General features: G+C 41.6%; 3 protein-coding genes across 7 annotated transcripts; all 3 read right to left on the minus strand.

Annotated features, from left to right (window-relative positions):
• Positions 1 to 1004: 1004 nt before the first annotated feature.
• On the minus strand, positions 1005 to 94859 carry myo16 (myosin XVI). Of its 5 annotated transcripts, XR_011244331.1 has the most exons (36): positions 77621 to 78066; positions 73123 to 73392; positions 64003 to 64073; positions 63469 to 63612; positions 57090 to 57198; positions 54853 to 54977; positions 54551 to 54676; positions 52068 to 52143; positions 49870 to 50020; positions 49552 to 49702; positions 49245 to 49355; positions 47159 to 47224; positions 45638 to 45765; positions 44252 to 44357; positions 42840 to 42957; positions 41365 to 41512; positions 40561 to 40678; positions 38503 to 38620; positions 37752 to 37823; positions 36279 to 36420; positions 35565 to 35637; positions 31664 to 31816; positions 30971 to 31171; positions 30111 to 30186; positions 29009 to 29205; positions 28563 to 28643; positions 26214 to 26419; positions 18926 to 19028; positions 18067 to 18163; positions 17695 to 17968; positions 15461 to 15843; positions 14089 to 15345; positions 11591 to 11743; positions 10870 to 10955; positions 8662 to 8766; positions 4022 to 4161 (listed from the first exon to the last, which is right to left on the minus strand). XR_011244331.1 is itself a non-coding variant. In XM_069533054.1 (35 exons), the coding sequence occupies exons 2-35, from the start codon at positions 73355 to 73357 to the stop codon at positions 3991 to 3993; spliced, it is 5826 nt and encodes a 1941-aa protein (XP_069389155.1). In that variant the 5' UTR covers positions 73358 to 73392; positions 94620 to 94859; the 3' UTR covers positions 1005 to 3990. The 5 variants fall into 5 exon arrangements, 4 of the variants coding, with proteins under 4 accessions (XP_069389155.1, XP_069389157.1, XP_069389156.1 ...); XM_069533054.1 differs by lacking the exons at positions 8662 to 8766; positions 77621 to 78066 and adding an exon at positions 94620 to 94859 and having other exon boundaries at positions 1005 to 4161; XM_069533056.1 differs by lacking the exons at positions 8662 to 8766; positions 77621 to 78066 and adding an exon at positions 86534 to 86627 and having other exon boundaries at positions 1005 to 4161.
• A 4673-nt stretch (positions 94860 to 99532) lies between these two features.
• Positions 99533 to 103338, minus strand: tnfsf13b (TNF superfamily member 13b). The gene is made up of 6 exons (XM_020089848.2): positions 102639 to 103338; positions 102437 to 102536; positions 101826 to 101882; positions 100798 to 100922; positions 100365 to 100515; positions 99533 to 100161 (listed from the first exon to the last, which is right to left on the minus strand). Exons 1-6 carry the CDS (start codon positions 102858 to 102860, stop codon positions 100049 to 100051), a joined length of 768 nt encoding a protein of 255 aa, XP_019945407.2. The 5' UTR covers positions 102861 to 103338; the 3' UTR covers positions 99533 to 100048.
• Positions 103339 to 103504: 166 nt separating this feature from the next.
• On the minus strand, positions 103505 to 108810 carry abhd13 (abhydrolase domain containing 13). Its single transcript, XM_020090175.2, has 2 exons — positions 108601 to 108810; positions 103505 to 107531 (listed from the first exon to the last, which is right to left on the minus strand). Exon 2 carries the CDS (start codon positions 107495 to 107497, stop codon positions 106442 to 106444), a length of 1056 nt encoding a protein of 351 aa, XP_019945734.1. The 5' UTR covers positions 107498 to 107531; positions 108601 to 108810; the 3' UTR covers positions 103505 to 106441.
• Between the last annotated feature and the right edge of the window lie 10789 nt (positions 108811 to 119599).

A 119599-nucleotide genomic window follows, 5' to 3' on the forward strand; every position in this document is an offset into this window, starting at 1 on the left:
TTTGATTTTTGCGAAATGTCCAAATGCTCAGATAAATTATGGAAAACATAATTTGAGATTAAGAAATGATCAATAAGTATATTATTTTATAACTAAAGTAAACTAACTAGGACAATAAATGAAAGAGGAGATGTGGAGCGTATAGGAGAGTAACTGCCAGCTGCAGTTTTATATAAACTTGAGCAAGACGGAGCAGATACAGATGAGTAGAGGGAGTTTTCTCTTCTGATCCTGGGACACTACACACACCAGCTAGAGAGTGAATCAGCACGCTCCCACACTCGGAGGATTCCTCGGTATTACCACAGTGGAGTATTTATGTGGGAAGACACAGATGAGTTGTTGAGTTGACAGAGCTGCTACTTGTCTTGACCTGATTGTGAACAGAAAACCACCGCAGGTTATTTACCTGAAAGGGCAGCCTTCACCCTGGGAAATGTCACCACTCATCAGTCACCTTATTGTCCCTGCAAACATGTTCAACCTCTTCAAGGCTTCTCATGAAACATCACCCACCTCCAGTATTTTGAGTTTTCTTGTATCTTGAAGGTAAATGCAATTTAATGCTCAAATTAAAAAGAATTCACCAGCAGCATCTCTTTCATCTTCGGAGAAGAAGTGAACTAGTTAACTTTTAATCATCTTCATATACTTGTTCAGCTCCACTGATCATGTCAGACACTGTTTGCTGCAGAAACAAACACTGGTGCCTTCTTTACCCACAATGCAACATGGTGTGAAAACTAGCAGCACGTAGCCAAAACATCTAGATCACCTCCTGGTGATGAAATACAATATGGGTTATAAATCCTGCCTCCTCCATGTTAACAGCTAGTTCTCATCACATTGATGTTTAATCCAGTTAGTTATTTGATGCAGTAACAAACTGTGTGAAACGTCATGAGTGACAGCTGAGACTGACTCGTGATTGGTGTTTTGCTGCCATAGGTCCACCTAAGAGCTGCAGCAAGCGTGTGCACACACACAGACACACACACACAGACTGGCATTGACACAGTTGTGCTTTATTGCTGTACAGGTACAGTTCTTATAAAACATTGGGAACATAATAATTATGAAATATCACATACAATCTTTTTCTTTCCACAAACACGTATGTATGCAGGTTTAAAACATATAAACCATATGTTATGTACAATAAAATAAAAAAACAAACACACTATGAAAGGCAGTGAGATACCGCTGTTCAGGTGCTAACACATCGTGTCTCTCTGGACAACTACACATGGACTGGGGAACAACAGAATGGCCGTCGTGCGCTGGCTGTAGCACCACAGAGCTGAGTCCTGACTGACAGAGATGACTGGCAGTAATCTGGCTGCCGGGGTTGGACAGAAGGTTGGTCACGAGAAGTCAGATGTGAGGGAGGAGATACGAGCCCGGAGCGGTCCGAGCGGTCGGAGGAGACGACGGTGACAGTGCAGTGACTCACAGTGCAGAGGGAAGCAGTTCTTCACATTAGACAGCCTGTTTTTAAATAAATGTCTGTAGCGTGAGCATGTTTTACTGGGTTGGGTCCAACACGTAGTCATGCTAGAAAGACGATAAAAACTCTCCTCACGTCAGTGTAAAATGTTCACACATGAAAACCAGAGCCCTGACGATAATGACAGATACAGAGGCTCCTTCACTGGCGCTGGTGACATCGACTGGCTTGATCCTAGTTCCTGTCTGTTGTGTCTGATGAGTGTGAATGAGCGGAATCGCACCACAAAGAAAATGTCCGACACAGTTCTGCCCCAACCTCAGCGAACGAGGTGTGAATCATGGAGCGAATCAGTACCTCATCATTCTTAACTTAACTTTTTAAAATCAAATGAAGTGCATACATAACTTTTTTAAAAAGACAATAATCACATCAAGCAGTCAGGTACACTTGTTAGATACAGGCGCATGTTCCAGTAATAAGTTACACGGGGTCTTATTGATGTGCACAGGCAGAGAAATTAAAATTTGCATTTACACATTCAGCCAGCCAGTCGAAAAACATGTGAATCTCCATCTCTGTCGTGAACGCCTGTGGTCTCGTATTCCTCACGAATATTTGTGCACCTTCGTGCATCAACAACAGCCCGAGATCGATCCTGTGATGGTGCTGTTAATTTGTGAGGCTGAATCAATCAGACACATTGCGGGTGATCAGTGGGAACGAGAAATCCATCAGAGCTATTGATACTCTGCGGCTCTGACAATCCAAACCGATCTGCAAATATCAAACACCTTGTCGAGACACACCCAGCCCATTACAGAGTCAACACGACACCACATAAACACTGTGCAATAAAACATCCATATACAATGAAAACATCTGCCTTGCATCAGAGGAACAGAACAACAGGTTCAGGAGGGGGAGGAACAAATAATATTAAATAGAGTATAAAGGATTTCATAGCCATAGACAATCATCATTCTGAAAAAAAGATATTCACATTTTAAAATAAACCTCTTCTCTTTACCTTAGTCATTGCATCGAACCCAAGACATTCTTACATCCCACTTTCACCATCGTACAAAGTATCGTCTCATCCTCGTCCTTCACTTCAATCTCTGTGCTTCTCTGCCATAGTAAAAGCTACAACATACGCCACTAGTCACAATTTACATAGCAGTTACCATGGAAACACCCGTAGAGCCGGTTTGATCCATTAGGGGGGGGGGGGGCAGGAGCTCAGAGGAGTGGGTCAATTTGTTGGGGTCAAGTGTGGAAAGGTTGAGAGAGGACACAGAGGGTGGTGGGTGTCTGTGACGACTCGCCCAAACCCGGGGGGGGGGGGGGGGGGGGGGCTGTACAATGATCCAGTTCGTTTGTGCGTGAGTTCCTGAGCTCCGCACGGTCTCCTGAACAACACCGAACACAGGCAGCTGTTCAGATGCTGATGAGACACAACAAGACTTGAGTTGCTACTTTTCAAGAGCTGACTTTTTTTATTGTCCCGTCTTTTCAACATTTTAAATGTTTCTACTTAAAACTGTCGTCACTGAATACCTGTGATTTGGTCATTATGTCAATCTGTACATGTGAGTATATGGGGACAACTGTACACACCAGGTTTTAAATTACTTGTTATTTTCGACATGTTTTTCATAGGTTGTGTCACTTTGGCACAAAGTTCCATGTTCACAACATGAGACCTCACTGCCTAACTTTTGTGATTTTGGCTTTACCTTTAGGTGTTTGGATCCCATTCTCATAGAAAGGTAAGTGCAGTCGTTTGCACTTTGTTCCTCAAAGGCTGGTGGCAACAGTGGGGAGGAGAAGTGCACCATGGGATATCACTGAGGTTACCCTGACCGCTGGTCACACATTGCCAGGGCTGTAGTATTGACTTTGAGCCCAGACGTGAGAGGCTGAATGAGAGCTGTGTACCTGAAAACGGTCCCTTGTCGAAGCCAGTAGTCTGATGCTAAAAACCAGAAGTGCCCGACGGTGTCGGTTGACTTGTAAACGTTAGAGGTCTGAGACTCGGGGCACACACACACACACGTCATGGGAATATCACACAACAGCAGTCAAGTAAAATCAGCACCATGTTTTGGGGTGAAGCTCCTTCATTTCATATCTGACCACAAAAACACTGCTGCTTTAATCCATCGATGGACATCATAGGTTTTTATCTCAGAAGACCTGAGATAAATAATATCATCATCTCTATAATTTTTGTTTGTTAGTAAAATATTTGATCATAAAATAACCCCAAGCTCCCAGTGACCTCCACTCATCTTTCACAGATAACACCAATGTCACTTAGTGCTGAGCTTCTATTAAACAGGTTGGGGCATTCTCCACAGTCAAGGTCAAAGGCGGAGAGGAACGACCTTCAGCCCAGAGACTCGGCTCATGCTTTGGGGCTCAGAGCTTCAGCCCAGCCCCTGGGTGTTCAGGTTACTTGGTCCACATAAAAAAAAAAAATAAAAAAAAAAGACGTAAAGAGCACTAGTGTTGTTGAAGAGAAAGAGACACAGCCTCTGTCATGGAGAGGCCTTCCTGTTGGTCCAGAGCAGCGTGGGGGGCAGGGGCGGGGACTGAGTTGGGCGACGCTTCCAGTCGCCCCGCCTCTCACACTGCGCTCGCCGCCATCGCAGAAGCTCTCCCAGGGCGGAGCTGTCATTGCCATTGGACAATCGTAGCCTCTGGAACACCTGGAGAAGACGGAGGAATAAATCAGGTTTACATCCAAATCACACACTGAGAAATTACTTTTTCCTGAATGGACAGACGAGCAGATGACAAGCTGAAATGACCGGGAGGAAGTGAAGGAAGGAGAGGATGCATGAGAAGCAGTGATTTAAAATAAAAAAACTTCTTTCTTATGTCCCTGTCACTGCAACAAATGTCAAGTTTCATCTTCTGAGAATGTCTCCATTAGAGATTAGAGACCACACGTGGAGCAAGAGGAGCAGGACAGTTTTGTTTGATTCATCATCTTGAAAGCGTCAGTGATCAGGGAGCTGAATTTCTCTTCTTAAAGTGGGACATTTTTTCTCATGAATCATCCTAATGAACAACACAGACAAATCTGGGGCGGGTGCCGAGCCATCTCATGAGACCGGAGATACAAGAGGAAGCAGTGGGGGGGAATCCCGTCTTTGACTGACAGCTTTAACGGCGCCTCATTTCCATATTCTATCTCGTAGTGTACATCAGCTGCAAGACCATCTTTTGAATTACAGCAGGGACCCTCTGAGTGGCTCTCCTACTTTCTCACACACACACACACACACACACACACACACACACACACACACACACACACACACAATGGTCTGTGCAGAGCGCATCATCCATCATCTGCCAGTCAATACCCAGGTAAATCAATCAGAAGGAAACTGCAATCTCCCTCAGTCAGTAATACCAGCAACAGGATGGGGCCCTGATGATCCAGATCAGATTAGGTGCTGGAGGTTATAATGGTGGCAGGCGATGGCCTGTTAAAGGGAAAAAACTGTTCCCTCATGGTCTGAGATGAGATTTAATGGATGAAGCAGACATTACTCTACTGTGTACCAGATTTTCTACTACTGTCAACAAATCCCATGAAAATAGCTCAAGTGAAAAATGCTTTCTGACTACCCTACCCTGTCTGTAACCCTCACTGAGCCCGCTGGTTCCTTCTGAAGATGTAAAACTTGAAATCTAGCTTACAAATACTGGATGCAGTTTATTTTTCAAGGCTCAGTAATCTCCTAAAGCAGCTGCACATTAATACACATTTAGTGCATAGTGAGAATTTATGGATTCATTCGGGATTGACTCACAATAAACTACAGAACGACCACAGTTCCATTTTGAAATGTCTGGAAAATTGGGTCAAGACATTTTCTGAGTTTTCCTTTCACATATCTAGATCACAGCAGGAGATAGTCCGGGTCAAACAGGTTAAAATGTCCGGAACAGTCAGGCGAGAGGTGCCGTCTGCAGGCATTAGAAAGAATACAGAACACCAGTGTCAGCCCTCATCGCCAAAAAACCTCTCAAATCTCTTTCTTTTTTGGAAATTGATGCTTTTGTCTGCATCTTCTACACATTTTTCATCCAGATATATTTTTAATTCTTTTTGTCTTTTTCTACTGATGCGTCTCTGACGTGTTAGAAACGTCACCCACACACACTCATTGGCTCTGAATTTTGACATTTTCCCGCTGTATACTCATATGGGCTCAGAGAAATCAAGTTTATTAGACTATATAGACAGTATCAGTTATTTGGATCATTTCTTTTTTTTAGCTGAGAAGAAAAATGTAGAAAATATTACCACATCAGCCATAACATTAAAACCACTGGCCAGTTTTAATGCTGGGCCACATCCTCCATTTTTTTATATTTATTAGAATTACAGTGGCCTCAATCACGTCAGCAGCACAGTATAATACAACAATTCCAAGCATACTGTACATTTACACACACACACACACACACACACACTCAGATTGACTGCCTGCACAAGCACAATACTCAGCGACCTAATCCATAATTTACACCTCCCTGCCAGGCTATTCTCTGCTCTGGCGCCAGCCTGGAACACCAGCTACTGGAACAGTATAGGAACACCATGTCCTTCTGCAACCCGTGACTTTACGTGCACACATGAACACACACACACTGTGCAGGGTTGTCTTTTGATTATATAGTGTTCCTTACAGTTATATAATATATGTTTCAAACAGACAATGGTGACAACTGTAGGAAACTATCACAATTATGTCCAGTTGTTAGAGACAAAATGCCTCATTCACTTGAATGGGACCACTGTATCGACAGTGGAGTTTGTCAATGAAAACACAGGGTTCTCTTATTAAAAGCTGATCCTGGCTCAATGTGATGTCATCGAGTGTTGTATGTGCTGGCCAGTAAAAATAAGTGTAAACTCCTGGAAGGTTATTTACAGTGATTTTTCTGTGACTAACTCAAATTGGAATTCCTGACACAATTATTTTTCTCTTGTATTTTATTAACACATGGCTGCTTTTAAGATCTCATCTATCAAAAACAAAAAACTAAGATTTTCTGAATGAGGACACTCAAGGACACTCCCTTCCTCTGTTGAAACGTCCTCTGACCTCTGGAATTGTGAGCAAGATGGTGGGAGCAAATATCTGAAGCCACATGTTCATGTTAATGAATTGGTAATGTTATGGTAATAATATGATAATGTGAGACGACTAGTGGTCATTTAAAACTGTCACTCACAGACAGAGTGTCCTGAGGCCAGAGTGTAACAGTATCCACTCAGATTCCCCACATAAAACACACACACACACTGTATATATACATCCAAACATGTACACTGCAGCCTGACAAATCTTATTTTAAATCTTTCTATTTAATCTCATCCAGTGACATGTAAACAACATTAACACAGCCAAGAATAAAAATGTATAACAATAAATTAATGCTTCTGATAAACTGTGTGCAACAGCTTTCATTATTTGCACCAACACAGGAAAAGAAGCAGTATTACTTCTTTTAAATCAGTTAAAACAAAGCATCACTGAACAGCTTGTTTTTCTAGAATAACTGTGCTCGTGTTATTGGATAAGAGAGATTGCAGAGAGGGAGAGATGTCAGCGCTCACTGATGACCTCTCTTTGTCAGATCCTTTCCTGGAAATTTCCCCCGGACAGGTGAGGTGACTCTGGGATTTCAGAGAAACTGGCAGTGTACATTTACTCACACATATGCTTTAACCCTGACAAACACAGGGGATTAGTGCACAGAAACTAAAGCTCTCACTCTGTCCCTCGCAAGTGTTTCTCTGAGCTCCATTTTCCGATTAGCAAACGTGTGGCACAGAGTTTCTGACATTTTAACTTCTGCTAAGACATCATCTGAAGAATATCAATATCTACCTCATCCAAGCATTTAGCAGCCAGTTTAGCCCTTATGTGATTAGTTTAGACTGCTGTTCCTGATTACTAACTACAGGAACTAAAACAAACCAGTCCATTCATTCCAAACTGAATTATCCTCCCCCTTCTACTTCCTTCATCCTTTCCTTTTTATTTATCCCATTAGATCTGATAATCCTGCATAAACACAGCCTGGAATGCATTTAATTGAAAGGGATTCTGGGTCAGAGCTGTTCTCATCTCTTGAATGAACATATAACAAAAAAAGAATTAATGAAGGATCCAAGATAAAAGTGTCTCCATGTTTCTGATTGTACACAGAAGGCAACAGTTCTCTGCTTACTTCAAGGAGATAATGTTAGACACAGCTGGATGAAGATCATGTGATCACCACAACACTGATGTATCCCCACCGGTGGTGCAAGAAAAAGGGTCTGAGAAAGCAATATAAAGGGGTTCATGTGATGGATTCAGCAACATAAAATGCCAGTGGATGAATAAATACCGATAAAAACTGCAGCTCTGCTTTGTTGAAGACAATCAGGTATTTGCAGTAAATCCACGTGTATCAATGTTGGTGTTAGCATATACTTATAAACAAGTATAAATATTGTCCACTACAAGATGCATTTACCTGACAAGGATCAACACCGATGGATTGAATTGATTATTATTTTCTTAAACATGTGCAAGCTTGAAACCATATATCAGCAGATTATGGAGCTAAACTGAAAATACATTTCCTGAATTCAGTGTCAAATAAATAATTACACTGTAGATGCTGAAAGCCTCAAATGAGAGGACAAGATTGCAGGTATTCTGATGCAGAGAGTCTTCCTGAACCTAAGAGCTGCAGTTTCCTTCCAAAAATAATGGATAAAAAAAGGAGTGGGAGGTTGGAAAGTGATTAAGTGTCGCTGATTCTAGGATCAGCCTTTCTGCCGTCTGACTCTGACAAAGGACAACATACACAATAAACAAGGGGAGCAGGTGAGAGGATGTCCTACAAAAGCAGTGGTTTTCAAGGTTCTTCCTCCTAAGAACATGTTTTCAGAAGATTTGAGCAGATTCCTTTTATACTTTTTTCCTGGCACAAATCTGTTCAATCCAATGTAATGAGTAAACAAGAAAATCTTTTAAGTCTGCAGGAAATCTTAACCAAAAATAGATTTTGGTTGGAGTTTTACTCTCAACACAGCCTTTGAGGCAGTGTTTAAGATCATTACTGTCATGATCCCACACCGGGTCTATGAAAATCACTGCCATTAAGGTGGAGGCGTGACACACACTCACCACATCTCTACACGTGAACGGGGACTCCAGTGAACCCCCATGCCCCCCCTCGCTGTTTTAGAGGGCAGCCCCGGCACCGAATGGAGAAAAGTTGAGATGTCCCCTCTGGAAGATAAAGGAGGGAGTGAGAGGAACAGCCAAGCTCATTAGAATCAGACGGAGAGAGAGAAAGAGAGTTACGGCCCAATAGTTCATATATTCTGAGAAAATACACTTGTCACTAGAATTACCACCCTGCAGTTGTATGCCTTCACTAACCAGTGCAGCTTCAGTCCTCACATATTGCATTCACAATAATATGAAGTCACTGTGACCTTTGACAAATGCAATCTAATCAGTTCGTCTTTGAGTCCACTTGACAACCGGGCAAACTTAGGATATTAAGATATCATGTTCAAGAGGACAAAAAGAGTTTGTGAGGCCACCATGACCTTGACCTCTCATCTTTGATCTCCAAATCAAATTCAGTTGATTCAGTTCATCCTTATGTCCAACTGAATATCTGTTCAACATTTAGAGTCATTTCCTTCCTTCCTTTCCAAGGTGCTGTTGAGTTGTTGCATTCTCAAGACCAAACACATGATCTGTAAAGTCGGAGTGACCTTGACCTTTGACCACCAAATTCTAATCATTTCATCCTTGAGTCTAAGTGAACATTATTACCAAACAGGAAGAGGTTCCCTGGTGGTGTTTGTGAGATATTGCATTCACAAGGCCAAAAAAAAATTGTTTTGTAAGACCAGAGTAACCTTGACCTTTGACCCCCCAGATCTCATTATTTCATCCTTTAGTTCAACTGAACATTTGTACCAAATTTTAAGAAACATCTTTAAGGCGCTCTTGAGATATTTCTTTCACAAAAATGGGACGGACAAACGGAACTACAGATGGACAACCCAAAAACATATTATGCCTTTGGCCACTGTCCGTCGGGAGACATATAGTTTATAATCTGTAACATTGAAGCAGACATCATTCTTTTTTAAAGACGACAGCCTGTGCTGGCACTTCATTATTACATCTCACACTCATAGACGAGCTTCGAATAGATGCATTAAGTGAGTTCACCCCAGCAGTGGAAGCAGCAGCACAACACTCAGTCGACCTGAGGATTGTGTACACAGTGTACCTTCACATCTCTAGTGGCCGCGTCTTACGAATGTTGTGTCCTGAGGTGCTCCCAAAGTGGGACACTACGTACTTTGCTCATTCTTGTGTTTCATGCACTACTGACAGTGAAACTCTATCACTGAGCCAAGCCGTCTGCAATGAATCTCAATCAGTTTCCATGAGGCAAAACTTTCTTTTGCGACCAGGATGAATTAATCTCACAGCAATCAGGTTTACTATTGAGGAGAGCGTTCACAAAGTGAATGAAGAGTCATCTAAGAATGCTGTGGCTCTTAAGTTATGTTTTCTTTCTATTAATCACAAGGGCAAGTGTTCATCTTTTTCAGTTTGATGATACAATTTTAAGATATTAGAAAGCAGATCAAAAGATAATTTAAGTCTGGTCTTTGTGGATGAAAGATCTCATTGAGTGTGCACTCTTGCCTGAGATGAAGGTGCAGCACATGACAATTGACGTAAGAGCTTCTTGTCTCACATTTGTGACTGGTTCTCCCTGTGGATCTCTGCTATAGTGCATCCAACTTGTAAGTGTGATAAGGCAGATAAGGCCCATGTGTCTCTTTTATTTTAATTATTTAAGCTTTTTAAGAAACATGTGTCTGCCAGGTTAGTAGTAAGTCTCAGTTTGCAAAAGGCTCTTTTGTTCAAGGTGGTTTCCACTGTTTTCAATCCCATATAATGAAGCTGTGCGTGTACGTGTTCCTGAGAGTGTGTGTGTGTGTAAATTCAGTAAATTCAACCCTGTAACAGTACACCTGTCTGCAAAGCCAGAGAAAGCTCACATGTCATGAGTGATACGTGTTATTCAATGGGGGCCACTTTCCGGTCCACTCAAAATGTCAAGAAACCCAAAACAATATACAGGCCTGATGTGGTTGTGCTGTAACTGTGTTTGTTTGGGTGTAAGTGTGTAGGCATGTGTATGTACACACCACTCACATTTGAAATTTTAAACAGAATGTCCCAGGGTTACATAAGGTCTTAGAATATAGGGTTACAATGAAAAAAAAAAAGCTCTTTGTTGCCATCAGCATAAATCATCTGAAACAAGCTCAGTCCCCATCATTGTGTGTTTACCTGGGTGTGATGACTGTCCATGTGTCTGTGCATGGAGGTGGAGCTGGAGGAGTTTGACTTGCTGTGACTCTCATCTTCCAGCGACCCTGAACACAATATCAAAAGCATGCTATGAAGCGAAGGCATCTGACTGGAATTCCTCCCACACACTGACAGGTACAGACTGAAGGAGACTTCATTTTTCAAACACACGTAGCAGGGGGGGTTGAAATCCTTTCTTCACGCAGAAGGAAATGTTAATTCTGACAATCTGTAGTATTTATATTGTATTTATATATTTTAAGTTAATTAAAAAAACTCACCGACTAATGCACAAATGTTCGCTGTAATAAAAAGGAACACAGACGAGCCTGGAATTTATTATTTTTCCTTGGAGTAAAATTACTGGGTTCCGTACCAAAGATTTTTTTTCTAGCCATGGCTTTTTCTACGTTTGTGAGTTTCTCAGGAAAAAGTAATAATATATATGAAAGGGTAAAATTTGTTGTTGTCTCACTACATGAGGCATATGTCTTTGTTTACTAAGGCTCAGCTGTACATTGTATGATTTTGGTGTAATTTAAGTATACATTCAATCTGATATTCTCTATGTCTATATAATGTCTACTATTTAAATGGCTCCACTTCATCCTCGATCTCAGTTTACCTTAACGATATAGTAAGTCATTGCTATGAAAAACGGTGATACTGTGTTGTAAATATACAAAACCTGTGCTGTTACCGTTGGAAATCTGGTTGCCGTTCTCTACGGGGGCGGAGCTTGAGGAGTGGGGAGTGTGGTTGTTGGCGTTCCTGTCCTGCAGCGGCAGGGATGGCGAGGTGGGGGCAGAGCCACATTCTTCCCTCCCTGGCAGATTGATATTAGAATTGAATCCTGGGAGGAAAATAACCAGAAGAAAACACACTACAAGTCAGTGCATGCTATTTACAGTCCACATCAGACATTAGATTCCATCATGCAGAGTCATTAGAGAAGTTCAGCAAATCCCAAAGAATTGGAGGAAGCTTCTTGCTGTAACTCATAATATTGATTCCAGCTTCGCTAAAATACTACGATTAATAATAAGTATTTTCTTCTTACTCCCACTCTTTCCTTGTAGATGTACAAGGAAGGATCTTAGTGTTTTAAAATGTGTTCTTTAAACTTTGTCTGGTGGGAAGGTGACTCCACATGACCTGCCTCTGCCCCTGCTTCTGCACGTCAGGGCTCACATGCTCCACACACTGAATGAGTAAGTGACTGTGGCTACAAACAGTATGTGTGTGGGAGTGTGAATGGGAATTCGTCAGCTGCTGTCCCACACTGAGAATGTGTGCCTCCTGGTGCCCCCACGGTCATAAGTTGTCCAAATATAAACCTAGCAAATTGTACTTTAGGTCCAGTGGGGTAGGTGTGTGTTTGAGTGGGACAAGAGTCCAGGTAGAGACACAGAGCCGATGCAAGGGTCACATGTTTGTGAGTTAAAGTGAGTATTTGTGAATTTATTATTACAACGAGACAGGACTTGTCTTTTATTAAATTTAAGTCATTTTGTATGTTGGTGCACGAGATGTCTCGTGACAGTGATTTCCTGAAGCCTGCCCTGTCAAGACCACCTGCCCTCTTCCCCTGGCATTCCTGTGGTTTTCTCATTCCCTGTGGGTGGGGTAGGAAGGAGAGGCAGCTGCTCTTCACAGAGATGTCTGGGATAGCAACTGTAACCCCTGGCCACTCCCACAGCGTCAGGTATCACACTCAGTCATTAAACAGCCGAGAGGGAACGGAAGTAGGCCATCCTGTTAAGCCCATCGGCATCCCTGTGTGTTCTGATCTAAGCGGACCGCCTTTGCTTTGCCCACTCAAAATACTCCAGCCCCAGGTTCCTGTGTCACACATACTGTTTCCGTGACGCCAGCGCTTTTCCTGCGCAGGTCCAGGTGCAGATGAAGAGTCAAGTGCAAGATATCATGTGAGGCATATGTGTCAGCATGTGCACTTGCTTTCATACCGTCTCTTATAAGGAGTTCAGCTACCTGCCCTTTGAACTTGTTACAATTATAGGAGTATGACACAACTGTCTCTCAGACAAATAACGCAGCTCCACAACAACAAGCCTCGGGAAAGATGACTAATTACTGACAACTGCCGCTAATACTTTCACTTGTTTGTAATTTTTCTAACTCGTCTCCTAGATAATTGTCCAGGATGTCCTGTTAGTTGTTACCGGGCAGTCACACTCCTTTCATCAGAACATGAGTGAGCTGTTAAATATTTGATGCTCATCCTCATCATGCTGCTGCTCATATATTATTTACCCAGCCACAACTAATACACTTGAAGGAAACAGAGACTCAGAAAGGGACAACACAGTTTCTACCTTCTCTGACGCCTATACTTTCTCAAAATGACTTTCCACTGGAAATTCACTGCTGTAATAACAACACAAAGCAATTTCTGGAAGGTTTAAAACCTCTGACCTGAGGAGCCACTAATCTCGTGTATCATATGAGACAAATACGTTTGCCCTCCTTTTGCAAAGGTTAACCTTTACATCAGTGTCACAGAGTCTGTATGTGCTGTGCATGTATTGCAACTAATCTACAACACAGCTACATTATTGTTACAGTGCAGTGTGATGCTAAGCTCATTGGCTAACATGCTAGAATTCAGTTGCAGCAGCCAAAGGGCACTGCACTGGAGATGGTAACAAATGAGCAGCCTCAAGTGGGCCAAAGAGGGTGGCTGGTTACAACACCAGAATTAATGTAAGGCGTTCCCAATGTGGAGAAAGGGGATTTATCAGGAAGGCTTTTGGATGCTGGTGCATCTCAGTTCATGTGAGGACATGTGTTAGGGACCCACACACAAATACAAGGGGTTATTACTTACCTACCAAACAGGCCTGCACCCCTCCTGTTGTACTGAAGGTAATCACTCAGTACACAATAAATCATCTAGCACAGACCAAACTGAGAATTTGATCATGAAATTATCAAAGTAGATGAAACACATAATGGACACATGGACTCCTGCACAAATAGGTTCACATATTTGTTTGTGGTTTGGCTTGATCTGACTCAGATTATCCTGTAGGTCAACCATTTACCAATGAATATGTCTGGAGAAAAATTGAAGAATAAAAGCTTATTTCAGATTCTAGAAATGTTAATGAGCTTTAATCTTCTCTCAGCTAGTGTTTTAGATGTGTGTAATTGTGTTTATGAGCATTATTGACAAACCTCCATCTCTCATTTTTCGGCCAGATGTGGACTTTCTCAGTAGGCTGCGTCCAGAGCTGAACAGGGTGTTGAGTTCATCCAGGGGGCTGGTCAGGGGTCTGCCATTAGCTGGGTTAAACAGCAGGGGGGAGGAGGAGCACGAGTGCGCTCTCCGAGGTTCGGGACGAGACATCTTCACTGGGGAGTAAGGAGGTGGCTTCCCCAGGGGTTCCCCCCCTGCCCTTTGTGAAGACGTTTTGGCAGAGTCCGAGCTCCCAGTGACAGATGCTGCTCGTGTCAGAGACAGGAAGTTGGCCTCAGGAGGGAAGGGGAAGTGTGAAGGGGGTCTGTAGGGAGGAGGGGGGGCACTGGGGGGAGGAGGTGGAGGTGGAGGGGTGAGTGGAGGTGTAGACTTCTTGTCTGGCATGAGGACAGTGAGGCTAGGGGAGGAGTCAGCCCTTTGACGGGCATACTGAGGAGACAGAGGGCTGTCTGGGCCGGTAGCGTAGTTCAGGTTTGTCTCAAACACTGGCAGCTTTTTTACCTCTAGTGGGGTGAGGGGCGACTCATCTGAAGCAGGCGAACAGGTGACAGGGGAAGGGGGAAACACCAGGAGAGGTGGACGGTGGGGGAGCAAGTTGGGAAAGGGAGCGGGGATGTCACAGCTGCCATCTTTGCCATGTTGACCTTTGTTAGCAATGCTACTGGATGTGCTGTGTGAGTAAGCTATGTCCATGGAAGCAGCCCCCCCTCCTGCCACACGTTTAGTCTCCCCACTCTGAGGAGGAGACGTCCCTAAGCCCACCAAGCCCAAGCCTAAAGCTTCCAGTTTCGCTGCCTTGGTAACCACAGTGCCAAGAGGTCCACCATCTTCAGGAGGGAAATACTTCATCTCCTCGTAGACAGCTTCTGAGTCAGAAGCCTGTTCTGGACTGTCAGGGGGCTCCTGGAGGCTCTGAGCCCGCTGCTGGGAGCCCAACATTTCTATGTACACATCCTCCTCATCATGACCCTGGTACAGGCTCAGTGCCACCCCTTGTGGCGCATCAATGGAGGCTGCTCTCTGCATCAATCCCCCAAACCCTCCAAATCCACCACCACGGGACAGCAAGGCCAGCTTTACATCAGCAGGTCGCAGCTGGCTGAGTCTGGGTGCTACAGCATTGATATCTTCGTACGAGCCCGTCAGCTTAGTGTTGGGACTGCGCTTTGGTTTGGGGGGTGGCACCTTCCTCATGGTTGTGTAGTCATCACTGTGGGGGCGGGGCTTGGACAAGGCTGAGGAAATTAGAAAAAAAATCAATTTAATACTGAGAGAAAGCAACAGCAGCAGCACTGAGGCAGAAAAAACACCATCTGGCATATTGTCTCAAGACCAGAGGAGGTGATATACCTGCAGGGTCTGTGGGGGACAGCTGGGATTTAGGGGGACTTCCAGCTGGTGAACAGTTGCCCTCTGGAGTGGGGCACTCTTTAGCTGCCATCATCAACCCAGCACTAACGGCTTCATAAGATGCACTCAGACGTGTGTTGGGGTCCCTCTTTGGTTTGGGAGGAGGTTGCTTCCGGGGAGATGAGAGACTCCCCCCGCCTGCCCCTTCCTCATTGGCATGAGTGACCTGCTGCAGAGGTGGTTTGATGGATGGACTGGCAGAGGAATGGACCATGATCTCCATGGCGAGGGGGATGGGTACTGAGCTGGACCGAAAGTGGCGAATGACTCGACTGCCCCCATTGACGAGGCCCTCCTGGACTTTCCCACCTTTCTCTAAAACCCTAAAAATGGGTATAAGGAATAACAGGATTCATGTTTAAATTACACATTTTGAATTCATAATGTTTAATTTATATTCATTTATATTGTCTCCATAATTTGTGCACGATTTCACTGAAGAAGCACAAAACCTTTAGCCACAGGCACAGCATCTTCCAAGGTAATTATAATTCTCTAATTCAGTTAATTAATCATTTCATTAGCAGCATACTCAATATACAAATAGGAGATAAGGAGGCCAATTTCAGAGTAAAGACCAAAGAGATTATGCTTCAAATCTAATCTCTTGGCAGTAATTTGATAACAGTTTGATATTTCCTTCACTAATCTGAGTGAGCCATCTGTTGGTTCCATGATTGTAGGCGGGGAGTGGCTGAGCATGTGTGCAGGTGATGGGGGAAGGCATTTTAAAAACCTACTGAGAAATTAGCTGAGTTTGGGTGAATGTGTGTGTCCATGTGAGTGCATTTGTATGTTAGTGTGCAGAAGTGTGTATGTGACTATTAATCCCCTCTATATATCAGCTACTATGAAACCCCTGCTCCGGTTAGCGGCCTGCATGCACACCTTTCTCCTGCTGTACAAGGACACACAGAGGATAAAGAAATCATGTGAGTGTATGTTTCCTTTTTATCTCTCAGATTGTATTGCTTTAACCTTATGTTAACCATTGGTTTAAGTTTTAATATATATCAAAATGTATTTTAATTTCTCTTGCTGTTGCAGTGGGACTTTACACATTTTCGTGTTTTGATTGTGGCCATTGCTTAATAAAATGAAATAATGTTTTTTCTTCTTTCCTCTGTATTCCTATATTTGACTATTTTGACATTTATAGCTTATTATTTTTGCTCTCAAGGGAAAAGTCTGTATTTTCAACAGACAAGCAAAACTAATTATAGTGCCTCCTCTGCCAAGATGGAAAGGTACGTTTATACAGAAAACCATAGAAAGCCTAAAAATACATCACATTTACAGGTTTATTTGAGCTGAAATGCATAAACCATATTTGAATTTTTTTCATTTAGCATTTCCTCTAAATAGTTCGATTTTCAAACCCTTCTAGCTCAGCCCTCCAGTGGTCTTCCCTTTTCTTCAGGCTTGATATGTTATATCGGAATGAGGTGAGGAGGAGATAAGTATAGCGTTCCATAGGTGCAACACAACACTAATACAATCTGATAACGCAGATCATTATCTGGCTATCCATCATGAAACCCGCAATTAAAAGCCTACAGTGTACAGGGACACAGTGACATCATTAATCACGAAAACACATGCCACGCAGGCACACACATAAATAACAACACACTTTTACAGACAATCATTTTCACCGTCATAAAGTCATAAATCCTGCTGACTGCAGATTGTTTGTTATTTCGCAGGCTAAATGATGCTATAGTCACAATGAGTTCATCCCATTTAGTATTATAAAATGACATTGTAGAGATTGATAAAAGCCCTATTTCAGAGTGACCACAGTCTTGATTGGCTGTATTAGTGTGAAGTAACCTGTAGCAAGTGTAATTTCCATACAACACACAATAACATTTATCATAAAAATGATAAACTGCTCATCTAGCCATCCCTTAGCTATACTGCTTATCTTTTAAGAGTCATGGGGGGATGGAGCCAATCTCAGCTGAGATGTTGAGCGATACGCAGGACTATACCCTGGAAAGGTTGCCATAGTATCACAGGGCTGACAGATAAGACAAACAAAACATTCAATTTTAAGTCTCTATTAAACCTAACCCCAATATGCATGTCAGTGGACTATGGGAGGAAGTAATCTCTGAACCTCTAATAACTGAATGAAGGAGTGTAAATTGTGAAGGTGTTTGCTATTTTACCTCCTAACAGGCTGATCCTCTTCTTTACCCACTGGCTCCGGCCTCTCACCAAGTGGTGGACTGTTGCCAATGGTGTTGCGAAGGCCGTTGCTGTGGCAGCGCAAACGGTCGCTCTCTCGTGCAATGTCGGATGCATTTTGAATGACCAACTGGTCATAAGTTCGCAGCCCCATATCCTCTGCCCCCTGCAGGAAACGCTGCACACTGCACTCCTCTTTCTGCTGTGAGGACAGCCTGCGATGAACCCGCTGCCTGGCCAGCCAGCCACGCATCACTGAGACATGACAAGGAGATCAAGTTAGAGACATCAGAGGTGTCAGAGACATAGAGAACAACGTCTTAGTTGTTGGTTTATTATTTTGGGATAATTACCTCGCTGACAGGTGATGATCTTTTTATGAATCTGGTAGCAGCGATCGTTAAGCTGGTCTGCCTGCCAGTATCTGAGAAATACTTTACTACTGCCCATCTACACACACACACAAAACCAAAATAAGTATTCAATAAAATATGTTCGCAAAAGTACTGTAACACACCACACTGCCATTTATAATAAGCCTCTGGGAGAAGCCAGCAGACCTGTGATGCATGTTTTCTGTTGGAAACCTCAGAAGAGTGTGACTTACGAACAGTGTGACTTGTGATGTAGCAATGGTAATAAGTGGGTGTGGAGTGTGGGCATGGTGTGGGGTTTGTTTGTTGATCCTGCAAACAAACCCCACAGGTCACTCTTCACCAGATGCACAGCTCTGTGTGGGGGTAACATACTTCCACAGACAGAGACTATTCAATTCAACACACTCTACTTGCATGTGTGGTGTGTGGCTGTGTGTGTGTTTAAAGCAGAGCTGTATGAAAAAGTGGCTATAGGGCATTGTTGGAAGAGTGTGTATTTGTTTGAGGCAGGAGCTGATGTGACCTGTAGGGTCACACTCTCAGACACAACAGCAGTCTGGCAGACAGGACAGAGAGGGGGTGGGGGGGATCCATGCTGCTCTGTGTGTGTGTGTGTGTGTGTGTGTGTGTGTGTGTGTGTGTGCGTGTGTGTGTGTGAGAAGAATTATGATGAGGTGGGACAGCTGGAACGAGCTCTCAAAGATTCCATGGGATCTTTCAAATAGAGGGTCAGGGATTAAGTAATTTGGCAAATCTTTTGTTATTGATAGAGGCTTGAAAAGACACAGGACACAGACATATACAGACACGGACACGCACACACACACGCCCCTACCTGCCATCCCTGGAGTTTGGACTGCTGCAGAACTGTGCGACATTTCTCCTCTGGTGACAATTTCTTCTTGTCTGCCAAAGCTGGGATCACGAGGTCTTTATATCTACAACAAATAAAAACAGAGAACATCAGAACTGCAAAATATCTCACAGGGCTAAATCTTAAAATTTTGATGAGACAAGGTGACACCGCCTCTTTGCAGAAACAATGGGTTCAAAGGTCAGTGGGGTCATACAGCAGATCCACCACACAGCATCTGTTCCTATTGGAGTTGCCCGGGGCAACCATTGCTATGAATGGTCAACTGCAGACAGGGGTTTGTTTGTGACTGGAATGGTGGGGGAGACAGAGAAAGCGAGCGAACATGTGGTTAGATTAAAAAAAAACATTCTCAGCTTCATAACCTGTTACTTACAAAGTGCAGTTATGAGCCCTGTTCTTTCTGGTCTTGGATGACTTGACCGCCACACAGTTTTTAAATTAAAACATAATTGTACAAAAGACCAACAACAAGGAAATAGTCAACCCTATAACCACCATCTACCTCTATATTTGCAATTTTGCACAAGACATTGCACATTACATCTCCTATGCAAATTGTTTGAATTGCCGTCCTACTTCACATTGATCGGTCATCTTTTATCTTATTCTTTATTTTAATTATGTTTATTTTTCATTCTACTTATATATTTTGCATTGCATATGCACTTTATATCTTATATTTCATATTTTATATATATTTCTTCTTTTTTTTCTTTTTATATTAGTAAGCATAGTTCTTTGGTCGGGCATTTGCAAAATAAGAATTTCATTACCCAATAATACACCGCTGTGTCTGTTATTGTGTATATGACAAATAAACATCTTGAATCTTGAATCTTTTGTAGATTGAATTTTAAGAACATTAAAACATATTTTTCTCAGATTTAAAGTCAGTAAAATGAGGTATTAAAACAAAACTGGCTGAGTGTAGTTATCCTGATGTGAGTGTGTTATAAATAATCCATGAACATATAACTGATAATATGAGTTATGATTTTAAGTTATTCATTTAAACTACCCCAACCCTAAGATGAAGGTGGAATCACAAGGTATATGGTAAATACAAGAGAATCTTTTCACATCAAACATTTTAGCTTTGCGATGTTCACAAGTCCCAGTACACCATGACAGTGTGACAGGGACCCAGCCTACACAATAGCAGGACCCTGAACTGGAAGCAGCAGAGCAGAATTGAGCCGTTGTTAAGTTCATTATATACACACACCTGTGCTTTTATTGCTGTAGCAAGCTAAATGTCTAATGTGAAAAATGCCTTTACGATATTAATTGGGCAGCTGTGGCTCAGGAGATGGTGAGAGTTGTCCACTAATCACAGGATTGGGGTTTCGATGCGCAGCGGCAGCACACAGAATCCTAACATAGCAGGGCTAGTGTTGAGAACTGTATGCTTGTCCTTGAGCATGAAAGTAGTCTATACAGCGTGGATGCTGAATCCTGACTACACACTGAGAACAGTGGTGCAGAAAGTGCAGCACACAGCCCTACAATGAGGGAATGGTGCAAAACATTTTGTTTGTTGTTGTCTTGCATGTTGTGTGATAAACATTTCCTATCACTATGAAACTCTGAAGGGACAATTGAGACTATGGCAGTCCACTACAGTCGAGGTAATTTAAGGGAAACACTAATGTGACATCATGAAGAAGTCACAAAGAAGTCAGGTGTCACATTGTATTCATGCATTAAGTTTTAATAAGCATTAATCTTAAAACTCATTGTTGTTTTCAGAAATAATAAAAAGTAATAAACCAACAAATCTCCAAAATGTCAGGTGCTCAGTGCATTTTATCAGTCAGGGCTGTGTCTCTTTTATTAGCAATGATGGGTAGAGCCAGCTGATAATGTCCCACATCTGATGATACTAACTTAACAAGCAGATGGCTGGGGGCATAAACCACCTGTATTGTCATTGGTGAGTAAGTAAGTGTGGTTGAATGTGGGATGTATTTGATTTGCAGGAGAGGGGTCTGTCTGAACTCTCCCTAACCCTCTCTCTGTATGGTAATACCAGCCCTGCAGACAACACACGCTGTCCCCCTGAGCCCATAAAACACAAAAGAACTCTGTAAACCCATGACCTTCCCTATGAGGATATGAAAACCATCGATGGTCCCTGCTTTTACAAGACCCAAGGGGGCTTCATGTAGAGTCAGAGAAGTAAAATAACCCCTTTGATAAGAGTTGAAATGGAGGCCTGCAGGGTGCTGATGGATTTCCCTGTGACCAAAGGGCCATCAGTGACCACTGTTATTGAGCACCATTAAGGTGAGAAAGGTAATGTGGAAAACAACTAGAAATTAAACCACTAATTTTATCTGTGACGCTGCTCTTCTCCATCGGACAAACTTTTAGTTGCCATATCTTCAAAGAATATTGGCTTTGGTCAGTCATGGAAAATCCCCTCAGGGGTCAGGTCTGCAACTTAATAGTCCGCAAATGTGTCTGTGTTTATACATGAGAGGAAGGAGATGATGAAGACTGCTTGAAAGTAGCCATTTAGGAAATATGACCTATATGCTTGGGAGCTGCATTGATGACATGTTCTATGAATACTGATGCTTCATGCAGCCACTTTCTAACAATAAACGTTGAATTGAGGGAAGCGACGCACATGGAGGGCTGGGATTAACAGAAACAAGGTTCAAGTGGTAGCGTTTGACCTTACACATTGCTAGAAAATAAACCTGGCCACAAAACACATAGTGTATCATAAAAGACAAATAAAAACAACAGTAAAATAGATTTCCTCATAAATCATTCTGGTTACCAGGACACTAATGTAATTCGCTGCAGGCGGCCTCTGTGACTTAGCGAAGTGGTCTGCATGGTACTAGAGTGCATGGCTGTATTTGTGTGTATACACTGGTGGGTTTGTGCTCATGAGAATATAGCAACCTGGAGATTAATGGCTGATTTATTGGCCTGTCATTTTGATTAGAGAAGTGCCAGGGCCTGTTTTAAAAAGAGTGACAAATAGAGAGATAAAGGGGATAAGAAACAGAACAAAATGGAGATAGTGTGTTTGTACATGAGAAGAGGGAAAAAAGGGAATGATATAGACCCAAATGAAGAGGGAGAGGAAGAAAGAATATGAAAACATTGGGATCTGGAGGAAAGAACAGAGATGACAGAATCAAAAGAAAATGGCGGGTTTATCAGAGACAGCATGTGAGAAATCGAGTGAGAGAGAGTTCTGTGAGGACAGCAGTGAAGTCCACCCCCACTCTGCAGCAGCTCGCTCCTCTGTGTTCATTCATTGGTCCTGTCTGTGCTGAGACCAGAGCAGGAAAAAGAGAAAGATATGAATGGCAGTTGGGCTGGGCTGACTGGGGCCTTTGTGAGTGGAAGCCATTTAAATTAAGCACGGCCTTAATGTATGAACAGTACAAAAGGGACTCACGTCAGACATACGCACACAAAAAAGCTCCATTTGTATGAACACTGGATGAGTCATTTTTCAGTAATAAACAGGATAATAATTTGAAATTCTGTTATTAAATTACAGTTGCCAGTCCCAACATCAAGTTACTTTAAGTTTTGAGGACTCAGTTTGTTTGCTGTTTTACGAGGGGGTAGAAGAGAGTGTTAATATCAGTTTCATCTCTATGGGTAAAGTCGACACACTGGTCTGGGTCATTTTAGCTCAGTGCAAGGGCTGGAAGAAATAACTCCTTCCATTAACTGAAAGGTGACACGTTGTGTCAAGCTCTGTTCAGAGTTAAAACCCTGTGGCTTTATTGGGAGAATGTGACCTCTTGAGCACTGTGTGCTGACAGCGGGGCTAAGCTAGCTGTTCATGGTTAGTACTTATGCTAAACACCATCTGACTGCTTGTTGAAAAAGAACATCTCTATTTCTACAGTTAAGTTGAACTGTTGAAACGAGAGACTGTATATCAAGATTGACGACATGACTGCACCCTAAAAGTGAAGCCAAGGTATCTTGATTGACACCTGGTGGCTGGCTGCAGTAAAGGTCATAAATCCTGTCTCCATGTCAGTGGAAGGGACATGGACCAAACTAAAAGGTAGTTCGTATCACAATGATGTTTGTCCAAAAGATAATTTTCCAGTAAGTTTGGTTTTTTACTTTTTCAGTATAATAAGAACTCCATAATGTCATTAGTGTGTGTCGAGTGCGTGTATCAACAGGATGTTGCTTCCGTGGATCCATCAACCTATCACTACTTTGCACACTGGGCCCAAATGAGCATAATGGCAGGATAATCTGGCTTCATTCATGGATCCTGGGAGGTGGAGATGTGTCTTATACAGTGTAAGGATGAGACATGAGGATGCAGCGGCTGTGCATTGCCATAAGGAATCCATGATGGAGGTAGGCTAAATGAGAGAATGTAATATCAGTAGTAATTGCTCACTCTGGTTAAAACACACACAGGATATCACATAAAGCAAGATTTTCTTTCTGAATGCTATCCAGTGTGCTGATCCCGGTGTTTGGTCATTTATACCAGATGGCAAGTCTCATGCTGGAGTGGTTTGATGGCCAGTAATTTGCCATGCCCAATTAGACACATAGCTATACTGTGTCATTGAGTTCCAAATCTTGTCCTGCCAGTCAACCAACAGCTCACCAATCCTGTCTGCAAATCAAGTGTCATCAAGTTTCTTCTAGTTTCATCCTGTAGAAAGTGCTTAGCAATACATGAGTAACCACCTTACCATCACACTGTCTGTCCACCTCTGAGTCATCTCTGCCCCCTCTCCACCCTAGACACAGCTGCCATGAAGGAATAAATCAAAGAGGCACTCGTGGTGGGGTTTAGACATGGACCCACTGCACCAGCTGGAGCAGGTTTCAGCTTTGTTTGTAAAAATGATGGCTCCCTCTGCCCATCACTAAACACTGACTTCTATCTATTATCACCTTCAGATTTAACCACCTCTGGACTGCTACCATTTGAATTCAACCTCTGATACAACAACAGGGACAATGGAAATATGTAACCGGAGTCCAGGAAGCCAGCCTGCAATTTCAGACAAGAGTGATGTTAAAACCAAAATAATTTGAACCTACTGTGTGTCTGAAAATAAACACAGACTATTGACCTCACATGCTCCGGTTTATGCCGTCCAGCAACGGTTAAGTTTCCCTTTTTTGGCAACCAGCTGGCTCTTGTGATGCTCAGTTATCAGCTGGTCACACCCGTTGCTCACACACAGATTATGGCACGACACATGGCCACCTAAAAAATATATGACAGCCACTCACAGACTCACACACACACATTTTCAGATATACAAATGTTTGTAAAAAAACAGCATTTACTAAAGCCTTAAAAGGAATCTCTCAATTACAGCTTTAACAATGAGTTTTGGTTCTACAATCTATTGGATCCACTTCATCATTTGACATGGGCCTATTTCTCCTGATTCAATTCTCTGCACAGGTTGTCTCGTTCACTTTGAGTTAGAGCAAAAAAATTAATAAATGTATGTGTGGATTGCAACAACAATAAACTGTACACACAACTACCATCTGCACAATACACTGTACAGTTCTTGGGTAGCAGCCTTTCCTTCTTTACTATGTATCCCTTTAAACGTACAATGTTTCACTCTGGCTAACAAAAGACTTAGTTTGATGACATCACGAAGAAGTGTGGGATCATAGGAGTTGTCGTCTTCACCACCATTGCCGATGAAAATCTACCTGACGTGACTTAGCTACAGATCATGTTCATGGATGTGATTACAAAAGTTTATTAAATAAGAGTTCGAGCCAAATTACCCTAGCATTAAAATACTTTATTGACTCTAATTTAATTTTGACAGTTAAGACAAACCTAGCTATTCAATGCTTAGTATTAGTGATAATACCATATGGGATTTTGATTCATCCTGTTTTCTCTTAATTAAAAACTAGAAGATGAGATGCCTGGATGTTGGGGTTTTGTGTGTGTGTGTGTGTGTGTGTGTGTGTGTGCGGTGTGTGTGATGTGAAGATGTTTACAGCAGAGTAGTGGAAACTTTTTGGGAGGGGGGGTCATGTGACCAGCTTTGTCCTCTCTTATTATCTGGCAGGAATGTTTGTGTTAATCCCTTTATCCTCAAAAACAGAGAGAGAGGGGCTGAGAGAGAGAGAAAGAGGGGGGGGGGCTGAGAGAGAGTGAGAGACTGAGAGCTAAATCCTCTCAGTATTCCACAATTTCTCGGAATCGGAAGACCAAGACACAAACTGTGAGGCAAACTAAAAGTGAGGGAGAGAAAGTGAAGCAGATAAGGGGAGATGGTGTGACAGATACACATCATTTTCTCTGTTTCTCAACCAAAAACAAAACGGCTTGTGAGGGGGGGCTAGGAGTGAATTAACTGGAGGACAAGGAAAGCCAGGAACATGGTGTAAGAGGTATGAAAGAAGTGATAGTGGTTAAGTGTGGGACATAGTGACCTTACACACAACCGACTGGGTAATGTGGGTCGGCCTGACACAGGAAATGTGATAGTGACATTCATCAGCTGCAGTGGAGTCCTATAATACTCTAAAAAATGCCATTCAAGGTTAAATTGTACTTTTAACAATTAGGTTGCTGTGACTTGTCAATGTTAATGTGTCAGCCTGCATTTGAGTGTGTTATCCTCCATAGTATATGTTCCTCTATCCATTTACAGATGTAGAGAAGGGACATGCTGACAGTTTCCTGCTCAATCTTTTATATAAACCATTGGCTATAGAAGACATTGATTTTTTTAGATGTTGTTTAAGATTTACGTAAATCGATTTTTGAAATCATATAACAAATAACCAATTGGAGAATTTAAAAACAAGGAGTTGCGAGATCCAATGAAACAAATATAATAAAAAAAAGGTTTGATTCAGCAACCGAAAAATTTCATCTTGCAATGGAAGTTCCCACAAATGTGTTAAACCTGTAGCTTCAATTGCTTTGACCATCTGTAAAGTTCATCCCAAATCAGCTCCATGGGGGTTTTTGGTACTTTTTTGGGGCTTTAACCTCTAACCTCTAACCTTTGCAGGTGTTTTTGATCAGGAGTTTATAAAATGGCAGAGATCAGAGTGTCTGTGAGTGTGACGTATTCAAACAACTGTTATGAATGAGATAGAAAGAGAAGAATGAACAGTAGAACAGCCCTCAACATTCCTTTAAAGAAGAAGAGGACATGAGGTGAATGGATCAACATATAAAGATAGAACTGCAGACTTTTGCAGCATTTTTAATGACACAACTTGCTCTGGCACTGACCTGCTGAGGAAGCCTGGGAAGGACAAGCGGGCAGGGTATCCATAACGGATCATGTGCACCATCTCAAGCACCCCAATGTACTGCAGCTGGGTAGACACATGGAAGCTGTCAAAACTGTCTGGCTGACTACAGGCATTGGGGCGCACACACTCCACAAAGTGAGGAGTGCAAGCCTGCAGTTTACTGATCATCTCTGACAGCGAGTTCTGAAAAAGGATAGAGGAAAGAGGATACAGTCAAAGGCACCAGTTAACTTTACAATCAAAAAACAGAATGAATAACTTGCCCTGGTCAACAATGTTTATTAGTGTTTGGGTTGGGAGAGCACTGTGACTGTTTTTGTGCAGTAAGTGAGTGAAAGGGAGGGCTCTCTGGCTCTTTCTTTTGATGTCGTAACTTGATTTGCGAGCCACAGTGATTGGAGTGAGATCACGCTGTGTTTGTGACAAAGTGGTCCGACTTTTGGGGGTGTGTTTCTCCACTGGAAGAAAACACAAAGAGCTCTTTGCTCTTTCTCTGAGTGTGTGAGAGTGAGGGAGGATTTCTTTAAGCCCTGAATTCAAAGAAGCCACATTCAAGGTCACACAGGCTCTGTTCAGACCGGTTCTGACCTGGCTTTTAGAGGCGGTTTAGGTGATCTGATCACAAGCAGACAGCTCTATGTACATCAGTTCACACATGATACTAGAAAACCTCTCCACAGTTACCACTTGTGGTTGGACATCACTTCACTTTTATGCAAAGGGTATCACTCCTGAGACTGTTTCAAGGACCAATTGTCTTGTTGTTTTTAGCCTGAATATGACAGATGGGTTAGTGTGTGTGTGTGTGAGTAAATTAGATAGAGGGGGGACTTCATTATTATTTCTGTTAATGTTAATTACATTTTTAAAAAAGAATAATAGAAAAATAGAAAATCAGTGAGTCGATCAATATAGTTGCAGGCAGGCACAAATATAACACATTTTTGGTTCATTATGAATTTGCGGTCCAGACCACCTCAAAATGTGATCTGAGTGATTGGACCTGCAACCTTGCATTGGTGTGTGTCTGTGTGTGTGTTTGTGTGTGTGTGTGTGTGTGTGTGTGTGTGTGTGTGTGTGCCTTTCCTGTTTTCTTACAGTCGTTGAGCTATACCTGATAGCTGAAAACTTATAATTTTCCTAAATGCCACCGTTTTACTTGGAGGCTACATAGCTGCTGTTGTTTTTTAAGTGTTCAAATGTATTCACATGACTTGTAGGTAGAGCTTACCACTTGTGATCGTTTAACCCCTAAACCATACACACATGCACATACGTCTGTGTTTTTGACACTCCTCAACCTGACGTCACTCTGCCTACCCTTAGGTACAATGCTTACACCTCATCTCTCATCTTTGAACGTCACCACCAGCATTCACATTCCCTCCAAACATGCGCACACAAATGCGTGTGCATGGCACACAGTGGCTGTTGTTCATTGTTCATTCATTCATGTGGCGGGCTTCATGTTCGGCTTGATACAACATCATTTTTCAGCCCACTCTCTCCTTCCCTGCCATTCCCTGAGGGACTCATCGACCACAAGCCCACAACTCTGATTGTGAAACACACTGGCTTCATTCAAACCAAAGGTACTGCCTCTCTGAGCACATTTTAGCCTCCTTGCGTCACTAGCAGACACTGAACTGCTCTCCTCTAACTAAATATTATTGTTGCTTCACATAGATATGAAATCATCGTACATTTAGCAGGTCTTGGGGTTGCACTGTTAAAACGGCTGTATTCTGTTGTTGAGTAAGAATAAAGTTCAGTGTTATGAGGAGCGAAGGGGTGGGTATGCCAGGATGCATCAACGACAATCATTGCTTAAAATGAGGACATAATCTTCAGTTTTAGGTGCACTGTGTAAGAAATATAAGATAAAAAACATTAAGAAAAGTGACCAGGGTGGTTTCATTGGATTTTCATCAGTAAAATGATCAATTGTTCTATTGACTAACTATGTTGTACATGTGGTACAGGTCCAGTTAGCAGATGCTTAAACAAAGACAATCTCTATTCCTCTGAGCAGGAATTATTTAAATAAGTAACTTTGTTCTCCAGACAATTGGTCAATTGAAAGCTGAATTAGTCGCAGCTATTTTTAACATGTTTTTTTATTTTGCAGTTTATATATCATATATCAGAAGGAGCTCAAGCCTGTCCCAGCATGCACTTGGCAAAAGTCAGAGTACAATGTCGTTAGGTCATAAATTAATTGCAGGGCTGACACACAGACAAACACCTTCACAACGACTGGTAAATTAGTGTCCCAACATCTGACCTGAACTGTGGGAGAACAAATGTATGAAAGAATGGTTCTTACCCTCAGCTGGACGGCCACTGTGATGGGCCCACATCGCTCCAGTTGCTGGAGGAATGAGCTTGAGCCTTTCTTCTTCAACATCTGACAATGGACATAGATAATTAGGAGAAAAATATTATGTGCATCTTATTACAAGTAGCGTCAAATAAGTCTGTGTGCTGTTATTTTGGGGGACTTTTTTCTTTTTCAAAAGTTAGGACAGATTGTATAATTATTATATTGGACTATATTAATAAAATGCACTTAATTTATACCATTTATACCAGGTTGCTGGGACAGATCAAAGAGGTTTTTTTTTTGAGAGGCGGTGTAGTGGTTGCATGTAAAAAAATAAACATGACAAATACAAGTCTTGATGCTCAAGTATGTATTGAATAGAGCCACAGGGACAGAGCAACAAATCAGTTAAGCACCAGGCTCATTAAACTGTGAACAGTAAACTGTACCTTGGTAAGGTCATGGTACCGCTGATGCTGTCTGGGGACAGAGTGGGCAGTGAAAAGGGAGGCTGATGGCATCCTGTGGAGCAACAGGGCAGCTTTAGGCCCCCTCAGCCCCATGCGGCCCTGAGAGGCTGGCACCAGAGACCCGGTCTGAGTCAGTTTGGACTGGAAGAGCTGCTGCAGTAACACACTCTCACTAGCTGCCGGGCACAATGCACATAGAGAGAGGAAAATAAGGGAGGAAAATACAAGCGAAAAGAGGCTACAACATTGGTGGAAATAAGTGGGTGGAGGAGAGAAAAAGGAGAGGTGGGATGAAGAGAGAAACGGAAAGACAGAAAGAAAGAATGAAAGAAAGAGGAGGATGGGAAAAGGCTGGCGAGGACATATAAAGTTAGGCTCAACGTAAACAATCAGTCAGCAACAAGAGGGGGTGGACTATGCCACTCTACAACACGTGGAGTGGTTCACAACAACAATGAGCTCATTCAGAAAGGCAAACAACATGTGTGTGAACGTGGGCGTGTGAAAGGCGTGCTGAGGAAGAGAGAGAACGAGAGGAGGAAAGGATGAGAAGTAGGCGTACTGAGCAAAGAAAAACAAACATAAGTTGGACACATTTAAGGACTTAATTACACAGTTTTAAAAGCAACTGTCTTTTCATTTAAAGCAATCATCTGCACCATCTTGATATTGGCTCAAACTCAAAGACGGTAGAAGGGGATAAAGGAGTGGATGGATAAGAACAAACCACATTATGTGTTTCAGCGTGCACGGACGAAAGGCAGCAAGGCATCTCCTCAGTCAGACGGAGGGATAACGGCCAAGTGTGAGTGAAGGGCTAGCTTTGAGAAGATTAGCCTCATCATGGAAATTATTGCAATTAGGCTGCTGGACGCAAGGCTCGCCTGGCAGTAACACAACGACTGCCTGTGTCGCACTAACCACAACACCCCACATCTGGCACCTTCTATAGACAATATATACACAGACAGACAAAGAGTGGTTTTGTGTGTTGTGAGTTTAGACAAGAGTGCATCTTTGTGATGGAGTGTGCTCTGACACCACAATGTGCTTACATGTGTGTTATTAATTGGGTACTTACACTTCATCGTAAACAAAAGATTCTGAGGAAGGAGGTCTTTGTTTCTTGTGAGTGATCCCATGAGATCATATGAAATCTGGTGGAAAAACACATGATAAATGGACATTCACTTTAATACTCATGCAGAGCATTTACTCTTATATGGAACATAAAATATACCATTCGATTTACCAATTTAGACTGATCAATATCTTTGTGAAAGCACCGATTTGGATTTCCTTCTACTGTAAGTAATTTTTGTGGAAAACATCTTCCAGTCGGAGGGTTATGACCTGACACAGCAGTGATGAGTGTGGCAATCGTAACACAGAGTATGTAGTAACAGTAAGACAACCAATCACTTAGGATAGAGAAAATGTCACTTTGGAGAAGTTGTCCATGGATTGTTGCCAAAGACCCTCCTAATAGATAATCAGACTGACATTTTGTGATATAGTCTGGATTTAAAGCCCCTTTTCCACTGGTCAAGAAACCTAATAACACCAACTAACATCTGGCTTTTGTCTGCTATGAAGATGGATACAATCATCATTCACTCCTGGGTCAAATGACTCTGCAGTAGTTTCGAGTTTTAATCGGCTCTGGCTTCAATCGGCACTTATGGAAATATGACACCTGGTGATGTGTGATAATTTCGTCTTCTTCTTTCATTTGGAGACTAGACACTGCACTTTTTCTGCACAACATATTGTACATTTGTTTTCCTTCATATCGTGCAAAATGCAACACAAAACAGTGAGGCGAAAGAGCTTCGGAAAATCTAACTCCTCTACTAGCAAGTTTAAAAAAACCTGCATATACTCGCTAATTTTGGTGTGAAAGACATATTACATACATGAATGATTGCAACACAGACAGACCTGTCCAGCATAGTGGCTGACAATAAAGGCTGGGCCCTGATCTTGAGGTGGGGGGTTTCCATTGCCATCCTTGGTGGTGAGAGAAAGGCCGTGAGTGGGATTAGAGTCCAGCTGGGTGGACAGCCTCTTATACAGCGTCTGCTCTACTGGCCGCAGGCTCTGGCTCTCCTCATCTAACACACACAGCAGACCCTGAGGCTTCTGGAAGAGAAACAAACAAATGCTTAAATGATAAATATGTCCGTCATGCTCAGAACATTTTCTTGAGACACTTCATTGATAAATCTAGCGCAGAGTGTCCCTCTGATATCAAATTGCATCAGTGATAATCGTATAAATGTTACAATTATGTTGAATGCATCTGAACCACGAACAGCCGGTCATAATCTAATTTGATTCAATTCTTACACAACATGTTACTTTTTTGTAACATCTGACTTCCAAATAGAATTTCATTCAGGGAAAAATTAAAAAGAGAAATTTGCTGAAAACATTCCCAAAATTGAAAGAAATGGATAAAAGGAAAGGGCCAAATTAAAACCATTTTTATTAAGAGATGAAATTTATTGTAAATTGAATTAACCCATGTGATTTTTAAACTTTTGTCAAACCTCTGGGTGGAATCAAAATGTCGAATTACACCGTGAGAGACCAAACTGGCTTGGACTGGTCCAAACAAGAGACATACAGTACCTGAAGAAAGAAGTCCAGAACGGCTGACTGGTTGCCGGGGGAGTGTGGGGTCTCCATGGCGATGCCCTCCTGCAGACACTCAGCCTGCTCCTGCTGGAATAGCACCTCAGAGACGTACTGCCTCAGCCGCTCATTGGTCATGTTCACACACAGCTGGAATGCACATAACACACACTTAAGTCCCATGCACACGTGTAAATACACACTTCAATGTACTTCAAGTTCCTCAGGGACACGTGGCTGAATGTTTGTTTTTAAAGCCAATAAACGCATGAATACCATCTCAAACATAACCTGCTGTGGCACCAACAGCGAAGTCAGTGGGGGATGAATGGTTTGCCTGACACCTCATACGACACACCTGGCCCAGAAATGATGGGAACTGTTTACCATCCTCCTTGGTGCCCACAGCAATGGGCGCCCCTCTGTATGGCATTTCTGCTAACCCACAATAATCTGGAGAGTCCTCCTGCTGAGACACATGAACTCTTCCTCACCCAGCAGTAAACCAACCACAGCAGAGGGAGTAGTCAATCAAATGGGTTTTTGTCTGATGTGTGCGCTTGTCACACTTGTGGTTTAGTGAGCTGACCCTTTTTTCAACCCAGGATCTCATGCATGTGTCCTTTGTACACGTTTCACATCAAACATGAAAACAAGAATAACCTCCTTGATGTTGAATGCCCTGCCAAACAGTCAAGTTGCAGTCCAGACAAATATAAAGTGAGGAGTCTGAGGGAGTTTCGTGAAAACAATTATATTCTGACTTATCTGACATTAGCGTATAAATTCTTGAGTTATGGCCAATATGTACGTTGTTTGGTGACAAAAATCGAATCAGTTCCTCCTTGATTCTAAGTGAACATTTGAGGCACATTTGATGTCATGAGTGTGATTAGGGGTGATACCTTGACCTTTGACCACCAAATTCTGATCAGTTCATCCTTGTAATCTTTTCCACCAAAATCGAATCAGTATTTCTAAAAGTCCAAGCGAACATTTATGCTGAATTTTAAGGGATTTCCTAAAGATGTTAATGAAAATACGTCCACGAGACCAAAATGTGTTCTGAGGTCACAGTGACCGTAACATGTGACCTTTGACCACTTAAAATCAGATTTCATCTTTGAGTCCAAGTGAAGCTTTGTTCCAAATATGAAGAAATTCCCTCAAATTGTTCCTGTGATACAAGGACACAGATATACAGACAGACTTTCAAGCCATGTGGCAAAAATAAAGTAACAATGAAACTACTGATGCTGTATTCGATTGCACTTGTCAGCTTTAAGGTAACGTTTCCATTTTTTGGCAGTCGATGCTTCAGAACAATACTACGACCTACATTTTGTCTCGTAGGCAGCTTGATTGAGAAGTGCTGATATAGAGGTGTGTTGTTTTGTGCTGCAGACGGCTATAGTCCTGTTTTCCTTTCATCAACGCTCGCCTATTCGTTGTCTTCAGGTTATTCTAGTCCATTAAAGGCTCAGTCCCAGCAGGTGGTTGATTGAGTTAGCTCATTAGCAAAGTGCTGAGCAGATACAACACACCCCTGACAAACACAGCTCTAATTAACAAGCACTAATGACCCTGATCATGCTGCGCATGTGGAGCGTGCCTGTCTATGTGTCTGCATGTGTGAGGATACATGTGTGTACAAACATGTCAGGACTTGTTTGTCACTGATGTGTCATATACTGTAAGAGATGATCATGTTTGTTTATCCAGAACTTATTCCGCCTGTTCTCTTCTCTTCTCGGTGGGCGGTGGCTAATGTGTGTGCTTTGAGCAGGCGGATATTAATAGGCAGCTCAGCAGCAACAACTGAGAAGATGTATGAGGAAGAAGAAATGGGAACTGCAGCCACCTGCCAGACATAGTTTTTCTGTTTTTGCTCATTTAGTTCGCCCTCTCCTCTTCTCTCTTCTCTTCTGATACTTCCTTTCGCTCTCTTCGTGACCTGACGAGAGGTTATGTAATCCATCATGTCCACTTGGATTAGAGAACAGCCAGAGGTAGAGTAAGGCAGCTGACATTTCAGTCACACAAACATAGAAGTCACACACACGAGGGAAAGCTAAAACAAATACACAGTGGCTTTAGACAAAGGCTGGGAAACAGCAAAGAGAGGGCATGGAAGCTTTGAGTAGCAGGAACAAGTACTAAACTAACATCAAACTAACGTCAAACTAACATCACACAAACGTCAGATATATCATTAGTCCTGAAGCTAAGCAAGACAATCTATCCAATGTGCATATAGACTCAGTGACACTGACGTTAGTCACATAGGTGTTGTCCTTACTGTTTGCTCATCACATGTAGATGAAGACGGCATAAAAGTGCCACAACATCTACTGAATATGCTTAGTAGTCAGTTAACCTTGTCAGAGTGGGCAACCTATTTCCAGCTTGTGAGCAACTAGCGGAGAAGCTGAGGTCTCACACGCTAAGAAGGAGATGGGGGAATCTTTCAAATAGCGCACTTCTAACTTTTAAGTGGGCAATAGTGTGTTGCTCTAACTGTGTATTAGTGTGATACATACATAAGTATTGTTTCTATATACTACATTTCCTGTTTATTTCACTTAAATTTCACTTAAGACTGTTATGACTGTACTTGATTGTAAATGATTTGGATATTTCTCTATATTTCTGTAATTGTATAGGCATTGTTCAAAATGTCTCAATGAAAATGATTGTTTGTTCTGAATAGTGTTTTATATCATTAATATAATTTTATTTTATGTTATTTAAGGGGGGGTTGTTGTTGGCTGGGTGCGTGTGCTTTACCACCACTACTACAACTCCATCCTAGTGGAAACACTGAAGCAATCTATCAAACTGAAAGGTGTTGTGTTGATGTGGCATTCGCTCCAGCTTGCCAAAGAACATGTATCCGCATATACAAATACTTTAGCTGTAGAAGGTTTGCAGTGAAGGTACTGTGCAAAAGATGTCTGAATCATTTGACTGCTGGTAAGCACGCAAGCAAGTTCACAGCGGTCGTACATTGGAATAGTCTATTAACAGTGTGTGCTTGATGAGCACATGACTGATTTACTGTGATAACAGGTGAGCAGCATAGAGCTGCACACGCTGTACTCAGTACACTATGCAATGTAATTACACTGATATGCTGACAACAAGCAGTGAAGACATACTGCTCTATTTGTACACGGTATGTGCAGAGGCTCACTTACTAAAATGCGAAACAGGTACACAAAATACTAGAGGTGAAAAGAGGACAAGTGATTAAATTCCTATTCCAAAAAATCGATTCCTGTACATTAGACAAGATCATTGCCTCTCCTTGCTTAATACAGTAACTCTGCATTGTGCAGTCACATGCAGCTGCTGCCGAATGCTCCGTGAAAGAAAACTACATAAACTTTGCTGAATATAGGATTTAATAATTTCTCCAAGAAGCAAGAGTCACTGGTGTGTTATTTTCAGGTTACGTGCTGAAAACTACACAATGGATTTTCTCGTGTTTTTAGACACACACACACTCGGCTGTGTGTAAGTCCAACATGTCACACACAGGCAGTCATTGTATCAGCCATCAGTTCAACCGAGGACATCTGAAAATCATGCCACAATCAGCCACAGACCTCTCCTCATTTATTACAATTATATACTTAAATGTTTGGGCTAAAATAGATTGCGGCCCCTAAAATTTTAACAATTAGATTACAATCTGTTTGAAAATTACAGTAGCACATACTATTCAGAGAGATATTTATAGGTCAGGATGGCCTTCCAAGCCAATGTTATTATTCAAGGAATGTCATAAATGCATTTGGTTTTATTAGGAGAAATCTGTCAGCTTGGGGAAAACAGAAACACATGGTGTTTTGGGGGAAGGGGTGAACGAAATCTATAAAAGTAAGCAATGTCCCACCTGCTCAAATCCATTCCTCTGAAATTCTTCAAACCCAAATATGTCCAAGATCCCAATTTCCAGGGCAGGATCACTGGAAGAGATAAATTGATATATAAAATATTTAGATTATACAACTTTTGTTAGAGCAGAACTTGATGATGATCATACCTGTGTACAGTGTAGTGTGTTTTTGTGCAGCTAAAGGAGATGTGTCATAACTAGTGTGCTTGGCAAATTTATCACTTTCTGTTGTTGGCATGTAAACAAGGCAAAACACATTCCAGAAGATGTGGCTTGGGATTTCTGACAGTGAGATAAGACCTCCCAACATCAACAAAACCAAGGATCATACGGCCTTCACCTGGGTGTGTGTGTGTTTAAGATCTCAACATAAACCTTGGGTGTGTCCTCCACCTCTGCGCTGTTATTCAGCATTTTCCATTTCAGCGTACACACTTATTTGTGCGTGTCATGTAATGGAAATTATTGCAAACCTCCATCTAAACCTTGTGTCAAGTTACAATATAAGTTTTGACGCTACAGAAGCTCTGACTGAGTTAGTGCTTGTGCGTGATGACAGATAAACTTCATTAGTGGTGTTTGTGATAACAGATATCAACGGTCTGAGTTTCCAAAGAAATAGTTCTTGTGGTTTACAGTGTAAACACCCCTAGCTAGACATAGGCATAAACAAACACACAAGCACCAAGTGCGCACACTCAAGAGTTATACCCAATGTGGTCATCCTGTCCCTGAAGGTCGTGGTTGATACTGTTGACCAGATAGCTGAAGAGGCGTCCATAGATGGCCTTGGCAAGTTGGTCTCTGTACCGTTCTGACATCTCTACAGTGTGGCGCCGAGTGATCACATCACCTGACACAAAGAGGACAAGAACACACAAGTGTTAGCATCTGACAATTTGTAAAGTTTATTTGAAAGGTTTTTGATAATTTCCATTGCAGGTAATTGTTGTTTTCCACTGCATGAAGACACCGATCACCGTTTTCATGCTTGAAAAGACATATTCTTGCTAAAGAATGAATGGCTGATTTTAGCACTTATTTTAACATTTATTTTGTTATCTGCATCTATGTTGGTGAAAGTTTCAGTACAAAGCATCAAAAATATTTCTGAGATCATTTACAAATAAATGAAATATTACTACTTCACTCGTCCACCATAGAGCTGTGTTGTTTCATGTTTATGTTATGTCATAAAACATATATTCACAAACATACACACATAGTTATTGCCAGTAGATGCTGCACTAGTACCACCATCTCAGACCAAAACAAATGTTTCATGGGCCACACTTTTACACCTCTCTACATCCACTCAGAAAGGTGGTGTCTATACAGTGTATGGTTGTTGAAAAACCCGGAACACAGCCTCTAAACACACAACCAGAAGTCCAACTGATTTAATTTACCTTGACATTGACATTGGCTGTGCTCAATGTTGCAGAACACTGAAAACACACCTATAACCTGCCTGCCACTGTGTTGTTGAACTCGAAACACTGTGGCTACACCTTATTTTTTATAATGTCTATAGATTTGAGAAAACACTGCCCCAGTAGTGGGAAAGTGTGTGTGTGTGTGTGTGTGTGTGTGTGTGTATAAAAGTGTTCCCTCCTCACCAAGGTTACGTTTTGGCAGAAAGGCAGCTTATAAAACAGGTGACTGTCTGGTATTTAGCTCATGCTGTTAAGCTGCCAAATACTGTAGTACTCCAAGGGATAGAGAGCAGGAGGAGCTATGATGATGAAGTAAACAAGAAGAGATAATGTGATGCAAGCTCTCCCCCTCCCCTTACCACCTACACACTGGAGATATGGCCCCAGCTGTGATCGGGGCACTGACCTCTTTCTAATAGCTCCAGAAAGGATCCCCGAGTGCAGCACACTCTCAGCGATCATGCATGGTGGCAAGCACGGAGATAGCATTGCTAGCACTGTTAGCGTGTTGTGCTGTTTGTAGCCCACAGACTTTATAAACACAAGATGTAGCTGTGGTGTTTGTGGTTTAACAGCACTGTGGTGGGCAGGTGAACCTGGTGTACTGGTTTAACCTTGAAGAGTCATCTTGACACTTGATGACATGTAAGTTGCTTCACTTTCTTAAAATCCCTCTCAATAGCTTGTTAAGTGTTCATTCTCATCATGTCTTTGCATTGAAAAACACAGGAAGCTGGTGAGGCCGTACCTTTAAAGTATTGAACATCAGATGTGAGGGCGGTGCTGAAGTCATTGGAGGACACCTGCAACAATCCAGCAACTGTGACAGACAAAGAGAGATAATGGCAGAGTAAATGACACTGACATGATGACAAGATGAAACTGAGCATCAGAGACGTGGTGCTGATGGTATCCCAGAACACAATCAGTTCTGTGCAACTCTGACGGTGAAATCAGCTGAGTGCTACGACGGCTCATGCCTGCTTAATCTATCGGCAGAGCTGGAAGCAGTTAGTCATCAATGGATTTCTGAGCAGAGCACATAAACAAGCAGCGGGAGGTGACAACTACCCAGAAACCCTTTGCTGATATCACTAGCCTCAACATCGCATCACCCTGACAACGGCTGGCTCTTTCCCGTTTGGGGCGCTGATGTCATTTGTTTACCGTCTCAAGAAAGGTCAGGGGTCAAAAGGGGCACATGTAGTGGCTGTAGAATTAAAGAGCCAGACAGAGAGAAATCACTGTCCCAATAGTGCGAAAGTGAATCAAAGTGTCCTCACCACCGTGACATTTGGCCAAAAAGGCAGCTTATAAACCAGGTGACTGTCTGGTGTTTAGCTCACGCTGGTTAGCTGCCAAGCAGAACTCCAACGGAGAGAGAGGAGGAGACGCTATGATGATGAGGTAAACAAGAAGAGATAATGTAATGCACCCCTCCTCCTCACCACCTACACTCAGACTGGAAATGTGGCCCCAGTTGTGACCTTGGCACTGACCTCTCTCCAACAGCTGCAGGTCAGAAGGGAAGGCTGTATCAGCTTCTGTCAATGCAGTGAATTGTACGTCCCCAATATGGAGCACAGCGGATAGCAGTGTAAACACTGAATCAACCTCCTAAAAGAGAGAGAAAGAGACACACACAGAGAAACATTTATTTACCATTTAATATTTAATACCAATTTGTACATTATTATCATAAGGGCCACATAAAGATAAAAAATATCTGACGTGTGATGTTAAATTATAAAATCTTTACATGGCCCTAATGCTCCTTCATAACTTTGCACCACATGAGACGGCATAATTCTAATTGTTATTAATGCCACAAATCTAATGAGACCAAACAAGAAAAACAATCTTACTCATTCAATGTCTAAAAAGCATGAACATTAAAATAATTTTACCTCCTCTCAAAAACATATTCAATAACTAGACCATTCCCTGCATTACCCTGAGCTTTTGAGCTTATTTTAAACCAATCCTACATGGAAAATACTCACTTAAGACTAAATGTGTGTTTATCCTCAACTCAAATTAGTCCCCAAATGCACTAGTTAACTATTGCTTTAATGATGTTTTCTAAAAACCTACACTGTTCAACTGTTATCAGACATTTCTTTAAATTAATTAAATCCTATGTTTTTTTAAACCTATTTACATTTTCAGAAGGAATAAATAATAAATGGGTGTGGGACTGAGAGTCATAGACAGGGATGGGATATCGGACCATAGTGATCGACTGACATAAACACATTTTATTATGAATTTTCTTGACAATAACAGAAATAAGGAATAACCAGCTTTATTGTTTCATGTAATACAAAATTCTAAATGTAATGAAATCTAACACTGGCACATCACCCTCTTCCCTCCATTCACGCACTTCCCACTCTCCCTTCCTCTCTGCCCTTGAGTAGAGGACGCTTAATGGAATACCCCATTACCCACTGCTCTGAGAGGGGGATGTTGAGTTTGAGGGTGTGTGCTTTTGTGTGCCTATGGTTGTGTGTGTGCATGTGAGTGTATGTGAATATGTCTGCGTGTGCACTCTCTCAAGGCAGGATATTGGAGCTGATATGTGGGAGATAAACACAAGCATTAGTCTCTGTCTGACACTCTATACAGAGATAGACCCCCCCTTCCTGTTAGGGAGGAGAAGAAGGGGAAAGAGGCAGAGAAAAGGGACGATAGGGAGCACTAATGACGATTGACCTTTGGGTCTGGACTGGGAGTCATCCCCTGATGAGAGCTTAGACAGAGACCAATGGGTGGTCCACCACTTGCACTCCTACTCCCCATCTTCTTCTGCCCCTTGGTCTCTGTCTCTCCCTCTCGCTCTTATCCAGTGGACACTAGTGCCCTCTGATAATAACACCATCTACCACTCTACTCCTCTGTCCCTTGCTTGCCTGCGTGTATTGACTGCTTCTGGATTAAAAGGTGAGATAGTGGTCACTCACTGCTGACAGATGCTGACTGGAAATCTAAGAATAGAACCTGATAATGAGCTGGGAACAACGATGGTATAGGACAGACTGTGCCATCATGGCCCACTACAAGCACGCTATATGCATAAATCAGTGTCCTGACCTCTGCATTTGGTCACACATTTTATATGTTCTTTATATAAATAATTATAACACATGATGAGTCACTTCAGAAACTGAATCCCAAGAAATCCCCCTATCTGTGCCAACTAAGTTTAAACAGATGAAGCCTTTCTTATTTTAAATGCTTCTTGTCTCTGACTTGAAAAGACACACTATAGTGTCCTTTTTGTAGCCCACCATATCCATATCGTTATGCAGGGTTCAATTTCTATGATGGTAAGATTTTGGTCATGGACCATTTTTTTGGGTCATTTGGAAATGGGAAATATTTGACTTTACAAATCGTCAAAAACTTTGGAAATTAAGCTACAAGCTACTAAACAAGTTAATTGTGCAGCAAAATCTATTTCAGAATATCTTATAATAACACTTAAATTATCCCTGCCCTCCATGTTGTTTCAATAAAGATGCTCAACACAAGGTGCATGAGGTGCAAATTGTTACCTGCTTGTTGAAGCCCAGAGCTCGCAGGGCTTGTATGACTGCTGCAAAGCGTTCCCTGCTCTGGGTAGAGGCTTTAGCTACTGGAGGGTTCTCACCTGGAAATCCTCCACTAAGATACCTGAAGTAAAGACAGAAAGCTCAGGCAACATGGACCCATGGAAGAATGTGAGGCCTAGTGAAAAAAATGACAGGTGCACCGGTTTGACAGAAGAGAACTACAACCGTAAGATTTATGATATATTTGTGCACAGTTATTTTTAGTCTCAGTCACACTGCGGAGAGACAAAGAGCATTATTAGTCTGCAGGACCAGATTACGCAAACAGAGCAAAGATATAAAGAGACACAATTGGTTGATATGATGCGATTCTTAAGCTCCAAATCAAACCGATTCAAGTCAGTGGTTATTGCACTGTTGGTGTATATTGGATTCTTGGTACAGTAACAATATAAGCAGAAAAGCACATTCAGAACACAAACAAAAACATGACACAAGGATGTACATTCATAGATGCGTAAATTAGAGGCATTGATTAAAAAGTACATTGCCTGTATGTGTGCGTGCAATGTACTTTTCACAGTCTCCTTGATGCTATCAAATGTGAGGGTATTAAATCAGACTGAACTGTACACTGTGACCTCTGCAGCCTCTACAGTTCATGTGAGAAGGTTTCTGATTCTTTCCAAACACATGATTAAACTAAAGTGCTCCTGATGACAAAATTACCAGTTATAACCACTACACTCATTTCATTGTTGATTTTAAGAACTAGTGATATACATGTGGCACCTGTCAGCAACATACCTATGAGCCAGGACATTGTTGAGGTTAAGTGTGCTCTTCTCCTCAGGCGACAGGCCTTCAGCCATCAGATAGAAGATGTTGAAGTTGTGCTGGTGTGGAGCCGGTTGAACTAGACGAGACTTCTCCAACATGTACGTGTACACACGGGCTTTAACACCAAATAAGACACAGACTTTAATAACGGAAGGTGCAAATACAAATTTTCAACATTGTAAATTACAATTGTCAGGCCTGAACATTACATTTGTGTCCTCTGTTCAACAGCAAGTGCTCTCAGATAAAATTCACAGAGGTAATTTAAGGTCAGCATGGTTTTTAAAAATGGAGCACTGATTAGAAACATAAGCTTTTACTTCCCCCTGCTGGTGACTATTTAGCATTGCATATGATTTGAAAAAAAACCCACAACCTGAACTCTATCTGAGCCTCGGTAACAATATGAATCCGATATGGATTATATTCACAGCCACTGCGCTATTATCATAAAGTAAACTGTGGATTTTCTGTTTGTACAAAACAAAACAAAAGTAATTTTGAGAATTAATTACAATGTTGTGACACCATCAACTTTTCGTTCTTCTTCTGTCTCTCATGTGGTATAAAATTCATTCTAAAATGGCTTCAGGGAAAATCTAGACCTCTTCACTGTTTTGATGGTTAAAATTGCCTTTTCTGATCATCTGCACCTGGACTCTAATATAATGGACTAAAATGACAAAGTGAAGACATGATTTTAGAAATGTACAAATGGAAATAATAATAAAAATAATAATTCAGACCCTTCATTCAGGTAGCAATTACAGCTTTAGGTCTTTTAAGTATTATTCTTCAAGCTTTGAACACCTGGTTTGTGCAGGTTATCCCACTTTCTCACGCACATCCTTACATGCTTCGTCACATTAGATAAGAAGTGTCTGATCCGCCATCTTCAGGTCTCTCCTCACATCTTGATCTAAGTAAATCTGGGATTTGGTTGGGCCACTCAAGGACAGTCAGACTTGTCCCAAAGCCACTCCAGCAGTCTTGGCTTGAGCTTCATGTTGTTGTCATGCTGAATGGGAAACTGTTTCCTCAGTCTCCAGTCGTGGGCACTCTTTGGCCTAATTCATTGCTTTTTTCCAACCAATCCTGTCGTTTGTGCTGCTCAGAATTACCATCGTTGCATGATGCTGCAACCACCATTCTTCACCACAGATGGTCTTATCTGGGTGATGAGCAGTTCAGCCCACAGGGTTACATTTTTGTCTCATCGCACCTGAGAATCTGTTTCCGCTGACTCTCAAAGTCATTTGAATATTATTTGTAAAAAATTCTAAAACATGTTTTCGATTTGTCATGAGGTATTATTGAGTGTAATTTAATTGGCAATTCCATCCATTCATCCATCTAGAACATCTAGCAATAAGTAAAGGAGTCAGAATACTTTCTGATAAGCCACTGTATATGCCTGTCACTAGTTCAGAAATGTAGTTTACCTCTGAGTGGTGTCCTCCTCTTGTCACAGTATTGAATGGTCAACAACTTGATAAAGCGGCTTGAGCTGATGTTCCTCTGGGTTTTTGCATGACCAAAAGCCTCCAGAATACAGCTCACCTGTGTATTTTATCAAACCAAAAGAAAATGTAACAGTGTTTTACAACATATTTTAGAATGACCATATCAATCAATTTATCTTTAGCATCTCTTACAAAGATTTCTAGAGCTGAAGCAAAATGAGTTGTACTCCCATTCCACTTTGTACCACTAGATGTCAATATGCATCCATTAAGTTGGTTCTGTCCCAGGATGATCAGAGAGCGAGCTGACCCAGATATCGAAGACATAACGATGACTTCATCAGAACACAGCACTTGTGTTTCCAGGCTATAAACTGCTTTGTTATCCAACTGACAGACTCAGTGCAGAGTAGGTGAATCATGTGTTAAGCACCACCAATGAATACAAGCCAGTGACAAAAGTGCTGCCCTTCATTACAGATTTTTCTTTTCTTTCGTTCTGTTTTTCAGATTCAGACGGAGGAAGGACACTCAACCCTAACCCCGCTCAAACAGTTTTTATGCTTGTATAAAAATATTTCAATATATTTTTCTCTCCAAACATTTCATGGTTATTATCTATTCTAACAAAATGAATGTAGTTGTACTTGTTGATCTTTGCACTTCACAATCAATTCTCCTTCTACTGGCTGAAAAGAAGTAGAAGGAGAATGACTTCCCATCTAAGAATATCACAGAACAATTTTCTCTGCTGCAAAAGATTCAGTCCCAAAGAGCCAGCATCACAGAGTGAGACATTTATAATGATGCAATCAAATATCAGAATTGGTCTGAGTGCTCAAATGATGTCTATGACAAATGAGCAGCTATTGAGCAGTGAGGAGGAGATCACAAACGATGGCTCATAATGTGCTGTGCTAATCCATAAGTCTATTGTTCCCCCACTACAGCAACAAGAAACAGCAGGGTGCTTTCACACAGCTACAGACACTACTCCACTGAGTGCAATCTGTTTTTTTATGGCAGAGGTAACATGAGGGAAGGAACAATAAGCACAAGGCAGGATATAAGATTCAGTCAGTGCCTCAGTTTGAGGAACATAAAAAAATATTCATGAGTTTCCCAAGGAGGATTCATTGTGTACCGCAGAGCATAGAAACAAAATGAATAAACAATACAATAACATTACTTTCTAGCACTTTGCCTCTTTTGCAGAGTCAAAGTAAAGAAACAAGGGCATGACAGCAATAAAGGATTCAAAAGTCGTCACTCAGGACGCTGTAGTTACATCACATGTTCTTCATCCATATAAGCCTCCAGGAAAACCCAACTCCAGACTGCTTGAAGTGTAAAATAGAAGAGTATCCTAAGCAAGACAGGTCTAGACTTACGTGTTTCATTCTGGGATCCAGTGCAAAGCCTTTGGGGCTGGAGCGAGCTGTCAGGTGTCTCACTATGTGTTTGCATGCCTCTGATTTTCCAGACCCACTTTCACCACTAAAGACACAAAGACATAAAAATGTGGATTCTTTGTCATTTATATTGTAGGCAAATACATTATTGTTTCATACGTTTATGTTTTTTTAATGGTAACATGTCTTAATACTGCAGTGTTTGTACTGCTGAGATGAACAGTTAAGTTGTAACATATTGTATAATATAATATGTAGTAAAAACTGTCTGATATATATATATATATATATAATATATAAAATATTATATATATATATATGGCAATTGTGTGTTCTACTGTGTGTGTCTCAGAAGAATAGGTGTGATGCTTTATTCATGCATCACACCAAGTCTGACATTATGTCTTTAGAGACCCTTTCCACTAAATTTCCAATATGTTTCTCTTTGCAACACAAAAACTAAAGTTTCTCTGTCGACCAGCAATTTTCACACGCTGTTACTGCCACAAATGATCTGACACTGGAGGCATGTTTTTAATTTGGCATAGAGTGGATATTAAACCTGACATAGGGCAACTCTACAGTACACGCTTACCGCCATGCAGAGAGCTGAGACCAGCATAGTAACACCAAGCAGATGGCTTCAGAAGGTCAGAAGCCCTTGCTAATGACCGCACTGTGCTGTGGTGCACTGTTTGTCTGTGTTGCTATAGCTCGTACTAATGGCCCTGCTGAGTGTGAAGTCTACAGGCCTTTTTGCTGTCTTTTCATTTAACAGTTTTTATTAGATTCCAAGGGCATTTTGTGCACTAGCCTCTGGGGATCATGGATGCTGATTGCCTCTTTACATGCAGAAGCGTGCACGTTTTGTGTGTTCTTCAATGTGTGTGTGTGAGGAGACACACAAGCAGAAAGCTTGAATGAAAGAGAAATAAGAAAAGAAGTGATAAGTGCAATTGGGAAAGAATCAAAGAAACAAGAGTGGGTGTACGTGCAAAAGCACTGTTCAATGTCCCTGAATGCCTGTTTGTGATTGTGTGTTTGAGTGAGATGGATAGCCTGTGGCCAGGACACCCAACTCTCTGCCAGATTGGTTACAACTCAGCAGGAATGTCACTGGAGAGCCGGAACGGGATTTAATTCCAATCAGGGAGTTACCTTGGTCCAGCTGAGGACAAAGAGCAAACGTTCATGTCTATGTGAACACTGAACACGGCTCGGTTCAGAGTGTGACCTATTCATCTCTCAGGGAGCGTTTAACAGGTGTGGACAAACCAGGCGGCAAACTGAACTAGTTAACATTTTTGTCTCAGCATCCCAAAGCACAAAGGTCAGTGTTTACATGTGCGGGGAAGGGGGGTGTACCTTAAGATGAAACACTGCGGGCGTCTCTCCTGCAGCATCATGTGATAAGCTCTCTCTGCTGAGGAGAAGATGTGAGGAGGCAAAGAGGAGCACAGACGACCTGTGGAGCTCAGGTACAACTGACTCACCTGAGAGAGAGAAAAAGTGGTAAGACACAGTCGATTAAGACATTGGATTCCAACCGTACAACCATAACACAAACTGAGGGCTGAGTAACAGACGATTAGATTTCAGCCAAACAGTGAAACTATGCTGCGTATAACTTTACAGCCCTGTGTCCAGCTCACTCACAAAGGAGTGGTTCACCACTAATGAATCATCACCATTCAGTGACAAAGATATCTGTTGGGTGTGAACTAGCATAATTTTGAACATGTGTAACAATAAAACAGACACATATGGACATGCAATATAGAGCTGAAGGTTGACCACAGTGTTTTCTTCTTTAGTTTAGTTTGATTTGCTTCTAAAACATTACATGTTAATATTTTATCAAAGTAGGAATAGTACTTGAGCATGTTGCACAATTTTTTGCCTTAAATAAGGTATGAATAAGAGTATGTCAGTGAACCATCAACTGTTAATCATACTGAACTGTGAGATATCTGTGCTGTTAACACCTCTGTCTCTAACCAGGCCAGCAGATGTGTACCACTGCTGTTTGTGGCTTTAGGAAAGTGAAGGAGGATGGGCTGTGGACCACCAGACCAGAGGGGGTGACAGACGGCCAGCGGATCACACATGTTATGACATATGTCCTTCTGGGTCTGGCTCCTCCCTGCTTCTCGTCACAACCTCCCTCTCAGTTGGGTTTAGCTGCCTGGAGTGAATCCAGACACAGGCAGGAATAGGACAGCTAGAGGGGGCTTGGCTTCCATGTGTCATGGCGATACAAGACGTTTCCTCTTCCATGCAACACCTTCTGGACCCAGATGGGCACGCTCCAGACTGGCATTAATGCTGCTATTTCAAACATGACTAATCTGCTATTTAAAATAAAGTGACACATGTGGCTGATAAATATGACCACACTGTACAAAATGATCAATTTGTTTAAAGAACCAGTGCCTCTTAGTCATTAACTGTCTACCCTTGCTGTTGGAAGTGTTGAGTATGATGCTTTTCATCTTCAGTGATCATGTTTTTAAAATGAATTCTTCATAGAGGAGAGGTAGCGTAATAAACTCTATGTGACTCTGAGCACGAGTGTGTGTGTCTAACTAAACTGGATCCTTCTATTTCCTGGCTGATGCAGAGTCAGCCTTATGCTGTGTATCACTGACAGGAAAGCTGCATTATTTATCAACCACAAGGTCCATTTCATCTGTTCACATCCTGCTTATTATACAGCAAACACTCCTTGACAGTATGATTTTGCATGTACAATTCATAACCTCTCCAGTGTAAAGCAGCATAATTTAGAAAGAGATACTTTAACCTGCAAATTCAACATTAGAACAGCTCAGCACTGCATATTATTTAAAGCTGTGTTAAGTAGAGGTAGTTAAAATACATGCTTACCAGTGTAGAATAGATGGGCAGCTCTTTATTTGGGTTGACCAGCAGAAGGATGTGTCCGATGTAAGTCTACAAAAGAGCCCAAAAACACATGAGTCGTCTTAACATCAGGATAAGAAGTTTATCCAACATCATAAAACATTTATCTTTTGGATGTGAGCTATTTGGAATGTATCAACTGTAATTTAAATGCAACTTGGAGGTTGGCCTTCGTCAACACTGACTTAAAACAGAAGTACTGTCCCACTCTTTCCTTAACATCGATATTGGTGGTGGTGACTATCTCTGTTGTCATCAGAATGGTACACAAAGGTGATAACTCAGTGATGACCTTTTACCTAGACAAACAACAGACCTGCCCTCCCACACAAACCCACAGGCATTTTAGATAAAAATAGCCTAACTCGCAATTTCTGACCCTTTCCATTAAACTGCTAACACTGTTTCTTACAAAGAGTCCTGGGGGCTATTTGAAAGCTAACAATGTCCCCTGGGAAAGTGCAGGCGTTGCTAACATTCTGTAACATGCTGCTCTGTCCTTAGGCCCTGGCTCAAGGTTAATGAACTCCCTCTGCTTGCAGACAGAGACAGAAATACTCAGACTATTTTGTTTTTAACCGGGTAAACTTGGGTAACATGCAGAGCCACTTTTTCCCTGACCAACTCTTTCATTTAATCTCATGACATGCTTGTCAGTAATCCAGCCTTCATCACTGTCTTTTCTCATATCCTTCCCCAGTTTCTTACTGCTCTCCTCAGGGGTTTCGTGGTGCACTGGTCCTTCTACCCTGGCAGAAGGCAGCAGATCACTCATCAAAGCCACATCCCTGACCACCCTGCTGGGAACATATGGAGCGTTCACTGCCTTTGTCAACTCACTGTTTCTATCCTTCACCATAAGTTTTCCTCTAGAACTGTACTGTACATGAGATATGGAAACAAGAAAGATAAGGAGGGATAATATGCAGAGACTTGAAGTCAGGCCACCATCAGTTAACCTGGCTGTGTTTACTTTTATCTTTGACATAAACAGAATGGAGTGTTATGCATTACTTTGTCCTGTCCACTTGCAGGACCAAGGGATTATACATAGTCAGATCAGGTGTCCACCTATAAACCCATTGCAGCTGCACCCATTACAACTCTTCTTTCTTTTCACCACTTCTTCTAAATGGATATAACTCAATATAAATAAATAAAACTGTGCTGAACTCTGGTTATTTCTCTTTTTTTCATGCACCACTCTTCCTTCTTTTAATGTCCTTCCTTTGTTTGTGTCCCCTGCTGTGGCTAACCCGTATGTCTGTCGCCCATCTGGGTTTCTGTAATAAGAGTCTATTACTGCCTGTTCACAAAGGAAAGAGCTCACCGGATAGCTCCATATTGATCTGGTTCCAGTCTCTATGGAGTCTCAGTCCCAGTGGAAAATTATGGGCCAGACTACAGTTTTAAAGGGAAGCAGAAAATGCCAGCAATATAAAAAGGGCCAATCGTTTTAGCTGAAGGTATGTTACTCCTGAATATCAGTATTGATTTATCTTTAAAATTTAAATGATTTTGCAATTGCCACCAGTCTAAGTATGAGCTTCTATTTGTAAGTGTGTATGAATGTGAGTGCATGCATCTGCTCATGAATACAACCTGATGTGCAGACTAGGGATGGGAATAAAATCTTGGTATCAGTAGAATCTGATTTATATGAAAATATTACTCAAAAGGCTCTATGGCTTTATCATTTGAACATTTATCACCTGAACTGTTTCTCAGACACTTGCTCCTTTCTTCACTGCTGCCACTGGCCGACTCTTGTCATGGCTATTGCCAACTTTCACATGAATTGCATTTGTGTCTACATTATCACGGAGACAGAAGAACTACAACTTACACTGAAATGTGACGAATCAAAGGTTTTTCATTCCATTTTTCCAGAGAAATGGACAATTAGACACAATGGAAAAAAATCTCATGCTGCCTGCTGGCTGCAAAATCTTTCATCGTTAATCTTGTGCATTCTTAAATTGCTCAGCTATTAAATGTGTAAGATGTTAAAAAAAAAAGAGTACAGGAGAGAAGGACTGTAGGGTCTTACATAAATTTGATCATTGCCAAAGCGCTTCTGCATCTCATAGAGTAGGCTGCTGTCAGTCAGCTCACTGAGGGACGCCAAGTCATCATTAGGTGCCGGAGGCATCAGCTTGACCTGAAGAAAATGGAATGTAAACATCAAAATGAACCAATGCCATGATAAATTGACAAAAACAACCATTTAACAACACAAATTTAACAAAATATGAAATTTCTTTTTGCTTGTATAACCAACCTGGATGCTTTGGCTTATTAGTGTTGTTGTTATCTAACTGTTTATTGGGATGCAGGAGCTGAACAAAAATAGGTACCTGTTCCAGTTTGCTGGCTCCAGAGCTAAAGGGGCCATCTAGGCAATTATCCTGGGACTGCTGTCCGCACAGTGTTCCACCTGCCTCTCTGAACATGGCACATTTCTCAAACAGACTGTCCCGCTTAGAGATAGAGAGACCCAAGGGGTTCCTATATATGAGGTGGAGAATCAAGGATTTGGAAAAAACAGCAGGTGGAAGGACAGGAAGCAGGTTTTGGGGCAAAGTTGTGAATGAGAGAAAAAGGGAAAAAACATTATTTACAATCTGTGTCGTAACCGTAAAACATCACTTATGCCTATGAAACTGTTAACCCACAAGTTCTTAACAGGCGTGGTGAGGTCATGTGATCCGCCATCATAGCGTTGGTCTGTGGGGGGTAGAGGAGCAGAGGGGTCCTTCAGTCTCTGCAGCCAGCTCTCCTCTGCCTTTAGAAGCATGTCAGCTATAAGCTCTGATGCAGCAATGTCTGGAGATGGGAAAACACAGCTCATCATTCCATTATTTTAATTTGAAATAAACACAAGACCTGTATAATATAGAATGTGATTATATTGTTAAAACAAGAGCATTAAACTCTGCTGTGAAACAACCAGGAACATGTTTCTTTTCTGTTGTCATCGGTCAACATTCTTTCACAATCCGTGTGGATGAGCCAGTGCTGGTGCAATAAGTGAATTCCACTGTTGATCAATCCATCTGTGCTTAAGAGGAAGGGGGGTAAAGAGCCTCCCTGTCTGTAATGAGGTCTAACAGGACACCAGGGAGGGGGATGGCTTCATCCTGTCTTTTTATTTCCTGGTGACTGACAACCCCCCAGACCCCCATCTCTTGCCTTGTCTTTCTCTCGCCATGCGGCTGCTGAGAGAGGGGTGTGTGGCTCCATGTGGAAAGGGGGGTGTTGTGAGTCTCTGGGGGCTTGTCTTGCATCTTTTCTAAGCCTTCATGCTGGATGGGACTATTGATTAAGCTGGAGTGAGGCAGTCGGAGAAGTGTGATGAAGACATTGGAGGAGCTGGTGGGAGGCAGCTATGATAGTATAGACAGATTGCTCTCTATGACACATCTCATCACTAACACACATTTACAATGACAACCTACAGCGGCCTGGTTTTGTTAGGGCTTGATACAAGGGGGATCTCTACCCTGCTAGGTCCATGTATTAAAAGGAGGGCAATCAGGAAAAAAATGATCAAGATCATTAGACCATGGCACAACAGTTTTTACTCCTACAATATTGTAATTACATTAAATAAAAGTATGTTACCCTATCACACCGCCAGAGAGAATGAGGACTGCACCGAGAAGCTGAGGGCAGATTGTTCTTTTTAGAAAACTTACATATAGAGATTCCAACTCACACTTAAAGGTCCCCTGTGTACTGCAGTGTTTATCTTTAAAATGCATCCTTGGGGCTGCAGCAGAATCATTCTTTTTCAAGTCCACTCACAGTCTCCAATTCGAAATTTTAGTTAAAACTAAACACTAAACTCTTACAGCGGAAAAGCCGACATGTTGACTCTCTGATTTTATCTGTAGAGCCATTTTCAGACACGAACTCTGGAACATGTCTAGAAAATTGGGTCTGGAAATTTTCTAGAGTTCCCCTTTCACATATAAGGACCAACAGGAAATTATCCGAGTCAGACGTGTTCACAACAACAGGAAAGCGTCTGGAACAATGTTGGGAGCAACTAACTCGTCCATTTATGTTCGAAAATTCCAGAAAAATATTTGGACTTCAGCTCATGTTTTAAAGCTTAGGACTCACATTTTAATCACACCAGATTCCTTCAGAGTGATTAAAATATGTGTGGAAATCTTGCCATTTTCCCTTTTTCTTTACAGTTTACAGAGGGAGAAAAAACACCCTGAGCTATAAAGACATTATCACTGCAGAAGTGGACATCGTTTTCCAGATGACAGATATACTTTGCTATTTGGATATCATTATTTATTCATGTCTTTCCTGATATCTGTTGTCTACCAGTCAAAACAGGAACCTCTTAATCAGACACGCATCTCCCACCAAAACGAATTGGTGCAAACTATCTTAATTTAGACCTCCCCTGATTTTATGCTTTCATTATTAAAGGAAATACACTACACAATACGATGTGCTACCTTTAGCCCACTAGCAAATAAATCACACCAGCCCCACATTTAGTAACTGCACGTGTGTACAGACAAGAGTAAGGGGTTAATGTTTCCTTTCATTAAGAAATGAGTTTTCTCTTGGAGTTAAAACCAGATGTGCACAGATAGGCTCATCAGAGACTGATCATGAGGGAGTTTATTCATTGTGTGCACTGTGCATATGTGTGTGTGTGGGTATGAGCTTATGTTTTATATCATCAAAGTGATAATTAATTTATTTGGAAATGCATTTGCAAAGGCTCAGCTCAAGTCAAAATCCATTTTTCTGCATCTTTGCTTCATTACCTCTCTCATTTCGGCTGCAATATTTGTATGTATATGTGCATGTGCATATTTGTGTGAATGTGTAAATGTATTACCTGAGGGCTTGTCTTGGTTGCAGTTCAACAGAGTCGGGTTCACCCCATGTCTCAGGAGCTGGCTAACGATGCTTGTCTGTAAGAGTTGGAAGAACACCCACATCCATTTTTTTCAGATCCGAGAAAACAAACATTTCCAGGGCACTATTAACCAAAAACTGAAAACAGTTAACTGCAGAATTTTTTTTTTTTTTTGAATATCTTTTTAAGGTCAGAGGAGTTTAGATGGTTAAACCTGTATTTGTTGCTACAGTGCAGATGTAGATATATTGGTGTAAGACAGACTGTCAACCTGACATAGAATCCCACACTAAGCAGAGGACATATACAGTGTATGACAGACATGACAGGTCTATACAAGTGTTGCCCCAGACTAAGGAGATCCTTTAATAATGGGCCCATCTTCCATCGAACATCACAGTGGAAGACCCCTGTAGTCATCCAGCCTCATTTCTGCACACAGTGACATGTGATGGCTGTCACCCCTGTCTTCTATTGTTCACACAGGCTACATTCTGACTTCTGCTCTAATCTGCTTCTAACCCCTAACCCTACCTATATTGACTTTAGTTATATTGCCATTGATAAAAATTATATTGCGATAATAATTGATACTGTTTTATTCCCCAGAACTATGTCCCAGTTCAAACAGTTCAAGAAGTAGCAGAGCTTCCTTGTACCACAGCAGAGCTTGACGCACATTCAGCAGACTGGCTGACCCATGCCGACAGCTGTTTACTCTTGAGTCTACAGCATCTCTACTGCCCACAAACCCTGTCAGCTGCACTCACACCCTATAAATACTGACAACACGTCAGTAGCACCACAAGATCTGAACTCTTCAATGAGTCAAAGTTTACCAGGGTACCAAGAAAAGGTCATCACAACACAGGGATCACTGGGGTCAAAGTGACCTTACCTGACCAAAGTAACCGAAGCTTATTAGGTCTGTTTTGGTAAGGAACTGAATTTTCTTCTACAATATTTGTCAGATGTGAAAATTAATCCTGGGATTAACATTAAAATGCTTTAGAATATGTTATAATAATCTTGTGGTTGCTTTATTGCCACAGCTTCCATGTGTACCTTCACTCTTTAAAAGACTGAATTAATCTGATCCCTGAAGTGCTTTATTTGAACACCCGGTCATTTCTGTTTGAAAATCCAACACAGGACTATTTAAAAACTCTCTCCTCAGGAGACCACATCTTGAAAACCGCTAACTCAAACAAGGGAAGCCAAGAGCCGGGGTCTAACTTATCTCGAGACCAAGCAGGGAAGCTTAATTAGCTGCAGTAATAGGGTCATACATCTTCTTAAAGGGTCAGTGTACATGTGCCATGCTGCAGAAGGGGGTTTAACATAGCCGCTAGTGTGCCAGTAGCCAGACAACAGTTTGCTTCTGCCTCATAGCAGCAAAAACATTTTAATTGGTGGTGCCAGTGATTTACTTGGCTAAATACATGTACATATCTCGAACCCCTAATATCCTGTGTAAGTGACGTGTCATTGTCAGAATGTTTATATGGGAAGGGTGGCAAGAGGTGAGTGTTACGAGGACTCATGGAGTAGTTGATATGCAGGAGGCAAAGCACTGGCACCAGTAAAGAGTCGATGGCTGTGGTGATTTAGCACTGCAAGGGAAACTTAATCGATTCTACAATCCTCTAAACTGCCACTCTTAAGTCAGATGCACTTACATATTATAGACACTCACACACAACAACAGACGCACACACAGTCAGTCACACACATATATAGAGAGATTGCATAGGTACAACATCTGAAAAGCAAGCAAGGAGCCATGAGGAAGTTATTAAGCGGAGTGCTGTCTATAGGATTTGTTATACTGATCAACTTCTAACTGGATGAAGTGATTGTGTGTAAAAAAAAAAAGGAAAGAAAACAAATTTGTATGAATGAAACAGAGAAAGGCTGTGACAGGTAACAGAAGGGAAGAAATCATTTTTAAAATGTGAACCAAAGGAGTCGAGTGTCTCTAAATACCAAATAAATAAATTCCTTCTCTCTGCAGCCAAGCACACAGCCCAGAAATGTAATTAAATATCCAGTTGGGTCAGCAAGATCTGAACGTGATCACTTCCCTTCCCTCATAGTTGGACCTCTTCCAAACCACCAGCTCCCATCGCTCCAACAACTCACCTCCCCCCCATCTGGAAATCAATCTCCTTCCCTCTAAGAGAGACCATTAAATTGCTCATCTAAAATGTTGTAACAAATGAATATGCAGTGCTGGTGTGTGCCAACAGTTTGACTATTTCAGATCAATAGGTCCAAAAAGAGCAGTTTATCAGAGTGTGTGCAGGATATCTGGAGGCAAGTTGCTCTGAGGAGCAATCCATCAATAATTTTCTCATTATTTAATTAATGACTGCAATCACATTGGATCAATACAGCTAGATTAGTTGAAATGAGGGGACTATGCTTCATTAATGCCAAACACATTCTGAGCTGTGATGTACCTGTCCATATTTAGCAGCCAGGTGAAGAGGGGTCCAAAAGTTGTCGTCAGCAGGATGAGGGTCTGCTCTACTCCCCAGCAGCACAGACACCACCTCTCTGTAACCACTGGCACATGCTATGTGGAGCTGCAGAGAGAGAGAGATCAAATTTGGAAGGAAATGTAAGCAGACACCCATCCTTAATTGGTGATATATGCATATGTTGCATCTGGCCATAAAGAGTTAAAAAATAGAACAAACAGAAGACAGAAGGCGACAGAGACAAACAAGGTCAACTGAGGAATACATGAGACCTTACTCACCAGAGTGACCCCGTCATCGTTAGGCTGGCTGAGGCTAACGCCTGTGGCTACAAGCTGTCTAACATCAGACAGCATGGTGCTGGGTCTCTGTGTCTTCATGGCATGCATAGAGGACATATCCACACCTATGAAAGACAAACAGTTTGCATGCTAATGCTTCAATATGCTATTAGATGTTACACATAAAACAAAAGTTGGACAGTTTGCAAATAGACACAAATTTAGACAATACCGTGAAAGCTCACTAATTAACTATTCATTTAATCTGTCCTAAATATAACAAGTGGCTCTTTAATGGGCCAAAGTGTCTCTTGGCTTGGGGCAAAGAAACAGCAAAAAGAAAGCAAAAACATTCCCAAATTGTTCACCCCCCTTTAAACAATTCTGAGGACTGACTAGTGAAATGACTTTTACAAGAATAAGTTACATTGAAGAACAAGGATTCCTCCGATTCAACAGAAGTAGTGCAGTGTCAGTACAGCAGAAACTGATGTTGAACAGGAAACCCTGTCATGCAAATACCAAGGCCAGGCCCATGAGGTGCGAGGCCATGGATCTGATGACACTTGAATAAAAATCAGAAGGTCATCCTAAACTCAAACAGAGCCCCAACCTGTAAAGGCCACTGTAGCTTGTCTTGGGGGCCGACATATTTTAAACAGGGCATCTCAATCCAGAGCTATGCACTGCCCCATAGTCACATTAATACTGTGGAATTGATTATCAATCAATCCATATTTAAAGCTCTTGGCCATTAACTAATGAGACTTTTCCAAATATAGTGGTTGTATCAACTAATCAATAAGTTTATCTTTGTAAACACAAGTGCCTCAAGGTTTGCACGTATTCGATACATGAGAATAGTTATTCTCTTAAGTACCAATACATGTAAGAATCCAGTATTACATGAAACACAAGCAAAGTAGCAAGAGCACTGAGAGGGAAAAACAATTTCTCTTTCACCTCCTCTATCCCTGATGTAGAGACACATGGACAGCATGTCTTTCCCACAACCACACAAATTTGATGGGGATAGAGAGCATGCAACCAAGTTGCTATAGCAACAGAGCCTGTGTGAGTAAGAGTGTGCTTCATGGTGACAGAGCCCAGCGCACTGGAGGTGTGGTATCAAGAAAGCTGAAGGTAGGTAGGAGGATAGATATCACGACAAGGACTGGCTCACTGAAGCAGAGAAAAGTCTTAAAAAAAAATATTAGGTTAGCATTAGAGAGTGTGTTTAGAGGTATGTGTGTGTGTGTGTGTGTGTGTGTGTGTGTGTGTGTGTGTGTTGGGTGGTCTAATCTTTGATGAGTGAGCCGTCTGTAGTCCAATGCTCGTATTTGTCATGTGATCCTGTGAAGCCGCATGTGTGGCCAATGACAGATGGATGAGGGAAGACCCTCCATCATTGTCTATATCTGTTTCTGTCTTGCTTTGTCAGCATGATTCCAGTTTCCTCCTTTCTGCTTGTCTCTCTATATTTCTCCGACACATTTCCCAGCTCTCCCTCTGTCATTCTATGTCTGTGCCTCTAACACTTTTGTCTCTGTGTGTCTCTAACTCTCCTCTGCCTTTAACTCTGTTATTTGCAGCTCCCACACTGACCTTCTCCCTTCTCTGTGGGAGGCAAGTGCCCTGTTTGCAATCCACCATCATTAGGTTTGTGGGTGTACTTCACTTTTACATGTACACACGAAACACCTTCATTATAACTGCAGAAATCACATTTTCAGTACTTGTTAAGCGTAGGCAATAAAAAAGATTTACTTTTTCTCATTACATTGATTTCTCTCTCTTTGATAGGGGCAAAATAACATTCAAAAGAGCACAAGAATGTCAATGTACCACAAATGAGTACTTAATAGTACTCCATTTTCCACTGCACTCCAACGGCATAGTAACATTGAGTTCATAAAGTCATTATTTTGTATCTTTTTCCAAACAAATATGAAATAAAAACCACTGATTTCCAAGAATTTGCATGTATGTTTATGTCTAAGCTAGTAGTGGCTAATGTAGCTGTTTGCCTTAAGCAAAGATGATGAGTTCCAGCAAACTCAAACCTCCTTTTCTTTTCATTTTCAAACATTTAGTCTTCAAAATAAACCAACGCTAACTAAAGTGATGCCGATAGGAGATTTTGACCTGTAACCTGACTTGTAAACTTGGCCGAGATCCACCGTTGAAGAGCGCTCGATAAATCTTTCACATTTAATAAGATGTGTAGTGAACTTTACCATTTTCCTCCAGGTGTTTTCTGAGGATATAGCTGCTCTCTGTTCCCTCGGATGCGTAGTCCAGAGGAATGTTTCCGTTGACGTCCTGCAGCATAACGTTCACTCCAGCCTTCCAGACGCAGGGCAGAAAAACAAAAGCAGAGAAGACACACGCAAACTGAGTTTTAGCTTGGTCCATTCATCAGACTTGAATCAATGATAAAGTGGAAACAATTATCTTGGCTTTCCAGAGACGCATCTCTGAGCAGAACCATGGAGACATTAACAGACAATACATTGAATTAAAGAACTCATTAAATAACTGCCTGGAGGGGGGCAGTGAAGAGCAAGGGCGCTGGTTACCATTACCTGGGATCATCGGAGGGGACCGCATGTGTGCATGGGACAAGATTAATGTGTGTTTCCTCAACAAGGACTCTGCCAAAGCAGTCTTCAATTATAGTATGAGATAACAGGGGACCTTCCCTTGAGGTCCTTTAATGACTGTAACTCTGTCTACAGCGCAGTCATTGGTCACAATATGGTTATGATTGATTGCTTCGCTGTGGGGGAACTCTACTGCAGTTATTATTTCTTGCACAGCTTTAACCGTAGAGCAGAATTGTGTACAAGCCATGCAAAATCTACCTCAGTTACTGATGTGGACTTTATCGTGTGCTACTCATTTTTATCATCAGGCACTAAAAGTAATCTACATCCTTTAAAGTGGCAATTGTCAGTATCCAGCTGTAAATCGCATCTTGTTGTTTGACTAAACCATAAAAAACAAGCCAGGGTAACGATCGTAGATGGACCAAGTCTGATAAAAGGGACAGAAGACTCTAAGTGAGGATCCTTATTGAATATTTACAGCTAATAGAATTCCAATGACCCAGTTGCAGTGCGGCAAAGAGATTTATGGCCGAGTCCTTAGGCAGCCAGAGAGCGAAGTGGTAGGGAAAGTGAAAAATGGAAGGAAAATGGGTTAAAATGCCAGGAGGGAGCCAGCTGAGGGATCAACACGAAAGTGGTTAACCTCAGTGCTCGAAAAACCAATCAGCAAAACCACAAGGACACTGAGCTGCAAAACCACAAAGCAACCCTACGCTGTCTGATACAGGCAACTGGATTTTGTTTTCCACTTCCGCAATATGTTTTGCACATATTCAGAGGAAGTGTTTTATAGCCAAGAAATGCCAAGCAATTACAGCGTGATAAAGGCAGCAGACAATGCTGTCATTTTGAGTTATCAGAGACTCTTTTCTGTTGAGGTTTGCAGTTTCATTGTGCACCCATCTGCGTCGTCTAGAGCCATTTTCCCCTCACTTATGAGGGTTTATTAGGGGTTAACAAAGAGAATTAATTAACATTAAGAACTATCTGCAGCTGCTTTGTGAATATTCATGAAGAAACTGAAGACCTTATCGCAATGTGGAGCACGGCTTGAGGAGCAATAGGAGAGGTGATGAGTGAGTCGGAGAAAGGCAGCATAACATTATACCCCCTCTGTCTATCACCACATCCACACACACACATAAAAAAACACACACTCCAACCTTGAAACCTCCCTATACAACTCGTGCCAAATTTGAAGCCACCATTTATGCACTTTTGATTTGTGCTTTACCCCCTAATCAACCTCCTCATAATCCTGAAGGCTCCTCTCAGGGTGCATCTGCTGAACGGTGTGTGCATGTGTGTGCATGTGTGTCAACCCAGATGATTCACTTCCAGGTCCAGTCAAAGTCAATAGAAGTCTGGCTGGATAAAGTTATCAGCTGACTGAAACATACATCCTGCTCTGTCACTCTCACCACTGACCACTTTCACTCCCAGCTGCACAAGAACCAGCTGGACGAACTCAAAACGTATTTACTGCAGTGAGAATTGTTTTGTAAAAACTGTGAATACAGTCTAATTTTGCATTCCACCCTGGGATGTAATTTTGCCTGATAGAAATAGATGTCATTATCCTCAAGTGACACTGTTGAACATAACAATCCACTGTGAAAATGTGCTAAATAAATGTAGAAATGTTATGCTTGCTCTCCTGAGCCTTGTTAAATACAATCTGACAATAACAGAAAACTGTGACTATGGAAATAATTCATTCAAGAGTTCCTCGTGTGCCAAACAAAGCTCCACCACTAACAGACACGCATTTATTACGGTGAGGTAAGCATGATATGATGTGTAGGCAATTGATCAGGAGACATAAATCATGAATGTGCGCTCACGTGATAAGTGACGACAAATATAAACGAGTTAGTGCTGGCTGCCAGCCATCCAGGATACAAGGGGATTAACAAGTTGACTTCTGACCCAGACGCACTCCTAGCCACAATATGATGGATCCACTGTGGACGTCCCAGAGATGGAAATCTGTTAACACCGTGCTGCCCGTGGTTCATAATGGCAATTGTTATACGCAGTGACTGCCACAGAATCAATAAAAACAACAAGCTGTGTGCGGAAAGCAGTCCCAGAGGCAGTTACTGCTGAGGTGGACACCGTCATGGCGCAGTGGACATGTACCCAACACAGAGTCCCCACACACTTTTTTCAAAGATACTCCTGTGTATCTGTTATATCTCAGTTAATTTATCTTTCTGCAATCATGTGTGACGTGTGTGTGTGTGTGTGTGTGTGTGTGTGTGTGTGTGTGTACCCCATATCATTCTCTAACAAACTATCATCATCACACTTCTTTAAAATTTAAATTAACCTGAATTTTTTGTTGTACATTGCCTATTTTACAGACACTGATACGGGGCAATGTATTCATATTGTTTCAACAGATTAAGTACAATTCTTTTAACATTTTCATCAACTTAAATATCAGAAGTCTGTCTACAATACTTGCATTTCCCTTTTTTTTTTCTTTCTGGTGAGTGTGTATTTGGTGGTTGTTGATTTTGTCTTTTTTCTGAATTGGTTTCATATTCCCTGTTTGTGTTTATACAAGTCAATGTTGTTTGTATTGAATACGATACTTATATATAGGATTCATTTTTTTTTTTTTTCTTTAGAGGATATTAATGGTGTCTGGTCATGTTGTTAATCCCAGACTATTTTCTTTTTGTTTTGTAATTCTTGCTGTTCTGCTTGGTAAAAAAACACACAGTATGTAATAGTTTGTACAGAAAGAAATAGCACAGTGGTTGTATATGTCTGTCCAAATTAAAAAAAAAAGTTTCCTTAAAATATTTTGAGCCATAAATTATTTTAATTAAATGCTACGTGTGTGTAACAGTCGCTTGATTAACCATTATCATGTTTTAAGGAGCCAGGGTTACATTATCAGCAGATAAAAAAAAAATCCACTGGGATGAAGTGGAGTTCAGTGCTGCCAGGGGCTTGCTGTTAATCGTTTGACTTCAAACGACTCAGAGTTCAGAACTTTTAAACTCATAATTTACAAGCACGGAAAGTAGGTCAATTCTGCAACTACAAACCCCGACGGGTTGTGAACTTTACAATGAGAAATAATACTTTCCTGTGCATCACATGACTACATAGGTATATATTCTGCTGCACAAGTTAGAAGTCAGTATCTCCTGTGGAGCTACGACATGTCAGAGAAAAAGAGGGAAGACAACCATCAGTTATTAAATAGTTGAAGTGCAGTAGTGGTTAAAAATTTAAAGGATGTTCCCAGAGAGTCCACATATTCAACACTGTGTCAAAAACTCACTCTGGCAAATACTGATGCAAAATGAGGGCAAGTCCGTAATTCATCCTAATCACTCACCACATTCTTTTTTGGATTTTACAAGAAATCAAATTGGGAAGAAATAATTGAGCCACTACAAACAATATGATTTGATAAGTCTGGGCCGTGGTTTAAATAGAGGGCCATTTCAGATATAACAGATGGAGATCATGAACCTCTATGAAGGCATTCTGATGCATGTATTAAATACTGGAAATGGAGTGGTTTTTTTTAACAATCACTCACTGTTGTAATGGAAAACTCGCATATGAACTTTGCTTGAACTCTTTCCTGTGTCTGATCAATGCTCGTGTGCTGTGTTCAACAATAACTCATATAGAAACACAATTCTGCTCACATAAGAGGAACTGTAGACGGACGACTCGAAACTAGACAGACACCTTTTACTTTTTTACCCTTAACTATCAAATGCCCTGACTGTTGCTATGCACTTGGCAGATGTAACCTCAGAGTTCATGTCATTTCTTGATGATGATGATCAACTTTTTGACCCTGATCTGTGCAGTAGCAAACTTCTTCTTCCATGCAGAAGTAAGAGTAGACAGCTTCCTGTGTTAACCAGACTACAGGTGGCTTCAGTTTTTATGCTATTACTCAGAAACAGTTGTCTCTTATGTTTCCTGTTTACCTGACTGTATAAAACCTTCTTCTTTCCCTATTCAGGGTTATTCCACTTTGAGCAGTCATGCTGACTGTGAAACCCTCTGCAGAGCTTTCTATTAAATGACCTTAAGACAACTCCGGTCTGAGAAACTCTTTATTTCACATCTCGAGATAAATTTCCACCACACTGTTTTCATGCCCAAATATTAAACACCAGGAGTGTAAGCTTTTTGTGTAATTGTTTACTAAGACTACACATCCTGTCATGTAGCTATTTGCTATAAGTGACAAGCCACTGTGTATCTGCTCCCCCAGTTAATCCTGCCAGAGTCGCAATGATGAATATTAACCACAGCTTGAGCTAGGAACAGGTTTAGGAATGGGTTTGGAAACGGACTGGGAATGAGAGTGTTTAGAAATGGCTTACTCACTCTCCTGCTGTTTGGAGGCAGGAGATAAGAGAATTAACAGTACTGCCAATCCGGACACAGCACAACAATGCACCCAGACTTCTCACCATCCCCTCTACTTTCCCCACAAGATGAGCCTGGTAACATCTCTGTCAGCAGAAAACCACTCTGCTTCTCTGAGTAAAAACTGGAGACAGGAAATCAAGGACAGTGACGCAGAGAGCGAGGGAGGGGGAAATGGAGAAAGAGATGGTGGAGTAGGACATAATAGATTAGTATATATTTGCAGGGCTATTCCTTCCTGTGCCAATCAAAGATAAGGCTGCCACTCAAGCTTCTCTTGTGAGACCACTGTTCCACTTCTCATTAAAGCGTAAACCTGTTACTGTGTATTTAGAGGGAAGATCTCACACTTACATCTCTGATAAGGGAGCAGCTTGAGAACAGAACAGAATTACTGGGCATTGGTGGGGTCTGTGGTGGAGATGGCTGTCAAAATGAATGAATAGAAGAAAAGAACCATTGCATCTCTATCCAAAATGAGTCTTGACTGAAGCTATTTTTACCCTGGCAGACAAATAGAGCCTTGGGCTCTCCTTTCAGAAACCATCGTCCCAGCTGATTGTACCAGAAAAAAGAAAATATCTTACTTGAAGGAAAAAAACAAGGCATCATTCTAGAAATTAAAGACACTTGAAGTTTTCTATCTTAATGGTCTGCTCTCAATCAAAAACAACGATGATGTAGATTATAAAATAATCGCAATCAAGGTAAAAGTTTGAAATAATCGTGATATTAATTTGAGGTCATATCGCCCAGCCCTAGTTCACTGCATAAATTGCATTTGGAATATCTGTATCACACCCTGCTCTACAAGCTGCAGCCTGCATGAATGTTTGCTTGGAGGAAATTTTGCAAACTCTAGATGCACACAGTACATGAATCCAACAGTCACGTATCCAGCACAAGCTGACAGATTCACTCTGCACATCCTTTGCCTGGCAGCTCTTCAAACATCCATTCCTCACAGGAACATCTCTTTCCTGCCCTGCAGTCGCCCAGGACCCAATCAACAGAACCAGACTGTGAAGGCCTCAACCAAGCTCCAGACTGCAGTCAGCCCTCCCTAGGTCTAATCAACACCAGCAGAGTGGACCCAGCCCACAGAGCGATTGGGCTAGATGTGCATACCCTCCCCTGCAGCTGGCCAAGCTCTCGTTATGGACCTAATCAGTAAAACCGCAGCTCTTGTCAAAACATTCTCCACAGAATGGGCTCCCTCTTTGATATCATGCTAATACCGAATTTCTAAGTACTGTCATTTTCAGTGATTCAACTGGGTTTGTAAGAGAAACGCAAAGTCGCATTTTAGACCTTTGGTAATCCAAAACCCCTCATCAATGGAATATGCTCCACTTGGACAGAAAATTATGGATGACTAATGTGAATAGAGCCCCTGGTTCAAAGCTAATTCAAAATATAAAGTTTGCATGCCAAGCCATTCCAAAACACTAATCTGAACACGCTTGGGATTGCAAGGATCAACAGGAAAATTATACTAACCACATCCAAAAAGTACATTCACGCCTTGAGTGTGTGGTATAAATTAGCCACCCCAAAATACTGGATGCCCATGTGTGCATGTGTTTCTCACCAGCAGTAGCAGTAGCACGACGTCCGCATGGTCACACACACACGCTACATGCAGGGCTGTCCACAGGTCCTCGTCCTGCAGGTTGACATTCAGACCTCGCTCAATCAGAAGCTCTGCCGCGAAGACATTGTCATGGCGAGCACACTGCAAAGTGCAAGGACAGTAGATTTCCTATTAGTTTGCAGAAATGTCAATTTTCTGATGCATTGCGAACAATAAACATTACACATGAGTGGTCCAATGCATAATAACAAATGTGGAATATATAATGTGCAGAAATTGAATTATTACATTCTTGTATTGGTACAGGGGTGCCTTGAGTGCACACATTTACAAAATAAAGGCAGAAAGAATGATTATTGGTATACCGCTGTGTGAGAAAGAATGACAACCTTTCTCTTCCTGATCTTTCTCAGTTATTTGCAGCATAATGTCAACACACTCTCAGCGCAAAGTAATGTGCATCTTCTTTTTTGGCATATGTACAAGACTTTCTAACATTCAGTGATCATTATCTGATCAGTAGTATCTTACCAAGTGCAGCAAGGATCCCCCAGAGGAAATGGGAATGCTGGGGTCTGCTCCTTCCTTTAGGAGACGCAACACTGCAAAACATTAAACATACAGATGTATGTTAACACCTGCTGTACGTGAGCACAGACATGACACTTAGGCCATGAAAAACAGACACATACAGACAAGCATATACAGCACACATACTGATCTGTGACACTCCCTGTCAAAACCAATATATGTTGAGTGTCCTTTAAATGTCCTTGATGCATCAGTGCAGCTCAGTGTTAAGGAGGCTGTGTGTGTGTGTGTGTGTGTGTGTGTGTGTGTGTGTGTGTGTGTGTGTGTGTGTGTGTGTGTGTGTGTGTGTGTGTGTGTGGTTGTGTGTTAGCTCCTTGTTTCAGCAGCAGGTCACAAACCCTCTGGGTTACACAGATTCACATCACACCCTGTGAGCCACTCACACACTGACACAGATCTACTGAAGAAAACACAGAGTAGTAGACAAAACAAGATCACAGTGATTATACCAAACCACAGACAGATTTTCTAATTCAACATGTATGAAAAATAAAACAGGGCCCAGCTGGAGAAGGAGGAAGTGAGTGCACTGGAGTGTTCGACAGATAAATAGAGTGGGATGGACAAAGGGAGGGAGGTGTAGTGCTATGGTGTAGATATATGCGATTTCAATAACAGCGCCACATTCATACAGACTAAACCTTGTTTGACCATGTACAGTAAAAAATTTAAATGTCACGCTATCCAACTAGAGACACACTCGAGTTCTTACCCAATGGATCTGAAGATAGTAACCATGTTAATGACCACAGTGATATTTTCTGATTAACAAACACTGTTGATGACCCACATGAGGTAATTTCACTGAAAGGGTTATTATCTAGACAGATATGCTTAAATAACCACACACACAGACACACACACAGGCATAACACATCACAATACTAACTAATTAAATATAACAAAATCACATTATTGCTTCAGGCACTAGTATATATTCAAATCTCCCCTCTTTGCGTCTCTATTTATGACTCTAACCTTCATTAACAGGCTTCAGATGATAAACTGACCTCTCCCCACAGGTCAACATCCAAACTCTCTGCTTCATGAGCGCATACTCATGAGCATGATTTAATTTACTAGGAACACCAGGGTCAAACTTATCAGTTATACAGCAGCTAAGCAAAAGACCTGACCTTTTAATATTATTTTTTTGTTGAAACAGCACAACAGCACTATAGAAATGCATATGGATACGATTTATATTTCAGAAGCTCAGAACGTGGCTAATGTACAAATGGTCACACATGCATTGACACTCCTACTCCTCACATGTCTATACACAACAGTAAATAATAAATTAAGCATGTAATTGATGTTTGTCTCATCATTTAGTCATTTAACAGCACACTAAAATATCGAGAAAGACATTTTTTTTAAAAGGGTTTAAGTTTTTCAAATGTAAGGATATATTTTTCAAGAGATATAACAATTCATGGATTTTCACATTAAAGAAGACATAAAGAAGACAATTTCAGAAATTACTAAAAACATTCTAGACATTGATCTGTTCATTTTCTCTCAGTCGAATAATCCTTTAACCATTTTAGAAGTTCTGTGCATGTTCCTAAATCAGACAGGCCCAACATACACTGTACACAGACGTCTTTCCAGTCCTCTAATGGCCTTCAGTGCTTAATAGTCTTTAAATGGTTGTTGAGAAACTGACCAACATTAGGATTCAATCAGCACAATTATCTCCAGACTCCTCAGCACACTGTAGGGGCTCAGGACTGTAAACCAACAATTAATGCACATATAATGCTTAAGTAGTTGCTAGGGAATAGAGGATGCTCTTGCCCTCTTGTCTACCAGACGGTATCTCACAGGGCTGCTCATTACCTCCACTCAGGATATTTTCATTGCCAATTGCTTGTCTTCCTATTAGCAGGGATTACACATAAATTACTGAACTGATCTCCATAACATTTCGTGGAGGGGTGGAACATGAGCCACAGAAACAAATACGATTTGAAGTTTGGTAATTGCCAGCGGTGAGGACTTTGACTGTAAAACTGCCAAACTATTAGAGACAGCCTTAGTCTTTGATCGAAGAACTAACCTGAGTTTTATGGCATGTTAATGACTGTATCTAAATAGGGGCAAAAGGTCAAGAGCTATATATTGACCCTCAGACTGCAAAAAAAAAGCAGCATGGCAGTATGGACAACAGGAATCAATACTACTGTTGTACCATGGGCAGATTAATCAGGACCAACCACTGTAAGCCTATTCATCCATTTAGTATTTGCTTTGGATGTAAGTGTAGCAGAAATATCAGGTAAACTACTTTTATTTAGGTGATCTCTTCTTAGCGTGAATCTGCTTTCAGTAAATCCAATTGATGTATTGGTTAGAGGGATTATACCAAAGCCATAAATCAAGTCAGCATCAGAATGGATAAAAACGGTTATCTTGACTTTAAGCATTTAGTAATCCAGGTTTATTTCCAGCCGTGCACATTCATTTCATTCAGTGGTGAATTAGAGACAGTCATATTATGTGAATAGCACACAGGAAAAACATTGACATTTGTTGATGAGAGTGTTCAGATCATTGAGGTGAGGAGAAGAATGACCACATCTATCTGTGCTGTAATTTAGCTGAAAGGGAAACGCAACCCTGGTCATCATAAAGATTTATGTCCAGAATGATTTACACAGGCACAGACGAACAAATGTGTTTGTCCCACAGCAACTGCAGTCGTTTTTTCTTTATGGGAAATCTTTATGTCAGTTTGTGTTTGATTATATGCTGATCTCAAGCTTCGGTCGCGTGTGTGTTCGTTTGCATACGTGAGCTTGTTCCGCCATCGTAAGGTCGATGGTAGGGACATGGAGAGTGGGCATGAGGTAAAGTCGGCTGTCATTTTGTGGAAAATTACAAAACAGCTGTTTGACACATATGTGGAGTTACCATGACAACCAGCTAAGAACTGGTATAAAGAGTAGAAGAGGCAGAACCAGAGAGGATGTGGGGAAATCCTAAATAAGGTGCAAAGATTTAGCGAAACAGCAAGTCGTGCAAATGACAACAAGATAATTCATATTTGAACTTGAACTGCTTGCAGTAGATATGGCGCACACGCTAAACGAGCATGTTCTTTAGATATGGGACAAGAATGCACTTTTCGTCACTGTCTTTTCGATTCTGCTCTTCTTTATCTTACTGGCCCTTGATATTCCATGCATTTGATAATATCCCTGTAATGCAGCTTCTATAATATGCCACTTACAGACGAATTGCCAATTCTCTTCATCTAGCAACTACACATACTCTCCCCAGTGTAAAGCATCATTCCTTGGCAGCCCCATATGAGATTCTGTTCAAATCCCTCAGCGTTATAAATGCCTCTGTCTCGTCTGTCCTTATCACGCAGTCATGGACACAAGAGGGACGGTCTCACCTCACTGCCCCATGTTTCTGAAATAAGCTCTGACATTTTTCCTGTTTCAATCTTGATGAAAAGAAAATTGTACGGTTTTCCAATAATGTTTAACTCTAAATGCAGATTATCTTATGATGATTTCTATGGGATGGATCGGGAATCTCCAGTCTACTTATTCAGTGACAAGATGATTTAATGTATTTCAGGTGTTAAAAGTCGATACGACAATGCCATACATTTACAGGAAATACCTCAGGGTGTAAATGCATTTCACATTTCAAGCCAAGCATTTCAAATGAATAATATGCAACCTCTATGATATTGGTTTTCTGTTTTAATCTCATCATTGTGTAAATAGCCTCATGATAAAGACAATAAATATACTAATACGATAATTAAGTCCTGTCTTTGCTTCCCATTATTTGCAAATTAGTACTTGTGAAATCTCAGTAAATCAAGCACAGATTGACTACGAAAGTGCAATTGCTTGTTTGTGAGCAGTGGAGAGAAACACAACAGGGATTCAAAACAAGTGAATGTGTTTTAATCAGTTTATGGGCTGGTGATATTTACGAAATAAGTGTCTATCTCAACACTTGTCTTTCCTCTTAGTTTTTATGTTAATTTAAATGAATGAACAAAGAAAAAATACAGTGGAAACCCTCTGTAAGGTAATGAGTGCACAGAATATATTGATCCAGGGGCTGTATGTGAGAACAAAATGTCTGATACAGACCGGTTTCTCAAACAGGGTGGATTCAAAACTCGAACAAAAAAGCTAATGAAAGGAAGTTGTTCCTGTTTTTATGAACGCGTCTGACCTGCACACTCTCCTGCTGCATTCTTCATATGCAAAAGGGAAACTCATGACTGAAAATGGCTTTATAATAACCTGTAAGCCTGAACCCCCAGCAACATGATGATTCATTGAGTGAACCAAAGGTTTAATATCAGGCGCCTAGTTTAACGCCACTGCCAGTGAAAACTTTCAATATGCTGCCTGATGATGCAGTTGACATAAAAAGAGATCCCTGCTGAAGGTTGTACGTTTTTTAAAATTGGATTCCAGTGAAATCCCAACGTCCTTCTTTTAACCACCTCTGAGGGCCTAGACCCCGTTCTGTCAAAAATATGACAGGTGTTTGACATGAGCTTTAAGTCCCAGCATAGTCTACTGCAAAAAAAAAAATAGCAATGTATTCCACTAACATCCACATTCATCTATTCCTCCTTCTGTCCTTGTCTCTGTCTGCTTCACCATCTGAGGAGAATTACTCATATGTGTGTGTGTATATATATATATATATATATATTTATATATTTATATATTTATATATTCTCAGTGGCTAGTTTTAACAGTGAGACATGTGAACTGAACGAGACACCTGAATGTTGGGTCGATGAGATGTGGTGATGCCAGGCTGACTGATTATTATGAGACATGCAACTTAATGTCTGCAGTTTGCTACTACAGCACTACTTCTCTGGGTGGTACATTGATTTTCAACTTCAGCTGCAGTCCAGCACATCCATCACAATTAAAAATGTGATTCTCTACTAAAGAAAAAAGAGAAAGATACAGTTAAATGTATTTATTATTAAACTGCACGGACATGTCTTTGTTTTTGAGATAAATGAAATTGATCTAAATCATCATAAAACATCAATCTCTGTTCAATACTGAGGACTGAGAAGGACGAGAGCAGCAGTGCCACCACGTTGTACAATTCATATAATTCAAGAGGTATTTAGGGGCTAGATTCCACTGGAAAAGACCTGTTTAAAATTGCAGAGAATCGACTGGTCTGTTTATTAAGCTTTGCTGCACTGATCTGGATTCTGCATCAACACAAGTGATGCGGCGTGGCGCAGACAGCATTCTTATTTTTTTCAGCTACTGTATGATTCAATTTAATGAACTGTGTCTAAAACCATGCTCCAAAACACCACTCGGGACTTAAAGCTATTACTGTTACCTCTGCTCAATTCACTCTCTCTGATTGGAGTCTGTGAGTCACTGACTGTGTAGTGCCTGCGGGAAGGATCTATGCACACTGATCAATAATGGAAGGTAGGTATTCAGGCAACTCTTTGTGCATGCATATACATATGTACAGTAATTGTACAACATTTACAGTGATTACACTTTTCAGAATATTTCAAACATTATAAAATTATGCATGAACAAACTAGTTTTGGTTTGCTGGCACACACATACACCGAACGCTCACATGGTATAAGCACAGGGGGAAAGAATTCGCCCATTAATGCAGAAACCTGTGCTATCAACACTAGAAATGTTTCTGGCTTGGTTTTGACATCCCCATTGAGGAGAATTGAAAGTGGTTATGGGTAATATGAATGATATAGAACACACAGACTGTGGTAAATAAAAAATTAGGGGAACAAATTGTGTTCTTGTTTATATAATTATAAGACTTCATCTATATGTAGAGAACTATATTTTTTTAATTTGTAATCCTTTGGTTTAAGTAACAAAAACATTAATTGGATGATGGATGTGTATTACTGCATCTTCTGGGTTTTTTTTCAGATATTTTGGAATCTAAATAAACTTTAACTTAATCTCAGAGAGTAGGAGTCTTTCTCTGGTTACCCAAAATGTTTTTCACAGCCTCCATCCAAAGCTCCAAAGATGTTGACTCTCCGGAGCCAGTTGTGTATCTTAAAATGATCTTGAGAAAAACATCTCCATTGTAAATTCTAATCTTAAATGTACCTACTTGCTGCTCACCTGTTTGCTCACCTCACCCAAGACTTAATCGTTTACAACTCATGTTTCTAACATTTTGTTTTTTACCAGGAATGATCATCTTAGTACAAACAGCTGACACCAAGATGTCAGATGTAAATCAATATTCTGTTGTAAATTGGTTGTAGGTTTCGCAGCTACAAGGACAACAGCTGCTGCCTTTCCATGGTGTTTGGCTTTGATGAAGTTATGATATTGGTTTGGGAAAAGCAATTTCACCAAATGTCAAAACCCAAGTGAGCCAGATGTTTGCATATGACAGATAGTGATAAAGATGCAAGATGAGGTATGGTGTGCTATTATCTACCTAAAGGTAGTGTATTATTACTATTCTTTCACCTTCACCTAATATATTCCTTTCTCTTTTTCAATTTCGTGTTATGTCCAGTTTTTTTTATTCCCTGTGTTCACCCAACTCCTCTTTTCTTCACCCTGATTCACGCAATCTCATTGTTTCATCATTTCCTGTAGAGGACAACTGATAAGAAAATAAATCCTTTGTGATTCTGTGTGTGTGTGTGTGTGTGTGTGTGTGTGTGTGTGTATGTGGTCCCTGCAGTGTCAGCAGAATGAGTTTCTGCACTATCTATGACACTAATCCTTAAGCCAGCTTCCTAAAAACTGTCTTTAATTAGAACATGATAATCGTTTAACCCAGTCTTGTTGTCTCTCTGTTTTAATTTTTTGTGCTTCGATTCCAACCTATATTTTCTTTTGAGTCTTGTTTGGCTCTTTTTTTTATTTCTATTTATCTTTTATACACTTAGTAGTTAAAAAGCAATAATCACATTTTTCATTAATCATCACTATCTGGGGGTCCACAGAAAACTAATCAAGTTAAGTCTGGAGCCCAACTAATATGGGCCCAGCCTGATGTAAATATGAGGGAGTAAGTATTGGCCAATTGATTCATAATATTTCTGTTGCAGTCTGCTCTCTAGGCAAAACGACTCGATTACTCTGGCAATGTCAATGCAACTTCTTTTTTCTCTCATTCAACATATTAACCCATATGCTCTGGATGTAACATGTGCTTCTGTAGTGAGGGGATACCAGAAATGTTCACACATTACTCTGGGGAGGGTCCTACCCTGAGGCGAATCTTATCACTCAGTACAAAAGAAGAAAAGAGCGAACTCAAGCAGCAATGCTGAGAAAAACTGTTACCACTCCACACCAACACCACTGAGGAATGCTCAAGAGCCATCATCAAAAGGGATCAGAGTGGTTTGGACAGACCCCTAGGCCCCCACAAAGAGACATGCAGAAAGTAAGTCAGCAGAATAGGACAGGGCAACATGACATGAATAGACCATAAAGCTTTCAAACAGTCCCTTGACTCAAGGAGTCTGTTAGAAGTGAATCCGCCCCTCACACTTCTGTCTATTGTTTTTGTTTAATCTAGAGACAGTTTTTGCCTTGAACACCACCAGAGGGTCAGAATGCTTCACAAAGCAAAGCAGTGGACTGGTATGAGTTTAGGGGCTATGGTGGAGCTTGGGTGATAGGTAGACATTTGGCAGAGGAGTAGCACATCTGATTCATTCCAAGCCACGGAACCCTGGTTTTGGTCTGGCTGTTGCATTGCTGCACCAGCTGCTCTCACAGACCCTAGCTGAACCTCCTTGGCAGCCAGGGAGCAGAGATTAACACAGTGACCTGCAAAGACTGCTTGTATGACTGACACAGATGCACCCAGACAGCTGGGTAAATGACTAACAAATGACTGGCAGAGACAAAAAGAAAGATAGTGGGGCTGGAACGAATATCAGAGCCCTTTAGAGCAAAGTGTAAAGACCTCTATTGGAATCATATGAGTTCATTGACTATCTGATCCCATAAAACCAGTCTGAAAATGTGTTTGTGTTTTTACTGGCAACAAGGCTGCAGTCCTACTTAAACTACAGGCCTGAGGGCAGATATAATTTACTGTTTGTCTAACACAAGCTCTCATTGTCTATTTGCCTGATAAATGTGCAAATGGGCACTGCACACAAATAGAAACAAATCAACATTTTCAGACACAAATACAAACACAGAAGGGCACACAATGATATTTTCGATTTTCATGAAAGGCAGTTCAATAACACAACTGCTCTGAAATCAAAAGGAAAGTTCATCAAATCATCTTTTTTACTGTAGCATGTATTTTGACTGGAATTATCTTCAGTCATTTGTATTTATAGAAAATAACAACCATTCATGTGCAGCCAGTGTTGGCAGGCCATTTGACTGAAACAAATGTTTGAATGGTTGAAAAAATGCCCAGTATTCATTGTTCGTGAGCTAATATTTCAACATGCTAATGATTGTTTTGTTGCATTTCTTCTTATGAATGTGAAAATGCCCTTGACTCCATAAACAATGCAACATTAGTCAATTCAAAACTAGCTGTTCCCTATTCACAGCTACTTAACCAAACACACAGCTATGTCATGTCATGTTGTCTTGTTACTCTTACAAGTTTATCTTTGGAGAATACTTCATATACCCTTATCACTGCTGCTGAACTATGTCGAAAATAAAAGCGAACAGGCTATGACTGCCAAAGTGACGGCCATTCTGTGGAATATGCTCTCAACAGCAAACATTATCATTGCTGCTGGGGTATTTTTGTCTTTCAGATCTGTTTGTATCAGGATAAAAGCTCCTCTGTTTTCTCCTCAGTCAAGTAGACAGCTTCCAGCAGAACACACTGTGTTACCTGCAGTCAGCAGCACTGTTTAGGTCCAGCAAGTGCTCTCAGTGTGCGCATGTGTGTTTGTGTGTATGTGACTAGCAAGCAAAGCAAATCTAGAAGCAAGTTCTCTTCATCAAATGTTTACTGTGTACACATCAACACACACAACTGCTTTTCACTCCACCACAGACACACTTGTACATGCTTTTGCATACACACCTTCTTTGTCGTCATGGCGAATGATGGCATCCTGCAGGACATCGGTGGGGCTGAAGCTGACATGGCACTTCTTGCGGTTTGTGGACCATGATCGAACCTTGATTGCACCTTGCTGTCGCTGAATGCTCTTTTCCCGCTCATAGTACGCCCTTATTTGGTCACAGCGCATCCTCCTGACCAGCCGCTGGCGCTGGCCAATGGGGAGAGACTCCAGTAGACACTGGTCTATCTCCATGTTCTGACGAAAGACATTACATAGCTGGAAACAACCTAGTGAGACAGAGAGGCAGATCAAGATACAATTATGCAGCTGCATAAAATGAAATGCAAATGTAATATACAGTATTCATGAATTGTTTGTTAGCATACAAGACGTGGTGGCAGGTGTGGTGGAGGTGGAGAGTGCGGCTCAGGCTGCAATTTTCGAACCCACCATAATCAGAGAGAAAACTAAGCAAGTCAAACCCAAACACAATAATTATTCTGTTTTTGTGTCCGAGCCCAATGCTCTGCCTGATTATAGGCATGTACGGTGTGAAAATCACATAAATAGTGCAGCCAACATGACCCAAACCCAACCTGAACCTGATTATCATTTCAAAACTTTTGTCTGAAACCAGCTCAGGTCTGGTATCCACACTCTGTTTTGGTGGAATGAGTGTGGAAGACAGACTAGTGAACCTGTGAAAACATTGCAGAACATCATGTTTACTCTAATACAGTTTGATACTTGGCTAATAAACACAGACGCTGTCTCCTTCACCTCCTGACAGATCTGTGTTTAAACATCTCTGTTGTTGTTCTGTGTGCAAACATGTATGTTTTGCCCAGTTGTGTTTGAGCACTCGCTTAGCATACTCGCTGTAAAGGAAACATTTTGTGTCTGTTTAGCCCTGAGGTGATCTGAAAGAAGCATCAGTGTTTTGTGTGTTATTTGTCTGATCCCAACAGAGTGTGGTAATTCTCCTGACTCTGCATAAAGTCAGTAGAACTTTGCCAAACAAATCACATCACAAGACAGCTGCTAAAACGTATTGTTTACACAGAGAAGCTGTATGAGGGAACACAGATGTCCTTATCAGTTGCTGCAGACATTTAATTTTGCTGAACTTTTCCTCCCAGCCCCTTTGTAAAATGTGCAGAAAGTGTTCAAGTGAGTCCATGTGGGAGTATAGCAGGAAAATGGCTTTAAAAGTCCATGAAAATGGTTTTAGATCGCAGGCGGCAAGCACTACAAAAAAAGGTGACACCAGGTAGTTTTAAAGCAGACATACATGCACCAGCCGGCGAATTCAGTGTGCATGTTATGAGTTTACGATCTGGCATTGTTGGCATCACGAATTTGACAAATCCAGGTCACCCAGCATAGCCCAGAAGATAAGCTACAGGATGTCTTTACAGAAATTACATGGTTCTCCTTCTGACTCACCAACTCATCCTTCTTTGGCTCTGCTGTCTTCATACGTCATACATTCTTTTATCAAACTCAAGATTGCCGTTCTTGTTCTTTTTGGCCCACTTTGTTTCAATTCTCTTAGTTTCTCTCCCAGTTTATCTCTCCATTGATCTGTTTGAATGTGGCTTCTCTTTGTCTCTGTCTACGTATTTCATCTGTCTTTCTCCTGTTCGGCTGATCGCTCACACATCGGTCTGTTCGTCAGATGCAAAGAATTTTTAGTTGAACACCTTTGAAGTACTTTATGTTATAACCATGGTTTCCCATCCCCCTCTTCGTATTTCGCTTCACTTTATTATCTCTCTTCATCTTTTTGTCTTTCCACAGTTGACGTAAGTGTTTGAACACTGTTAACATCCAGAAGGGAAAAAGTAACTCAACAATAAAGGTTGTCCTTACAGTCGTCACACAGATATGAATGGACTGTTGTACTTTGTGTCTACTTTACACAATATAGGGGGTGAGGTGTGTTTGGACTAGATCTTTATCTACCAGAAATAAAGTCATCCAGGCAGGCTGCTGTGTTCCTTCTTTTTCATATACTGTATATCTACAAATTCATTCAAACACCTGTCCACTCCACCCTTCTTTTGTCACAAAGACACACAAAAAACACACACCTCGGGCACAATACACCAATGCCATCTGCTCTATTTTGATATGTAAAGAAGGGTCTTTTGTGTTCAGGTTCCAGATAAGGGGGGTATTATACAGTTCATGCCAGGTGTCTGCTGTATTCATTCTTGGAACTTGGCTGCAGGTTGAGCAGATACACACATACACATACAGAAAAAAACCTACTCTGCCCACTGCCTTTTCCAATATCATGCCACTCCATCTCTCCACCGTCCAGTTTACCCACTTGCAGACCTGTTATTGCTTCCTTTCTTATTTCTACTTTGACATATTTCTACCCTTCAACATCTCCTCTTCTCAGTCTTTTATGGTATGTGAGTTGTAGAAGTTGTTGTGGTGTGTGGTCAGTTTGTGTCTATAGTAAGTTGTGTGTGACTGAAACCATATTCACATTACACCAGAACAACAAGGGTCTTTCACTGTGTGTTCTATGTTATTTGGGGGGATCCTGCACTAAACTGCATTAAACTTCCCTTAGTAAGTAAATCAAGTAAATGTCTGTGCTTCAGGAGACTAAAATAGTGTTTCTGGAACAGTAGCGACAATGATTCATCAAAACAGTGGCCAATCATTTTCATGTATCAAGTAATTGATTAATCAACTTATAATTTCAGTTTCCCACACAAAACATATTACAGAGAAGGCAGATTTGGTTCTTGTCGCCTCCATATATTTGGTACCAAACAACTATAAGCAACAACATAGGGAACGACAGTTGTCAGTTCAGCCAAACAAAACCTAAGTGACTGTCATATCTTCCTTGGTTTGGCCACTTGTATCCTTCACCCTCACACAACATCTATTAAGCATACATCCAAGGCTGCAGGCCCATAAAGTCCCAGCACATGGCAAGTGTCACATAAAATGGCATACTGGTGCAGACATCACTCATATACACAGCATGTCGTCAGTGGATATACGGTGCATGAGATAACAAAAAAGATTTGATCAAAAACAGCTGAGTATATTAAAGTAAAATAACATCAGTGTGGGTCAGTGTGCTAAAAGGTTTACTTTAGTTGCACAGCGTGTTTCAGCTATAAAGAATTTGTGAATGATACCTTACAGCCTTCTGTCTTCTGTAGCTGAAGACAGCACACATCATTCCTACATAATTTGACAAATATTCAAATGTTTGCACAAAATGTAGTTAGTGTGATTGATAGGGTTAGACACATACAGCAATTACAGTATGACGTTCGGTCTGATCTGAACAGACATACAGACATGACACTGACATGCTGCTGTGCAATGGACGGCTCTGAACAGACAGATGGAATGTGAATGAGGATGGGAAAGGACAGTATAGGACAGAGTCTGATGGGATATGGGGATGAATGAATCTGAGGAGAGATGGAGGTAGTGGAGAGAGGGATAGAGAGACAGAATGATAGAGGGATAGAAAGAAGCAGCTTTCTTCTACTGCCATCCCATCTCCATAATATCAGTTATTGATTGTATGTGAAACATCCCATGCAGGCTCCAGCTAATAACTCTGAAAGCAGAGTAGGAGCCGCTAAATTAGAAAACAGCACACATACAATTTTTCAATGGAAAAACCGGAGTCATTATTTTTATGTGTACGCATACATGGCCAATAAAGCTGATTCTGATACAAGCACACACACACACACACACACGGACTGCAATCTGCAGATGGCATGAATACGCAGGATGTATGTGACAGGTGGAGATTTAGTGAATAAAGGCAGTGTTTTATGACATCCTCCATCACCTCAAACATACAGTTCACTGATTTATCCTGTTTTATTAATCCCTCTTTACTTTCATCCTTGACACTACCCCCACATCACAGTCCCTTATTCCTCCTCAACTCTGCTCATCACTCTTCACACCACTTGGCCATGTTCTTCACATGTCACTCATCCCATACTCCCCTCCTTTCCATTTTCCAAACCTGCCATTCCCTTCCCTCTAGTGTTCCTCTGAATCACCCTCAGTTTCCTCCATCTGTCCTTCTCTCAGTCAAATGACTTTCTCTCTTTGTCAGTCTGTCAGTGTGTTACAAATTTGCCAGACGCTCATGGGAACTGCATCTGATGGGGCTCAATTTCATCTTTCTCTCCCTCTGCTGCTACCTGCCGCATTCACTGGTCAACTTCATACATCTGCAGCAGCTCTCTGCAGCAAGCTCGCACACCCACTTACTGCACGCACACACACATACACACACGCAAAAACATCCATTTGAAGTTGAAATTGTGCTGCTGTGTCGACAGCTGCAGACCACTTATTCTCATGCATGTAAACTCATACAGTTCATGACACCCTACATATATAGGAAGTGCTAATACCACAGGCACACACCCATAGCTGAAGCACACACAAGTACACTTGCAGACTCACTTGCATGCACATATGAAGAGATGCTGACTGGCTACTTACAACATTTGATGAAATGGTAGTGAGACATTCCGCCAGTTAGATAGAAAGGCTGGCAGGCAGGCGGAAATGTAGGTGGCGAGTCAGTTAAGTCAAGAAGGCAGCTACAGGTTCCAGCTAAACTAACTATTGCAGAGCCTGTAACCCGGCAGGATGCATTATTAATCTGGCTCCCTGCATGCTATCAAAACTCCGTCCCCCTGTCTGCATTATTCACCAGCATCAGCAGCAGCAGCTCCAATTGCAGCCCAAGTAGCATCTACATAAACCCTGACTTACAAACACAGCCCCCCCCATCCACACACACACACACACACAGACATGCACTCCTTCAATCCACCCGTTAGTAAGGGGAGCTGTGGCTGGCTCTAGCACTCCTCGCCTACAGCCAGATAACCGCCGCACAACGTCTTCCCAGCCATGACCGACGCACGTGCTCCACTTGCGTCACTGACTGACAGCCGGCTCAACCCACCTACAGCTCAACACACCCCCAATGACGCAATGCTCTTCACCTCCTTACACACACCCCTCCCCATCTCCTCCTGCCAAACACACACACACACACACACACACACACACACACACACACACACACACACAAGCAGTGACTCACGCAGATGCACACTTTTTCTGGACTATCCTCTACCTTCTCAGCTAAAAGAATAAGAAAGGGGGTGGTGGGAGTAATTGTTCCTCCCTATACTGTAGATAAATCATTGAGACAGAGAGAAGAGAGCAAGGGAGGTCACTGGAGAAAAAGGATGGGGATAGGAATGAAAAATTGAGGAAATGCAGATACAGCAGGGGGAGCAAGAGAAAGAGAAATAAGCAAGAGATGGTAAGAGACGGGGGGGGGGGGGGGGCGCAAATTGGACAGAGGGGCAGCTAAGGAGAGAGAGATGCTGCTGCAGTGCGGCTTTTGGTGCGGTGACAGGTTAAGTGCTCATCATTGAGCTTGAACTTGCCACAAATTAACGACACATAAGTGTAGTTTACTAAAATGGTAGGGCTCTAGACCAGTACATTAACACACATTCATCATTCGTTTATCATGCTCTGTCACACACACACACCGTGTTAAGTGACAGAATCTGCACTATGTGCTTGCATTGTGAGTGTGTCTGTAAGGCAATCTCTATGACATTGTGCTTTAAGGCTGATTTGCATATATGAATACCTACGTTTTGCATTAAAAACAGGATTTGCAGAAGAAAGCTGAGCGTGAGGATGAACAAAGGAGGAGAGAGGGAGAAAGAGATGTGAGAAACAAGGACGACGGCAGGCACACACACAAGATATGTTCGAGCCTAAAACAACTAAGCAGTGTGTGAAGTAAATTAATAATAAGAGTTGTGACACATATTTAGGATATCTGTGCCACAGCACTAGAACATCTGCAGGTTATAAAGCACGCTACATTTTTTCCGTGGGAGATTTTGTGCTGTTACTTCTCATTACTGTCATACATTGGGCATGTGTAGATCCGATAAAAGAGCGTGAGAAGCAGGTAAGGTTCATTTTGTGACGGCAGCGAGCGGAGAGGAGCAGCAGAGGGAGCTTGAAAGAGAAGGAGAGGAAGGCAGAGACTGGGAGATGGATGTGTGTGCGTGTGTCAGACTCGAAGCTCGAGTAATTTCTGTCATAGGAAATCAGGTCAGGGGCGCAACTCACTGCATCTTCTGCAAAACGCTGCCAGGGCAACAACTCTAATGTCTACCTGAGTAAGATAATATGGCAGATTTGTGTGTGTGCATTTGCATTCTTAAACACCCCTGTCAGCAAAGATTCCACTACAGTGAATACCAAACAAGTCACATTGCTGAACACCAGTCACTGCACACATTCACACCTCGGCTGACCTCTCGAATCAGGCAGTCGTATTTTTGGTCAAGGATAACACAGTGACTGCCCCTTTAACACTTTACTCGTGGAATATACAGATCTCAGAGTGGATCTGATAGAAAATGTTTTTCCATCCAAATGTCATGAGGCATTATCAGGTAATGCGAAATCTTTCAAACTGTGCCTGCAATAATGGACATGTCTGAGCAGTATCAGGGAGCAGTGACGTGCTGTAACATCAGGAAAAAAGGTAACACAAGGTCTCACTGTGAGACGTCCTGCTAGAAGGCAAATCAACTAATCTGCGGCACAACAGCAGCAGGATAATGGGTTGCTTTCATGTCCTAATTTCTACCACTTTATTGCCACAATTAGGTCAGAGCACAGGTACACAGATAAAGTGAAGAAAACAGTCAGGGAGATAAATTATCTCTCTGTTAAACATGCAGCAATGTCAATTTAACAATCCTTTTTAATTAAAAGTATTGAGCTGTGAATGTGCAAAGAAATAACAGTTAAAACACAAATTCCTCACTATTTTCACGCTGTGTACATCTGAACAGAATTAGAATCAATATTATGAATGCTAGCTCATGCTGTAGCACATGTTATATTTAGCTGTGGACACTGTGTCTCTCTGCCTTCGTGGAGCAGTGACTCAATCTCCCTGCAGCAGCTTTTATCCCACAGGAGATGACAAATTTCGCTCTCATTGACACAGCTATCACACCGTCCTCAACACTTTCAGGTGTCGATCAATACTGTGACTGTGTTAGTACCCTGATTGATGCTTGCGGTTCAATCAGAAATTGTCACCACCACCCTGAGACAAGACGTAGTACCGTGGTCTGAAGTCCTGCCTGTCGTCAGTTGACCGTACACCCAGAGAGGATGCTGTCGATGAACTGAATGAGAAGAAGAGGCTGCTGTGTGCAGGGAGGGCATCTGAGCAAAACAACGAGGCTGCAGGACAATAGTCTGCCAGGTGGTGGTTGGGGCATGTTTAGGTACTGCATAATGCAGGAGCCAACGCCTATGGATCAGGAGGTAAGAACTCAACTAGGACCCAAAATGTTGGGGACATAAACCAAGGTTTGATCAGCCTGTGATGGGTTTGCGTTGGCAGACGGTGTCTTGTGATTGAAAGGCTGAAATACCAATGATAAGGTGCAAAACTGATGCTCGCTAATATCTGCTGGTGATCCCTGACATCTACTGGTGGTTGGAAACTCATCATCAAGCCACTGCAGAAGACCTTTAAGCATACAATGGATATTCATCATCTTGTCGTGTATCTTTTAAAATCGATGTCTATCCCCTCACTGTGTCTACATGTCCATGCTTGCATGCACTATGTTTGAATGACACTAATAATGCATGTGTCTGATGCAGGAGATGTTGCCGGTGATACGGGAAAGCCAAAGGCTGTAAGTGTGGGGTGATGCATTATACATGAAAAGAGATCTCTTTGGATTTTTCATCATGTATGATTTACACAAATAAATATTTATTTATTTGACAAGTCAAAATTTAAATTTTGAATACACACACACACAAACAGCTGGTTAATCTAGTGCCTTACTATGCAATAAATCGCTTCTTTCAGTCTTTATCAGCTCTTACAATAATCTCTTGCTTCCCTCTTCCATACCTGCATTGTCACAATAATTCCATTGTCCTTGAGCACCAAACAATACTTTGTACTATTGTGTATTGCTGTTACACACGAGGTTCATCATTAAATATGTAGTGAATTTCATAATTTACTGTGTGTTTTGTTTGAAATCTTCTGCAATACACATGTTGTGGTTGTTAAGCTGAGGGTACAGCTTGTGTTTGCGTCACTACATTACGTTTTATTGTTCAATTGCTGCTGCTGTTACTGCTGATTATACTACACTGACAAAACACTCTAAAATGGTCCACCATTTATTTTTCAAGTGTTTCTTTATGTGACACTTTCTGTCATTATTAGGTTTTGACTGACTGAAAATAGAACCGTGAAGCACACTCTTAGGCAATACACAGAATCATTACACCTCCATAACATACGGTATCAAACTACAAATTGTGAGTCATTTCAGACTCAGTTAATCTGACAATTGACTGAGGTATTTTCAGACCTAAATACTATGATTATTATTATGACCGTGAGCACACATTGCACACAAAAGTGTTGTCTGCTGTTGTTTTAAAACATATTGTTAGCCAAATTGTTTTAGGGGATTAGTTTAAACGCAAGTAACAAATTGTAATATCTAGATTTTACAACAACAAAGGTGCTGACAGACGGTCTACACAAACCTGGTTTATTTGTTAAATACTCAGGGCTAGAGACATAAAAATGTGAAAACACAAAATGTAAGAATGAAATATTCATGACCAACTACAACTGAAGTTGAAGTCTACAAAACTGAACAAATATCCTTTGGCACTACAAAAACGCAAGGATATGATTCTGCAGCAGCTGCTGTCACACCTGGTTTCCACATATCCTTTGATACTTTGGCGCTGCCTCCCTTGCTGTTCTTAGACATAGTTTACAAGTCCAAGTGTGTATTTTAAGTGTTCTTATGAGTTCTTCATGAGTTGCAAAAGAAATTACACTCTTCTTTAAAAAAATTTGTAAACAGACCGAGAACAGAATGGATGAAATTTCAATGCTCTAACCTTTTTGAGGATATCAATCAATAATTGATGATAAAAAATCATTACAGATAAAGTTTCCAGACCTCTCTTTGGATGTGAAATCTGTGTTTCACCCTGTGGGCTGGATTATGCTGTAATCCAACCATTTTCCCTCCAGATGAGCCGCTCATTCCAGGTTTAAACTCAACAGCAGGCATTACTCTCTAATATTCATAATACTAGGTAATAGCCAACAGCTGTAACGGTCAATTCCGGGGTGGATCTTTGCCTGCAAGAGGACTTAAATGCTTCTCAGCATGATGCTGCAGAGCACTGACACACTCCAATGAATCAAATGGAGCTTTATGTGCCTTGCTCAAGTCCACAGAAGGCAATTAATGTTGCACTATGCAATTTACGACCATTCAGAGAATGGCAACGCACAAGCAACTAATAGCAACATGCCCTGATACATTAATACTTTATGAAGTGCTCATGGCACAGATACAACTGACCACTTATAAATCCAAAGAGATATAAAGCAACATTCATCCCACTGGAGTCTTCTTTCTTTTTTGGTATATGTTTGATTAATCAAACTACCAAAGCTGGAAAAGAAATGCAGTAAATGCAGCTTGTACTGTAAAGCTCTTTGAGTGGTCAATAAGACTGGAAAAGAGCTATATGAATACAGTGAATTTACCATTTGCATGATGGACAAAATTGAACAGATTAAGGTAAGGATGGCATTGATGTAAAAACAGCCACTGTGACAGACATCACAGGCAGTTAACAGAAAGCAGAGTGTTGCTTTGAACAGCTCACAAGCACCAATCAAACAGATGAAACCTTTCTGCCCCATTCGTATCAAACCAAACAAGTACAAACCACAAATGCCAAGTGAAGCAATATTATGTACAGAAATACCATGCTGCACAGCCTATCAAATGGAAGACTGGTGGGCTGATCAGGCTAATTATCACCACTGACCGGAGGGAAAAATAAATGAACAATATGGAATCATGAGAGAGGGGGAGTAAAATAAAAAAGCCAAAGTAAATTAGTAGATGAGCAAGGCAGTCAGAGGCAGAGGAGAGGTTTAACAATTAATGACTAATCAGCCTGTTTCTCTCCTCTTTCACATTCTCTGGCTGAATGCCTCACTTTATGCCTATAATTACGTTTCCTTTTCTCTCACCCCTCCCATCGTCTACTCCAAAATCTCTTAAACTGGAAGCGTCCATCTCTCTGTGCCTTTGTCTATCCTTTGTCACCCCTAGCTCCCAGCTCAAAGCAGCTGGCATACAATGGACATTATGGGAACATTAAGTATGCCTGCAACACTGAACAAGAGACACTCAATAACCAGACAAACAAAAGAACAGCACAACCCTGCTTGTGAGCAGCTCCAGACTAAAGAAGCAGCGTCCTCCTCTTACCTTATTATGGTCCCAAATGACAGAGTGAAAACCATGACCACTGCCTGACACACACTGTACTCTGACTCATGAACAGTTGGACTAACCCACGTAAACATGGCTCATGTTGTCATGATAAACTAGTGAAACCTGAGCATTTCTGTAATGATTTAAAGAAATCAATCAGGACTGTAAGAGCCGGCCACGACAAGGACGATATGTTAATCTGACAGATTTTTATGAAATTCGACAAGAAGTGAATTACTGAAATAAATGCACACATACAGAAGTGGAATGTTACATGACAGATTGTCTAAACGGTTACAAGAAAGCAGCTGTGCAGAGGTGAGAAGGGGACAGAAAAATGTTCTAGTACTGCAAATCCAAGTTCAAAGTTCTTTTGTGAATACTACTAACAACCAGGCCCTGCTTTTAACATTACCTTGAAGCAGCAGACTGTGAAGTTAACTGATACACTCATGGCACAGGGCAGTGTGTTTAAGCCCAGTGTTTGTATTTTTCTTGTTGCCAAGGGATGATGTTGCACTAATTATCTGAAAACTATTACTGCTGCTTGCGCATGAGTTCAAATATAATTTCTCAAGCTTCAATGATCACAGCATCCTTTAAGTTTTACATTTCCCCTGGGAGGAGTGGTAATCGATCCTCAGTCTCTGCTTTGCCAAGTTTGGCGTAGTCCTGCAAAGAGTGACAAGGTCAAAGCCAGCACCAACTATCCACTGTACATACTCAGCTTTTAGGGGCTAAAGGTTTTGAAATTATAATTTATTGAGAATACATTTTAAATACGTAATTTAATGCCATAAAAGACGTTTGATTAAAACAGAATGCAGATAATACTAGTCAATTCTCAAAGGATAATATTACTATAATAACATTTACCCAATATGGCCCTCAGGCTCACACACACACACACACACACACACACACACACACACACACACACACACACACACACACAGAGCACTTGGATTCCACTGATAGGTTACCATGATCTTAATATCTGGAATTCAAGTCAAAGAGAGAGAAATAGAGAAAGAGTGAGGCAGGTACTGCATTATTAGCTTGTAAGAGAGTCATCCATATCACTGAGTTAATAGGTCAGTCTGGCCACACACACCCATGCTACAGTAATCATGGTGAAACTTGTTGCCTTCCCATCGACACTTGTTTTCAGTGAGTGTATACAAAACAAGGTAGAACTATATAATTACACCCTCCACACAGTCTGTGGGCATGTTTAAACGTGACAGTGTTTGTGTGAAGGTCCAGTTACTATCTGACCACAGCCTGGCCAACAGCTGACATCACAGCGACTGACTGCACACAGACACTGACAGATTCACAAAACCAGACCCCCTAACCCTAACCCAAAGATTAGAAAAATCAAACAAACACTAAACCAAATCACATAAGAAAGGATGCACGTATGAGAATTTGATTATTTGCTTACAACACTGAAAAAACACTGTTTATTGCTACAGGGCAGTTCTGTTCTCAGAATGAAGAGAGACAAACAGAGAGCCATCTCACTACTGACCCACTTGTGCCCCCAACCATGGGATCCAAAAATCTGGCAGTCATAGTCATTCACTCAGCTGAGCTTTTAAAGTGCCTTAAAACACATGTCAGAACTGCTTTATGTTTTAGTACTGGAGTTCTTAAACAACCCCCCGATTTTGTCACACAATACATACCCTGTACAAAGAATACGCACATGCAAAAAAACAAAGGACACATTTCTTCAGTTTCAAATTTAACTTAATGTGTGTAAATCATCTCCTCTCTATACATAATGATGCCCAGAGTCTAACAGCACTACTCAGAATGGACAGATAGATTTTTGGCACCTCCCACTTTCTCACTGCCAAACTTTAACTTGCAACCTACAACCAGGTATTAACTTAACAATGTTAGACGTGGTGCATTCAACACCAAATACACAGACTAACTGATCGTCCAAGTAATGGATTATGCTTTCCACATCTAGACTTAATGTTGATCTTCTGATCCCCGAAGTAATCTATTTCCCCATTCAGGATGCCAGCCAAAGAGAAGAGACACTGAGCTAAGGATTCTGATTGGCTTTGCTGTGATCTCCAGCCCCTACCCTTCATCTCTGGCTGTTTGTCCCTCAGGGGTCAATGCGGGTCAACATTATCATTAATCACACATCCAGATGAATGACAAAGTCTTTGCCAATGAACTCAAAGAAGGGTGGAACACTGCAAAAGAGGAAGACCACCCTTAAATAATAGGAGCCAGGGTCACACTCCCACTGCTGGACAAGCAGCTGTTCTGCACAAGTGTTTTTAGCAAGAATATCCCAGCTCCAAAGGTGCCCTCCAGAAGCTGCCCCTGTGCTTTGAGCAACATGTGGAGAGGGACAAGTGTTCAGAGCCCAATCACACGATAACTGGGAGTATCAGCACACCATGCTGCTTGACAACAACAGCGCAACAAGACAGCATGACTCTCTCAAACACATAAACGCTCAATTACAGCTCTAGTGTGACAACCTATATGTGCACACTGTATTTCTCACTGCGCACTGAAATCTGTCCCACACAATCAGCTGTTCATTCCCAATCAGAAACGCACACATTCTTCCACATTAGGCGTCTGATGATATATTTAGACCAATGACAACTGCACAGCACATCTGCCTTTTCCTTCATTCCCTGTGGAACGCCGGGAGCAGCACATGACATCTAATGCAGATTATGTTCTCTATGGTCAGGGTTCGTCTCACATGTAGTCAAGACCATGCAGATAGTTATCAGAGCCACACTCACACCTGCAGCCGCCGTCGTACCCAAAACCAGCATTTACTCTAATGACGAGGGAGGAAGGGAGTGGAGTGAAAAGCAAGAGCCTTACCGGTGAGAGCCCAACCACGGGAGACACCAGGGTACAGACGCGAAAGAAATGTGTCTGCCCGACGAAACCCCAACAAGAGCCGCCTCCCCTGCTCCGCCACCAAATCAATTTCACACTCTCTCACCTCCCCGCCACTGTGATGTCACTCATTCATTCGTTTCTCCGTAGCCATGGCAACTCCACCGCTTGGAGCTGTTCATTCTTCTACATCTACCTCTCTCTCTCTCCCTCTCTCTCTTTCTACATCCCTCCCCCTCTCCAGACCCCAGTGAAGCCAGCCCACTTACTCCATCTGAGGGGAACAGTTACACCCCCAGCCTCACTTGCATCATTAACCACCCCCCACGCCCACCCCCTCACCATCACACCGTGGAGCTGGTGTGAAAAAAAACACAATGAGTAGGAGGGTAAAAAACACAAAAAGGGGAGTGGCCCAGATTCACCTCATGTAGCGTGCACGCCCTGAAGAGTTTGTGGTCATACAGACATACTTTTATTCAAGGCAGACAAAGACAACTGCCAGACAAGGGAGACACAACGGAGCCAGTTTGCCTGGAAATCTCTTGTTTAGACATGAGCCAGCTGTCACGATTGCACACAGACATTCAGCAAGAACACAACATGCAATGGAGCCGGAGAGCTGATGCACAGATGTGTTTTGAAACTCCCTAATGCACACTCGCCCACACAAACCCAAACACTGCAGTGGAATACAGTGTGAGGCGATGAATAGTTAATGAACACTGCTGTCATTATTACAGTACATCCACTTATAATCCTTGCGTTGACCTTGACAAAAGCAGGAGGAAACCCAGCTCGTTGAGAGACAAGTCCAACAAAGACACACTTCCACACCATCACCTTGTCTGGTGCCCACCAACATTCAATTACCAGCTGCCTTGTCCCTCTGAACAGATTTCTTCTCGAGGCAAGCCCCTGTCTTCATAACCTCCACAGGCTCAAGATGCTCATGACTGCCTTACTTCAACTCTTTCACCCTGCTCACTTATCACACACTAGCCTTTCTTATATTTCAACATTTCTGCTCTGCTTTTAAACCACACTCACATGAAGAGGAACAGAAAATTCCACATCTACTTGTCACAGATTCTCTGAGGGCACTATGGTCTGCAGTGTAACACAGAGGAGGAGGTTCAAAAAGTAAAAGAAAAAGAGGTTTCTCCTTTTTGTCTGATCTCTCCACACTTCATCTGGTTTTTGATTAATTTCCTCCTGGAAAAATTATTCCATCTGAACTAATCCCTTAATTTTTTTTAATCTCTTGGTTCACTTTCGCATAATTAATAGTGGATTTACTCTACCACCAATAAAGTACACGATTTAACTTCTCAGCCTATTTCTGCAGGCACTGATAATATCATGTACTCCAGGGAGAAGTTGACTTAAAACATCTTTCTTAGTAGCATCATTATTAGAGCTCAAAACCACATTCTGGACGGTCACACATCTTTGTCACTTACTGTTCATACAGTGTACATTATAGATTATTAACATGGAGACAAAGCTGAGTCACTGTTAGCTGAGAGAGGTTCAATTAATATGGAGAGTATTATCTTTTGACCTATGAAGAAAATAAGCCTCACCCAAAAACATTCACATCAGCCCTGATTTAGTCAAATATTGCAGCTACAAACTAAACTATAACACAATCCAATGCCATAACTTTGAACACAAGAAAACATAGTTGTTTGAACAGGCATCTACCTCACTAGCTTATTTAGCTTAACTAGCATCTAACTAGTACCTACTACCTGACTAGTATCCACTCATTATTATTAGCTTCTGACTAGCATTTAACTAGCATCAGCTTCACCATAGCCCCTACTAGCTTCCAAAATTGCATCTACTAGCTTCTAACTAACATACACTTCTAATTAGTCTTTACTAGCTTCAACATAGCCTCCTCTAGCTTCTGACTAGCATCCAACTAGCTTGTAATTGGTATTGTGATGTCGCAGTAGCGTTAGCATAGTGGAGCTAGGTCAACAGTTGTTTTACCTCTGGACAGTTGAAACTTGGGTTACGTTTTACTCAGCAGAATGACGCCATCCACCCATCCATCTAACTATCTATCTATCTATCTATCTATCTATCTATCCATCCATCCATGCATGCACCCGTGAACGTGTAAAGTCTGGCAGTTGACATGTGAACAGGTTGCTGGAGCAGGTGTTGTGTAGAAATCTGTTTACCTGAACAACTTATTCACCTTCTGGGTTTTATTCTGTTTCCCCTGCAGGGATTTGACTCCACCTTTTTTTTCTTCTTGCACAGTGCAGTGGTAGAAACACATCAGAAGTGACTAATTGAATTAATTGATGATGTGCTTAATTATTAGTTCTAATGGATTATTAAACAGCTGAACAATAAGTAGGATAATGATCCTCTCATCTTAACCGACTGTGACAGCGTGGAACTGCTCATTCTCAGCATCTGTCATAATGTTCCTTAATCTATTAGCACTGCACTGGTACAGCATGAACTCTTCAAGTTCTCACACTTTCGTCTGACAAGTCCTTATTGCTCTCATCTACTTATTACCCCCCCAGTCCCAGAGGTGAGCGTGTGATCAGAGCTCCAGTTGAGCTGAACTCCCTCAGCTCTGGTATAAGGTCAATTGGAAAATGTAAGAAGGTGAATAGAGGTGGGAGATGGAGACAAAGTAAGTACTGGCGGGGGAAAGAGGTTTTGGGGGTGAGTGAGTATTAAATCTTGGAATTGAGGTCCATCAGGGGCATGAAATTACCAGCATGTAGTGGTTCGAATCACACAGGCTCACACATGCACTGACTACACAGACACACACACACCTGAGGAGGGAGCCTACGATCCAAAGCCGGAGCAATTTCCAACACAGTATGGTCTGAGCTGTCGCTTTGACCAGACATTATCCCGCTGCTCAGAATTGCACTTTGAGAAAGGGACAGAGAATACAAGACTATGAAACTGTCCTTTATTTCTCCTTCCTCCTCCTTCTTTTTACCCTTCGCCTTGAATCCTCTCTTTCTCCCTTCAGAATGTTCCACCAGCGAGCCGACCATGCTTTGCGTAATTTTCTCAACTTTTTGCCTCACACATGCTGCGTATTGCCTCACTTTTTCATATGCACGTCCTCTGTTTCTCTAACTACTGCAGTGCTCCCTTTAAACCTGCCTGTTTGGAATGGGCTGTTTGTTTGGCCTGTGGTGATGCTGGTTTCTGCTTTCTTGCTGAAACTGTGGTAATTGAGCTGCTGCGAGTAAAGACCGACTGCGGGAAACCTGAAGCTGTGCCACCACTGAGGCAGCTGTTCACCTGTTTATTCAAAGTTTGGCAAAGCTCGATTAAGTATGCAGAGTCATGAATTTGAAAAAGAAGTTGTTGTCGACCTTGATGCACTGTATGGCCTGATTGACAACGTCCCTTATGATGAGTCCCATATGCCTTTGCTGATCGTGTATTAATCTAAGTTTATTAATGTCAAATCGATTGCATGTCCACATTGCACCAGATTTGACCCCACATGTCCTTGGGCCCTTTATACATGCCACAGATAAATATACAGACACTGTTTTCTGGAATTAATAGAAGATGCCCCCTTTTTAAAATACAACAGAACATGAGCCTGATGGTATGTGGGATTGTATTATGTCAGAGACGAGCATCATGCCCCATTAAGTGTTGACCTAATTTGATCAGGGTTGAATGTGAGAGATGACAAGTTTGAAATCAGGCTCAAAACATCACAGTCTGATGTTGTCTTTCATCTGAGGATCAATTCCCCCCACGGCTTCTCGGATGGATCAAAGCAGTGTTTTCTTTTAAAGGGAATACTTAACCGCTCCTGTTCTACTCACTAACATGGCTCTGCAGCTGGGCTCATGCTCAGAACCCATGTGTTGCATTGTCCAGCTGCGAGCAAGAGAAACTGGTTGACGGACTAGTGCTTGTGTGCAAGGGTGAGAGGGTCTGTGTGTGTGTGTGTGTGTGTGTGTGTGTGTGTGTTGTGTGTGTGTGTGTGTGTGTGTGTGTGTGTGTGTGTGTGTGTGTGTGTGTGTGTGTGTGTGTGTGTGTGTGTGTGTGTTGGCTTGTGACTCGATCGTGATGGGAGCAGTGAAGCGGCTACATTGCATCCACCTGCCCTCATACATCCTAGAGTGGAGAGAACCAGCTGCTTCATTATTTTCTACCTTTTCTTCCTTCCCACCTCTTTCTTCTAGAGACATTTAGAGAGGTTTTTTTTTTCACTTCAAGTACTAATTCCAACACAGCCTTCTCTACCTCGCAGGGTGAGGAGCCGCGGAAGCGAGGTCCCATACATACATGCTCGACCAATCGGGTGTCAGTCTCAGCTGTCAATCATGGCGTTTCGCCTCGTTTTCAAATCATCAAATAATGAATTGAAATGTGCAGTGAAACATAAATCAGTGTGACAAGAGTAATCTAAAATGCTAGAATGACAGAAAACATCTTTGAGAACAATTTATTTGACATTTACACCTGATGGCAATCAAGGTGCTTTGGCTTCCTTTTTTTAGGGGGGGGGGGTCAATCGTGCCATCCATCTTTATAGTGCACGTGAGAGGCAATACATGTACATGTTCACACATATAGCAGAAGCAAGTCATGACAAGCCCAAACACTGATCCTTATATTGATGTGACACGGTGTCCAATGATAGCCCTGGAAACAAAACAAAGTCCGCAAGGCCGCCAGTCACATGCCAGAGGCAGCAAGCCTGCATGAGTACGAGGAAGTCTTCTATAGAAAGCTGAGGTCATGTGGGGAACAGCCTCTCCAATAGAGATTATCATATGGGGCTTGTTCAATCTTTACATGTACCTGTTTGGTGCTGAATCCATGAAGGCAGCTCTGCTTTGATGATACTGTTTCATCAGATGGGAGAAAAACCAAAGGTTTGGATTTAATCTAGGCCTGCTGGAAGGGTTCCACTCCCTAATAACATGTTGTTGCTGCTGCTGCCAGCAGTGCTTCTTACCACCTGTCATTAGCGTTAGCTGCTGTTTGACTTCACCAACTGTCCTGTTCCCCAGGCCTCACCCAAAAGAGTAGTCCGGGATTTAATCCTCATCTCCAGATAATTCTTCAACTAATGCACCTGAGATATAAAGGAAAATGAAAAAAGGCTGTTCATGTTTTAAATGTTTTACTTCTATGTATTACTGTATATTTTCAACAATTTGAGCCCATCAAAATAAGCTCTAGCTTCCAGAGTTGGACATGTGCATTTTACTATAAAAGTCATTGCATGTAATATGTAAATGAAAATAAATCTGTGTGGAGTTTGACAGAAGTCAGACTACTACACCTCTGTAGCATAACACAACTAAATCACTGACCACACTTGAGGCAGTTAGGTGGCATTTTGGGTAACGTAGGCACCAGTTAAAAGGGATAAAAATGTATGAAATAAAAGGACAATGTCTTTGTTTCAGCAATATTGATTTAATGTATCTATTTTTAATGTGCAATGTGAGTCAGACAAACTTCTTTATGCAGAATATGGAGAAATATTTTTTTATCATAAATGAACTAGCTTTGTTGCTGGTGGGAAATGTAAGCCTTCGGCCCGAGAATCTTTCCACATTTGATTCTTACACAGGAGACATGGGCAATGTATTATGATAAAAATAACCCATTGAGTTAATCACAATTCAAATTAAATGATAATCACAAATTATTAATGAATTGAACAGTTGCAGTCTCAAACATTTCTGTTCAAATCCCTTTTTCATACAAAAATTATGGTCTCAAGTCTCAAGTCTCAAGTCTCAAGTCCCAAGTCTGCCATTTATAAATAGCACACATTGGGGTGGATTACAATTTGCACTAATCAGATTTAAGAGTGCGATAAATCTACGGCTTCCCCAGATGAACGGTAACCCCCCTTAATCCCCTCCCACCCCCACTTCTGTCTGCTCACTCAGCTGTCTGCTCTTTGACGTCAGGCACATGAAATCCATCTATCCACTCACCGTCTGTCTATACGTGTGTGTGGGGGGGTCAGAGGGTCTGCAAAGGAAATCCAGCAAGTGTGGTGACCAGTCAGTTCCATCTAAGAATAGATCAGCTGGTTGACAGTTGGACATAAAACAATGAAGACAAAAGCTGTTGAGGAGACAGATATGCTCAAGTGAACAGGTGGTGGCAGGGTTTTTTCAGTCTTAACTTTCTGAGTTTTATGCAGCCAGGACTTTCATAGTCAGAGCATGTCCTCACCCACCTCTACGAACAAGTATCCCTCTTCAATCATGTATTAACTGTTTCATTTAAATTCTGCCAAAGCCACGAAGCCTCTGCATTGTAACACAGTCGGTGTTCTGCATTACACGAGTGAAGCAGTGGGAGGGGGGGTGTATATTCCTTGAACCCCTCTAGAGTTGTGACAGCAGCAGATCCATCACAAACATTTCTTGGAGGAAAAGAAGTTCCCCCCACCTCTCCCTGCGTGCTGCCCTTCGTCATCATTGCCACTTGCTCATAAATCAAGCCATAATTATAAGGGAGGGTGGTGACTAACTCCTGAGACCATGTGGCTCAACAGCTGACCACAGTGCAGGGGACTGGGCTACGTCCTGACACAGACCGATGCAGACCTCAGACATTAGTTTCTTGCCAGCTTCATCTCAAAGCTACCAGCAGCAGGAAGAGTCATATTAAGAGAGAAAAAGAGTATTCAAAACGAAAGAAAAGAGATTGAAATGCAACTGCATTGTGGATGATCTTTTCAGTTTGGAGAGAATGTGATACTTCCATACACACTGCTAGACACAAAGGCCCACAATCCAAGAGGACAGATGGGTGTAGCACACACACACACCCTCACACATGTTTGTACTTCTAGTGAGGACACTCATTGGCATAATACATTCCATAATAACATTCCCTAGCCCCTTACCTTAACCTTAACCATCACAACTAAATGTCTAACCCTACTCCTTACCTTAACCCTAAACTAATTCTATCCCTAAAACCAAGTCTTGTCCCTCAAAGAGTCCAATAAAAGTCGGTCAGAAAGTGAGGATTGGCCAAAATGTCCTTTCTTTCCCAACATTAACCTAAACCTAACCTAAACGTAACTTAACCTGGCCTAACCCAACCTGGCCAAACCTAAAACTAAGCTAAGCTAACCTAACCTAACTTAAAAAAAACAAAAAACCTAAATAGTTTTTTTGTCCCCATAAGAAAGATCAGTCTGAGATTCAGTGTGTAACAGATTCAGTGTGTAAACAGATTTGATTAAGTGGTGGGGGGGTTACTGGTCCATCATGTGCATCAGTTTACCATGATTGATTGTTTTACACAATGTTCATCAGTCACCTCTCTGCATCCAGTCAACCCAAGGGTTTAACACCAACAACACACACACACACACACACACACACACACACACACACACACACACACACACACACACACACACACACACACACACACACACACACACACACACACACACAGCCTCTCAGCCGTCTGAATGAGCCCATCTGTGAGCTCCTAAGAAACAAAAGCAGAGTTTTATGTTCTTGTGTGTTACTCAGCTACATTCTGTCACATCAGCCAGTGAAGTCTGTGCTCCTCTCTGCTCTTTTCTCTCTCCTCCCACCACTATGCTCTGTTTTGTGTCTGCAATTCCCTCCTTTACGGTTCTCCTCTCTTTACCTCTCCTCTAACTCTCTTCCTCCATCTAAAAACAGAGACACATGCAGGCACTGTGCATATCACAAAAAAAAACAGACAAGAAACGTTTGGCTGAAAGCTGCCCAAGGTCTTCTGAATCTGGGACGATTCCCAACTGACATCCAGTATATCCCAAAGGCTTTTTGGAGGGCTGCATGTTTGTGTGCGTGTGCAGTGTGAACAAGCCAACAAACCTGTTTCCCTGCGCTGCCAGCCAGCACACATGCAACATCTCAGGGCAAACAACAACATTTGAGTAGGGAAAATAAGGCAAAAAAACAATGGGCCGCCTGCAGCCAGTGAACAAAGATAATGCCATAAAAGAAATATATACATTGGAATAAACAGGGACAAAGACAGACAGTTGATGCTTTTGTTCAGTTATGGAGACAAATTAATGCAAAGGATGAAGAGTTCAAAATCAAAGCAAGAGTAAATTGCCAGTGGTGTGTCACCAGGCCTTCTGTGACCAAAACCCAGAGACAAACAAGAGACAAGTGGCACCTCACCTCACTGCAACGTTTCCCCCTGGCTCTCGATTCTGCCTCTCCAGCTGAGAGGAAAAATCCAGAGACGATCTGGTCTCAGCTGCAAAGATTTGAAAGATTTTCAGAGTGCACGAGGGAGGAATCAACTCCCAGCTCACACTACATCTACACCCATAGGCTAAAATCCACCACTGACATCCCATCAGAGAGAGAAAGGGGGGGGGTTGTGCCAATTTGGCTGAATGAAGAGGGAGTAGTTGAAAGGGAGAGAGAGCAGGAGTCACTGAGAGAGAAAGGAGAGAGAGATTTAAGAGTATGTGTGTTTGTGTGTGTGTGAGAGAGAGAGAGAGAGAGAGAAAGAGAGACAGGAGTTTAAATCTCTAATTACTGCTGGTTATCAGGAGCCTGTAAGCAGCTGGTGGGAATGATTGACGCAGAACTCTACACACACTCTACTCCACTCTGTTGCAATGGTGTGTGTGTGTGTGTGTGTGTGTGTGTGTGTGTGTGTGTGTGTGTGTGCATGCTGTGAGTTTGTGTTAGGGGGAGGAGAATCAAACACACACAATGGACTAAAAAGTGAGACCAGAGTGAAACCAGGAGGACAAACAAAGCAGCATGCGGCAGATGTGCGGAGCACGAAGAAAGCTCCTCCCTCCGACATGCTTCCTCTCCGCTCCCCTCTCATCCACTTTTACTCCTTCCATCACCCCACTTTGTCACAACCAGCAGGACACGGGTGATATTAGACGTTAACCTTCAAACTGTATATATGTAACTATGTCTTTTTTTTGCTTGTTTGGAGGTATCATGCTTGTCGTGTCCGTCCTTCCCACTCTCACGAATGCAATATCCCAAGTTTCCTTCGGATTTGTTGTAATGGTTCACTTTGACTTTGGCACGAATGCTTATTTGGACTCAAAGAAGATTGATTAGAATTTTGTGCTGGAATATCACAAGGTCACTGCGACCTCACATTTTCTGAATTTATGAGATTATCAAGAATACCTCAAGGGAATTTCACTAAACCGAGAACTAACATTCACTTGGACTCAAGGATTACCTGCTTAGAGTTTGGTGGTCAATGATTAAAGGCATATTTCACATATGGTTAAGCACTGAATTGGTGAAGCACAACTGTTCATTTGGGCTCAGTGGTGAAATAATTTAGATGTTGAATGTCAAGGTCACTGAGCTCACAAAAGGCCATAGTACAGGAGTTGATATGCTGATATTCAATAGGATAAAGTAGTGAAGTGATGGATTTCATATGTAAAAGCATCATGATGTTCTGTAAAGGACTGATGCTTATTTAACTCCATAATCCAGGAACAGGTGGAGACGGTGACTATAGACAGAGACTATATTTTTTGTAGCTTGACTACATCTAATTAACCGAGAAGCATTTTTGTACAGGAGCTGATGGTTCCCGGAGGATGTGTCCTGATGATGATCACCTTACTTTTTCTGTAGCATCACTATGAAGGTTATATTTTGTATAAAAACTCCATAAATTTCTCTTACAGAAATGTTACAGACCACTAAGCTCAAAACACAGCTGTGGTAAAGTAAAGCCGGTGCTGCAGTAGACTCTTGATTCCCCTCAAGAGAAAAACATCAATTGCTTCAAATGTACATAATAACAAGTAAATAATGTAGAACAAGAACAAGCCAAGATGAATATTGCCATAAAGCAGAGTACAAAATGGGAGTTTGGCGATGGAGAGAGAAGGTGTGTGTGTTTGTGTGTTTGATGTTTCCCTCTACTCTATATAATAGGCGGATGTCCTTGAGAAAAAAGACCAGCAAAAAGCGATATTTATCAGACTCAGCCTTTTAGTGTGCTCTTACTTTTCATGTGCACATGTAGATTGCACGACCGCCATTTCAATCTTGGTTTGATTCCATGCCGACGCAGAAGAACCATATGAATTATGGATGAGCTTATATTCCAACAGATCCTATGTAAGTCAGGGAAAAAGAAAAAAAAAGAAGCTAAAACCTGTTCCAGTGTTAACATGGTTAAAAACAAATAAACCACCCGCTCTGCCGGGTTGGTCACGTTTTTCGGATCAAAACCAATTTGTGTCTCCTCAAGCTCAATCGATTAAAAATCTACAGCATGGCAAGCGCAGAAAACATGGTGTTTAGAGTTTAGAGTAACGGATGGTACAATCCAGTTTGTTGATAAACCAAATCCTCACTTAAATGAGAAATCCAGGCAGTACTGCTGCCAGTTCAGCTGGAGGGCTCTGGATCAGCCTGATTACTTTGGGCTGACTGCAGCAGATCAAAGTAATCCCTACATTTTAGAGTATGTACACGGAGCACACTGCAGCCCAGTGAGATGATGTGTAGTGTATATGTATGTGCATGCTTGTGTATGAATGTTGCATGTGCAAATGTATGTCTGTTCTGCAAATGCTGCGCTGCAGGTCGGAGTGTGTTTGCTGTAGACAGAGCATGCGGGGTTTTATAATCAGGATTCAGGGTTCACCTTTAGCCCCTGTCATCAGTCAGACCTGTCCTCAAGCTCACAAACAGGGAACGAGGGAGGAGGGAGGAAATGAAAGGGCAGATGGGGACAAGTGATGCAGCCTGAAAGATGAGAGAGTGAAGGAGTGAGCGCGGCGTTTCCTCAACCAGGGGGATTTTGGCCACTGCTGTTGGTTGTGTGGAAAGATTGTGGAGTTGCTCAACTAATTTAAAATCGTGATAGTATGTATTCAGACTAATTATAAAGAGGGATGGACAAAAGATTGACACATATGTATCTGTGTACAACAAATATAAACCTGGCTGAACCATAAATATTGAATTGTATAAAGAGCATAGACTGTCTTTAGAAGATAAAGCATCTTGATTTCCACCTGGTGGTTAAGCTACAGTATATTCCACCCCTCCACCCCCTATGTTAAAGGGATAGTTCACCCCAAAATTTTTATTAAATCATTATCTACTCTACTATGCCGATGGAGGGGTGGGTGAAAGTGTTAATATGGATAATATAATAATAATTTGAGGATGTGGGGCAACTGACCTGGGAAAAAAAGGCTGAAACCACAGATCTGATGGATGGGAACTGATCATTCCATGAAATTTACCCCTCACCTCACATGGTGTAATCCAATGGGATGAGCAATGAGCAGGACTTTAAATTATATCCTGCAGACACATGCACTGAAGCCTAAAAAAGCTATCAAAAACAGCAAAAACAATAAAAATGAAATTCCATTTGCTATAAAAAAAAAAGCTGTAACAAAAGTTTGTGACATCAACTATTTCAACTTTAGATTTCTTGTCACAAGCTGAAAAAAAAACAATTTGCGTGATAAGCAAAAGATAATCTGTGTAAATATTACGACTGAGCACAGTGTATGTGCAATAAATACGCTACTCCATTCGTCTTGTTTTATAAGTGCTTAATAATGTGACTCTGTGCACTGGCAACATGTGTGTGAGTGTGTGAACTACACACAGTGTCAGCATGTGTACACAGCAGGTCTCATTTCCCGATTCTCCGGTCAGACGCTGGTTTCTCTTTTGAGAGGCGAGCCCACAAATGACATCAGCTTCCGCCAACACACCAGCCATCACTATGGCACCACACAAAGACATTTCTGACCCAGAGGGAGGGGGAGCATCATGCCTGACACATTTATAGGAGAGGTCTGGGCTCTGCTCCCCTCTTCTCTTATGCCCTCCTCCTCTTATTTTCTGTTTGTACAGCCGCCTGCTCTGTTTACCAGATCATCAAAGAGCTTCTCTGACTTCCATGGCTGAAACACCCCGACTCTGGCCTTCTCCCCTCATGCGTTTTAGCAGCGTACAGCCTCTCTCTTCTCTTCTCTCTTCCACTAAGAGCTACTGATATCCATTAAAGTCCATTTGAATTTTTTTTTTCTCCCAGAGTTCTATTTCAGACTTTATTCCTCCCTCCCTCCTTTTTCCTCGTCTCCCTTCTTGTCAAATGGAGCCATGACTCCGAGGGCAAAATGCCTGGTGCAGAAATGACCACCCACTGGGCTTTGTCTAACTCTTTGCCCCAGCAGACAGAAGGCCTGTGTGTGTGTGTGTGTGTGTGTGTGTGTGTGTTAGGGACAAACAGACAGAGTGTGGCAGGTGGTGAGAAATCCCAGAAATCCCCCAAAATAAAATACTAAGTGAAATATGGTATTTTTTGAGAGTTTAAGACGACAGGGTCCTGAAACAAAACAAATAGCTGGATGCTATTATATTTTTAAATTTTAAACAGGCACCCAAAACTGAATTATTGTTTATTATTCACTTATAATTTTACTCTTTGACGTTGGCCTTTGGGTTAAGTTTAATTTATTGTCCCTTAGAATAAGATTTTCCTGGAGAGTTGTACCCCAAACCTTTAGGAGGCATCTTTCACCCCAATGTGAATCCCTTACTCTTTTATAGTCTGACATTTTTACTTTATATATTTATGTTAATCCAATCGGTTCGTAATTTTTTCACATAATTCCCTTATTTGCTTTGCCAAAATGCTTGTTGTCTTTGTCACACGGACATCGAAGAATTAATTCAAGTTTTTTTTTAAATTTGAAAAGAGGAGCGACCACCACACAAAACCTCTGTAGCGGATTATGCTACAGAGGTTGTCATGTCATGTTATGCAAAACCATGTATAATAATCACTAAACAAATAAAAATAATCACAAATTGCTTTGATTCATGGATTTATGCAGCAGATGTTCATAAAACACGATATGACGTTATATTCATATCATATGATCATCACAAAAAATGATTCTTCTAAAGATCATCAAAACATTAAACTATTGCTTTTTGTTTCTTCTTCTTTACTCTGTCTGTTCCTGCTCAGCCTCAGTTTGATTTGTCTCTTTGCTGCCTTTTTTTCCACTAGTGGCCACTATTAGAACAACAACTTCAAACCACACTCCAGATGATGTCATCGCTTAAGGCTCACTTTAATGTCATATAATTTAGACATGTGCAAGTAGACAAAAACAAAACTGTGGCATTGAGATGACAACCAGACTTAGAACTGCTGAAAGAATGAGGCATGTGAGGTTAAAACTATTTCAGTGGTACAGTGATGCAGCTGGTACTGATGGAAAGATTATTAATGAATTTAACAGTATAAGAATGAGTTCACACTAGTGACACATAATCTTCAAGTCATATCACGTATTTGTAAATATCTGAGGAAATATTACCTGATTCTGGCTTTTTTTCTTAGAATATTTTGTCCTGATGTGCAGTTAAAATGAATACAATCGAGCTATAGTATAAGGTACATGTAAGTAAATTGTATGAAACATGCAACAGTCTTCAATCATTCAGTATTCATGTTTTCTTCCTGTTTTCTTCCCTCGAACATCCAAAGTCAAGCTTCCCAGTATGAAACCTCTTTTCCAATGACAGCAGCGTCCCACGGGTCCAAGGCGAGGGGACATAATTCAGGCCAGTTTGACAGCACCCAGGAAGGTGGCGTCTCCGTCCAGGGACACGCTGGCTGTCGAGCGTGGGATCAGAAGCTCCAAGTGGTCACCGACCTCCAGCTTCACAATACCTGTGGGATGCACATGGACCCATCAGACCTAGAAATGGCATTTTCCCTTTTTTCCCCCTTCCACAGACATCTATCACCCACTTTCTGATGCACATTCAGTATGCAGCCAGACACACACACAAACACACACACACACTTGAGGTTGACTCAAGGAAAAACATGCTGTCTTCCAGCAGCTGTAAAACAAGTGACCACTGGCTCACCCCCTGTGTAGCAGGTGTTGTAAGGGTGGACAGGGTTCATGCTCTGGATGCAGCGGAACAAGATCACATACTGAGGCTCGTCCCCCACCACGTTCCTCTTCCTCCGGATCACCACGTGACCCATTGCAAATGTGCTGTCCATGTAGAAGACCTGTGTGATCCAGATTTACTGGGTTAACTCTATGGGATGTGGTGCCCGTGTGAGTTGTATCAAGTGTTAACAGTCTGGTGAATGGTGGAGTAATTGTTTTGTGGTTTATTATGCATGCATCTCTTCCAGGTCTGTTAACCAACTGTATGCTTAGATGAAAAAAAAATGTTTTTCATCACAATATGGAGATGTACCCCTACTATGTAAAATCTTATGAATGTCAGACAGAGCAGTGATGCCTCCATGTGGAGAAACTATGCAATGACAACAAAGAGTCTGTACCTGACTGTACACAAAGAAGAAGCCCTCCTCTCTGACTAAGATGCTGTCACCGTCTGTCTCCAGGGCCGAGCCCCTCCTCAGTCCAGCCTGCCACGGGATGCCTGTGTGAGGCTCCAACTCAAATTCTGATCAAAACAAATTCAAATATACATGAGAAAACATGGCAACGCATATAAAGCTTAAAATCTGATCCAGGATTCAGCAAGCTCGTTGTAGCTCAGGGTTGATTCATACATGAATATATCATTTTCTGTGTTGAAATGTTATTTTGAATTATAGGTATTTAATGTTAATTGCAAGAATCTAGATGTGACACTACTGGACTATTATTATTTACAAAACTACTACTACGACTACTACTATTGATGAAGATGATGATGATGATACTATATCATCTGAAATCTGTTTAGCGTTGTATAGCAGCTCAATTTAAAACATCGCATGCAACAAGAATGTAGACATGACGAAGCAAAAATACAAACATTTGACATTACATTAAAATCACAAAAGGTTAACATGACAACACTGTTAACATTGAACATTATAAAACAAAGAAGATGACGCTCAAGGCTCTTTAACATGTGATCATATTTAATCTTAGGTCTGACTGGGGCCCAAAGGAGTTTTTCTGTCTCACCTTATTAAATCATAGAACCTTGTATCTCTGGTTGGATAGTAACAATCTATGTTCACTATTACTACTACTAATAGTAATAATGATAATAATAATAACTACAATATTTACATCTAGTATCATTCTCTCTTTTGTTAAAACAGCCAGTCTGACAGAGCTCAAAGGGTTAGGGTGTCTCTCTCTTCTCTCCCCCATTGACCCCCACTCACCCCAGCCGGTCGAGGCAGATGGCCGCGCACACTGAGTTCAGTTCTGGTTTTTTTTCCTCTCCACAGTCGCCAAGTGTTTGCTTGTTGTGGGAACTGTCGGGTTACTCTATGATACTGTAAGGTCTCGACCTCACTATGTAAAGAGCCTTGAGATAATGTCTGTTGTGAGGACAGGCATACTGTACCTTTCCTGAAGGTTTTCCTGCTGTTGTTCGCCAGCAGCTGAAGACAAGGCTGAGAAACTGGGACAAAAGACATGTAAGGGACGTTAAAACCAGTCCTGCAGCCTGCACGCTGCTCATTCCATGGATGCCTCTCATTTTCCTTCTGCTCTTTTCACTTTTTCTTTTTGGGTGAAAGAAAAATTCTGTTTCCCCCCTGGGAATCGTTATATTGCACAACCAGATGGTGAGAACAGTCACAGTATCAGTTAACCACAAGGACTTGCAACTTCTTACTGATAACATGGCTATCACCAGAGCTGATGACTCATTCACACTTGGCATTTAGTCTGCTGTTGTTCTGGGGAACGTTTCCTTGTTTTTCATGGGTCCAAATATAGAGAGTGTAAAAACTGTAAAAGTCATCTGAAACAAATGTATGATTTGGAGCCACATAAATAACATCATGCACATGAAGTGGGAAATATCCTAAAATGAAGGACTGGATTGAAGATATAAAACACAGGTATTGAAATTGATCATATACTGTGTGGATTTCACGAGTTAACAAAAACATTGAAATCACTACTTTAACAGTAAACTGTCAGACTGAGGTGCAAACTCCTTAGTTTTACCTAACGTCTCTGCTCCAGCCACCATCCTCCTCGTCCTGATGAGGGTGAACGCAGGTCGCTGGTGTATCGTCTCTTGGCTGCTTCTCCTGATGTTCTCACTCTGTGCAGACACAACAGTCCTTACAAACACAGTAGTTGCAGGTAAAACACAACGTCCTGCACGTCTCCACAACCCTGTGTGTGTTGTTATGTTGCCTCTCACCTGGCCTCCACGATTAACCTCTTGACCCTCCTCTCTCCTTCGACTGACCTCCGCCCTGAGTCCCTCCACCTCGGCTCTGAGAGCGATCAGCTTGTACAGGGACAAAGCTGAAAGAGAGGACGAGGTGACAGCGGCAAGTGTCAGGAGGAAAACGAGCCAGGAAAGCCTCCTTTCACCTCCCTCGTGTCCTGTCCCAGGCTTCACACCTGTCAGAACTGCCATCACAGCAGCCCGTACGGTCCCTTGAGAGGTCACACTGGCAGCATGACTGGTCTCACGCCTGAACCGCGGGGCCTCTCCTCAGTCAGACTTTGCGGTGGAATGGTGGATTTTGGTGTCTGTCTCGATTCCTCTCAACTGACTCTCTTAACTCTCCTCCTGTAGCCGGTTCTACTTAAGTCTGAGGGACTACGCAGAGCACATTCAGTTTATATTTGGAAAAAAAAAAAAAACAGCTTCCCCTCTATTGTTCCGCTAAGCTAACCACACTCAGCTTCCGGCCTGATCAACAGCCCACAAACATTGCTCCTGTCTCTTTCTGTCCATCTGGCTGCTTCAAAATGATAAAACACATCTCAGCTTATCCACATTACAACGAGTGAGGTGTGTGATGGAGTGGGCACAGGAAAGACGATGAGATGAGCCACAGTCTCGCAGAAAAAGAGGGCGACTGATTTGAGACTGCAAAAGAAGAAAGAGGCATTTCATAAGAAAGAGAAATTTAGAGAGTGAAAGAAGGAAGTACAAAAAATAACTTTAACTCTGAATGGCAACATAACAGAAAAGCAAACAATAAAAAAGTCAAGTGACAAGTTATATGGATCAATTTGGAGCTGTTGCATGAAACAATTACAGAAAACACAAACTTTTAATGTATCAATTTATTGCATGTTACAGTACAGAAAATAGAAAGTGAAAATGTGTGCTTACAAAACAAGTTGTTACCATTGGTTTGGAAACTCAAAATGGAGATAAAGGAATCATTCAGATGTCATTGTTTTCTTCAGTGTGGAGTTACTGCAAGTCATCGCAAATGTACACAAAGTATGTCGGCACGGTTCAGGTTCATGACTCTACATTATCACATGCCAATTTTCAAAATGAAACCCACACTTTCGCCAGCGTTCACTTCCTTCAGTTCAAAACTATGTGAACATACAAAAAATATGTCCCACAGTGCATTCCTGCAGTAGCTTGCAAATTATATTTCTAAAAGAAAAAAATGACATTCAGTTTTATTTTCATCGACAGGATGTTGGACATTTGGCTGAAACTCTTATACTCCATTTGCTTTAGAGCAGCCACTGAAAAAACAGATCAAATAGATGATGAAAAGTCCCATCTTATTTTCTTGAATGAAGAAATGACACAGATGCAAACCAACAGCAGAAGTGTGTAAAGCAAAAGTGTAAAACGAAAGGAGTGTACATTCACACGGTTGCACAATGTGCTTTCCCCATGTGATGGGATCAAATTCTGATAAATGGATGCATTCAAGTCAGCATATGGATTTGTAATATAATACAAAAATGTCTGGTCGAATGTCACATGAGAGGGAGGAAACAGATCAATAAATAATTCCTTATAAAGCACACTTTGTTAATTTAAGACCAGAATTTACATTCATAGTAGCCTTCAGTCCATTTCAGTTGGTATCACTCTGACACAAACATAATCTGGCCTTTAGGTGATGTGGGATTTTGTTCAGCGTACTGTATCAAATATGGCTAGAGATCAGTGTTTTCAAATGGCTTTGATACCACCGCAGTGCAGCGAGCAGATAACAGTGTTTTAATCATCCAGCTCTGCTCCGTCCCCTGGAAGACATGTGAGAAAAGTTTATCAACTTATAAGAAGCCCTACGAGTGAGTAAAGCCATTACGCCACACTGAGAAAAGGGAAAGATGACAATTGCTAACAAATGATTACGACACCTGATTGAAAAAATTGTAAGTTCTCTTCCTTCCCGTGTTCAATAGCTGTTTGGAAATCACTTGCTAGTGTGAACAATGTACAGGGGGCAATATCAACAGCCCTTGTTCTGAATAAAAATTCATTCAAGGTTCAAAGTTCAAAGTTCATATGAGGCTTCATAAGTCTGTTAGACAAATAAAAGTATCTATTTTCAAATGTTTCTCTAATGGAATATGAATTTGTCTGTGTTGGTAAAGATTGTCATATCTTCACGAGTTGTGCATGTGTACATCGGCAACTGGTTCACGATCAAGTCCAGTTACTTCAGTGTTTACACACGTGCTACCCCCTAACATGTGTTGATCTGCACTGGAGGAAATCAGTTGTTAAGGTGTGACGTGTTATATCTGTTTCCGGGGCCAAGCTCAGGTATTTTCTGCGTTCCTCGCTTTAATTGTTGATCTCAGATGGTGGAACAGAGTAAATTGAAGTGTATGCTAACGTTAGCTAGCTAGACTTGCTAGCAGCATAGAAGCAATTAATGTGTGAAATGAAGTTGATTTAATGAGATAAAAAACTTTCACTGAATTTGGTTGATTTTGACTCTTATTGAGGTTCTACCACTGTTGTTTGCCACCTGAAGGTTCGGACCTGGATAAGGATATAACATCGTTCTTAACAAGATGATGGAATTTTCTACTCAGACTTCACCCTAAAAAATACCAACTCTGTGTTAGTCGGCCAAAGACTCATCTTAGCTTCTGCTCAACCTTAGAATATCTTTTGTGCATTAAATGAGGCATTAGGAGTCAGTATCAATCCCAATCATCAACTCTCTCAGTACATAAAGACGATTAGATTGTGTTAGACTTGAAGAAATCTGAACCAATTCTTTAATAACAAACCACACATGGAGTAAATGCTCCACACCAAACTACAAGATCCAACGTTTCTCAAAAGCAACTGGAGGCCATTTGATGGTAAACTCATTGTGTGCTAGTTGTGTTTTAACAGTACACAGTAACAAAGAGATCTGTCATAGCTTCTTTCAATCACACTGAAACAGAAGCAGTCCGTCAGAAAAGAAGATCTGAAGAACTTATTTTTCAAGGCAGAAGTATGAAGCATGTCACCTTATTTTTCTGACAACTTCATCTCACTTAATTTTTTTTTTCCTGACTGAATAGTTACTCAATAGCACAAGCTCTTGTTAAGCTACTGTACCAGACAAAATTTCCAGTCAAATATATAAATATTAATCACCACACTGTCATGACATGCCAAGCTTCTGCAAGTACTCCTAGCCCAAAGGGTGGAGAAAAAAAAACAAAGATCCTGCTTATGTTCGCAAACACAAAAATCTGAACAAAAGGGTCAAAAAAGTGCAAAATAAGAAAACAGATCTAATATATATATGAGTGTACTGTATATATGCAGTATAGGCCTACATATTATCATTGTCTGATTTTGTATACTAAAAGAAGTGTTCATTTGTAGTAGTAATCAACTTTCTCTGAAACATGGTCCTTGTATGGTCATTAAATTGTCATTAAATCTGAATTCATTTCTGCTGACCCACTGCAGCTGATTCTTCGGTGGTTGTGACATTGCAGTGTGGGTATGTATGTTCTGGAGTCATTCATGAAATGTCATAAAAACATGCATTCATAGCTGCAACACAAAAGATCACTTGAGGGTTTGTTACCTGCTCAAACCTCCTTGAAATAGTCAAAATAGACATGTTGACAAATGTTAGATTCACAGAGAGTAAGATTAAATAAAAACCCAGAAAAAGCATAGAAAATGTACATTCTTTCCAAAAACCAATTAAGTCCCTCCAATCAAGTTTTCCCCTAAATAGTAGTCGACAGTCCTTCTAAGATTTGCTTTCAGATGATGGTGACGCTCGCTGAGGTCTGACTACTCTCCTCGTGGGCGTGGCTCTTCAGCAGGTCTTTCATGAATTGCTCCAGAGCAGCGAAGTAGCCCTGACACTGCCACGTGTCGTTGTGTGTTCCCTCTGGAAAGATGGCCAGGCGTTTAGTCCGTGCAGGAGACAGCTCATACAGTTGTTTCATCATAACTGGTGGGATGAGCTGGTCTGACAGGCCAGACACAAACAGCGAGGGCATGCGGCACAGCGCCACCTGTCGATAGGACAGGAACTGATTCCTGTAGCACCACAGGGGCAGCAAGCGCATAGGTAAGAAGGAGAAGAGCGTCGCTGCCATGTGGGGAATGCTGAGGAAGGTGTTTTCAACAATAATGGCTGCTACGCGGTGAGGGTTGGCTGATGCCAGGCGCACGGCCACAGCGCCTCCTAGTGAGCGGCCAAAGAGTACCACCTTTGTCTTGTCCAGATCAGGACGGGTCATGACATAGTCCAGTGTGGCCTCTGCATCCAGGTACAGCCCATCCTCACTGGCCTCACCCTCACTCTTTCCATAGCCCCTATAGTCCACCAGCACTACATTGGCCTTTAGATTGACCAGCATCAGCAGGGCATTTGGCACCCTGTGACCAATATTGCCGGCATTGCCATGGAAATAAAGGATGGTAGGCGGAGCAGAGGATGTTGGGCTGCTTTGATTGCCAGGGGTGACTCCAGGGGGCGTGTCCCCTCCAGTGTAACGAAGCAGGATGAGGTTGAGCTTCACACCGTCCTTGGTGCGGATGTAGACATTCTCATGTGGGATTCCTGTGGGCATGGGAACATAGAGACGAGAGGATGACGGCTGGTCCGGGAAGTAGAGGAGCACATCCTGAAATTTGTAGAGGATGCCTGCGACTGAGGCCAGGATGAGAGCGAGGAGAAAAAATCCTCCATACAGGTGGAAGGTGAGGATGAGGGCCAACAGGGAGACTCGACAGGCACCCCAGGACCAGGAGACCAGGGCGAAGGTACAACGCTCCATCGCCCCCCACAGCCTCCAGGGCTTCTCCATGGCTAGACACGAGCTGAGTCACACAACAAACACACTGCAAATACACATACAGAGAAGTGAGAGAAAGAAACAGGGAAATGATTTATAGGAATCTGAAAGGAAATGTTAATTTGACCATGAAAAATATGACTAATAAACATTACATGAATCTCAGCATTACTGCATAATAATAATGAAAATAAAGTTGTTATGGATTAGAGCGTTTATTCTTTGTTTAATTAATGGAAAATGTTGCCTAATAAATTGCTTATATAATCTGCATAAAATTACATGGGATTCCGTACACATTAAAAATATGACATTATAATATTCCAGGTTTGTTTAGTGTGTTCAACACTGCAGACATGATGGATACAACAATAAAACAGAAAGAAGACAATCAAATAATGACACGTAGATGAAGCATGAACACAAAAGCCTTAAAAACTAAATGGAACACTGAACCAACGTGGACTGATTCTGTCGTTCAGTCAATTCGGCTCCTGAACAGCACTTTGCATTAAATATCCTGTGTTCATGCACCGATAAAAACGCGTTGTGTCTACGTGACTGGCACAGATTCAGTGACCATCACACACACAGACCGAACACACTGCTGTGCCTTCACCTGATTACCTGGATCAGACTGGTGCATCCAGGTAAAACCAAAGAGAGCCAGTGTTGATGAAACGTGAACCCCACCTTTGGTTAACCTGGCGTGGGCACATGTAGAAACAGATGGAGCTAGCATACAGCAGCAGCACAGGCGAGACACGGTTGAGGTCGCTGGTCACTGAATCAATATCAGTTGATCGAGATCACAAAATCTGAAAACTGTCACGACCCCACCCAGCTGGCGACGATCCCCACCTGAGACTGGAGGAGCTGTGGACGCTAGCCGGCTAACATTAGCTCACCGCTAATGTCAGAGATCGCTCAGAGACATCTATTCGACGGGACTCTGAAAAACAGCGCGAGTGACACGACCACGAAACCGAAGAGAAGCTTCTTAAACACGATCCAGTTGTTTAGCTCGGTAGCAGCCATGCTAACGAGTGAGCTAGCATCTGCCTCTTGGCGGCTGCTGCTGCTAACAGAACTAGCCACCAGAGCCACATACTCACCCTTCTCTCATTCTCAGGGCCTCGGATGCATCGTGCAAAGTTTTCAACCGACGACACAGACACGCGTGGATACTGTCGCTGTCATCCAGCGGTGAAGCGGTGAGATAAACAACGGTTGACTGGTGAAGACGTGAGCTGCTACAGAGGTGAGCAGCATTACTGGTGCAACCTTAATCACGTCCGTGTTGAGCTCAGCACCAGGAAAAGGTTCCTAGTGCTGCAGCGGTTTTTTTTTTTTTGTAAATGCTGAATTAGAGTGAAGCAAACGTCCCCGTATTAACATTATATTATTTATAATACATATATGATGTATATTTGTTATCTATATTATTATTTATAATATAATCTGGTTCATGTACCCTGTGTGCTGTTTGATTTTAGTCCACCAGATGCCACTATTCGACAGAAGCAGAAGATAATCCAGAAAACTCACTGACTGATCATTGGAAATAAAATTATGAAAATAAAAGCTGTTGGTTTACGGATGCTGCGTAAATAATGAAGAGCACCATTGCTCTAAATAAGCAGGGGAGCATTAATATACTCTATAACCGTGCATAAAATAAAGATAATACACAAACATATATATTTTAATTTTTTTGGATTATCAAGTCAAAGTCAACTTTATTGCGAGTTCTGTCATGAGAACATAGATGGGATAAAATGCCTTTTCTCTCTGATCCCCGTGGAACACATATAAGTAAACACAACATGTAAGTATGCAGTATAATAAGTACTCAAAACATAGTACACAGTACAACATAGTATACACAGAGTATGCCGTCATAAGGCACATGGTGGACACGGTGATAGTAGTGGAAACTGGAATAGTGCAAAAAAGGATTGAGAGAGTCATTATTAATATTAGAAATAGTATTATTGTATTCTTGAAGTCACAGCCGACACATCTCAAATCAATCAATCCAATTTTATTTGTATGGCCCATATTCACAAATCATAATTTGTCTCATAGGGTTTCACAAGGTGTGAAATCCAACAGAGGAAATTACTTAGAAACCTCAGAGAGAACCACATGTGAGGGATCCATCTCCCAGGACGGACAGACGTGCAATAGGTGTAACTGAACACATCAACAAAATAACAGTATTTTAACAACAAGAAAGAAACAGTTTGTAACATAATGGAGTTATTACGTTTTTCTACGGCAGCGATGTCAAATGAATCGAGGGGTTATTGTCTTTAATGGTGGAGTATGTGTGTAGGCGTGTTGTATATCAAGCAGTCTTGTTGTAATCAAATTCCAGGCTCAGCTGCCACCACGATCACGATCCATCTGACATTCTACAGAAGTGGGTCAGATTGGAGATGTTACAGCTGTAACAACCTCTGCTGCTGACAGGTAGGGTGCTGAGAGAAATGTCCCTCGATGAAAGAACAGTAAGAGCAGAAAGCGTGTCAACCCGCGCACAGCGTTCATCTCCCTTCACGCTCAGATGTAAAAATAACTCAATCTGCAGCCCCTGACATCTGCTTGTACAGTTGTGAGCTCAACAAAAATAAACAAAGGTGAGATTTAATCAATGTGAGTTGGCTGATAAGAGGTGGCACTGATTTTTACCTCCAATCATCTATGAAAACTATCAGAAAATAAACATGTGACATGGAACAAAATGAAGCAAATCTCTTGTCCAATGCACATTGAATATGTTAACCTCTCTGTCATGTGTGGTCATTGGTATCTCTGCATTTAACATCTTGCTCTCAGCATGACCTTGGAGAAGACAGACAGATTATGTGCAGAGTAGCACAGCTGTTGGCCATTCAGCTCTGTCCTTGAGGTTTGTTGATTTGATTCCGCGGCATCTAAGTCAGCATCAAAACCCTTGGATGGAGAGGGCCAATCTAATCTGTTGGATAAAACCGACAGGCTACGAAAAATCAAGTCAGTATATGTCTGGAATATATGAAAGCAATGTGTATCTATGTATTAGTCATTGCTGAGGCAGAAATCGTGACACTGCAATAATGAACCGTGAGCATGCAGGATAGATTTTGTTGAGGATGGGGTTATGACCCATAATGACATTAACACTGTACACTGTATTATAACTGCACATATACCGCAGGTGGGCAAACAAAGATGTGGATAATCTATAGGCTCTAGTGTGGTTGGCCTGCCAACAATCCACCAGGAAACCTTGCAGCACCTGATATTTATCTGTTTGTGTATATTTGACGTTGATCAAACCTTTCTGAGCCCCATCGTTTTCAGAATCCCAGCTGACAACCTGCATCAGCCGAGAGGCGATGTAGCACTGCTGCTTTGTATCAGAACAAGAAGCAACAGAAAAACGCTTTGACATTTCTGCAGACGTTACATTTTTTAAATATTCTTTGGTAAAACGTCGACTACGCGCAATTCTTTTTAAGAAAGGGAAAATGGTTTCTTTCAACTCAATCATCAAGACGGAAAGAGGTGGGTTTATTCAGCTTGAATATAGATTTTAAGACAATGTCCATGTCTATAAACTGTATTATGCAGACTGTGAAACAAAGGAAAAGAGGTGAAGTATCTGTGGAGCAGTATATGTGGCGGAGACACACACACACACACATACATACATACGCTTGTCTCTGTGGGTTAATGGAAGTGTTGTGTTCTCACGGCCTCATCTTGTAAGACTGACAACCTACTACTCACCTACCTTTGACATTTGAGTCAAAATCTATGACACACACATATCATGACAAACACACACACACACACAACCTCTAATACAGGCACACTCACAGTTGCTCCCCTCCCGTATCCCACGACTCGATTATTTGAAATATGGCACTCTAAACAGCTGGAGGGCCCAGGCTCAATAATACAAAGCCAGAGCTGCAATAGGACGAGGAGTGACTCCAATGACCCGGCTGGGAATATCATATCATCAAGCCAAGGGACATGCTTATCATTCACCTCATGCCATGCACCCAGTGGCCTCCTTTGGACACCAGAGCAGCTGTGTGCAAATCTGCAAGGAGGAAGTGCACTTTGCACTTTTGTGCAGAAGTCAAGCAATTGATATACATTGATTATTCTGTCAGTCCACCTCTGTAATGACATTATCTGTGCATGCGAGAGAGTTGCTGTATTTGCATTTCTGCCAGGTTTGTGAAAGACGTAGTCGAGCTTGCCTTGACATCAGAATGAGTGACTCCTCTTTGATTTGCAAGTCACTGAACGGCATGCGCGAAGTGATAGATGTGGTGTCCATGGCTACAATGTAAATGTGTTGTCACCTTGGAGACGGAGCGTTGCTTTGAGTCAGAGTGCAGCAACTGTACATAACAGCAACAGTGGGAGCTGTTGGAGCTGTGATCAAGTGTCAGTCCACAAGGTTTAATGAGGCAGTACATTGTACTGGGATTGTCTCATCAGGGGAGTGCAACAGGCAGAAAGACTCAGTATTGTAGACATTCTCTGTTTTAGATGGAACAGAGTCATCTCAGGACACTCTTCATGTTGAGCAGTGAGACTGTACTCTCTGTGGTGGGAAGTACATTTACTTTGTCACTGTACTTAAGTACAACATTGATGTATCTCTACATAACTTTATTATTAGTTATTTTCAGCTACTCTTCACATTTACTCCACCACATATATCAGCAAATATCTATACTTTCTACTCTACCACATTTTTGCAAAGCATACATGTACACATAGTTTTCTATATTTTTGTAAAGTAATCAATAACAAGAAGGGAATTGATGCACTGATCCAATCAGGTAACATTAGACCCGCAGGTAACATTGGGCAGGTAACATTAGACCCGCCTCCTGCAACAGCAGTGTCACTGGTTACTTAATCAGAAAGGTTATTGTTGTACTCATACTTTTTGAGGACATTTTTGAGTATTTGTTTGTACTTTTACTGAGATGAAATGATTAAGTACTTCCTTCACTACCGTATAGTCTTTATAACATTATTTAGAGACTCCACATTTCCCCAATGAGTAAGTGCTTGGCGACAAAAATCTAAATTTAAACAAAACAAAAAAACAGGAAGAAACAGAACAGAAGTTGGTTATAGATGGACAGCTGTCATTTTACTATTCTATTCTGTGTATTCTTTTCTAATAATTCATGAATTGTGTTTAATATTTTAAGGCTAATACCAATAAAGCAAACTGAATTGGAATTAACTGAATTAGAGAGGAAGAGAGGAGAGAGAGAATGATAGAGAGAGAGAGTGTATGATGAGAGAGAACTCAGCAAAAGTTAGTTCCATATGAAGCGTGGTAAATATATATGATAATAATCATCATTATTTCACTGCTAATATGAAAACTACCACTAATAATCATTATAATTATTATCATTATCATTGTGGCAGTGCAGTGTAGCAGCACCATGGGGACAGTGGCTCACAATCACAGATACAGACTCTAGAGCTCCTGAGGCACCTGCACACAACAATAAGTGTGGCCTATACAATGTGTGTGCCAGGAATAAATAGGTTGGAAATTGCTGCATGTCTCAGACAATTAGTGGACCCCCTGTGATGAACAGGCAAATGTTTAATACAAGCTCCTTATTCTCTCATTTCCCTTGCAAATAAACCTTCTGTCAAAGCTATGCTGATATCAATCACTCTAATTAACCTGCATATATAAGTTTGTGCACACAAACGAGTCTATGTGTTTGTCATCCTGTGTGAAAGTGGAAGGAAGGGCTGAGGGTTTGGAGACTCAGGTTATTAAAAGCGCCATTTAGTAAAGTAATATAGTTGATAAGATAGTTTCCTCATTGTAATTAGACTTGAATGAATGCAGTTTTTTTTTTACAATGATGGACTCTCCTTCACAGGACTAATGCTCTGTTTACGCTCCTCACCATGTTTGATATATATTCACAATGATATGTTGGACACTGAGAGAGCTGAGCCACTTCCGAAAATGCCTCCATCATATTCTTAGCATCTTTCGAGAGTGAACGATGTTATCTAAGCCATCATTAATCTCCTGGTCTTTGCTCAACCTCCTCTGATGGTGAAGATAGATAATTAGCACATTTGGCCATTGTGCCAAAAATAAAGATGAAATGATGACTTTCAGAGAAGGCTGTCTTTGGCTCTCCAGACTCTCGAGCAGCCTCCAGAGTGGTAACATCACTTGCCAGAGCTGCTAAATCAAGCAGCCTTCAAGTGGCGTATTAATGCAATTCATCTATCCTGCACACAAACACACACACAAATGTATCGTTTTGGATTTTGCCATTTCAAAGTTAAAGAAGTAGCTCAACACGCATTGATTAGCATTAATACTCAAAGGACGGGGGAAATTAATACAACATTATATACTGAAAATGAGATACTAAAATATGGAAATGAGCCATCAGATAAAGCTTTTTTCCCTCGGAATGTTACATAGCTGACTGAAAAGGAAGCTTCCTGAGAGTGTCTTCAGATTTGATCTTGAGATCTTTGCAGATGGCCCAGGTATGTCCCAGCTGACAAGAGCTAAGGTACCTCTTTCACCCTACTTCGAGTCTGTATGCTAAGCTTATCACCTGCTGTTTCTACAGACAACAGAATGGTATTGATATCTAATCTAACTCAAAAAAATTGAATAAAATAGTACCACCCTCTTCCTCCTCTTCATCATCATGGTTACAATTATTATAAACTCAAGATACAGTAATATTTTAACAGCTACCTTGTGCGAGCTCATTACATCAGGAAAAACCAAAACATGTCTTATCTCTGTCAAGGACATTTTCAATTTGAAGGAGACACAACCATGAAACAGTGTCAGCAGTGAGCCCTGTTTGAGAGAGTGCAATATCAAGGACATGCTGTAATTATAATGTGTTCAATTTGGCCTGTGGAGACTTCCGTCTATGCAGACGGATAGAAGCCGCTGTCCTTGAAAAATGCAGCCATGTTGTCTGAGTGAAGTCCAAGGGTTTCCAAAGGTGAGGGTAACTGCAGGAATTTTGAGTTCATACACGGTCATGTTGGTTAAGTCATCCACTTAAAGAGCAAATTCACTCAATTTAGAGCAATCTCAGTCACTTTGTGAAGGTCAGTCAAACCAGTAATAAGTGATTGTTTGAGTTGTTTTGGGAGATCACTCCTGACTGAGCTGATACACCAGGACATGTAGACTCCGGTCGCCAATAGAAACAGACAGGGTTGTGGTCCAGATGAAAGGTTACTGTTTTATCCTGTGGGGATGGAAAGGCCATCTTTCATTTCTCATTTAATAAGTGTGTGTGTGTGTGTGTTAGTGCATGCAAGTGTGGGTTTATTTTGCTTATGCGAATGTGCAAAAACAGACAGTTTAAAAAAGAGATTGCTGCGTTAGAAAGGAGGGAACAGAAAGAGGAAAGTGTGCGAGGAAAGACAGTATGGGACACAGGAAGGAGAATGATTGAGAGGATGGGCCAACATACAAATCCATGTGGTGATTTACGTATCTGACATCCTGTATCACTCCATTTCCAATCATATGACCCTGTAGCAAGTCAGTGTAATAGCCATTGCTCAGGGAGCCATGTGATTTAAAGACAAGAGGTTCAACCTGTGAATCTGGTCAATATATCACCGCCTCCCTTCCTCTTCTTCCCCTCTTTATCTCCACACTTGCTTCTTAGTTGTTGTCTGTTTCAAGCTATTTCTCTTTCACACAGACAGACACACACACACACAGGCACCTCCCCACCTCACCCCTGAGGCCCACACAATAAGAGCTTAATGAAAAGGTACTTTACACTGGCGGCTGTGCACTGGGGAGATATCTTTAAATGTCACTGTTAATGGGAGGAATTAGCAGAGAGCAGGCTGTTCTGTATCTGTGAGCGTGTGCATCCCGATGACAGTGCATGATACCTGGTTAAACGAGTTACCGTTTGTTTGTGCTATGTGCGTCTGGGACTGTGAACTTTTATGTTAGCCCAACATCCAGCAGAATATAGCTGCGGTTCACTGCGCTTGATTTATGTTGCCCGGGCGCTCGGCTCTCCGGACCCCAGCTTGATTACAGTGTATCACCGCGGATACAGCCGTGACCCTACTGTGACCCCATAAATTAGCCCCACTGCATGATGGGAGCTCGCAAAATCAGATGATACCGATCTTCTCGAGCTGATTGATTTAACTATATAGTTTGGGTGTATCATTTATCCTCCCATAGTCTCCCTCCTTGAAATCGAGTATCTCAGTGGTGCAATGCATCACGGCTCCAGAGCCTCGAGGACTACAGTGAGAGGGATTGATGTTCTTCCATGGATCATTGCTGAGGGGGTCTGTTTAATAGCTACAGCAACAGTTTACATGCTTGATAGAAAGGTGTTAGAATGAATGCAGGTTGAAAATGAAGGCAAGTCAATGTCGTTGCTGTCTCATAGTCTCAGCCGATGAAATCATGATACACTGGGGTGGAAAAATGAAGGTACTTTCTCAGCAGACAAAGCCTGTGCAGAATTCATCCCTTTTGACCTTTTCCTTAACTTTGCTCTGTCTGAGGCAGATATTTACAGAGCCTTGCAGAGAAGATCAAGACTGCTAGAGAGAAAGGAATAAGTCTCCAAGAGAGAAAAGTGGATGTACGTTTAGGAAGGAAGGAGGTCATGGGTGTGGATGTCTGCAACTTGCTGCCTCCCTCACATCAAAGGAGCTTTTAGGGAGCGGTTAGCAGAGCTGCAAATGGGCGAGTAACACAATTATTAGCGACACAATCTTCACACTTCAATACGGACCCAGGTTAACCAAATTTCAAACGGCGCTTCCAAAAAAGCAACTTGTGAACACCTGCTAATGAATGGCACTCCCCTGATTGTCTCACTCAGGCATAGATTTTAGATTTCCTGGAGATGCACCAGATGTGTGCCGTGATCTTAAGTAGAGCAACCACCACAGGGAGAAAGGGAGAGAATTGCACGTGACTGGTCGACTGCAGAGTGTGTCTGCAAAGTCATCTGAGGTCAGCCGGTCTATGTGATGAGAAAGATGACGCAGGAGCAGCAAAGGGTTTAGGTCGAGAACGTCACGGTGCCACACAGAACCAGGCTCACAGACGGAGCAACCTCGCATACGAGATTGGACAGTGATCAAACATACAAGGAGTGTTGAGGGGAGAGCAAAAGCTACATGCTAACAGCCATACAGCATCTCTGTGAGGGTGTACATGTGATCAGCAGGGCTTTGATCCAACCTCAAACATCACCATGCTAACAGGCTAACTGTGCTAAAGTTAATGATAATGCTTCCCACCAATTCAATTAGTTTGTTAGCGTGCTAACATTTGCTACATGATTTTGTCTGTGAATTATTTCAAGGCAATTGACTGAGTGGATGTAGAGATATTTCTGTCAAGTATTAAACCTATCAATCAACTGACAGTGTACAGTGTACAGACAGATGTCCGTGGGCCCTGAGAGCTCAATGCCTGGAAATTTAAGAAAACACATGAGACACAACACATGCAAACGGAAGGAACATCCTCATCAATTTAAAAACACATGCATGGCAGATAAGAAAAATATGCAACAAATACTCACAACCAAACCAGTGTGTTTCATCTAAATTGTGCAGATTGTTTTTTTCTATACCCTAGAATGGGCCCTTTACATTTAAATACTTTATATTTACATCCGGAGCTAGTCTACTCTACGGAGTCCGTCATGTTTTTTACAGTCGTCCAAACTGGACAAACTAAACACCTTCTACGTTTTTATGACAACCGATGGCTACCACAGTTTATCTGTCATGTTTGGAAGGGGAGGCTGAGGTGAGGGGTATTCAGCTGCAATATACAACTTCACCACTTTATGTCATTAATTCCGACAAACTGAACCTTTAATTGGGTTCTCAAGGCCACCATACAGACGGTCATGTCTTAAAACATGCACAAAGCTGATACCAAATGAGAAGCAATAAAAGTTACCAATAAAGCAGTTACAACTATTTTTTGCATTTTAAGTAACTTTTGCTGATAAATTTTGTTGCTGATTTGAACAATTTCCATATCAGATTGTTTTGGCAGTTACACTGTATGACAGAAATGACACAAGTAAGCCGGAAATTGAACAGAGGGAACTCGATTAGCCCTGTGAGCTGTGTTTTAACACAGTAACAGCGGCTGCTTGGTGATTTTCTATGGCTCAGCATACTAATGCTCCAAGAGAGGAGGAGGAGGAGAGGGAAGGAGAGACGGGGGATTGGAGCAGAGGTACCACTGGCCTTCCTTTAGCCTTATCCCAGGTGCAATCGTTTTCCTGTGAACACACCACTCTTACAGGATGAGAAGTGACTGGGTCTCTGCACTGGATGTAGCTCAGATGGCATGTTTGCCAGGATTTGACTTCACTCCCAGTTCTTCAAAGGCTGCACGGCGCTATTCTTCTCCCCCCTCTTTCCTGTTGGATATTGGGGCAGACACATCCCTTTCATCAGGGGGTATTTTTCTCTGACAGCACAGATTAGCGAGAGGCAAATGCAGTTAGACACGCCAGGCTCATCTTCCTTGCTTACACACTCAGCCTTTACCACGCATTTCACTAATAGGTAGTTCATCCAAGGTCGTCCATGTGTTGTCTCTGAAATTCAGCATATGGAATGATTGTATAATTCAAATCACATGAGGGAGTTCAAGGGAAACCACCACTTCAAATTTGTTTAATCTTTATTTTTATGTCAACTGAATTCAATCAGAACAAGGTATTCAATGTCCACCTCAGATTGGTGATTGGTGAGATGCTTGGTGTCTCATTGGGCGTCAGCTCTCTGCTGGATTGAGGAGCTTCAGTCTCCATCCTAAAATGTCTGTAAATCTTGCCTTCTGCTGTTTACACTGGGGCTGAAGCTGGTGTCACAGGGGCCCACTCCTTCCATCTGGAGGAAGCAGGCCCATGGATTTGGTGCAGATCAAGACAGTCCCTGAAAATAAGACTCTCGTTTGTCAACAGCACATTAAATCCTCAATGTGTATATTTTTGATATATATCTGACAATCACTTCGTTACGATCATTAAACCTTTTTATTCTTGGTCAAATGTTTTAGAGATTTTTTGCAAAAACATCTTATTTGCTGCTTAAGGAAACAAAGTTTTTTAAAGCTGTTTTCCTCTTTGAACTAGAGTAAGAATACTTAAACCCACTGTGTGATTGGTCTGTTCCCAGAGCTATTGTTCCCCATGCAAGAGATGTGCTGAGAATGTGAGAGCATTGGGCCATCAATGATGTAACATCAGGGTAAGACAGCATGAAGACAAACAAGATATCAAATAAACTGTATTTAATCATATTACACATTCAATATGTTTTCATGAATCAAACTGTTGTGAAATATTGTGACTGTGATTTCACTGGAAGATGTTTTCTAATCCAGTTTGTGCCGTAAGTTTGTGCCATTAATAGAATTAAATCTAACACAAACACGTATCCTTGATCACCTATTTGAATTCTGTATGTTGCCTTACCAGTGTAAAAGCTGGATCTCCTCAATGGCACCCTTGCTTTGAAGCTGCAGACTTCAGTGAACAAAGAGATCTAGATTGTACTATGGGAACACGGGCCAGGAATCCAGGATCATGGATATGGGAATAGGCAGTGTCCTTGGGAAAGTGAGCTGTGTTGATAAGCCGCTGAGGGATTCCTGGAATGGAAATGGGGTGAGCCAATCGATCAGGAGAGTAAAACCCTGAGGCGGAGCAGAGGTGGTGATGGGCGGGGTGGGAGGTTGAACAGTATGATGGTACCTCCATCATTGCTCTAATCCCCTTGATTCCAATGACCAATTGAACACTCTGGGAAATTAACATTTGTTTCAGCAATCACTGTTCACACTCAGATGCAAGGACCAGTTATTCTGAATACTAAATCCCGTTTGTGGAAAAGCATTGATACTTGAATAATCATGAAATAATTGCTATTTTGCAAACCAGCGTTTTCGATTTTTCGAATTTTCTTTTTGCCTTCAGGGCTTCCATTCTATTCATTTCTCTTGGGTTGAAAATCAATCAGCTGACTCTAGGGACTTTTACTTTGTTG

Source organism: Paralichthys olivaceus, chromosome 10 (genome assembly GCF_024713975.1).
Source record: "Paralichthys olivaceus isolate ysfri-2021 chromosome 10, ASM2471397v2, whole genome shotgun sequence".
In the NCBI taxonomy this organism is placed as follows: domain Eukaryota; kingdom Metazoa; phylum Chordata; class Actinopteri; order Pleuronectiformes; family Paralichthyidae; genus Paralichthys; species Paralichthys olivaceus.

Excerpts from the sequence above, each read along its gene's own strand:
- myo16 (XM_069533053.1), bottom strand. The coding sequence starts at position 77,648 with ATGTCTCACTACCATTTCATCAAATGTT. Across the intron at positions 50,021-52,067 it reads CAACCAAGACAAGCCCTCAG|ACATTGCTGCATCAGAGCTT; the intron begins GTAATACATTTA and ends TCCCATCTCCAG. Across the intron at positions 49,356-49,551 it reads GAGCCAGCAAACTGGAACAG|GTCAAGCTGATGCCTCCGGC; the intron begins GTACCTATTTTT and ends CATTTTCTTCAG.
- tnfsf13b (XM_020089848.2), bottom strand. The coding sequence starts at position 102,860 with ATGGCAGTTCTGACAGGTGTGAAGCCTGGGACAGGACACGAGGGAGGT. Across the intron at positions 101,883-102,436 it reads GGCTGGAGCAGAGACGTTAG|TTTCTCAGCCTTGTCTTCAG; the intron begins GTAAAACTAAGG and ends CTTTTGTCCCAG. Across the intron at positions 100,923-101,825 it reads CAGGAAAACCTTCAGGAAAG|AATTTGAGTTGGAGCCTCAC; the intron begins GTACAGTATGCC and ends TGTTTTGATCAG.
- abhd13 (XM_020090175.2), bottom strand. The coding sequence starts at position 107,497 with ATGGAGAAGCCCTGGAGGCTGTGGGGGGCGATGGAGCGTTGTACCTTC.